This window comes from Grus americana, chromosome 5 (assembly GCF_028858705.1).
Source record: "Grus americana isolate bGruAme1 chromosome 5, bGruAme1.mat, whole genome shotgun sequence".
In the NCBI taxonomy this organism is placed as follows: Eukaryota; Metazoa; Chordata; class Aves; order Gruiformes; family Gruidae; genus Grus; species Grus americana.
In genome coordinates, this window is record NC_072856.1 from 54,420,055 (window position 1) to 54,564,233 (window position 144,179).

The following is a 144,179-nucleotide window of genomic DNA, read 5'->3' on the forward strand; positions in this document are numbered from 1 at the left end:
ATTACCAATACACCACACAAGCATCTCCTGTCCATAAATCTTTTTTTTTTTTTTTTTTATTATGGGAGAGCTTTACAACTCAAGACAGTGAGGGCAGCTTTCTGCGTTAATGTCAGTAGGCACATCCAGCAGGACCTGCAGCCTCTCCACCTGGTGAAGCAGGACCAAGCCCTGCTAGACAGCCTGTGGGCCACTACGGGGCTCATGAAAAAGCTTAATGGATGTATCAGAGAAACCACATATTTTTTTCAGGACTCAGGACAAACGTATGATAGAAGCAACATAAAAAACCAGGGCTGCTGTCCCTGGGATTAAAGTGGATATGTACAGTTTGAAAAATATTTCATCTCATTTATGACATACAAGCCTTGGAAGTCATACAAGTATTGTGAGATATTAAACACATAATGCCACGTGGTGACAAATGTATGTTGCCAAGCGGAGGGTAATGGGGGCTGTGTCCCCTGCTAGATCTGCCCAGGCACACGTGTGGCATCCCAGAGAAGAGGCTGTCACCACACAGCCTGCCCACACTACGCCGCCCCACCAGGCAGTTGACCACCTTCTCTAGGGCTTCCTTATTAGTTCCCTTGGCCAAAGACAAAAGCTTTGTCAAGAAGAAGCATATTTTGTATGATTTGATGGGGGGGGGTGGTGTTGGTATGAACATAGCACTCAGTGCTGGGAGGTGCCAGTGCAAATATCTGCCCTGACCTACCCAGCAGCCAAGCCACCACAGATCCCTATGAGGCTGTCAGAAGAGACTTCAGATCCTCCAGAAACTGCCTGTGATACCACAATGGCCACCGCCATGCAATGGACATCCTGCCCCTCACAAGTCTCCTTTCTCCCCTCAGGTCAGCTTCAAAACCCCTTTGTTCTGTGGGAAGGTACCCCAGGAACCCAAAGCAGTCTCGATGAGTGGCTCTTTCACTTCACTGTTGTGTTGGTATCTAGAGCAGCACAACAATTAAAGGACTCAAATCTTTCATAGGCTTTTAATCCAAGGGGTTTAATCTATACATTTGTACCTCTCTTAAATATCTTGTTTCTCTGCCTCCAAATTTCTGCATAATCCATCCATCCATTACACCTGATACCAAATGTTTTGCCTTGTCATCTCCTTGTAAATAGAGGGTGTCAAATACATGGCCAGCTCATGGGACACAGCTAGGGAAATAGTTTAATCTTCCCAGTGGAGTAATTAAAGAAATCATCCCAACTAGCCGGTCAGCTCTAGCCACACACTTAATCAGCACGGCTGGAAGCAGGAGGCTTGTGATACACATGCATTGGGAAGGGGAAGGACATGCAGGACGTGTGGTCATACATGGAGAATTCATGTCTTTGGCAGCTGTCCCAAGGATCCAGCCGTGGGACTCGGTTGGAGAAAAGTGCTCCTAAATACTGGAAAGATGCTTAAAAAGCCTGTGATGGGCATACCTGCTAGCTGCTTCAGGAAAGGCAAATCCTTGAGTTCAGCTGGGGTTGTGTACATTTTCTCCCCAGTTGATAAAATTGCTACCATGTTTTGGGCAGTAACCCTCCAGCTGCAGTCATGAGCCTTGCCCACTCAAATGAGAAGAAAGTTATCCATGAAAGCAAGAACTACCTTTCTGCAAGTATTTGACTAGTATTTTTCAAGAAGTACCGTACTGCATTGTATCCCACTATGTGCCTGTTTGTTACAAACTCTGAGCGAAAAGGATTTGATAACCCAGAGACTGGAGATTCCTCTTTTCCTCATTTTCTTGAAGAAGGTTTTTTCTTTTTGTCCTACTTAGTTTTGTGCTGCATGTTAAAAAAAAAAAAGTAAAAAAATCTCCAAAACAAAAGAGTCTGTTGTGACAATACTCTAACTTGATAACAACTCTGGAATTTAATTAAAATCTCTTATTTCAGTCCTTCTATGTACAAGCTAGCAATCCTTGAACTTTTCACAAACCTCCTTTTTTGAGGAGCCTGGCAGTTTGGTAGAGGAAAGAATGGAGATCAGTAAACCTCAGAAGTGCAATGGCATCACGGTTCTTGCTGCTGTCTTTAATCCTTCAAGGGGAGACAAGAAAAGCAACTTGACCAACAGTGAGAGATAACACTCGTTTTTCTGTGTCCCTTTGTGGGAAAGCAGGAATTGTTTCTTTTCTTGCTTTTTTTTTTTAAGTCCTTAATGGACTTCCCTATTTTTCTTCATCCCCATAGGGAAGTGTATTTCTTTTCCTTTCTGTTTTATTTCCATTTGACTCACAAAAGGAACCCTTCTTAGAAGAGGAAACTACAACAAAACTCTTTGTCCTAATGTGCTTCGAGTATGGTTCCATGTTTATAGATGCGACTTAGCTGTGCTTCTGTTATGTGCTTTAATTAAGCCAAAGTGCAAAGTCCCACCATACCCAATAGAAACCTTTGCCTTGGAAGCGTGACTGGAGGCATCAAGGGAAACAAGGAATTCAGTGGAACGAGGTAGTCAGTGCACTAATTAGCATCCAGCAGCTGCCTCAGAGGTTTGAAAAAGGTAATATTTGGCCTGCAGCTGAAAGGACATGAGATGTTCTTTCCTTCGTGCTCAGCCACATGTACATGTCCCTCGTGTTCACAGCAGGACTCGAGGGGGTGATGTCAATTGGTTGAGGGAGTTGATCTGGCTGAAAACTAAGTCTAAGGGAAAGGACAGGAAAATCCAATACAAGCAGTATGTCTCTGGATGAGGAGGAGGGAGCGGCTGGTTTTAAAACTACACCTAGGTATATGGAAAATAACATTTAAAAGATCTGATCTATAATTATTTAATGCTGTACATCAGCAGAATATCCTGTTAGCAGAGAATAAATTCACCCCAGAGTTCTCCTGTCTCAGTTCACCAGAAAATTTGTATTTTTAAGTTCCCAAACTCAAACACAAACAGGTTTCTTTGAAGGGTGAAGTCTGCTTGGAATTCATAATACGTGTTCTTGTATTCTGGGTTATGATATTTATTTTAACTTTCTGGAGCACCAGAAGAAAAAGGTTCATTTGTCAAATGATTTGGTGCATTTCAGCGGGAGAAAGCTGCTTCCATAGGGGTGTCTGTCTGCTGCTGTTAGGAGGAGAAGGGCGGCAGGTCTCAAAACCCAGGGAGTTTTGTCTGTTTATACTAGAGGTCTCAATTAGGTCAGTGTACCTCGTTTGCCGAAACAGGCTGCAATGAGATTTCCAAGCTGACATTACTAAAATGCTGTAACAGAAAGAAAAATTATCTGACTTGTGAACTGAAATGAGGCTTTTGATAACTGCAGAACTAGAATACATCCTATTCATCAGTGACATTCAGATGGGCCACTGTGTAAAACACATCAGCATCACTGATTAGACATCTGCCAGAGAAAGGCAAGCAAACCTCATAGGAGAAGACATTCTTCAATCAGCAGGGCTCATAACGCTCCCCGTGGAAGCTGCTCCATTACAAACAGCTCTGTTTCCTCTACCAAAGGTGTGGTGGAAACAACTCATTTCTATTTAGCTGATCAGACAATCATTTCTTTGCAAACTGGAGTGTGGTATAAAACATTTAGAATGAGGTCTTTAAGAACTTATACGGTTTCTTGGACAGTTTTTAATTTTAGACCTCTGAGTCTTGTTACTGTCCAGCCAGAGGTTGCTAGCACTTTGGGAGTGCCAGTTTCCTTAGTGTTTGAAGTGACAGCTACATGAACTGTGACATTTTAAAAGCATGATGTCTGCTAGGCATGTCTCAAAAGTTGTATGTGTTTGTTAAGCCCATAAATCTGCATGTTCACTTGTTGCGTTACAGTTTTAAATTCAGATTCCAACATTTGCTTCTTTTTTCCAAAAAATTTGTATATGCCAGTGTTTAATATTTCACTGTAAATTTATTATAACTGGAAGAACTCCTGTAGTGTAACACTCTCAGACAGAGGGGGTGTCTACACTGCAACCTGGAGGTGTGACTGCAGCTTGAGCAGACAGTGGAGCTAGCTTTTTTCTGGCTTGCGGGGTACTGATAACAGTGCAGTCACGGCAGCAGAAGGCTGAATAACCCATCAAGAGCCATGTGCCTTGCTGTGGTCTCCAAGCACTCTGAGGCTGCTAGTTTCAAGCTAGGTTGGAGGGCTTTTGTGAGCTGCAGTCCACTTGGATTTCTGACATGGATAGACAAATGGACAAGGAGACTATATTAGAAAAAGATGCTTTTCAAAGAAATTATGCCAATGGCTACTATGGTTGTCAGATGAATGAGCCTGGAGTTTCAAAAAAGGGTCCGAAACCAAGAGTTCTTACCCGCTTTTCCTTATACCTAGTCTCTTCAAGGATACGGGCAATCTCCTCTTGCAGGTTAATAAAAGGCTGAAATGAAAGGTATTCAAAAATCCATGTGAAAGTGAACAGAGGAAACGTGCCCCCAGGACTGTGAGAATCAAAACAGACGCAGCCTCCTGGCCAAGAAGTTTCCAAGCCACAGACTGACATAATATGGAAAATATATACAGAAAATATCGTAGTATAACACCTGGTTCTTTCCCTAAGCATCCACAAGCCACTATCAGAGAGACAAGGCTGTGGGCAAGATGCATTTCTGCTCTGATCCAATATGGCCATAGTTTCATTCTTGTGAAAAAGCTAGAACCATTTTGCATTTCCCCAGTGGAGAGAAAATACCCATTAGGAGTTGTATCAAGTAGTTTTTCCTGGAGCTGTGCTCCTTAAGCAGGCTCAAAACCAAGGAAATAGAACTCACTCTCATTGCAGTTTGTCCTCTGAAAGTATCAGCTCTGGGATTCACAGTGGTGTAAAGAGCAAACATGATCTTAGAGTTAGGAGAAAACAACCACAGTGCTCGCTGCCCTGCTGTGTGAATGCGCAATGCTCCCATGTGAATCCCTGATAGCTTTGGCTGCTCACCTAGCAGGATGAACAGAACTGCAAAAGGGAAAGGTAACAAGCATGCTGGAGAAAAGTCCATCGAGGGCAGTGAAAGACAAGGATGTACTGAACTTTCATACACGGAAGCAGTTGGTGAAAAGGGTGCTTTGAAAAGAAATTACTAAGTGTGTTGGGGGTGGAGAGGGTAGAAGTGTGTAAAATCACAAATGCTACAGAGAAAGTACATAGTCGCAGTTTAGATCTGTTGCAAGGACAAAAGGAAGTCAAGCCTCCTGCTTTGGGGACAGGGTGCAAAACACAGATAAATATTTCCAAGCCTCAGTGTCTCTTGCTATGCCCATCTGAGAAGAGGTGCTTCAGCTCTTCTTTGGAAGAGTGGAGTAAGGGAGCAACCAGAGGCTCTGAGATGTCTCAGGATCTGCTGGATGATAAGCTGGGAGGAGGCAGGAGGCAGAAAGTATAAGAGATGTCCCTGGGGCCATAACAACTTGTGGGAATGACTGTTCACTCTTGTCCACCCCATGGGAGCGGGCCAAGCAAGGAGGCACCTTCTCACCCAGGGCTTAATTACAATACTGCCACAACATGTAGTGGAGGCCAAAATATAAAAAGGGTTCAAGAAAGAATTAAAAACTTCAGTGGCCATTAAGCCTTGTGGTGGGAACACAGCCTCAAGCTCCAGTAGTCTACAAGGCATGAAGTGCCACAATCAGATGGTCTACCAGGAAGGATAACTCTACACTTACTCCATTGCTTATATTCTTTCCTCAAACACCTATAGATCGCTGCAAAGGTGCATCTTGAGCAGAGTGGCCTTTCAGTCTGACCTGTTCTGACAGTTTTATGTCGCACCCTTATGGAATTCACTCCCTAAACAGACTGGCTTCCTCCGTATGTATTTCTTAATTTCTAAAGAACAGCTTGCCAGTGAGATGAAGTGACAATGAATCATTCAAATAATGGCAGTCTACAAGAGTGACAGATCTGGGATCAAATAAGATATGTTTTTTAAATCGGTTGAACAAGCAATTATTTCCTGGAGCACAGTAGGAACCAGGGTGAGTGCTGCTCTATCCGCTCTAGAGCACAACATCTGCAATACCGAATATTTAATAGGAAACATGTTTGCCAGAGTGGATCAGACCAGTGCTCTACTGTCTTCATCAGTAGCTATTCCCAGAGGCTTCACAGGAAGGCACAAGACATCCCATAATAGGGCACTAGGAAATAATTTATCCATAAGAAAACCATCTCCTTAACTCGTTTTGGTTAATGATGTCCTCCCTACTTTGAAGGCTGATACCTTTTCCACTTTGGACCTCTTATTATTCATATAAATTCCTAACCCTGCAGAGTGGTTGGCCTCAGTAATACTTCCTGGCAGAAAGTTCCACAGGTTAATTATGTGTTAATTATTTCCCAAGGTCCCTTTAAAAAAACTGCATCCAAGTCAAAGAAAATCCTCACCTCCCTTTGGTTTCAGTAGACTCAGGGGCTCTCAGACCTTGGCAGTTGGGGGTGGCATTGACAAGGTGGTAAGGAATCCAGCTATGCATGTAGTTTGCGTTAAATGGAGCATACTCCAGCTGCCCCCATTTTTGATAGAGATCTGAGAGCTGCAGAGATTTAAGGTTCCCCACAGTGATCCATCACGACTTGAGACGCAAACAGAGCTGCATTCTGGGATGTGCAGCTCCCTGCAGAGCGTTTTTCCACGCCAACAAAGAAGTCATTGTGTGTGTGTGTGTGCATGTGTGTGTGCACGTGTAGCGGACAGGGAAGGAGGTGAGCAGGAGTGAGCCACAGCACACAGACTGATATCTTCCAGAAGTATTAAGTAAACTACTTCTATCTCACCACCAAAGTAAATTGCTAAATGCTTGCTGTGTCTGACATGAACACGCTGGGGTGGTGCTTTGATCCGTGCCTCCATGCGGGCTCAGTTTCACACCACACTTGGTCCGACCCAGCCACTGACTGCTCCCGAGAGCAGTGGCCCAGCTCTCCCTCTCCCACCCATCATCATCCATTTCTGATGCTTTCTTTGTGCTGGGATCGTGCGGCCGCATCCAGACGCATCGGCTCATTGCGTAACCTGAGCATCAGGACCAGGGCTGACCAGGGCCAGCTCCATGGTCGGTGTGATGGGAGACAGGGACTGGGAGCACACTGGGGAAGCGGAGATTGGTGTCAGCCCATGGCTCCCTCACCTTCAGCAGCCCTGCCTTCTCCCTCGTGTGGATGCCTGTGCTCCTGAAGTCATGCAGTAGGTCAGATGAGGAACCTGATCCAACTGAAAGCTAATGTGACCATAAAACAGGAAAATACCCAAAGATACGCTGCAATGGGGTAGCTCCCTCACTCAGCTCAGCGTGCAGTCTGCAAACACCGCTGCTGGTGCTGGGGGGAGAGGGAGGAACACAGTTTTGGGAGGGCAGGGGAGGACAGGAAACCAAGGTTGGATGTCAGTCTACACAGTGGTTAGCTTACAGGGACTGAAAAAATCATATTTTTTTTCACCTTTCAGTCTTTACATTTGGGAAGCTGTAAACATGCTTCCAACATAGCCAGCAGCCTTGGGTTTGCACAGCACATTGCACACATATGCCAGTCCATCGGTGAGGCTGAGCGCTCCCCAGCACACGCTGCATTAACCCCATGCACACTCCCCGGTGCAGGGGGGATGCGAAGGGGAGCATGAGATCCAGCAGGAATCCAGATAAAGGGAGCCTTGCAAAGAAAGTGAAAACAAACAACACAGGGGTTTTCAGGGACATGAAATCAGAAGAGGACAAGGTGAGGTAGAAGCAGATTGGTCTTCCGGGGCACATAAGCTTTATCACAAGAGCTCTGAAACGTCGCATGCTCGCTAGGTTGCTCCCTCTGGAGACAGTAGCTGCTAAGACATGGCAGGAGGTGACACTTTATAGATTGGAGCCTCTCACCCAGGTCTGAGAGACCAGACAGACGCAATGTCCCTGCTAGACAGGATGGACATTTTTTTGCAGACCAGAACACCAAAGCTATTAGCCGTACTTAATGTCGCCAGCGTTTCGGTCTTATCTTAATGGATAGGAGGGCCCTATTTTTAGAATCAGTCAAGAATCTAAGAAGATCAGCTCAAACAACAGTTTCCTCCAGCATTCAGATTACGTTGCTCTGACTTTGAAGAAAGAGAATAAACCCAGAGACCACAATTTCAAAACAAAAGAACAGGGATATTTTAGGATATAATTTTCACAGGTCACGGAGTGCTGGATGGATGTGGCTGAACGTGTGCTAGCATCAGAACTGCTGGCTCCTGACCCAGTAGCCATTTCCTTCCATATTTCCAGACGGAGAGTATTTTTTTCCATAGTCTTAGTGCTACATTAAGGAGGGCAGCACAAGGACAAGGACAGCTGGCTGTGCATCTACTGGAGCTTTCCTAGGGAAAGAGGCAAGGACAGATTTACCCGTTCCAATCTCAAAGACAAAGGAACAAAGTCTGAAAATCTGGCCTTCATTCTTTCCCTCTGTAAATGGTGGGGGTTTTTTAGCAAGCTAAAAATTATGGCACTTAAATACTTGGGGGAGAATAGTCATTAAGAACATTATAAGCACTTCTGCTACACCTTGGCAATAGTAGTGACTGCATTGTTTTCTTTAGAAGCTTCTGAGTGGCAGAAAAGTGGAAATAAAGAAGAAGAAATAGTTAGAAATTGTACGATATTCAAGCAGACTGTAATAATGTTAAATACCATTTTAAAGCCCCTAAACTACTTTAAAAACAACAAAAAAGGGACTGATTTACAACCTGCTTCACAACTGAAGGGTAGAGTCCAGTAGGAATATTTGCCTTTGGATATGCTAGTAAAATAACAAACCTGTATTAATCCAGCCTTGAATATAGCTGCCAACATTTTGAGTGTATCTGTCTGTTAACAGTATAGCAAAGCAGTCAAAACAGACTTTGTTTTAAAAAGGAATAAAAAGATGAAGGCACCACTAAGACAGAAGTCAGTTATTCATTATAATGCTTTTTGCAGCAGTGCTTCACATCAGAAGCTGTGGAGCTGGTTGTTTTCTTTGTTGTCAGATGGCTTGACATGCAAGTCGTATATGAGAAAGTCGTATACACACACATATATATAGTGTGTATATATAGATATAGATATATATACACTAAAGATTGAATTAGTAAAGTTTTTTTACTTGGGGAAGAAGCATGAGGTATAGATACACATTCCAATGCACAAAAAAAATCATATTTTGGTCTCGTTTCATGGGCACAGTGGTAGAATAAGGTCACCTACTGTGTATTCTCTTTTGACCCGGCTTGCCCCAATGTCATTAGCTAATGGGCATTAAGCAGGAAAGCAACTACCTTCAAAGTCATTCAACTGAATAAGCATTTTTGAATCATGTCATCATTGTCCAGCAAAAGGGGGAAGAGTTACCTAATATCAGCAGCTCCTGCGTTATGCTGCCCTGTAGGAAGACGCAAACTGCAAGATCAATGCAGCTGTGAGCGACAGAACGGCTCAGAGGCATCTCTCTGCAAAACTCAGCTGATCAGGTCATGGTGCTAACAGGCTTGCTCAAAATTGCTAACAGCTTGGCGATTATTCACACCACACAGACTATTACAAGGACTGAGCTGAGTTGTCTCTTATGGAAACCATTATAGAGCAAACCGTTGGGCCCTATCTTCTCTGTGTAAACGAACAGACCTCAACTGAGTCAGCAGAGGTTCCCCTTTTTACAAGAGCAAAGAATGTGGCCCCCCTGCTTTGAACCCTCCAAACGTGCCAAAACTGTCACCTTCGAGGGCTGAGTGATCAAGCTTTGTTCTTTGCATCCATAACGATTCTTTCAGCAAGTCCTTGAACACAGGTAAAGTAAAATAAAGTAATTGAAACATTCCAACCCATACTTAAAAGAAAATTAAATAATAAAAAAGACAAACTTACCGCAAGAGAAAGGATTGTGCTTGATTCTTGGTGCCAAATTCTTCCTCATTGAGAAGTTTAACTTTTGCCTATTTGGCACGTAGTTGTAGACAGCACGGCAGAGATTCACACCTGCCCCAACACCAATACCTGGCAGGTCACACACGTTATAAGAGGAAAACACCTTTCTGTGGTACATTGGGATCTTGTAGAGCCAGATTGTTTATTGCGCCCACCATCGCTAGTCATTTGTGAATAAATAATAGCATCCAAAGATGCCTTTTCACTGTGCAGGTTACTCTACAAACGTGAGTGAAGAAACCTTCCCTGTACAATGTAACTTCAAACACAAAAAGCAGAAGTCTAAGGGCATAAGCACATGCAACTATAAAATAAAAACACGGTTTATAACAGACAGCTGACCTACACACCTGTTCCAAAAAGGACTTGTTGGGCATCCCTCATTGTCCATGGCAGAATGGGTACATTTTGGGTTGCAGACGACTGCTATCACCATGCTTTAGCTTTGCTTCATAGTACAGAGAAGCAGCCCTCCACCTCCGCACCATTCTCCAGTTCACTTTCTGCTGGTACATCCACATTAAATTCAGGGTGACACCGACACCCCAGCTAGCTAGCTCTGTCAGCTCCAAAATGACACCTCTCATTTTAATGAGGAAAGTTTATAATTATGTGGTAACTCATCCTTTACTTGGGCTCCTGGGTGCTCTCCTCATGTAAAGCAAAAAATGTGCCGGTGAGCTCCTGACAAGACTGAAGCCAATGGGACTCACCATCAGCATCAAAGGTTCAGGATTTCAACCCATACTCTAGCCCAGTCTATAACCCTGCCTGGGCAAATCCCTTAATGAAACATTTAACAATCTATTGCTTTTGGGAGAGTTACTTATTTCCCTCTGCTTTTGTTTTGTCCTCTGACAAGGATAACACTCAGAGCTTTATAAACCATAATTAGCAAGTTTCAAAGGCACTTTGAGATCCTGAGGTAACAGCATGCTACAGGTGCACAGCGTATTTATCCTTTACACTTTGGACCAGTGGTCCCTGACCTAGGAGCTGCAAAACTTAGAGAGATGGGTTGCAAGTTCAGTGGAAGTACAAATGGCAAATTAGTGCTCACAAGTAGAAACCATGACACAAACCCAGAAGTGGTATAGGGAGTGAGGTCACGAACCTGGTAGTGAAACCAGAAGACAGGTCCATCAGTTTTGCTAGTTCCAGAATGGCTTAAAAAAGCACGCTTTGTACTGATAAATATGTTTCCACTCAAGGCTAAAATGCAAAGTCTCACAGACCTGCTTTTCTGTTGAGCTCTCCCTCAAGAACAACAACAGAAAGTTCTGCCTATGCCAGTGATCTACTCAATTAGATTTTACTTCAATATGTGTTAAGAGATTGGAACAAGATTTTAAACAAATGTTTACCCCGAAAAAAGCCTTAACAGATTCAAACCTTTATTTGCCATGGGTATACATAATATGAATAATAATAATAAAAAACCTCTGGGACATACTGTTAACATCAGATTGGCTACAAGCTTCACTGCATGGAAAACTTCCCGGCAGGTGGTTGTAATCCTTCTAGAAAGGATCAGGGCTGGATCAGCAGCACCTTGGGGAGTTAGGTGCCCATCTCTTATTGGATTTACGCTGTGATAATCTAAGTACAAAACTGGTGCTTCTTGGGTTACTTCATTAAAAAGCTGAAATTTTGGTTCATGATGCCACGTCTAATCTAAACACTTGGCTTGCAGTCAGCTTGTTTTCTGAGTTTATCAACGGTAAATGATCATTGTCTTCAACTATTACAAAGCTTACTGGTTCTTCCTGGGCATTGGACTCTCTCTTCATCCTAAAAAGCATATTTAATTTTTCAGGAACATTATGTTCTGGAAAACTTTCTTCATAGCGCAATAAAAAAAACCCCAGAAAAACAAACCCTCCAAAGGGTTTTGATTTGTCAAATATAATTTATGCCCACATAAGATTAATTCCTTAAAATAAATACCGAAACCTCAGAGAAAACCCTTGTGCGGGGTTTGCAAAGGGAAAAAGCGCCGTGTAAATGGGAGCGGTGGCTCGCTGCAGCCTGAGCCCCGCCGGTACCCTGGGCGAGTGGAGCAGCAGAGCGGGGTTTTTACTGGCCTCTGCTGTGTCTGTTGAACTGTTGCTCCGTCGTTAGTGAAATCTCAAGCAACAGAAATCCTCTATTAAAACCACCTGCGCGGCTTTGTCAGCCGAGCTCCGTGCTGTCAAGTAACTTAGCTTCTTAAGCCAATACAAGTCATTAAGAAGAAGGTGAATTAGAGATTTAGACGTTGCCGATAGTAACTATCTCTGATCAATTGATATCTTCCTCTGATAAAGCGGCGCTCCGCGGGCGACCCCCTCCTCTGCCTCATCCGCACAGACCCCGACCACTGGATCTAATTACGGGTGAGGAACACCAGGCCCTCGTCAGCGCTGAAAGGCCATCAGTAGGCCTATCCATTAATAACTCTCCTGTGCGCTGTACATTGTAATTGTCAGACTGCAATTTACAGTAATCCTCCAATGCAAAAACTTAAATAGCTGCAGCTGATTTGAAATTCATACAACCAGTTGAAAGAGAGAAAAACAAGATGCACGGGTTAAAAGGCCAAATTGTGCAAGTGTGTGCGCTGAGTGACAGACATTTTAGTACTAGCCTGGGACCATATTTTAAAAGGTCACTGAAAACTTTTGGCTTGGGCCCTCTGACAAACAATGAACTTTCCATATATTTATTTGCCATCTCTTTGTTTTTACAGCAAGCAGAATAAATGAGTTAAATGACGTTGTGTGGGTCTGCACATTGTCAGCACAGGTTATAAGTCATTATTAAACTCCATCAAATCAGACCAAACCCGGTCTAGGCAATGAGACTAAAAGTTATTTGCATTCCTTCTGTCATAAAAAATCATATCCCCTTACCCAAGACTTTCGTTTCTTTATTAAATGCAGCCACAAGAGTATTTCAGGTCTGGCAATGTGAGCTCAGGAAAACCTACTCTGTATAACTCAGTGTAACAGCTTAGAACCGATTCCACTAAAATGTCCCAGTTGAGTGTATCTGGGCACTCAATCAAGACACACATATTACTTTTAAATAAGATTAGCCTTTATATTTTGCTGCTTAACTTAAAACTTTTCATGTCATTCTCTCATTTTATGTAAACTCCAACATAATTCTGTTTTAGAGAATACTTCAAACAAATTAAAACCCTCAACTCGAACGTGTCTAGCAAAACTTGCCTAATGGCATAGCAAGCTGTTTGGTGACACTAAAACACTTTTAAATAAGATGAATTTTCCCTGCGTTGCCCTGGCTTTGTAATTACTGCTGCTGAGCAGCATACGCCTTTGGTTACAATGGCAAAAGCAGCGGCTTGCGCTCTGAAACTTATTTGACAAATAACTTACAAGTGACCTGCAACATCTGTTTAAAAAATCGTCCTTCGGTATCTGCCTCAAGTCGAGTTCAGCATTAATTATGAAATGCAAACATATCATCTGGGGCCAAGGGCAGCTTTTACACATACACAAGGCACGGCGCGGGGAGGGGAGTGGGCTGCAGACGCCTTCCTTACGCCAGTCAAGGGGAAAGAAAATGTTTAAGTAAACCTCCATCCGAGCTACCAGCTTGTAACGTCGCGCTGGTGAGATCCAACTCAATGATGGGCCTGATCCCGGCGGCGCTGAGCTCCTGGGAGCTCCGGGAGGCACGAGCAGCCATGGTGGGACCAGGCTCGGAGAGGCGGGCGGTGATGCCCAGCAACTTCAGCCACCCTGGACATCAGCTGGAGCGGTGGGAGCACAGCACGTCCGAAAGCTGTCCCTGAGCCTCGCTCGTCTGGAAGGTGCCAGCAATGGCCACGGAGGTGTGTAAGTCATGGCAAACCCCTCGGAGCTGCAAACACCTATGTGAAAAGCAAAGGACTCCACACCCCGAAGAACGCCGGCAATAGGCTTTAATAAAACTAATGACAGCCAAATTTACACTCACAAAACCCTGTAGCGATAAAGAAGATGTGTTCTTCAGTCGCTAAGTTTTAAAACCTCTACCCAGCCCTGCCTCTACATAGTTTACTGCTGTGCTGCTTGGGGTAATGTCAGCTCAGGATGAGATTCAGCTCGTAGCACAAAAGCAGATGGAAGAGTGAAATAGAGCACTTTTCTTCAGAGAAGGGAAACGTTTTTTCAAGGTCTTATAAGTCTTTTTTATGTGGAAGTCAGAAAAAACAAAAATAAGAAATTCTGACCCTATGTAATCCTGAATTACATTATTTTGGATCTGACTTAAAAACTATCTGGCAAGGTTTGATTCAAATAACATGTGCAATACAGATATCCCTTCACATCAATAAATATTAATAGTATAACTATTGAATATAAACTTTTAGAGAACTATTTCATTATTGCAATCAAAATAAACTGCTTCTAACCTATATGGAAGCACATGTAACATACAGTTGGACAATGCCAAAAATATTGATTTCTGCAGCTTTTAAAGATACTTGCTTGTAAGAGATCAAAGACAGATCTAAAAGTTTACTTCTGCAGATCTCTTCTCTCTGCACCGCTTTTTTCATTTACCTTCTTATACGTGAACTTAATCAGCAACCAAGCTCAGCCATCAAGTGATAACATTTCTGCAGCTAATTGTGGCATATTGAAGTCTAGTAAGGAATATTATTAAACTGTCCTATAATTCACGTTTCATGCGAAAAACTGGGACTTGAAAAACACCTGCCCAAACAATTCATAAACACACTGCACAGCAAATACCTATGGTAATTCACTGGATTTACAACCGTCATATTATATTAAACATACAGTATCAAAATTTATCACCCATTACACAGATTCCTGTTTTAATAATATCTTGTACTTGTACAATAGCACCTTCTCTCCCAAAGGGTCCCAAAGCACTTTAAAATCATACATACAGGAATTGCTTCATTCGCTGTGGAAATACAGCTGCCTCTGGGGTGGAGCGGGGGTGAGGGGATGAGAGTAATTGTGCACAGCGGTTATAAACACTGACACTCGAGAGAGACGGTTGGGGATGGGGAGTGGAGAAAATTATACCAAGGTCTCAGGAGCATAATATAAAAGGCATAACCTCAGTTACAGGCGAGGGAGGTGCGTAGGCAGCCGTGGCAGGACATGTGCTAATTTGGGGTATCTTTGGGGTAACTGCCACCGGTGAGCAGTCCCGACCGTAGGGCCAAGCCGCAGGCTCTGGCTCCAAGCCTCAGGCAGTGGGTCAGGGACCGGGACGAGCCTCCCTGGCTGCTGAGGGAGTCGAGCCGAAGGCTCCATCTCCAGTATCGTCATGCTGCATTGCTCAGATTTCCCAAAGATAACCCCAGTGGTGCGTCCAGAAAACCATGGGACAATGGGAACCCACTGACTAGAGACCTCTGTGGTGGGCAACTGGGTGAAATTGCCCCAAAATAATGAAACATTAGAGAAAAATCAGGCAGATGCATGGATTTACAGCTAGGCCATTGACCCAGTTAGAACCACTCAGGACCTCAGAACCTCTTTGGTCACAGTGAGGAATCAACTTCTGAACATCAGGTTAGATTTAGCTTTTACAAGAAAATCAGTCAAAAGCCTAAAACTGTCCCCTGAAAATCACCACCGATGGGCTTACTCCTGCCTATCAGACTTCAGTCAGACAACTGACACCCTAAACTGCAATTGCTTCTCTCTAGTTCGAGACGTGTTATCTAGGTGAAGGCTCAGGGCAGAGATGCTTTTTCAAAAAAGACAGAAGGCTGTGCCAACGTAGGGGATGGGCAAATGTAGCTCTCAATATGAGCAATCACAACGAGGTGAATAACAGCAGGGGATTTTAAGCCACAACTACAGTCTTATATCTAACAGCAAAACCAGTTTCCCAGCTATCACACACAACCCTACCGTGCCTGCTCTCCGCGGCATGGCTGGCACAGCGGGCAGACCATGGCTCTTCTCACCACAAGCCTGCTTTGGATGCGAGGCAGAATTTTCACTGTTGAAGTTAAGGCATGGAGTCCTCACAGGGGTTATGTCCAAAGAGTCACAACTCCACAGGGCTTGTTTTAGACCTCAGAGGACTAAGTTCAGGGATACTTAAGGCTTAAAGTTTGTTGGAAGTGGCAAAACCCGGTAAGTGACTTCTGCAGTACCCAGTAGCCAAGCTCAACCTCTGCTTGTTGCACAGGTTGTACTTCAGTTGGCCTCTTCTTCCCAATCCCTCCCACATGTCCCACTGTCACCTTAAAACTCAATGCTGGAATAAGCAAACTTTGGCTCTGCTTCTTTCCACCGCTGCCCAGCCCTCCTCCATGATGTTCTCCCCTTTCTGGGGAGCTGATTTATGAGCCGAGTTGCCCACGTCTGTTCCCTTTCCTCTCTATGTTTGAGATGTCACTGAATCTTGGCATTTCTTCCAAAATATTTCCAGCCTACGACTTTGTCTATTTGTTGATACGACTTGGGTGTTTATGCAGGTTCCCCATCACTCCTTGCCTCAGTCACTGCAGTTTTGGGGATTTTCTGACACACCTAGACACACCATATCCTATACAAAAAGCAGCCATTATAAATCTAGCATAGATTATATACTCATGTTTAGTTCCTGCAGCCTATGTGCCATAGGTTCTGCTGCAACTTATTTAGCTGCTGCCTTAAGTAACTCTTCACCTTAGCTAAACTGCCAATTAACCAACGTTACAAGAAACCTCCCACAGAGGTTGCCGTATGGTTATTTTACACTAACTTAGTGGCTTGCAATTAAAGGTTAAGTAAAATGAGTACCCTTGCGATGCACAGGCACAAGGATCCGTGCTTGGTTCGGCTCTGCAAGGTGGGTCAGGAAGGTCTGAACTGCCCTTCTCTGCCTTGCTGTACCTGTCAGGCACACCGGTGCTCTTTGGGAGTTCAGCCCTCCACAGCAGGCAGTGGTCAGTGCAGGAAGCCTTCTAGCTGATGGATTCCAAGGAAAGGGCAACTTTTTAAATCCCAGCAAAGGATTTGGTCTAGGAAAAAATGGTTACTACTTCTTTCATAGATCTTTTCCCATCTCTACCACCAGCAACTTGAACACTGTTGTTGAGGCAGAGTCCTGGGAACTTTTGCCCTTGTTTTAAGGGAGCTTTTTGCTGGCACAGTGCTGCACAGCAGCCAGTTGGCCAGACAGGGAGTAGGGCTGCGTGCCATGCTTGTTTGCATAGTGAGATCTTGTTTGCCTGGAGCACATGTACTATGGAAAGCTAGGAGGAAGGTGATGAGTGTTGCTGTCAGGAATATAATGCCCTGCTATTCCAGCTAGAATCACCCTGAAAGCAATAATTTCTTAATTTAAAATTGGTGCTGCAAAATACTATTAATTGCTATAGAGGTGTGAGAACAGGGCAGATCTTAGCTATTGAGATACCGAGGCTCTCCTGAATTAGGGAGGGTTTCGTTCTGACACCAGGGTCCTGCCTAAATTCAGGTGCCTGGAGAGTGAATACATGAAGACAAAAATGGCTGCTGTAGACAGCTGCGGTATAAGAACATGGAAGCAGATGTCTATGCTTAATGATATCTGTGTTCTCTGACGCTTGTGCTAAAGCTAGTAGTTGTGCAATAGGCAACTCATACAACCATAGCACTGCTCCTCTATGTTACTTAGATTCTCATTTATAAAACAAAGTTTAAAACCTTACCCTAAAATTGATGGCAAAAAGTGCCACTCAAGTACTTCTGTGAAAAATACTTTGTTAAAGGAATATATAGCTGAAGGCTGGACTGGTGATCCTGCAGTCCCCTCCTGTAGCTCAGTGCTTCAGAGTTAGGTGAGTGAAGTCTGGAAACTTCGCATCATTTTATTACAAGTGCTGGAACAGCTGCCACAGCTCATACTCACCCCCTTGCTTCAGGTCAAGCAGCAGTAAAGAAGAGGGCATCATCCTCACCTTGGCAAGAGATGAGCATGACCCTGGAGTAGCTAGTGACCCCGTGGCCACGCTGCAGCTAGATGAAGTCTCTCCTCCCTGCCCCACCACTTTCCCTGAACAAACATTTCTGGCTTCAAGCTGCAGCGTGGGACCCATCTCATCAGCTGAGTGCCAGTGCTGGGTGGGGAGGAAGGGGCCTCTCTCATTCCCCCCCCACCCCCCCCATGTTGGAAGGCTGATCTAAGGGCAGGAAAACCAAACGGTGCCCTGTGGCCGCTGACGTGACTCCACTGAAAGCAGAGTGGAGTTACCCCAGATGCAGCTGTCGGCAGAGCGTGCGCCTGAAGTTAGCTGACGCATCCTAGGTGTTAATAAAAGCTGTGAGGAAGATTGTCCTCTAAATCTTGCCCGCCTGACAAACGAAAATGGAGTTGGATATTCACCACAATAAGTGGGCTATCTCAAAAGTAGGTAGCTGGCAAACGTGCCATCCTTTTTACTTCAGAGCCTCAAAAATAGAAGCAAACCAGAAGAGGCTGCCTTTGCACGTCACTGTATGTCTCAAGTTTTACTTGACATCCGGAATTCACACTTCTTATATCTGAAGGACTTTTGCGCTAAGTTCAAATGCACACAAATTACAGACCCCAAGTGGATGTCTTCCCAGTGACTTCAGCAGGAGCTGGACAGGAACCCAAAACTACAGGAAATTTTCAAGTTAACAGAAGAAAATTACTTCAATTTAAGAGTTAGCATGAGGCTTCCAATAAAATACATATAAAAAAGTAATGTTAAAAAAAAAAGAATGTAAGCCCGATAAGTGGAGGTGATTAAGCTGCACAGTAAGTGATACTGTTTTCATAACATATGGAAGGTTCTTGGTTATTTTACTCACCAAAATGAAAGTATTGTTCACATTCTACAATAAGGAAGGACATAATCATAGCTATGAGAAAAATAAAACCCACTGACATGTCAGTACTGCCTGTGTCCACTGACACGGAGATTTCCTCTAAGGAGCAGATCCTGCACCTGGACTCCAGCAGAAGTGTTAAGGGAAACCCAGCCGAGCACCAAATCTGTTCCGCTGTGTTTCTGGACTTGAGGTTACGATTAGCTTTGTTACTACCTCTTTTCAGGGCAAGCATATCTAAAACTTAGTCCCCTCAGTTTTCACTCAAATTCCTTTTTCTTTTACTTCAGGAGAACAGCAGCTAACCAAATACATATCTTAGCTCTATTGATGCAATTATGAAACACATTTATTCTTATAATGAGAAACCAGTACCTGTAAACTTTTCTTCTGATACAGGTATTGTCTTTTCAATTCCTATAGAGCGGCCACTGAGGTTTGTCAGGGTGACAAACAGTAACTGTCCTGAAAATTTCTGTCTTGATGTTATAGCTTTACTAAAGTTAATTATTCCTCTTTTTAAGTCAAGCCTGATGTTCCTTTGGGGGAGGGAGGGCAGGGAGAACCAAGTTGTTGCATACTGAGCAGCTTCAATTTAAAAACCTAAAAGGATCTTTATGCTACGCAGTTTCAAGACCACTGCTAGTTAAGTTGTACTCAAAATCTACACTAAGTAGGTGATGCTCCCATACTGGCAAAAAATGCAGTCACCTGCCTTTGATGCAGAACTCTTCTTGATTTTACACTTGGACTTTCTGTAGAACTTTGGATGCCTCACATTACCAGCCAGTGAGGGATGGACCACTTCCTTGGAGACCCAAGTTTAGATGGCCATCCCTCATCTCATCCCTCCACAATGAGCAGAAAGATAATGGCATCTTCAACTATTTTTTTTTTTAATTATTATTTTCAAGCATATTTTCCTGTAGAAAATTTAGGGAAATAAAGTTTTCTAATTTGACCCACTTGCTAGAACTTGGAGGGTGGGGGCTGTGTTGTCGTCCCCTACTATGGCTTACTAGCCACACACTGGAGGTTAAAGGGCCTCAACTATCAGTGCCACCACTGTCAGGATGAACCTAGAGGGGGAAGAAAACAGCTGGAAAGCCACAGAAGATCCACAAGGTTCCTCAGGATTCTCAGCTGAGAATTACTTCCTTCATTACAGCTGAGACAAGGACCAAACTTGACACTGTTGAAAGACTTTGGTGATTTGGCCCTCCCCCAAGTCCCAGAAAAAGGTACCACCATGCGTATCAGCAGTTCAGCAGGCTCTTCTCTATAACCCAAGGCAAAAGGTGTAGTAGAAGTCACCCGTTGCACATGTCAAGAAACTGACTGCTGCATTGGGAAGTTTTCAAAAAGACAGACTCCTGGTCTTTGACGGGCAGGTCTGGCTCGTCTCCATAAAACACAGACATGACACTGGTGTGCCACTGAGAACACTCTACAAACATGCTTTCAGTATTCAGGATAAGCGAAATACTAATAGAAAACAAATGGAAAAAATAATTAAAATCAATGTTATTAATGTTGAGACTACTAGCAAATATTGACGTGTTATTCTGAAAACATGTGCGGAATTGCGCAAACTTGTGTTACTGAACTCTTGTGCTCTGGGGCCTCCCAGCTCCAACAGAAATTTTGCAGGTATAATGGTCATCACAGAGATCAAATTGTAGCACGTACATCATCATTTTTAACCTGAGTGTCCCTTAAGAGTCTTCACAGAGCTATGGAGACAGCTCATTCATCAGAGGAAGGAGACAAGCAGACTTGTCTTTAAACAAAGTCAAGAAATAATGTTTTCACAGATTTTATTTTTTTTATTTAGACTGAGACTGAAAAGCAATTTTTTGTAAACTCTAGAAGATTTATGGAAAGATTAAGAGGAACTAAAAACAAAGGCAAAAAGACAATACAAGGTGAACAGACCATAACTTTATTGGAGATATACTCAGCTACAATTATTACAAAAAACTATTAAAGGTAATTGTGATCCATAAGGTGCAGATTGCAAACTTCTGCAGCATGATTACAGTATGAATGAATTACATTTTATGTCCCTTAAAGACAGCTGCAGCATGTGATGGTAAATATTTTATTGTCCATCAAATTATATTTGTTATTCATTCTACTTGATTTTAACCATCTTTCAGTCAAACTATTTACAATAAAAATGCCTGCAATTTCCAATTCTTGTTCACAAATATTTTTCTCTCCAACTTGCTGCTGCAGTAAATTCTGAGTGCATCTACAAAGCAATTAAAGTAGTCTGTGGTTGCCATTCAAATAAAAGAGGGAAAAAACCCAAGGACTTTATTGGATAAAATTTATTTTTAAGAAATGTAGTTAGCTTTGACAGAAGTTAATTTTAACTGCTAGTGGAGTATACTACAATGACCTCTAGATATTTGCTAACATAATTCAGTTTGAGTTACAGTTGATATTTCGATTACATTTCATGGTCATGAACTGTAGTGTTTTAAGTTTTAAACCTAATATGAAAGTAAAGAAACTAACTTTAACTCCTTGAAAACTAGAGCAATTGGAAAAGGATCAGTGTCAGTAATTAGGTACCAAAACCCAAAATCCTTCTCGCTTCACTCGTGATAAATACAGAGATTTCCTTGAGCCTGTTTTTGTAGGGAACCCCACCCAAACCATACAAACCCAGAATACTGTCAGACAGGCAAGTGTAGTATCGCAGCAGACCACAATGCTCTTTGTCATTTTTGGATTACGTGTGCTGCTGTGACCGGGATACAAAGATTTCACGTTCTATACAGATAAATGCATGTAGCATAGTTATCTCATATGCAGCAACATAAACCCCACATTTTCCAGTTTATGGTTCTGTATTTGCTTACAAGGAGGAAACCCCAAACTCTGCAACATACGTATAAGCACAAGATCTTCAGGTATGTAAAAGAATGCAGTTCCATCGATTAAAGTGATACCACATCAATTTGCACTAGCTGAGGATCTGGCACCTCTGTATTCCTCCCCAGCACGGAAACTGGTTCTTGTCCAAGTTCTGCACTCTGCAGTCACAACACACTAGTGTGTAATGAGACTTAAAAATAGTAGGCTTTTTTTCTGTATGGACTTGAGCAGCATCAAGCTGAACAAACACTTCACAAGTTGCTACTGGGCACTCAATATTCAGACTGAGCAGAGATTTAGTTGAGGTTGACCAAATTACTAGGGGCTGTCTTCTTGCAAAAAATACATTATACGCATATGTTGGCTTCTTCAGAGATAATTACTGGAGTGTCAGAGGTCATTCTAATTTTAATTACTTCACATAACAGTAAAAGGATGTAGTAGAAAAACAATAGCTTTAAAATACAATCAAGAGTTGTTACACATCTTTGTTGTATTTTTCAACATACAGTAAAAATGCCACAGACATTACAAATGACCTATTTAAGTTGTGCAAGTAAATGACACATTGCAGGCATTATAATTATCTTTTTCAAATTCAGTAAATCAGAACAGCAGCAAGGCCAAACCACATTTTTCCTCTCTGTTAAGCATTTTTTCCTTGAAATGAGGTAAAGCATGGTACCAAGTGCAATGCTTATTTGTGCTACATGAACAGAACAGCGCAAAAAAAGCCATAAAAATAAAAATGCAGCATAGTTAGGAGGACTGTTTAAAGTACAGTATAACAGGACTTAGATTAAAAAAAAAACAAACAAACAAGGTTCATGCCAACTAACCCCCACACTACTTATGATGAGCCTGTGTGGTTGCTTTTGAAGATGGGTTGCAACAGTCCACTTACACTTGTGCTTATAGCATGTCAAGTGATTTCTATCCCAACCTTCAAATGATCAGATTTAGGTCTTTAATAGCATACACTGTCCAATATCAAAATTATATCAACTGTAGGGTAAAGCACACAGATGTATAACATGGAAACTAATATGAATTTTCTATCTCAAAGGATAAAAAAATATTTCAATGAGGTCACACTGGAAAAAATTACGGCATTTAAAACGCATTTAAAAACGCATCAGCAGCAGACACTACTTTATAGTCAGCCACTACACATTTCAGATTTCCAATTCATAGGCTTTATCTAGTAACAAAGTGATCATTAAACTATTCTGAAACACAGAGCAAGTTCAGTTAATTTTCTTTGCATCAAAACAGCCTAGCACTTCACTGCTAACAATCACCTGAAACCCCTGAGAATCTATAACCTTGTAACAATCAGTAAGAAATTGTAGGCATTCAAAGACTAACTTAAAATTTGCTTTTTCAAAATGCAGTTAAAACTACTTAAGACTTTCTAGATGGTCTGATTTTATCTGCTGATGGATGTCTGGCCAGAAACACATAATTGTTAACATCAGTAATCATGGATTTTCGCTAAGAAGCTTCACTCCTACCACAAAGAAAGAGCTATAACTTAAATTGGTGATTTTTATTTTTTCTTTAAACAGCTAACTCAAAGCAATTTACCTTTGAAAATTTAGACTGCATGTTTTTACTGTTCCATCTCATTTACATTTGTTTTATACACATAAAGACTTGCAGGTCTTATGACTGAAGTATCAACCAAATGCTAGAATTTTTTTATAAGCTAATATTTTAATTCTTGGTCTGACTACTGTTAACAATCCTGCTTTCAAATACAAGAATGGTCCTTCTTGCAGAATGAAAAATGACTGAGATAGAAAATATGTGAACTTTTGAAAACTGTATTTCAGAAAAGCTTAATGTCTACCCCTTGTCACTAAGGCATTTTTTTTTTTTTTTTGTTAAGAAAGCAAGAGCTGACAGTTTTTGTTTTGTTTTAGTGTGCATTTGTGAGGAAAGGAATAGGGTTTAAAAGCAGGAAATACAGTATTTATTTGCAATTTAATACATAAGACACAGCATCAAGTTCAAACTATTGTGCTGGAAAACGTTAAAACACCTTGCTCTGCTTTCTCAAACTTCAAGCATAATTAACAGGGCAAAATTGCAGCAAACCTCTACTGATATTGGTGGGAATACGAGACCCACAGCTTTTTTTAAAAGGTAAATTAAGAGGTATTATAGTTACAGTGCAAAAAATTAAAATTTCAAGCATAATATATAAACATAGCACCAAAACAGAAAAAAAAAACAATGCATGCAAAAAAAGAAGGAAAAGAAAAGAAAAAAAAAAAAAGAACTGAGGTATTTAAGTGAAGAGTGCCTACAAAAATCTAATTAAAGAAGTATAGGCAAAGCCTAAAAAATAAAAGTATGATTTTCCCCCCCTGTCCCCAGTAGACCAAAACACCAATGAGCTAGTTTCTCTAAATTAAGGACCTAAATCACAGATGTATCAAAAGTACGGCAGTTATTTCTCAAACATCAACTTTCATGTTATTTAACAGCACAGCTTTGGTAGGTGAAATATGCATGCAACTCTGAAAAGTACAGTAAGAAATTTACGTGGAAATATCTCTAAGTGTAAAGGTGCTCTGTTTGTTAAATACGTAACCAATTGACTATAAAATCTGCAGCATATTTTAGGTGTGATATGTCTAAGGTTATTTTGTTAGAGTGACAGTTTGCACTGTGCAATTATTCATTACTGTTTCCAGTATTGTAACTATCTAGCTTGCAGGTTTGTGTAAAACTGGAATTTTTGCCAAAGACCATATTTTGTTTATGGTATAAAAAAACTGTAGACTAACCACCTCCTCAGAACTGTTAAAAATAACCTAATTACATATATATGAATACAATTTCTATTATAATCCTGTAATAAGTCACAGCTATAGTAATGAGTTGTACTGTAAATATAGAGCTGTATCATTGTAAAATGCATAACAAAATGAAGGGAATGTAAAACAGTTTGTTCCAAAAAAGATCAGAAATTAAAGATTATTAATGAGGGTTTATTTATTTTTAAGGCAAGAACCTTTTTTTTATGCAAGACTGCGTGGCATAAGGAAACTGAAGTTTCATTCTACCAGTATGCCAGCCATTTCAATTAAAATCTGTCCCTAACAAATAAGTGCAATAATGATTGGGAATGCCATCTTAATGTAAAAAGATGACATGGAGAGAAAAAAAAAAAGAAAAAAGAATACTGGCACACTTATTCTTTCTTATACCAAATCATCCAGTACAGTTTAATCAACTGCTTTATGACTGGCACTAGTGCACAGATTGAAGAATTTCAAGATTACTATATATAAATCTAGCAACTGCATTAGGCATAAGCTCCCTGGCCTTCTAACACTAAGCAAAGCTGTACTGACAATAAAAGTAAACCGAAAAGACCTGACAACAATTATTCTGAACACTTGCTAAATGTCATCATTAAAGCACTCTCGTGATTAAACAAAGCAGAAGTGAGGAAAGAAGACAAGATTGTGTTTGCGCAAAAAACTATAACTACAGTTAGTTCCAAAATTTTATACATGTTAAATGTTTTGTTATCTATTCTGTTATCAAACAAACTTTAAATTCTGTCTTCCAATTTGTTCCTCTCAACATCAACTTTTTTAAAAATTTGCTTTATGTGTATGGTTTTTTTCCCCCCGATTTTATTTACTTTTAAGAGGAGTCTCAGCTGTTTGGGACCTGAGGTTGATTTGCTTTGAGGCTTCGTAGTGCTCTTCTCGCAGCTGCAGATTTGGCAATCCTGTAGCTTCTGCCAACACCTTTAAACTTTCCCTTTCCTACAACTTCCACTGTTACTCTGACCTTTCCATCGTAAGTTCTTTCTGCAGGACTGCAAAAATATACACAAGAATTACTTACTGCCTAGGCAAGTTAATGTGAATTAAGAGACCTACATTCTGTTTTCTACAGAAGTTAAATCAGTATAGTTAAACAGAAATAATTAAATTTTCTCAGAAAGTTATGCAAGAAAAAAAGTAAAAATCAGTGAACACAATAATCATGCTAGCTGCTTAGTGCAAAAGAAATTAAAAGTAAATTGTGACATTTAAATATCCTCAGTCATTTATGAAGCACAGCTTAAAAACATTTTAAGACAGTGTGTACCAAAGGAAGTGTATTCTTACCTAAATTTGGCTGTCTCTGGCTCCATCTCCAGCAGCTCTCGCACAGGAGAGCGGGGCACATTAGCAGAAAATTTTTCTATTTGGAAAAAAAAAAGTTAGCTTTGTTCTCTTCATAGCAGATGGCACTTAATTATTAATGTTTTTTCTGAAAGCTGACAATACCTATTAATGGCCTCATCATTGGATAGTACACTTGCCAAACCATTTCCAAAGACATTCCACTATCCATGTAAATGGCACCAGCAAGGGACTCAAATATATCCCCCATGGCCTTTGGTACTTCAATGTCTTCCTCTTTTTCTTCATCTTCTTCAGATCTTCTGAGCTGTTTGCAATTAAAAAAAGCCAGGGGGGGTGGGGGGGTGGTGGTGAGAGAAGGGGAGGAGAAAAGAAACAATTGCTGATTTTAAAATAAAACAAAGATCTTAGAAACGTAAGCTCTCTCACATCCTATCCTGAGCTGCTTCCTTTAAGTTCTTCACTGACAACTTCCCACAGTGAAATTGTTCTTTTATTTCCCAATGAAACCAAGTTGCTGGATGTATCATTTTTCAAATGTGAAAAAAAATCCCAAACACCATTGTGTACAGAGACCTTACATGCTTTGTGAATTCCTCCTGTAATAATTCCATAGGATTTCACCATGGGTCTGTTTTTTTCCAATAAGAAACAGACTTAGCTCTATCAGTTAATACTAGAAAGCTACTCACAACAAAGGGAGAGTTCATACATTAAACATCTCCTAGAAGACGACTTGAAAATCTGTCTCTGGATGGAAGTCGGATGTACCTTCCCTTGCCTCATTTACCCCAGAAGACAAGCATGAAACAAGCATTAGTAAAAATAACCCATTAATAACTGATAACCAGCAACATCAGACTGAACTAACAGGCATATGAAGGTATTTTTTTAAACGTAGCAGGCAGCGTTTTCTTCTATGCTACCAATTATAGACAGTGGTCTATTCTCACTATTAAAACTAAACTTTCGGTATGTGTCTTAAAGGTCTTGAGTTAATCTAATCCTTTACTAAAAATCTCAAATACATATAACATACCTAAGTCCAAACAAAGTAACCTGAAAACAAAGGTTTTAACCACCACTGTCCTCTGCCTAAAGAGAAATAAGTTTCTGTCGGTCTTTTCCCCTAGCAGCTACCCTCTCACTCCATTTGGCCCCTATTCAGGGTTTAAAACACGATTCAGTCCTCTTAAGAGTCACCATAATACTTCGTAAACTATCTCACCCCATATTTCTACCTAAAATAAATCAAACAAGAAGTCAGACCTGATGCGTACACACTCCGAACGGGAATTCTGATGTTAAAAAACAAATTCAACTGTTTTGAATAGCGTATTTCATACCGAGTGCAAACTGAAGCACTTTTGAGTTATACTGAAATAACAGAAGGAGAGAGGAACTAAGAGCTATAAGGCAAGGGACAACAGATGTTTCAGGAGTGAGATTTGAAAAAAGAAAAGCAGATGACGTGGAGACACACATGGAAACCAGTCTAGCTGGCATGAACTGCAGAAACAAAGACTCTTGCATTTACTCTGATGAAATAAGAGTTTCAGTAATTCAGTGCCAGACCAAGATAGGGAGCAGGCATAGGGAGAGTGAAACAAGAATTTTATTTGAAACAGCTATCACATAATTTGGTTGCAACTTTGGTGGAAGTTTCTAGGCAATCTTTTTGCATACTAGCAAAAACTGAACAAAGCTAAAAATCACTACTATGAGCTCTTAAAATAAGTTTTTAGCCTTTTCACTCATATTGTGAGGAAAACAAGACAGGTAAGAGTTTTGATCCTCTGATGTAAAATAATTTATATTATCTAAATTTCAGTGACAAGTTATTTAGTCAATGTTTTCTGAATCTTCTCATAAAACATACGGATTTTACTCTGCAACAGCATGCAAGGACTGTAAACACCTATATGTAACTAAGTATTTTGATTCCTAAGCTTTTAAATTGTGTATCAGAAAGAAGAAATTACTAAAGACAAAGTCAACATGTTTATGTAGTACTGGAATATTCTCAGACAGAATATTTTCTAAGAGATTGGTCACAGTTTTTCAGAAGACAAACTATGAGGGATATCTATTGGATAACACTTTTAAAGAAAGGATAATGAGAAAGTCCATCTCTTCCGGGACCCTATTAGAATTTGACTCCCAAGGCCCTTGCTTTTACATATTTTCTGGGCAGCTTATCTAAATTAATTTGTTTTAGTCCATTCTCCAGCAAATAGATGTTCCACATCATTAGCTTTCTAGCATAGCAGAGCTATGATCTGTGTTTGCAGGTCTTCAGTTAAACTATTTTTCAAGTGCCTTATTTGAAAGATGCATATAATGTTTCCCTGGCTAGCAGACATAAAGTGTTTAGAAGCATGTCAAATGAACTTCAGCACAGTACAATAACACCTGCTGCAGTGGAAATCATCAGAAGAAAAACAGTGGAAATCTCTCTCATTGAATAATCATTAATCTGCTACATTAAATAATCCCAGCATTGTGCCAAGGTAGTATTGTTCATGATGTTGCGTGGGTATCCTATCCTGAGTCAGCATTATGTGATTTAGTAACTCTTCATCACAATTTTACGGTATAGCTGTGCTTCCAATCAATCAGTGAAGAACGCAAGGTAAGAGTTCCCTCCCCGCTCCATGTTCTCAGAACAACATAAAAGCAAAATAGTGACTGAAATCAAGCGTCACAGAAAAATCTAGAGGCAAACTGGTTTCAATTTCATTATTTTCTGGATGTTCTTATTGACTTTATACTTTCTGAAGATTGTATTTTACTTTGCACATTGCACGCTTTATTACTGGGAGCCTGCTTCTTTGGCTGCTGTGTGCATAAAACTAGAACATTACAAAAACGTGCATCACGCTAAGAAATCCAGTGACATGCTTCAAATCAGATACTGAATACATTTCTTCTGCTTCCACTAACCTCAGAATCCATTCCTTGCATTTCATTCTTTTCCATTTGAAACTGCACAAAGTCATCAATAACATGAAACAGTTCAGGAGAGACAGCTTTGAAGTACTTGTGGTAGTCATACTTTACAGCTAATGATGCAAAAATGGTATTATTGACTAGAGCAGATCGTAGGTCAGTAAGAACTCCCGGAGAATGTTGCCGTGGGTCTTCATAAAGGTGCTTGGTTATGAGGTAGTCCAAAATTGCATCTCCCAGGAATTCTAAGCGCTGGTAACAATCTTAAAGCATTGGAAATAAAAGAATGTACAACAACACAATTAAGTTTAACACACACATTCTTTCCAGGCCTTTCTGGATAAGAGGTTTGGTACACTGCCACGTAAATTCCATAAACTAACTGATGCTCAGAGAAGACGATCTGGTTTTGAAAACAGGTATGCTTGTGTTCAGATCAGGCTGATCTGAAAACAGTAACAATTAAACCTCAAAAAAATTAATAAAGAAATCCATGTATTAAAAGCAGGGGGAACATACAATCTGAGATTATTATTTTTTTTAATCTCATTCGCCACATATTTAGATTTCTCAAAAAAGCATTGAACAAAGATTCCCATTCAGAATGGGTCTTTTAAACTGGAAATTAAAATTGCCAAGCCTTTGTTGTCTGGAAAATTGACAGGGGATGCTGGAATGGAGGGCTATGGAGGTCTATTTTTAGAATATAAACAAAAGCAAAAAACCCTCCTGAAAGCAAACAGGGATAGGTGGGTAGAGAAGGAAGGAAGACAAAATTACTACAAACATCACATGAGAGTGAAATGGCTAGTACTAAGTTGCTTTTATAGCAGCTGAACCTAAGATGCTGCCAGATCTCAACTGCTAGTTACTCCTCAAGAGAAAAAGTTACAGGTAACAGCAATTCAGTCATATTACTTGGTAAATAGAAATGGAATCAAAAGTTTCTGCTACCAACAACATGATTTCATCTAGACACTATAGCTGAAGGCTTCTGTTTGTTCGTGTGTGTGTGTATATATATACACACACCCCCAAGGAATCATCTACCTTCTGTATGTTTTGTGAAATATTTGTAAAAAGCAAATATATATGGTAATATTACCTAGAATGAAAAACCAAAGGAGCATTTCAGTGTTTTGTCAGAGCTGTTTCTCAACGTACTAACATTTCAAAATGACATTTCTTTAATTACAGCAGAGCTTTCTCACTTCTTGGAAGAAGGAACCAATTCACTATGGGGAAAAATTCAGACTGCTGACTGCACGGGAATTTGCCATTCACTTCAAATAGGGTTGGAATTTTACCATTGTTTGGTTTTAATTGCATATTATCACAGAAAATATTTAAAGTTTTAGAATGAACAAATACTAAATTAATTAGAATAAGCAAAAGAAATTCAATAAGATTTCAGAAATACAAATTTGTACTGCTATAAAATCTTTTATGAGATTATGTACAGAAGCATTAAGCAGTTAACCTAAAATTAATATTTAGTCTGATTTAGTCAATTGGTTCAAACTTTGACTTTAAATACTTACTCAATAAAATGCCTAGACTTAAATTAAGCCTTCCAATTCACAGCTTCAAACGTAAGTCTCCATATTTTGCTATCCTATAGACTATTCAGCTAATAAAAGTTGTATAGTCTACTCTTAACCTTTCAGAAATACAAAGTGTAATAATCTTGGGATTAAAATATGCGACAAATTTGCTAAATATATTTGCAAAACATGATTGCTACTTCTAGAGGTACACTGCAATTTTCCAGAGTTCTACAAGAACTTATTTCAGCTAAATGAGGATCTAATGTCAGTCATATACAACTACTGATACATCCTCAGAGACTGAAAATGTTGCTCCTTCCCAAAACTTGGTAAGGCTTCAGTAAATCTTGTATCTGTATCAAGTCAAAATATGAATAATCATTGAGATACAGCTTCAACAAGTATCCCCCTCTAAATAAGTGGCAAGATAGTATTTTCTAAGATTTTGTATTCAGAGACTATTGACTTCTTAAAGTAACATGTGATATCTAAAAAAAAAAAAAAGACTTCGTATGGGAACAGAACATATACTGCTTCTCTTGCATTTACAATACGGGAAAAACCCGTTTCTTTAAGACAACTTACCAGTAATGGTATTATAATGGTATGAGGCATGAGTAAATGCCTGAAGAAGATAAGCCTTGTTCTTAAAACTGTAGTTTATTTTCTTCTCAAAGTTTTCAAAACCAGAAATAAGGTGATTTAGGGTTTTTTCAGCATCTGGGTGATCAAACATACACCTTGGTGGAATCTTCAAACAGCCATACTCCAGGTCTTTATACAGAGAAGGGTCCGAGTTAGCTACAGAAGCAGAAACAGAGTTTGGTGCAAGATTTTTCTGCTCACTGTTACAAGTCTCTCTGGTAGCACACAAAGTGCCTTCCCATTCAGTCTTTTTAATTACAGGGAGCACCTTCAGCCCCAACGAACACAGGAAAAGCTGAGCAGCTCTTTCACCACAGCTGGTCAGATAGCAGCCCAAGAGGGCTTCCACACAGTCTGCAATGCTTTTGTCAGCAATACATTGCTCTGTATGCAAGTCATAGGAGATAGACTGTTTTCCTGCATCAACACCACAGTTTTCTTCCGATGGATTCCAGAAGCCCACTACAAAATCATCCTCTTCAACAGCCTTGCTAGGATCCAGATAGCACATTGCATCCCAAGAGCTATAGTCAAAATCATCAAAATCTGATGAAAACTGAACATTACCCAGGGATGACTTTTTGGGTGCTTTCCATTCATAGTTCGAATCAGTGGTTGAAAAGTGTGAGAGAGAAATTTTCTTCACAAAAGCCCCTGATCCCATTAACATATTATCAATGAATTTGATATGCTCCTGATCATACTCCAGAAAGTCATCTTCAAAGTCTGTTTCTTCCTTGGGTAACCTCCACATGAGGTCTTCGTTCTCTTCACCAACATTATAATCATCAAGTTTACCATTAGCCAACAAGTTCTCCTTTGTCTATGAAAGAACACAAAAAATACAGTACTGAAGAGGAAAATAAGACACTTTTATTCCAGAACTGTCAGAAGATTTCAGTAGTGTCTGCTAATAATAAGACTGGTTTTTTAACTAATGTTCCTAATTACATTGTCTGATCAGATGCACAATACAACCTCAATTAACACTAGCATTCTAAAAATAGAATAATTGTCTTGGAATACAAAACCTTTATTACTAACCTGTAATAGTGTTATGTTCTACATATAACACATGCTGCATTTCATAGGAACTTGTGCTTATACTGGAATGTGATGCGCACAGAATTAATTTTAAAACCACTAAACATTATATACCTGCATGCCAAAGTAAATAAAAGAAGGAATTCTAAATGAACAAGTTTAGAGAAGTACAAGAAACAGTTTTGGGTGCATCCTCCTCTCTAGCTGCTAAGTAAGGCTATTACAAATGTTTGATCAATGTAATTTTGAAGATTCTTTCTACAGCAAATACTAAGGGGCTTGCAAGGTTTACTACAGTCACAATCAAAATAATCTCAGTTTTGGAACACACAATGGAAAATGCATTCAATGAAACAACTGTAAGAACTTCTTTACCCTAATCCTTCAATAATCATCACTTGAAACGCAAAATACATTTACCTATGCTCTCAAACGAGTTAGCTGCAAATTAATTCAGTCTACTTGGTAAACTAGTAGAAAGTTAGTTTAGTGAATCAGTGTAGGTGATTTTTATATTACAGATCAAAAATGAGAGTCTAATACCAGTTAGCTGGCAACAATCTAATGCTGATGTGGGTGACAGTTTTGACTGCATGTGTTGGGGATTCAGTAAGTGATCCTGCTGCTTATTAGACATTAGATATAGGCCAATTTTTGGTTCTGTACAAATGATTAACTTGTACTGTGGTCCTTAATTTTAACAAATACGAAGTCTCCAGTTTGTCATACAGTTAATATTACCAGGATTTCAATACAGCAGGTCTAAAAATGGAAAAGCACAAAAAATGGCACACCTCTGTAATATAGGTTTTTGTTGTTTCTTTTAAAAATGAATATTAACATATACATTAAATCACGAAGTAAGATAATAACTCAATGCAAAGACAACTAGTATTAATTCTATCCTTTAAACAAGTACATATTTGTTTCAAGTTTTGGTTTTTTTCAGGCTATGCTTATAGCCTTAACTAATTATAAGAAAAGTTAAACTTGTCACCAATTTTCTAATACTTACATACATACCCACAAGAGTAAAGATAATGATGTCTCATGTCTTTTCCCTGCTCATATTGAGCAAATTGGTATGGACTGATGTAAATTACAAATTGAACACAGATATGCCCAAACTATACAATGCTGTACAATTTGCCATGGCCCCAATCCAGGAAAGCACTTAAACATATTAGCTAAATGCACAAGTAGTCTTCCCAACATCAAAAGGACTATTCACAGGCTCAACCCAGCATCGCTGATGTCAGTGGGAATTCTCCCACTGAATTTGATAGGAGCAAGATCAGATTCAAAGTGCTTTTCTGGATTGGGTCCTGAAAGCCAACACCATTTTGAATCAAGTGAAACAGTCTGTATCTGCCCTCAATCTATGTATGTCACATCCTAGGTCTCAAGTCACTTAATCTTGCAAATCTGTGAACCAGATGCTACCACTGGGGACCTCTCCCTTTGGGCCAAATACATGACTCTAGAGGTGTGGATGGGTGGCAGCTGTAAGGTGCACTACGCAGTGCTTGAAATCATCTAAGGATCAAACAGACCATGACGTTCCTCATTAGGATGGAGCAGGCTTAGGTAGGTTTAGTAATGAGAGAAGAGGGAAAAAAGTGGCTATAGAAATTAATAGTTTAGACATTTTGCCAAAAGAATTTCTGCTGCTGTAATTACCCATCTCACATATACACAGCAGAGATTTCTGTAACTTTAATTCATCAGAAAGACATCTGAAAGAAAAACATCTGATTTGAAATAATTACTTTGGATACTAGGAAGAGTATAATACTCAAAATAATACCAACTAGAGCTAGTGCAGATTTTTTTCTTGTTACACACAACCTGTCATATCTGCCACTGATACAAAAATACACTAAATAAGACATGTCTATATGGACAATTCAAAATGTATTTCAGTGTCTGTTTTCACAAAGATACAACAAATGATACATTTCCTTTTTACTACAGTTTCATTTACAAGCTTCTTCAAATAATTTTAATTAGCAGGACAACTACATGAACTATCCTAACATTGTCTGCACATCGCTTGTTGTACAAAAAAGAAATAATAAAATTCTAAGTGATGAGAATGAACAGTAGGCAAAGGAGCCAGGAAGCAATTGTGATCATTGAATTTTTTCATCACTAGACAGCATTTCAAAAATAAATCAACAATGAACCCCAGAAGAAAGAACCTTTTCTTAAAGAACACCTGACAGATTTTTAGTAAGTTATGGCCACTTACAAGCTGAAGATAAATACATGTAAGTGCTTTTTTTTTTTCCATGTTTTTTGGAAATCAGCTATTTGATCAAATGAACAAAGGAAGATCCTTCCTCTTAATAAAGCTTGATAATACAAAAAAAAAATAAACATTTGACTAGGATTTTTAGTAAAAATTTGTCATAATGATGTAAGATTTCTAGCCCCATTCATAGACCACCAGATCATGGATGGAGAATGAAATTTACATCCAAGAAAAAAAATATCTACTTGGCACAAAACACCCATTACTTAGTTGCATCACTGTCTGCACTTTGGTCTGAAATTGTGTGGTTTATTCACAAATAAATAGTGACTATGAAAGAGGAAGAGGCCACTGAAAAGCTATGGAGAACTGAAAGCTTTTTAAAAGCAATGATTAGCTCCTGTCCCAAATGTGCTATTTTATTTTTAGAAAGGTATAGCAGTAAGCCTCTTTGAAATGAACTCTTGGCACAATACAGAACCACAATAATCAGGTTGTTTTATTCTGCAATAAACATTTATTTGCACAGCACATCTACCTAACAGTCCTCTCGTGTGCCCTCTGGTGGTTCTACAATCCAAGTGTGGTCTTCAGAACATGCATACAACGAGTTTAGTCAGAAAACAATTTGTATCGTTCTTCATTAAGATCTGTCATTCCAAAGCTTCTGGAGATAGACAGTGAGGGTGCCTAAGCCAGCACTGTATTTTGGATGAGAAGTAGCTCTCAGTCATACACATGGTGCAGCTAACAGCAACCAATATTGAGCAGTTACTCAAGACGGTTCTCATTTTCATTCTGCCTCAGTATTATGAAAAATAGCAACTCCTTTTCATATATTCTATAAACGTGAACTCATTATTTATTAAAAAGCAGACAGTCTTCTGCCTATACATATTACAGCAAAGTCAGTAATGATAATTCCATTTAAAATTTCCAAGAGAAATTTCAGAAAAACTTCTGAGAGCATGCTAACTACAAGCAAAAAAGCTGTTGTTCTCTGCTTGTCTATTAATACACACACTCATTATTGGATGATATTCAGTAAATTTCCTTACTTTGGGTTCTATTCACGATCAGTTTTTCCTCTCATTTTCTATAAGTTATAGTGAAGTTTTAGAAAGGAAATAGAGAAGCATTTTTTTTGTTGTTGAAAACATAGCATAATATCTGGGAGGTGGGAGGAGGTAGGGGTGAGAGAATACAGGCACACGAATAACTATTCCTCATAGTAAATAAAGTCTTACCATTTCATCTTTCTCCCACTTATCAGTGTTGCTCTTGTCCTGGTTTACTATGTAACCAGGAGGAAGCCAATTGACCGGGGGATCAAAAATCGATACCACCATACGACTAGGCAGTCCTTTCTTTTTTCCAAGGCGATACAAGTTACAGTTGCTGACCTTGAAGAAAAACATTCTGATAAACCTCTGTACATAGATTTTATATAAAAATAGGTTAAAATGCAAAAGGAACAAAAGAGTTTAACATGTCAAGCCAGATCTTGTACCATTATGCATTTTCTCTAGTTCTCAAAAGGGAGTTCAGCTTTCTTAATGTAGTACAACCAATTCACAGCAAAGGTATAGGTTAGTTTTTATTTTTAGGGGGGTTTTTTTTAAGGCCAAGCATATTAGCTGTGACAATTTCTGTTAAAGAAGTCTGATATATTAAATTCTCTTTGCAAAATAAAATTATTGCTACTTTTAAAGTAATAGTAAATATAACCTGTACAAGTGTCCTTAATTACCAGTATTAATAATAAACATTCAGACTAGATTTGAAATGAAAAATAATTGCTATTATGGGTAGACTGACCTAAACTTTGGCAGTAGAAAGTGTTAAAACAGTTCCGTATAACAAGTCTTATTAAGTCATAATCCAGATGTTATTTTGATAGCCTCTAAAATTCTTTTAAGTATTTTAAGGAGAAGGGAAAAAAGCACTCACATACACAAACATACTTCCTTTTTAACTATCAACTTCTGATCTTTGTTTCTCATTTTAAACACACTTTCCATGTTTCTTTTTAAAGTCTTGAAATTTGAACTTGGATATTCAATCGCTTCCTTTATTTGAACTGTGCAATTTATTTAGCCCTCCTATTTTCCCAAACTAAACTACTCAATCATTTAATTCTCAATGATGCGTTTTATTAGAGATAGACAATCAAATCCTTAGCATTTAATTCAAGTTATCACATTATATAGGGAAAACAAACCCACCCAACCAAAACAACCTTTCACATGATTGATAATTCCAGAGTTTAAAAACAGCAGCAGCAGAACTGAGGACTCTGCTCACTACTGTTTACATTTACTTTAAAATACTTTCAAAAGTTTTGATGCAACAGTTCTGTAAGACTTTTTTGTTGTTTCATTTTTAGCGTTCCTACAAGATCTTCCTAAAATTTTTCAAGGAAAGTAGCTTATTGAGGGGAAAAAAAAAAAAGGAAAAGTGAAATAAAGCCACAATTGAAGGCTCTGTGCTGCTAACTCTCACGCCTTCATTCAAGCTCTCCTGTTAAAGAGTGTATACTCAATACAGCCCTAGTGTTCAGTCCATCAAACATCCTCACTAACCCAGAACTTTTAGTTCTCTTCAGTCCTGTCCTTTCCCAGGCTGGTAACCAGGTGGTTTAGATTTCAGAATGAACTGCAGAAAACAGTTTCAAGCAATCACAGTTATGGCAACATTAATCCTGTAGTCCTGTATTTTATTCCTAATAGACATACTACCCAACATATAATTGATAAAGCTGTAGAATTAAATTGACCTGCTGCCATTCAATCTTCTAGTAAAATTTTTATATATAAAGCATGTCTTTTACATAATATCATTGCATTGTTACTACTTACCTTTTTGCTTCTCATATATGACAGCCGTCCCTCATGAGCATCAGGGTAAGTGCAAAACAAGTATGTTGTGATGGCATGCTTTAAAAATGAATCACCAAGCATTTCTAGTCGCTCCAGATTAAATCCATCACTAGCATTTGAAAGAGTCAAAGCTTGAAGAATGAGACCAGGATTAGGACCGAGAGTTTTTGAGGAGTACCCACTGGAAGGGCTCTTTTCAGAATCTGCTCTGTCTTTTGAAAGATTAATAGCTTTTGAAGTACTGGTCGTCACTGCCATTTTGGGGCATCCATCTGAGGTAGATCTGTTAGCATTTCCATCAAGGTATTTATTACTCAGTAGAGTACATTCATTGCTGGGCTTGGGCTGGTTCTCACTGCTGTATAAACTCTGAATGGGATATGAGGTAGTTGGTTGTACAGGTATTTCCTGCCTGCAGTAATTCAGCTGATTTCCTTGGCAAAAGTCTCTGTTAACTAAATCACAATTGCCATTGGCAAGATTTTTATTATAAGAAACACCGTTAATTGCTGCAAGTTCTGCCGAGACATCAATTTGGAGTTTACTGGGTGACTCATTGAACAATGTTCTGTAACTCACAGACATTTGGTCATGGTTTTCTGCAGAAGAGGTTCTATTAGCACCTTGATGTGCAGCATTTTCAGGGACTACAATTGTGCTGTGCTTACAGTAATTTTCATTCTCTACTAAAGAGGAGTTAGGAATAGAGATGAAGGATTTGCTGTCAATAGACTTTTTCCATCCGAAGTCCAAGTTAGGATATCTGTAAGATACATGCCGATTTTGTTAAGAAAATACTATCATGAGACAAGAAGACTATATGAACATACATGTTTAAAACCAAGCCACATTCTGAAAAGAACAGTGACTACAGTATCTAACATCACAATCCACAATCAAGTCTTTTTAAACTATGTTTCACTGAAAACTGACATGAGTTAAAGAGTATCAGTTCATATGGAAAAATACTGTCGTGGTTTAGCAAATACATATTGAAAAAATACATGCCTGAAATCTGCAGGAAGTGATTTAACACCTACACCAGCGTCAGTGGCTGTTTGAGCTCTTAGTTCTTCTGCTGTCAAAAGGCAGTGCAGGCGATAAAGTATGCTGGGGAGGCAAACTGCTTTTCTCCACAATGATGCTGGAATAGGATGTATAGCACAGAGCTCTGGAACCAGTATCTGGGGAGAGGACGGGAGGAGAAAATTTTAACTGTAAAGGTAGTCGTCAGATCACTGTTAAGAGAGAGGCAACTTGAATTAGATACTTCTGTTTTACCTGCTTATTCTGCAAACTCTCCCACTTTGCTTTCCTCTTCTCAGCACTGCTTAGTGGAAGTGCTTTCCCCTTCTGATTCAAATGGCGAGGAGTCAAAAGATTAAGTCTAAAAACCATGTGAAAATACTTTAATGTAAGTACATTACTAATGAATAGAACTTACTAGCCTAAACTTTCTGAGATGATGGCTTATTCTTAATATTCAACCTTAACACACTGTGAAGTGACAGCACAGCTACCTCTGGAAAAAAATGGACTCAAGTTATAGCTCTTATAAGTTAAGTATTCCTCAAGAAAAAAAATCAGTAATTATTTTGGAAGCAAATCCTCAGATTTATCCCACAATTTGAAAATGAAACAAAACTAAAGGCACTTTACTGTCAAACTACAAACATCAGACACAAATATGACTGTTGTTACCTTGAAGATGTGTGGTCCACATCCAGCAGTGGCTGGTTGAGATTGGTCAGGTCAAGATTATACTTTGTTTTATAATATTCAGCAAAAGTTTCATATTCAGGGGAAGGGAATTTACTGAGTGGAGTAAGATCAGTGTATACATCAGCTACATAGAATCGATGAGGCTGATCAAAATTTCGATACCTAAAAGAAGAAAAAAAATTTGGCATATGTTATAGCCTTAAGGTAAAAAGCTTATGCTTAGTTCTTCATGTTCTAATATGGTCAGGTGATAAACTGTTAAATAGCTCACTTGAGGTTTTTGCTTGGTGGGGTTTTTTTGTTGTAGAAACCATTTGTTTAGCTAACTCAAATACTAAATGAGAAGTGTACTAGAAGATAAAGAAGAAGGAAGGCAATTGATAATCTACAGAATTCCCTCCACAGAAACATTTAAATTAAATGCAGGATTTATGTCTTCAATATCTAATACAAAATCAAGCTCCTGGTAACAATCTCCAAGAATAATGCTGCAAATGATAATTTCTTAATTCCAAACACCTAACGAACTTGGTAATTTTGCTTTTTAATGTCTAGTCTCCCACGTGCTACAACCAGTAGAAATGGAGTTCTACTGCATATAAAGACTGTACTACCTCACATCTAAACTGGCATTTTAACCAAGTTATCCTCCAAATAAAGTTGAAATACAAATACCCCAAATACTTAACAAGGTAAATTCACAAGACTTCCAAGGACAATGTAGTTCTTGTAATATAGGCAGAATGTTAGAAAAATAAAGCCAGAATGCTTGCAACAACTTTATTGTGGCTACTGATGCTCATTGAATACTATGGTGATAAACATGCACAGGAACATAATAATAATAACAACAACAATAATATAAAAATAATGGAATCAACATTCAATATTTATATTTGCATATTAGCTTATTTTGTACTTTGATCTGCTGCATCTATCACTTTAAGCTTCTATTCAAATATCTAAGTAAAATCAACACATTATTAATGAGTCTTGTTAGCTTTCCTCCAAAGAGAAAAATCAAAAAAACCATACTCCCAGGCTGTTTGAACTTTTTCATTGAAGAATATGTTGGTTAAAGGAGCTTTCAGGAAATCCTTTTTTCTTATCTTATTCACAATCATGCGTATTCTCAAGAATTCAATCAAAACTGCACCAATACACAGTCACTGTATTATGCTTCCCCTCCCTGAGGAGCTTACGACCAAGTAGGATAGAGAAGGCCAAGCATGTATTTCCACCATTTTTATGTTGACTGAAAACAGAAGTACTTGAAATTCTGAGATATCTTAATGTATGAAACAAGGTGAAAAAGTTTTGGCTTTTCCCAAGCCTGAACATTACTAGATGGCAACTAATTAATTCTCATAGAGGAGATGTACTCAGCCACCTATGCCAGCCCTACCCCCAAATAAAAAGAATAAAGAGGGAAGGGGGGAGAATAATAGTGGTTTAGGCACTGGGGCCAGATCTTCTGACATATGAAATACCATAGCTTCATTGAAGTCCAGCAACTGTGCTAATTCGCATCACCTATGTGCTACTTCTATGCCATTAACTCTGATCACATGAAGTAATGGTTATACACAGTGATGGTTTGTCACCACTTTTTTTACACTAGCATTTTTACCACAGTAGTTACCAGCACAGGTAGGAAGACATTTAAAGAAAAAGAAAAAAAGTTTATCACAGATGAAGCCAAAACAAAGTACTAATATTTTTCTTCCACATATATTCTGCAACTACCGTTGTTCACAATACACTAGGTACAAGCACAAGCCACTCAGCCCATTTTCTTTTTTCACCTCATGTCAAACATGACATAGGGAATAATTAAATCTCCACAAAACCTACCAATTCTGGAGAACCTTTGCATATGCGGTATATAAAATGATGTAAATTTCTCCTCTAAATAATAGATTGTTTTAACTGGTCTTTTTCACCTGATAATTTTTCCATCTACCAACAGCATTCCTTCCTTTAGCAGGCCTTTGGTGTGAATAAGCAGTAACCAGAGAAGAGGACTCCCATTTAACATTCCAAATTAAATTTGGCTTCAATAGGCCAGTCCTTGATGAAATTGCAATGTTTTATCAGAATACGACATTAAGTTTTGTGGTGAACTCTACTATTCCTAATAAAAAGGTAATGAGTCTTGGGAGGTCTAAACATTTAAATTCTACTTTTAACTATTGACTAAAAAAATCTTTAAATTATTCGAGCCACCAACAGGTATCTTCAGATTAATAGCATATATTTCTTACAAGCAATTCTGTTGCAGATACTAAGATCCCCTTATTACAAGAGTTTGCACAAATACAATAGGTATATACCTAAAGTATGTATATACTACTCACCGTGGAATGATAACCGCATCCTGGTAATCTTCTAACTTGAAAATAAAAGGCATTTCTTTTGTGTATTGTGTACTGGGAATGCCTGTACGCGCCTCAGATTTCTCAATGTCTTCCATAAACTTAAAGTCAATGTCCAAAGTGCTGGAGTCATCAACTTAAAAAGGAAAATGCGTAACTCAGTTATTCAAGGGAGAGTTTTCCAGGCTGAATTTTTCTGGGAAGTTGTAAATTACAGATTTTTTTTCTTATTCTATACACATATTTAATTACTTCCAAAAAACTTCACAGGAGACATAAATATGATTTTAGATCCTTATGGAATCAACTGAAATCTACAATAAATCAGCTCACATCACCATGTTAAAAGTAATTTGGAATTGTGAAGTAATAAAAATATGATGGACAAATTTTCATACTACCATATATGGTATTATTTCTACAGCTAACACCTGAAATTTAACATAAACATTAACAAACATATTGCTAAAGGAATTCAAAGTGAATATTTAAAAAAAAAGAGCTCTGTTCTTACCAACATTAAGAGGTAGAACACAATAGGCTGAATCAGCTTCTGTGGGTTTGAACTCTAGTGCAGGTTTCTCAAGACGAAGAATATGTGAAAAAATGTACTGGTGGAGTCGCGTTATCAGCTCAAGCATTTGCAGAGACAGAGTAAAACCAGATTTCTTAAGCTCAATAGATATTGTAACCTCTCCAGAGCGAGTATACACAGGAAAGTGAGGAATCTAAATAAGAAAAAACCAAAAGAAATCAAAGAGAAAATCCAGAGTAGGATTCTTCTACAGAGGACCGGTTCTTCAGTTCACATGCAGAGGTAGTGCTTGCCTGACCCCACAGCAAACTGGACCAAACTGGATCACAATTTTGATCTTTGATGACCTTCAATTATATATGAGATTTTGAAGGCATAAAGAATGACTGATTTATTTTTTTTTAATAGTTGTGCTTGTGTTTTACAGCTCTTTATATAAGATCAAGCACAAATGGAAGTCTTCCATTATGGATGAAGAAATGTGAAAACAAGCAATATTCCTGAAAAGTTTTCTTCCCTGGGCTATAGAAAATGTAATTTGAAAAAAATCTCTCAGCTGAGTCTCATCCACAGAAAACGTCTATTAAAAGTTTTCTTAAGCAAGAGGTGCCAATTTCAATTAACATGGCCTACTTTTGCTGCTGCTGCAGATGAGGAATGCTGAGAGGACTTGTTACTATAGCTTTCGTATAGCTAAGGCAGCGCTGCAAGGCCAGCTCTGTAGCTGATATACCACTCTATCATATCTCATACAAAAAAGGAGGAACATTTTAAATCTGCTGCTGCAAAATAATAAAAAATAAAGTTGCAAAACAACAGTTTGGCAGAAATAGAACAGATTGTTTCATCACTAAAGACAGAAAACGGAGTGGTGACTGGACTGAATGGATATTATTGCTTATGTTCTGGAAGTTACTTGATACAAGCAGCACTTAAGGTCATTTCCAACTTTTCAGTCTGGGGGTGGGGAATAAGTGGAAAATGACAGGTTGTAAGGCATGTAGAGTAAGGAAAGGAGCTAGATTCATTACCTGAGGTATAGGTTTGGCTGTCAATATGCCAAAACATCTTGTTGTATCCTCAGGAGGATATAGCTTTCGTCTCCTGAAGTTGAGCTCATCAGGTAGAGGAGTCGTTAACACCATTCCTATTACGTACAAGTAACAGGGCTGATCAGGTTTGGGATAACTATCCCTCAAACATTCTGGAATCTAGAAATAAAAAAATTAGAAAGAAAGAAAGAAAGAAAGAAAGAAAGAAAGAAAGAAAGCAAGCATTAACACGATAAAAATCAGCACAATTCACCTAAAGATTATTCTTTGAACAAGCCTTCACGTATTTATTTGGAAAGGTATTGCTAAGAAAGAGGAATAAAAAATATTCATCTGTAACTAAGTAATTTTTTTCTTTCTTAAGAAAGGTCAGCAGCCTGGCCTGGCAGCCACGAGAACTGTCCGAACACTTGCATCAAGGGAGCACGATGCTCCCAGATCTTCCTGTTTGTCAACAGGCAACTTCAATTACGTTCCTAAGCTTTCTCCACATCCATCCTGTGTTAGAAATTCAAGTCTAACTGCAGGACACAGGCAGCACTTCACCATAAATACAAATGAAGTCTTGATGCCAATTTCCATATTTAGCCAGTAACTCTGGAGCACACTTTATATCCAAGGTCTTTGGACCTTAGCAGTAGGAGAAAGAAAAAATAAGAAAAACGTGCATGCACAGAAAAAACCTACATCCCAGTAATTCAATTTTCATATAAGTTTGGCAGAACTTACAGCTTCATTAACATGGATTCCTTCCCCAGTAGAACTGTTTGAAACTATCAAAAATGTTTTTTTCTACACCCGAGACAAACACACAAAATTTGATACACTGCCCCTTTGCCCAGGCACTGCACTGTAGAAGTTTTCTAATAACAATTCTAGCTTGCAGACATGAATACTCACAACAGCCACAAGCATTTTTAACTCTGCTGCTCATATTTGTCATAGACCTTAAGAGACCATTTTTAACTCTGCTGTTCATATTTGTCATAGACTTAAGAACCCATGCTTCATACTTGGTAGGAGTTCATTACTTTGCAGGTCTCAAAAATGATCCTCCTGTTTATCTAAATCTAAACTGCAATACATATAGTCCTAGATTTTAAAATTATACTGTAGCAAAACTATGGCCTTGGCTTAATGGAAAATTACTCATAAATTTAATAACTATATTAAGCCCAAGAGGACCCTGTAGACCTTCAACATTTGCCAAAGCTTCTTTTCCAGATGTGAAAAGTTAGGACAAAAGTAAGAAAAGTATTCTGTAGTGAAAAAAAATAATAGAGAAAGAATGATGCATCACTTGACAAATCAACTCCTCTGAATGACAGATACCATAATCGTGCATTTTATGAGCCACCCCTATTCCAAAAATCACTAGTGAGGTAAGAGGACTGAGAAAGGCACTTGTAACAAGAAGCACCAAGAAACACTGTGCAAAGATTCAAACTGCTTGTGAAATCTTGCAAGAAAAAGGTGTTCTCATGTGTTGTCCCCTCTATAATATACTTTGTGATGCCACAGTATCCTTTCCTAAGCTTTTCTCATAACGGATTATTTAAATAACTAATAAAATTGTGGCATGTGGAAGACATCAAGAATGGAATTACTTAAGGGCTTTCACCATAATTGAGGCTGCACATGAACGTACAACACAGCATCGTACACTGTGAGTGTACATGCTGACATTCCTACACATGACCAAAGGCTGTAGGTTTCTTCGTGAAATGCAAAGATTATCAGAAGCTACTATGCAATCTATTCTGAACAAATTACCTGTCCTGTTCAAAGGACCTTAGACAGAGCCTGTAACAACTGCAGGGGAAGGAAGGTAGGTTCCGGAGTAATTGCAAAATACTTTGACAAACTTTCAAATACTTCAAAAGTAAGAGAAAATGGGGAAAAGAACATTCCCCCATAAATACTGTCTAAGAAGTCCAATTCTACAAACTGATGTGGCTGAAACCTGTTGTAACAGATCTATGGATAAGTTACTTAATGCAGAGGTATAGTAAGTATCTTATGTAACCCCTTTACTGTATTAAATATAATATTTAGAACTATTTTAAAAGTAAAAAATATTAAAGGTATGCTTGTTTGATATTCTAAAATTTAAACAAAAAATTCTGTGTTTAGCACCTAGCAGGTAACTTTGACACCCGGACATCTCCTTCAAATTTCAATTATTTGTCTAGAAAGCCAGTAATTCTTCCTGTGCTCTAGTATATTTACAAAAGAACTTAAAGTTTTTACAGATTATTAATGGCAGGACAATTTTTCCTCCCAGTTATTTCTATACTGGGCAAATACAGTCAACAAGCTTTATAGAAAGTGTACATTCTTTGAACTACAGGCAGGCTTCCAGAGCATATGGTGCCATAAGCTCTGTTCAGTTAATAATGCAACTTTCCAGATTGTTAAAACTCTGTATTTCCACTATAAATGCAAGACTTTTTGTTTGTATAAGATTCTTATCAGATAAGATTGACAATTTTGTCATCTTATCAGTACATAAAGCATTTGACTGGAGATGTGGACAGCAGTGAGTGATACTAACAGCTTTAGGATAGCACTGTCTTCGCTTTGTAGAGCCTGGCCTTCCTGGAACACTGGTTTCCTCTTCGTCATGTAAATCAAGCTCCTCCTCATATTTAACTGTTTCTTTACCAACTGGCATCAAATGATCATCCAGTTCACCTGAATATTATGCGAATACAAAGAAATAGCATCATGAACATAAAACCTTGGTTTCTTCGGACACTACAAAGTAGATGTGAGTGCTCACGAAAACATCTCACCTAAATTTTTAAAATACACTTAGTACTGCAATGCTCCAAAAGTGTAACTTAGGGGAAAGAGTGATAAAGGTTGACTTTTTGGCAAAAAACCTTATTTATAGTAAAAATCCCTGAAATTTTAATTAAAATATATAATGAAAATATCAAAGAAAAATAAAACTCTTTTTGCCCATGAAAAACAAACAGTCACTGAAATAATAATTTAAAAATCGCTTACATGGACTTATGCCAAGAAAGAGAGAACAGTTATATTTCTGTATCGTTCTAAAAAGGGAATTACTACTGTTGAATATGCACTCTCAACACTGAGTTGAGCCATCACGGTGTTATTCTTGGATACATTTATTGGTATGAATTCAGTGATCAAAAGGTTTAACTCAGAAAAAATACAAACCCTAGACCTACAATTATTTTTTTTTATTTTTGGTTAAAAGATACAGAAATACTTCTGTACTTCATCAAAGCACCCATAACATGGAATTCTCTTTAAAACATTCCACCATAAATAATATGCTCCATTATGCTTACTAGAGACGAGAACTGAAATAATCCTGCAATGCCCTCCTTCCAGCAGAGAAAACAATAAATTTAGGGCTGTGTATTTTATAATTTGCTACAATTCACTTTAAAAAACAATCTATTTTTTGACTGCAGGATTATAGGTCCCTGAGCTATAATCAAAATCTTCTAGAGAACAAGACTCTTTTCCCCTCTATATAAAGTATATTCAATGTCAAAATCTGCATGTCTTATATTAACATTGTATTTGCTGGTTAAGACAAAATATATTAAATAACAAGATTCCTCTGGAAAATTTAAGTTTAGCTTATAAGGTGTAAGCTACATTAGTAAGTGCATGATCACATCACAAAAGGCAAGAGAAAGGAAGCTATAGCAGATGGCTATAGCAGAAATGCAGGTATATGTATAACATATGTACCATGTTCAATTTCTCAATTATAAAATATTCTTTACCAAAGAGGTGTTGCTTTTCCAGTTCTTACCAATTTTGTGCAGTTTTTCACAGCAAATAAGAGCTACAACTCTTTCAGCCAGTCTTGCACAACTCATTGGAGGACCCTATAAACATTTAAATATTTCTTAAAAACTCTGGTTGATGAGGACATTATTTTTATTAATACATTACAAACTATTAGTTTAACACAAACATATTAGGTAAGCAAAATTTTGTAAAAAACTACACTGATGACAGCTTTGTGAAGCTATTCAGGTTTATGTTTTTTTTCCACAGAAGCCAAAATTACAAGTTTTTGAACTCAACATACTAGTGATCAAAACCAGTAAAGGATGTTTTCTTACAATTGATACATAAATGTGTGAAAAAACAAGGCACTGGGAAGAATATCTAAATATTTTTGCATTTGGAACAAACAGTAACTGCTGGAAAACAAATTATAACAGATACAAGCAGAGACCTAAACACAGTAACAGATCACAATACAGGAAAAAAGATCATGTGATTTTCATTAACAACAATAAAACTAATTCTAGAAACAGCACTGACATATATATACCAACATATTCACTTATTTCCATACTTTTCCTTCCCCAAATACCTACAACAATTGAAGCTCGAAGAGGTGAGTTGATTGGCAGGTAGAGAGTAGAGTAAAACGTATGATCAGGTAGTTCTCGGGTTTTACACTTGGGAGCTAGGTGTGTAAATGGATCACTTGGTAATCTAGCGCAGTACCTAAGTTGACAAAACATTTTACAAATCATCAAAACCTGCAAATTGAAACCTAAACACATTTCATTGGAATCTTGCCTTACTGGTGTAAACACTACAGAAGATTTCAGGCCATACCGAGCACTGCAAGGGTGCACTGCTGACTCACATTCAACTAACTGCAGAGAAGACGACCTCCAAGTCTTTTACTACAAAGCTGGTCTCCAGTAAGGTGATTCCAAGGTTGTAATGATGCACAAGACTATTCCATCTCAGGTACCAGAGTTTGCCTTTGTCTTTGTTTAATCTCCAGAGTTTACTGTTGTCCTATTCCTCCTATTTGTCATGGTTCCCACCTGAATGGTGGCCTTACCTCCACTGCACTCACTTCCCCGTCTCCCAACATGGTGTCACACGCAAATGTATGGATGTTAAACTGTACTGGACTTCCTAATGGCCCATGAGTAATGCCACATATAACCACCTGCAGCTAGCCTTTGAACCATCTACCATTACATTCTTTGAATCAGACTGCTTTGCCAGGTTTTATTTACCAGGCAGTCCACCGAAATGGTCTGCATCTCAAGAATTTGGCTACTAAGGTACTAGGGCAATTGCACTGAAAGCTTAAGTAAATGACATTCACTGCTTTTCATAAAATCAATCACTTCCTCATACAGGAGACAGCAAGGTTGGTCAGGCGGAACCTGCCCTCAATAAAACTGTTGGCTGCTGCCAACCTCCTTTTTCTTTATAAGCCTGGAAACAGCTTCCATGAGGACTCAGTCCATTATATTCCATATGACTAAGATAAAATTGACCAGTCTATAGCTCCTTGGATCTTCTTCCTTGTCTTTTTTGAAGTGTCATAACATTTACCTTTTGCTGTCACTAAAGACCTCCTCCAAGTGCCATGGCCTTACAAAGATACCTGGCTAGCTCCCTTGGAAGCATACCATCCTGTCTTGTGGACTTGTATTATGTTCAGCTTACATGACAACAGACTGCTATTACAAATGTGAATATTAAAACTGTAGTAAAATCTTCCAGTTCTAACAAGCCGCTTTTTTTCCTCTTGACAACCTAGCTTTAAAAAAAAAATCTTACTACCCATTTTGAAACTGAACGTTTTCAGGGCAGCTTTTAATAAATTTAGTGGTATCGATTCCTGTTTAATTATCAGAGCGAGAACCCCTGTAGAATAAAGAGACAAAAAGCAAATTATCCTTCAAATCGCTGTGACCACTTTCTTTAGGAAAGAAAATCCTGTCAAGATTCCTTAGAGGAAACGTGTACAATGCCCCAGCCTATGCTTCCATGTTGCAAAACAGATTAAGAAGCTTTTTATTGAAAGACAAGTAGTAAAAAATGAATATGCCTTACCTATTTATGTGTCCAATAGCAGTGTTAATAGTAACTCTTGGACTGTTCTCATCTGGCCTCAACACATAGGGTGGAAATACATCATCATCATCAACAACAGGTTCAGTTTCAGTTTCATTGGTATCAACAGATTTTGAGCATTTGTTTCTGAGGATCTTAACATTTCAAGAAGAGAACGTGATGAGAGATTTTTCCCTCAAAAAAGTACTACGATAAATTTAACAAAACCAGGCACATTCCTTTGATGTCATACCTTCTCAATTGCTTTATACGTCTTAAGATCTTCTTCAAAACTTTTGATTTTGTCTGTATCTGCTAACATGATGTAATTGGAAATTGGTGCTCTAGCTCTTCCTTTTGACTGCACATAGGAACGGTATTCTGTGGGCAAATCAAAACGTACCACCAAGTTGCATTTTGGTATGTCAACACCCTCTTCTACAATACTAGTAGCAATAAGTAGGTTGGTCTCATGTGCTCGAAATTTTCTAAGAACCTGCAAAAGTAATGAAGACAAATTTGAGAGATTAGTCTGAGACCTGTTTCCATGATCAGGTTCATCAAAAGTCAATAAAAACAAGGACAGTGGATCAGATATTCCAAATCTTGTCTAAATGTGCAGTTCTAAAAAACTATTACAAAAAAATCTTTTCAGAAACACAGCAAGACTATTTATTAGAACAGGCAGATTTCTAGGAATCAAGTGTGGTATGTGGAATGACATGAGTCCAAGAAGCTACTACAGCCACTAGCAATGGAAAGGAACCCACCTATTTACAATTTTTCATCTATAATATATTAAAAAAAAATAAAAAATGCTGCTTTCAGGACAGCATCTTTTCCAACCATTTCTGAGATGAAAACATCCTCAAGGAGTGGGGGAAGCACATTCCAGAGCTGGTACTTCTGATATCTACACTATTTACTAAACAATACTAAGGAAAGGTTTGGGGGATAGGGTGGGAAGGTCAGAAACACAATCCAGCTGGGGGTGAGGGATAAAAACATTTGCTTTCAAGATACTTTACATGCTTTAAGTGAGGTCAAAATCCTGAGGTTTTATATCATTTAATAATTTACCAAATTCACTTTTAGCAAAGATAAATATTAAAACCAGCTTAACTGTAGAAGATGTCAGGAACTCTGATTTTCGTTACTGCATTACTACTACTACCCCAATGCAGAAAAATTAGATGGTTGATGATCTGACTAGACACAAACACGATTTTACATGAAGTTTTAATTTCTGTTTATATAACATGACATAGCAATGTCTCTAAACATGCTCGGGTTTTTTAATGAAGAACATCTGTATCTCCAATAAGTATGTATTTTTGTTGAACCAAGGGTATTCCCTGAACTTCCAATGACTGTGCCCCAGCCTGACTGGTCTTTTGTTTTGTTTTTAAAGACACACGCACACAAAAGCAAACAAAAGGTTCTGAAGGTACTGTTAGTTTCAATTATTTTTCTTGAATTTACCTCTTCCTGTTTTCTGAATTCTACTTCCATCTGCTTGTTACGAGGCTGGTTCTTGCCAATGCCATGTCCAGTTATAAAATTGCTACTGATGTAAGCCAGTTCTGGATCTTGCTTGCCAGCTTCTTTTATCAACCTAAAAATATTACATGTGTTTTTAGAAGTCACACAACCCAGAAAATGGAAGACAATCTTTTGTTTGCAAGACCTACATTAAAAGAAAACGTAGAAGCATGACAATTAAGCCATGCTAACATATACACTGACTAAACCCGCTAGTTCTAGTGAAAACCCCTGTAAGAATAACAAAAGATAGACTGCATACATACACAGTATGAGTGTGCATGCATCACATTTCAGACCTATCATGGTAAACCCAGATATTTTTAAACCAATCTATTACTCTAAGGCTCCCTGTTGTTAAGGCACTCTCCTTTAGCTAATGTCATTTTCTGTACATGATGACTGATTTTAGCAGAAAGACCTGTACCCACTCCCTAAATAAAGTATGTTTCCTCAATAAAAGGTGTTAATTTTTAGGTGAAAACAGATTGTTATTCTCCTTAATATAAGAATACATATTCTGTTCAGATATACTAATGACAAAATGTTGACCTGTTTTCCTAAAGAGTGATGCTCAGCCTACTTGGCAAGATGTTTACTACTTTTGAAGTTAACCCAGACGTATCTAGAATTGGAGAATTTAATCCAATTCTTTTAAAGTAACACTGAACAGGGAGGTGAGGATCATCTATGCTCTCAGTTTATTCCCCTACGTCCTCCTTCAGGTTACAGAAGCAGAAAAGGTTTGCTTCTGCAGTGTTTGGATTTCACAGACAAGATAGAAGATTGCTCATATAATGCACTGAATCTAGAATGAAGCATTTACGGATTTAAAAGCATAATTACATTGTGCAAAGTAATTATGCTGTAGCATCCTTAGTTGATCTGTGTTCAGTATGGACAGAACCTGGGATTTCTCAATCCTAACAGGTTTTTGAGCAGCAGAGCCAGTAAGAGTCAGGAGATCATATACAAAAAATTACATCCCTTGAATGTCTCACTACAGCTATCCCAGCAGCACTTTGTTCATAGCACATCACCAGGTGCTTCTCATATCCTCTGTATACCTCCAAGAGTAATTCACACCTTTCCCAATCACAGTTCTAGCAGTTCTGCCTCATGGAGAAAAGGGCAGCCCTATGACCTGCCCTGCAAGCTGGTGCCAAACCAGATGGAAAACGGCAAAGTTCTCCCTGCCCTTTCTACCCCTGGAAAACTACTGAAGTCTCTCCCCTTCACCTGGTTGCTGTTTTAAACACAGATTTATGGGAACATGAAAGACCTTGAAGACTTCCTTCCTTCGCAATCTGTTAAAGTTGGAACGGACAGGGAGTATAGGCAAGAGAATGGAAAAGCAGCAAAAAGCTTGGTACCCTTACAAAAACAAGACTAGAAGGATCCTCCTGTACTGAGAATGCATGTGCTTTGTTACTGCAAGGCTAAACAGATTCAAATGTCTATATGCAATCTAAGCTTGAGATAGACTAAAAATGTTTGAAATGCTTAGTAGGTACTCTTACTGAAGCTATATGACTTGACAGAAATGCCATGTGGAAAAAGAAATATATAAAAAAATAGGGTTTTTGTCCAGTTATTAGCCCATACTTTCTTAGTATGTCTATCTCATTTCTTATACAAATGGACAATTAAAACCATCTGAATAAACATTTCACTGTGCACATCTTTGGCAAGTTCTTGAGAAACATTAACCACAAGGTTGAAGTCTTGAAAGAAGCATTACTAGTGGTAGGTAACGTGCTGTTTTTCAAATAGATACAAAAACTTCTGCTTTTAGACCCCTCTCTAAGGGAGTTGAGAGTTGAAAATGGAAGGAAACTGAGCTTTAGAAAATGTTTTCTCTTCTGAAAAGGAGCGTATAGGCACCAGAACTCAGCTGTATACACCAAATAAAACAGTAAGTGAGCCACTTCATCAGTTGCATGTAATAATAATCAAAGAATAAGTTGAGGGGTTTTTTTAATTTGTAGTATTTACAATACCTGCAGTGGCTGTTGCTAAAGATCTCTAAGGATATTAGCTCTAATTACTGCTTCAGAGAAAATTTCTACCCATTTCTCCCAGAAAGTACAGCCCACACCATGAATTTTGCCCTTCCTCAGACATCATGGACTTCATAAAATGGGATTCTAGTCTCTAAATACTACCATAATACATTTTTTAAAAGAAATTATACTTCTGCTTTAACTTAGTTCTGTGTAACAATTTATACTGGATTACTGGAAGATGAAATGGTTTTGACATACTAATTCAAACACTCATTACTTCCTCATTCAGGAGACAGTCTTCCCACCTGTGTATACAGCATAAGTATAGCTCCAGGCAGTAGAGGGCCTTGAACTAAATCCACTCAACTGAAGTGAGCCTACAGTGAGGTTCTCCACTAAAGGTTTTCTGTCTTAATTCCAACTGCACAGGTCTGCTGATCATCCAGGTATTTTGAAACCAAGTGTGTTACATGAGGTAAAGGAGCATTTTGAGTCTGCTAGCTAGCTTTGAGAAGTGGTAAAATGTTACATATAGTTTTAATTTTTGCTGCCAATAACCTATAGCAAAGGTGTCTAAAGCTTAAAGATGGCAGAATTTGTTTACCTATTCGATCTAGACATCATATTCTGTCAGGTTCAACAGCAGTTAGGATACAGTGTAGTGCATAAATCACAGTCTATAAGAATGCACAGTGGAAAAAGAGGATCATTTAAATCACATCCATAACTTAACAGACAAGAAAAGAAATTTAACAATTCTGGTTACTGCCTGTAGGGTGATGAAATACTCTTTTCAGCTCAGCAAAAATTTGTAAGAATCTGTTAATGTTATTTCTTCAGGAGTTATTAACAGAACATGTCTATTTCACTGAATGGCTTAGTTTGCCTCCTATTGCATATTTATGTAAACATATTCAAAAATGCAGAAGAGGCAAGGAAAAAAGATGCTCACTAAAAACACATAGACAAGTCTGTAGAACAAAGAATATATTATGCACTCAAACTGTTGACTCAGGCAAAAAGGTAACAGAAGGGTCAAATTCAGAGGTATCCAGAATGCAATAAACAAATTGCACAGGACATTTAGCACATTATCAAAAAAACTACCAAAAAACCAAAATCAAGATAGGTAAATAAATCAGATGTCATTCTTGGTTTGTGGCAAATAGCACTTAACAATTAAGTGCTATGTATAACCAACATGGATCACGTTCAGGAATAAGAACTGATAAGGAACTAGAGTATTGCAAAGTATATCTTGGCAAATATTCCAAGGTTCATATTTTTCTTGGTGGAGACTGTAAGAAAGTGCTTAGTATTTGACTGAACAGGCGTTTTATAAACATCAACCATTAAAGTAGTACTGGTAAATCTTAAGAGCTATTTGTGCAAGGGCAAATTTGATTTTCTGTAGACTTGGATCATATAATAACATGATTTAGTAAGGTAATGGTAACATTTCCAGAAGTATTGCACTCAGTAGGTTAGAAAAGTTTCCAGCATAGATTGCAAATATAAATTTAAAGACTGATTAAGACAAATCAGTATATGGCTATTTTACAGGTTAAGTACAGTATTTCACATTTTGCATTGGAAAGGAATCAAATTACAAACTCAGGTCCAAAACAAGCCCTTGAGTACAATTTTCAGAGACACATGGTCTTCCCATCCACCTTATATACACACAGACTGAATTATGTTGGGGTTTTTTTTGTTATTCTTTATGCAGATCCAGTATGATGTCCTAAACCAACTTTAAAATAGAGTTCTGAAAATACAAAACAATCCCCTACATATTCAAGATATTAACATCCATGTGCTGGCAGCTGAGTCTGCCTTTTTTCTTTTTTTAAATGATTTTTTTTTTTAAAGAAAGACTTTTACCTATTTAGAACAACTGCAGTGTATCTTCTTTCCACAAAAATAATTCCACATAAAATATTAGTAAAGGGAGATGGGAAATTAGTCTCTGGCTTCTCTTTCTCCTCAATTTCTTCATCCTCCTCATCATCTTCAGAATCACTCCAAGATACGTAATTATCCTGATTCCTATTGTTATACCATTCAACACTTTCAAACTGCTGCCGTTCATATGGTTTATATTTGCGCAAGATTTCAAGCAGCTTTATTACTTTTGGGGTTACAAATTTCAGGTCAAGTGAGGCAGGCGAGAAGTGCTCTTCACAGAGTGCATGTATTTTCCTTAGGAAAGTGTCTGTAAACAATAAAAATTTCCTGTGCAGCTCCTCTTGTTCGTGTTTGATATACTTCTGCAGCTCTCTCACCATCATCCCAGCTACCTTATCTGCACACCAGGGTCCCAGAACAACCAACACAGCTCGACAGTCTGACAATATCTACAACAAATGAATTCAAATATCAGTTCAAAGAGTACATTCATGAACTATTCATTTAAGACTGGGATCTTGTTTCTCATATACCACAATCTTTGTCAGGATTATGACAATTTTCTTTTATAAAAATACATAAAAGTCTAGTTTTGTTATTTAGATGACCCTGGGAACTTTGGTGTTTCTAAAGAAGCACGTTTCCCCCTCCCCCCTAAATTACTTAAACGAAACTTTGATCTTTGTACATTTCTGAATCTCAAGAAAACTCAAGTTTAAAAAATATTTTACAATTTTGTGGAATTAATAAATAAATACTTCTTGAGGCAGCTAGATAAACAAAGCAGAAATTATTATCCTATATATTGACCACAGAACTAATACAATAAATGCTTTACTGGGCATTTTCACTTTCTTCGTTAATGATCCTTGCCAGGGTTTCAAGAGTATCTAACCAGAAAGTTGTACAGTGGCCTTAGGGTAATATTAACAAGTTTAGCTTCTCAAAGGAAAAAAAAAAAGGGGGGGGGGGGTTTGTATGTACGGGTGGAATAGGAAAACCAGAGAACTATACCCTACTCAGAGTATAGCACAGGCACTTGAGTACCATCAACATCTTATCTGATGGCAGGTTGTTTCCTCTTGAAAGGAGACGTGGTCAAACAAACTAGGAATCCAGAAAAGGGGTACATACTATTAAAAAGACTTGTGATTTGGATGTATTATTACAACAAAAGAACTATGACAGAACTATAACAACAGTCAGGATGCTACAGTTTTCAGTTGCTGCTTTAATTTCTCTTCCTTCTTCCCTACTGTGAAGGAGTAAAGAACAGGTGATCATCCTCTGTACACTATCCTCCTTTAAGTTTGTTAGATATAAGACTTAAGGGAAAAATTTATCTAAACTAATTGTAACTGCACATAGAGGCTTAATGCTCTCCAGTGCCAAGACAAAAAGGCACCTCAGGCTGAAAACTGATTTTCTTAATATGGGTGCCTCCATCTTCTTGGAGAACTACTGGATGAGAAAACAAGTGCAGAAGGTGACATGCATTAGAAGCAGTTAATCCACTCTTCTTGACTATGCAAATCCTGGTGATTGTCTCCACTTCCAGCATTCCCTATATATTTTTGCCTGTTACATTAAGTTTAGCACAAAAGTAACCAGGACTTCCTTTTCCCATACAGCTGTGACAGGCTGTCTTAGGTATCAACCTTCCCTCTGGCCCAAATAATCTTTTTCTGGACAGCATCAGCTTGCTGGGTTTCTAAGAATGTTAAAGGAAACTGAAATACTTTGGGCTGAAAAAAGAAATACGTTCTTCAACTTCCTCAGCGACTATTATAGAAATGTGACTCACTACTGGCTTCTTTGTTTAACAAAGACTTACATACCTACATAGCTGTACCTCAGGAGGCAATTCCAAACCAGAAAGCCCAAGAGGGAAAAAAGCTGTCTGGACCTCAGATCCCTCATGTGACAGGTCCCTGCTCAATACAGCATATCTTCTGGACTCTTCTCTGCTATCTTGCATGACAACATAGGGGCAAACTCATATAAAGTCAGGGGCAAACTTGAGGCTCAAATTCCATTGCAGCAAGGCGTGGCACTAGCCCAATATTGTTCTAAGATAAATTGTAGAAATTTTAGATCTATGGCTGGATTTTTTGCCTGAATTCTTACTTTATCATCTTTTAATACACCTGGGTACAGTTTTTCCAAATACTTCCTGAGGCATTCGTTCGTCTTCTGTACTGAACTATTCAAAGGTCACGGGAGATTGCAAAGATGTCAAATTCTTCACTTCAGAAATTAGGACCCACAACAACAGGGTGCAGAATTATTTTACTGCCTTAAGCAAATCTGAATACAAGATTCTCAAACCACATGAAGTTCTAATCAACGGTTGACATTCAAGCCACACTCATTTATGAAAAGACCTGCACTGTTAGTGCAAAAAATCAGTAGTCTTTTTGCTCAGATACTCAAGGCTGGCTAGCTTATGAAGTTTCATTAATGTAACATACATGGCAAAGAAAAACAGTAGTAAGATTTCTATTCCCAGGTTTTTCACATAGCTTAACGTCCTTACCTGCTTAGAAATTAATGTAGAATCTCTTTCTTTTGAATGTACAGATATGTTGCAGTCATTTAGAAAAGCAAGCGCTTCATCCACTTCCTTCAATAATCTTCCATACAACCCACTTTTGTCAGTATATGGTCCACAGTCTACAACAATCTCACATGGCTGAGAAGTATATCTTAATTGAGGGCAAAGATCAAGTTAAACACAGCTTCTGAAAGTCAGAGCTATTTCAGCCTGTTAAGGTTACACAGCAAATAACAGCAACATGAAGTGTATCCAAGTATATTTCTTTCCCCTCCATGAACTAATAACAATGGATGGTTACACAGTTAAATACTTTAAAGTAAAAAACCTCCACCAGTTCAAATTAAACTACTTCATTCTAAAATACTGTTCTTTCTACAATGCTCCCTTAAAAAGGAGGTTAATGTCACTATCTTCATTTCAAATATTGGAAAATTTAAGGCAAAGTGTTTTGAAGATGGTGGTCAAGTAAATTCAGTTTTGGTTTTCCAAAGTGTACTCTTTAGATATGCCAAACAAATAGACCTAAGTTTACATTATGTGGATCGTATACACTTAAACAAGTAAAGTAATTACTGTTCTTGAACGGCAGAAATATGAGCAACAAGTTCTTAAATGCAAATGGTTCATACAAGTTCACAAAAATGCATTTAAAAACCACATCCACGAAACACTTGTTCCAGAACATGAAATAAGCATCTTGGACTTTGTCTGAAACTCAGTTCATACACCTCAGTACAGCTGGGGCAAGAACATACGCTACATATGAATCATTTCACACTAATTTTCCTCTGCAACAAATCATCATGTTATCACCACCTTTATTTTAAACAACATTCACAGGATTCTACATTCTGTAAGAACACAAAGTAAAACATGCACTTGGCTCTGCTATTTAAACATTGTTTTTACTACTTCCTCTCATCTCCCTCTGTCTTTCATCAGCCTCTAAACCCAGACCACTCATTTGAAGAAACAAAACCAAAAACCATACACCTTTTCTGGCATTAAGAACATCTTGCCCTGTGGATGTTGCAACATTTTTCTAAATTAAATAGCAACATTATGGCATACACTGAACACTAATCAGTTACTCTCCAAACATAAGAGTGCATTTTACAAGTTCAAGTGTTGTGGAATGTGAATTTTCTAGGTTGGTGGTGCATTGGGATTTTTTGTTTGGGTTGGTTGGTATTTTTGGTTTGTTTGGGTTTTGGGGTTTTGTTTTATGGTTCATTGGGGGGTTTTTTTAGTTGTTTTGTTGGGGTTTTTTTGGTTTGTTTTTTTAACAACTACAGAAAATCTCTGAATATCAGGGCCAATCAGCCTTTGTACTTAACTTTAAGGAAAGATGTACGCTTTAACACCGATTACTAAAAAAGCAATTTGACATTCCCTCCCCACTCCAAATAAAAGAAATGGCATCCCATACACAGAAACTTCCCTAAAATTTAAAAGGGAAAGTATTTCTACTGGTTTACTCCTCTATGCAAAATGAACATGCAGGCATCAATTTAGCAGCCACAATGTACAACATACCTGTCTAAGACCACCAAATCAGTTGCAGTTTCAGCATTGCTCTTCAAAATTTTCTCCAGTTTCTGGATCTTCTCCTCTAACTCAGCAGGATCACATTTCCCATTTAAAATGGAAGCTGTTAATCCCAAGATTCGAGGACATGATGGATAATCCTCACAGATCTGTGAAGTAAAAGAGAATGAAGTACCTTAGGACAGTTATCCTGCAAATCTACTATCAACCTAGCAGACTGCAAACTTAGATGCTCAATTGAAAAACTAGTATTTCAATAGCAGGTGTTGGAAAAGGAACCAAACACGAATGAATATTTTCTATTCTACTGGCTAGAAGTTAAACTAGAAATTGAGTAACATTTAACAGCAATCATCTTTAAAGGTAAATATTTACAATGTGGAAAATATAAAGAAATAAACAGTTAGCATTGCAAAGAATACCCTTGCCACATTTACACCACTCATATCATGATACTCCCACACCATGTGAAAACTAAAGTATCATCTAAAAAAAAATAAAATATAAGACACATGCTCTGGTTAAACTTGAAGAGAGATTTGGAAAGATATCTATTACACAGGTTTCTCATACTGTATAAGCCAAATACCATGTGCAGCCAAGAATATCCCAAAATGGCCCTACAAACATCTTTAGAAATCACTATTTAAGCAATAATAAAAACTGATTAGTACATCCCATTCCCAAACTCAGGTATTTTATCAATAAACTTACAAAATTCCCCTAATTCCATAAATTCTCTTCTCTGTTAATACCAGATTTTTCTTTAATCCCCACCGTAAAATACAGTAAATAAACTATTTTTCTATCTTGTAATATCACTGAAGTCTTAATTCATTACAGTAATTTCACAGTGTCAGAACATGCTTAAAATATGGTTCTACTGGTATTTTTCCTTGGTAGCAAAAGGTGCCTTAAATGGTTCCCACTTCTCCAGCCCTCCCACCTGACTCATCCTCCTCAAGCGAGTATTAAAACATTCATGCAATGGAAACCCACCTTCATAATTTCACGGTATGGGTGATCCTGGATTGCAAGATGGCACTCATCAAACACCAGAAGATTAATATTTGACAGGGATAAATACTCATTTCTCAAAACAGTCAAAGCAACATGACATGTCATAACCAGAACCTAGATTGAAAGCGGGGGAAAAAATAAGTGTCAGTATAAGAAAAGTGCAAGCATCTGATCAAGCCTTAGTGTAGGTTCTGCTTATATTTATAGTTTATACGTAACACATTACCTGATGCTTAGAGAATTCCTGACTCCACTTCTCTTTTGTCCACGATTCAGTTATCTCTAAACTTGAATACTCTCCCACTTTAAGATCTGAATGTGTCCTGACAGCTGACACTTGTTGAGCAACTTGATTTGCTTAAGAAAAAAAATACAAAAAACCTCAGTCACATAAAGGTCTTTTCACATATTCATTTTCAAGATGCGTGTCATATTACCTAGCAGCATGTTTCATAACACAATCTTTAGCTTAGACTAATGTTAAACCAGGCATAGATGGCAAGTGTCTTCATGTAAAACGACAGCAAGGAAACAGACTGGGAACTAAATTGCACTCAATGTCTTAATTTTAAACCAGGAAACAGAAGATGTCATAAACAGGTCGTATTACATGGCTCTTAAGTAAAAGATGAAAGGTATCACATTCTTCAATTGATTTAGCATCCTTGCTGTTGAAGACTTTATGCGACAGTTTCTCCCAACTTTGCTTTCATACAACTTCTATTATGGAATATTCCATGGAAATATTAGCTGCACGTTTAGGAACTTAGTAAAATTTTCTTCTTACCTGAGTTGACCAAGAACACAGTTCTTTTTCCATTTTTGTTGAAATCTCCCCTGATCTGATAGGACAGCTCTTTAGTGAGTAGTACTGCAATAAAAGTCTTCCCTGAGCCAGTGTTTAAGCAGACTATTGTATTATGATCCAAAGCTGCTTCAAGCAGTTCAACCTAGTTTTAAAAAAATAATGATGTCCTTACTTACAGCTATGCAGTGAAAAAGCTGACAAAAAATAACACAAGTGACAAATACTACAAAGTGAGCAGTATCTCTACAGATCTTTCCAGTGCCACTGAATTGACACATCTCTTTCATAACAGTGTACTGTCACAATCTTTCAAAAAATATTAATACACACTATATGTAGTCTTTTAGTATCACAATTTGCCGCTATTTTAAGTAGCTTTCTAACTATATCATTTTAATAGATGATTCTGTTGCTAGATACATTGTGTGAAGAAAGAAACCACACCTTTTAAATCTAACCATTACATCAATTCAGCCAAATAAGCAGGTATATTAGTTCACAGTAATCTAAGCTTTTCAGTAATACTAACCAAATGCTAGCTTTCAGACACCTCTGCAGTGCAGACAGAACTAAAATTCTGGAGCTCAGATACAGCTTTCCTTAACAAAATTAAAATCAGCGCTCTAATGGGGTTTTCTGACATTACTGAGCTGCTTCGACCAGTATGTGAACCAAAAATCACGGTTTTGAAGGTCAGAGGGGGAAGGAGACGTGGTTGTATGCATACAATCCAGTTGCACAGCATAATGTTTACTGTATTTGTCCCTAATAGCATTTTGCAGAAAGCAGCAAGAAAATACTCAGCTTAAAAGTTGTTCTGCTCGTTAGAGCAAATGGAGAAGAGGGGATATTACGAATGTAGAACAGTCAAGCTCAAGAAAAAGAGATGCATAATTAACTCCCAACAGGTGGAGCTATGAGAGAGACAAGCCTAGACTGTGTGCAACACTGCACATTGTCCAGCTACTCTGGTTCTTTTTCTATTAAGTTAATAGATTTAATCGTACTTTTTTCTGACATTACTGTATTATCACCAGTACCTGATATTTTCTTGGCGTGTAAATGTTATCATGAATTGCTTCTTGTTGCCATGGTAGTCCAAAAAATGGACCCATTGGGGAGGAAGCAGGGGTCATGAGCTGCAGTCCCGCCATGCTGAGGGATTGCAAAGCAGGGCTTTTCATTCATTCATCCAGTGTTTCTTTCATTGCATTTTTGTTCCAGCACAGCCTACTATGAAAACAGAAAGAAATAGTATTACATACAGTCACAATATAAAGCAAAAAGAGAAAAATTATTTCAAGGACATTACTTGATTTTACTTCCAGTAAGTGCTAAATCTCATAGCATTTTCAGCAGAAAATTAATTTTAAATTTACAGGCACTCTTCCACTTAAAGATGTGTGTTTATCAAAGTATCAAAGAAATTCAAAAGGAACTGTACTTTATGGGGCAAAGCTCATTCTACGCATTTGGATCTACACACGTACATTTCAGAATAAAGTCCCATTTATGTTCTGACAGAATCCCATTTAAAATATCTTTAGGAACAAATTTTAGAAAATAAAGCTGGTTTAGCTTTACTTCAGGAAAGAAAAAAAAGATTGATTTTCTAGAGTACAGGCATAAGTATCACATTTTCCATTTCTCTTTCCAACCAAAAAGTCCCTATGACCAGTCAAAGCTTTATATACACACAAAGAAGGAACTTTATTCTAATCAGCGGGAAAAGAACAGGAACTACACAAGAAAGTCAGTATTTCCAAATCAACATATTCTGATAAGGTTATCTGTTTAAGCAACTGGCAAAAGTATTATAAATAATTGCTGATGACTCTGATAAAGACTAATGGAGAAAAGGACCCTTATCAGGTTAACCACCAATTTCCAGAAAGATATTCTAATTGATAAACAAACAAACCATTCACAACTTGATGACATTTACACACTGGAAAACACTGTCCTACTAAGACTATGAAGTCCTCATCACTGGAGGGTTTTTAAAATGTTTGATATCTGTCAGGAATGATCAAGGTTAAAAAAAAAAAAAAAGATCAACTGTATCTTGCCCAGGGAACCTGAGTAGGGCCATACTCTACTCAACAAAACAGTATTTTCAAAAGTTTGTTTTCCTCAAAATTCCTAGATACTTTATATTCATTTTAGCATCAATCTTAGAATGAGAAATGCATAAAACTGCCAATTGTTTCAAATTTAATCATGTATTAGAAATACATGAGGAAAAGCTAATTATCATCCTATTGCATAGACATGTCCTTACTTTTCTATATAATGGAAAAGTTAAGTTTTGCAAATGTGCAGTAGGGGTGAAAAAAACTGAGAAAAGTATGAAATGGCATCTAATAGAAAATATTAGCCACTAATGGTTATGAAGAATAACTGCTTTGAAAGATTACAAATAAAGCAGTACAATTTAAAAAAAAAGTATTCATTTATTTTTGTACCAAGATGAATTTTTATTTACCATAGTCTTCAACTAATAAAACACTGTAGCTCTTTGTTGTATATTCACATTTTTAAGTTTGCAATATTACAAGTTAAGTTTGGATCATGTCTAAACACTGACTTATATTCTAACTTAACTAATATTAAATAACTATGGGAAGCTCTGGCAAAAAAGATCAAACCAATTCACTCTAGTTTTCCATCTCAGGTATATCTTGTAAAATAAAGAGAAGGCAATACATTGAATTATGTGATCACTCCTCTTGCAGAAGTAATGCCACTTCATAGAAAGTCATCTGAGAAAATGCTTTGTCTCAGTTTTTTTCCAAAGGAATTAGGGGAGTCCTGAAGGACAGTGTGGTTAAGTTGAAGTAACATTGTTCTATTCCATTATGAAGAATTATTTCTCTTTTGAAGTAGTAAATGCTACTTAGCAAAAGGGTAAACGTAACTTCTTGGTCTTTGGCTCAGCAATGTACTTTCCCCTCCATCAAAACCAGTATTTCTTTACTAAGCGAACTGTGTTGATATTGCTGGAATCTTGTCTGATATTTTAATTTAAGCTTCAGAGAAACTGTCAGGGTGAGAAAACTGCAGAAATGTACATTTTCATAGGACATACTAAAGAATGCTCTTGACATTTTATCTGATTTTTTTTCTTGTTGCTTTTGAATAAATCTTAAACTCATCTAGATTTTCTCATTTACTTTTTCAGTCCTGTAACCTAAGCTACTGTTTCAGCCTGAGTCTTTCAGATTCTCTAAACAGATAAAATGAATCAATAAGATATTGCTTTATTTAGCTGCAAACAGGAAACAACACAGTCTATGCACATCATAAAATCAGTAACACATCATTATTCATTTCAGTTATAATACAAAAAGAGTCCTGTAGATTTTAAAATTGTTTTTATATGTTTCAAATAATGCACACATGCACATGCAGGTTCTGTTCTAACAATTCAACTAATAACTTTATAGAGCATTCAAATCTGGCACAACTAAAAGATGTTTTGGTTCAACCTCTCTTTGGATCTAGTGGCTTCATGGCTGTTCCTCCACTGGGCCTCCACAGCTCTGGGTGATGGGAAACAACCAGCAGTAAAGATGTGTAGGTATTATACAGTTGCACGTAGCAAAGATGATCATCCTTGACATTCTGATTTAGTGAGCATTTGCACATCAAATGTACTGATGTTAATCAGTATGTGACTAATCAAATTAAATCAGTCACGTGGCAAGGACAGTAACATAATACACAATCTTCCCCAGCCACTGGTAGAAAGCATCTCGAAACTCTGAGCGCTGCTAACTTAGTGAAGCTTTTGTATAAATGGACAGCTTAGGTGTATAAGAGCAGAGTAGAAGGGAGAAAATGTAGGCAAAGGTGTGCCATCCCTGACTGCGCCCCCCAGACTTACAGATGAAACTCCCTTTTAATATATCTAGCTTCTCTTTTTATATTCCAATGAGTGTCATGGTAGTTGGTAACACATACAAAAAAATCCTTTGAAGAACACAGAAGTCTTTATCATGACTACAATATTTCATCAAAATGGTCTCAGGCATGTTTCTCTACTTACATACAGCAACTCATGTGGAAACACAATTAGTGTTTGCTTTGTTTAAAATGAGACCTCATCACAGTCATCATAATTGCTCAAGGCTAGACGGGACCTGGGGAAAAAAACAAACCTTTTGCATAGTAAAAGCTAATGCCAATTCCCCAATCGTTCTTGTATCTAAGCCTAGCAACTTCAGTTTTATAAATCACTTCAGATCAGCAGTGCTTCCTCTTTGTTTATTATTCTGCCTATTTTCTGTTTTTCTGAATCATAAATACAACTTGGGGAACATATAAAACAGCTACATCACATCACCAGGAGGGAATTAAGGAAATAAAACCAACCTTATTTAAGAAGGCTGCTAATAAAAAACAAACATAGGATCTAATACTCACAAATAAGCATTTGTCCTTTGCTACGCACTTTGTGACAATGATACTAGATTAGCTACCCCACTGCAAGAAGCAAGGGGATTTATGTTTATGTATGGTTACAGCTTGATCTGGAGGAGCTGTGAAACAACATACACTCTAACCACAATTTTGGTTTCTGTGTATCTTCATGAAAGACCTGTCCTAAAGTAAAATCATGTCACTGAGATCAAAAAGCATTCTCAAAAAAACCCCTTTGAAGTGCGAAGGAAGAAGTACATGCACATTTGTAACTTGAAAAGTAAGCACAAGCAAAACAGTATTGCTTGCTACTGTTAACCATACCATTATTACCCTGTAATAATACCAAAAAAACCCAAAAGAATTTAGCTGTGATAAACTGCATGATTAATTAGCAAAACAGAGTTATGCTCACATGAGGCAGAACACACTTGAAATAGCTTAAATTCCCTCCCAATGTATGCTAACTCAGGTAGAAGGAAAAAATTCTCTTCCCTAAACCGTAAGGGCTACTTCTGCTATACTAAAGTTTCCTGGTCCTGGCCTTCATGTGTATTGCAAGTATATAAGATCTGACAAGATCAATGTCAATGTTATTACAGGAGTAAGCCAGAATAATGAAGTGATTGTATCATTCTAAGTCTCTATTTCAATAGCAAGGAAAAATATCAAATTCTTCAGTAAAAGAAAAGCAGTACAGGACCATCTAGAAATACAAAGGGGAAAAAACACATCTACTTGAAGAAGTAGTTATAAATTGAAAACATTTGAGATTAAGTACATGTGTTCAGAATTTGTGGACAGAACTGAGCCTAGCTAACTGAAACTAGCTAACAGGGAAGCAGAAAAAGAAAACCAAACTAGACCTGATCAGCCAGTGTGAGTAATAAAGATACTTGCTAAGATGTTCAATCTTTATCCACTGCATTATTTTCAGAATTCATAGAACAAGAAACTGTAAGAACTTGCTGAAGCTGAATTTGGAGGGAGAAACATACGAAACAAGTCCTGCTTCCTGTGGCTTTAAACTAGGTTACAGAAGCTGGATAAAGGAGCACAGCACCCAAGCATATCTGTTCTACTAAAATAATACTGAAAGGTTCAGTTCTATGGCTATCAATCTTGACAGTTTCAAGAGCAAAACACACAACTTTATGTTCTTTCTTTAATGCACATTTATGTGAACAGTGAATTGCAGAGCTGAAACTAACCTCTTGTTCTATTATTTAAATACAGAACTGTATTTCAGAATAGCACGAGGTTGGGAATGAACAGCCAGCAAGTTTAAGGACAATTTAATAGCAGTTTCTTCCAGTCTACAACAATTCTGGAACTGTGGTGTAAGTTTTTGAGTCACAGGACTATACCCAAGTTGAAGCAGTCTCTTGGTGCACAAAAAATTTAAGGTTTACTGCCCTAACAAATACAAGCCAAATCAAGTAGGGCACTCACTTGGAATGAGAAAATCCTGGATTTAGTCCTGCTCCAAGGACTGTTAAAAACATTAATTGACTGACACTCTGAAGTAAACAGAGAAGAGACTAGAGCCCTAGGGACTTCAAGTTTTTACCCCCATTTGTGTGCATAGTATGTGTTATATTCATACCAAGTTAATGCAAAACTACAACTATCTCCTATTAACAACAAACATTTATTAGTGCCATATGCAATGTATTTCATCTGCTTTCTTCACTAACGTTGATTTGTAAATTTGTACCCAATATAATCCTTGTGATACAAAAATTATTTCTAATGTTATAGGTTTTCATCTTTGTCCAGGAGTGTCTAAATTTATTCTCTAAAAACACTCTCATCCAGAAAGAAAAAGTTAGCCTCAAGGGATGGAAAATCCACTTTAAAGTAAGTGAACCACAATCTATACAAAAAATACGAATAGAATCTTGGTGTTTGAATATTCTCTTACACGAACACCTAAAAAGTCTGAATATTGCATTCTTTAGAGTAAGTTTTGTGTTTGAATGTTACATGAATCATTAGCTTACTGAAAGATCCAACACAGAAAATTCTTACTTGGGTAATGGAGGAACAAATAAAAAGAAAAATGGAAAAAAGTTACGAATATAAAATATAGAGTAGTAAATTAATATTTATATTCATTTTCAAAATGTAAAATATTCACTGAAGATGTTCCATACCAACTACTGCAGAAGTCTGCAGTAAAGCGACTTCTACTTACGCTACAAGCATTTAGTGGCAAGAATTGGTTTTGCCCAAGTGAAGATCAACATACAAGATTCCTACATCATCTAGTTTCTAAACCTGTACTTAAAAGTATACGTTTTAGAAGTAGTTGACTTTTCCTATGATAGCCCAAAAGCATCACAAAAGCGTATTTTGTGAATATTACTCCTGTAACTTCAGTTCTTTGCGAGAACTTAAAAATGCGCAAGACAAGCACACGCAGTTTTTATTTGGAAAAAAAAAAAGCACCCAAAACTCAAACATCTCAAACAAAAGAAAAGGTTTCATTTTCATGGGAAAAGGTTTTTTTCCCCTTCATTTATCAGTCAATACCTAGGATACTTTAAAAATTAAGCATCGAGATTTCTGCTCCCAGCTCAAAATTCAAAGTTTGTAAACAACATTATTTGGCCAAAAGGTCTAAAGTAAGGAAATATTGTCAAACAATATTATTCAATAATGAATCAGAAATCTCTTTTATATTATGCTATCTTTAACATACAACACAGCCGCACGAGACACTCCATATCTGTTCTCCTTTAAAGACCTTCATACCACATGCATTGCCTAACGGCAGTTTTTATATTTGGTCTTACAATATTCTTAAAGGGGAAAAGAAAAAAAAATCATATTTCAGACCTGTTCCCTTTCAAGGAGGGCAAACAGAATGCATAAATGTTTACAAAGCTCAAATGTAAGTACATTCCTATGAGAATCAGCTTCCCTGGTTCCCCTAGCACAATCACCCATATTAATTGTGAACGTTCATCTTGAAATGGAAGAATTTTATTTGTTTTATTTCTCTGATACAGAACCAATCTAACAGCACAAGCAGAACGCTGGTCTCTAATAGCATACCAAGACATGCTAAAGCAGCAAAGGCTATTTTCTGCTGTTCAGAAAGGTTTCATTAAAGAGCTTATTAAATGAAGATTACATTGAGGCTCTACATTTGAATGAGTTGCTTCTGAAGAATTTCTACAAGCAAAACAGTATAGTTAACAGCCGGAATTCCTGGCAGACTCCTCCTAAACATCTGTATATAGGAAAGAAATGGAGTACAACATGACACTTAGCAGACTTAGGAAAACGCACAACCCCCTAAGTCCTTCATCCAATGTTCAGCCACCAGCATAACCAAACCTGGATTTGAGGCAAAAGCCTAATAAACACTTTCTGCTGCAATTATTCTAGCTCTATCAACAGAGCCAGCAACACACAGATCACACCAGCAAAGTTATGCTGCTGACATTGCAACAGTCTCTAAAGCAAAAGGATTATACCACTACCTATCAGCATATGTGGGCTGTAGGGCATTTGCCAGTACAGAAATAAAACGTGAAAACAAACATCAGTTTTCTAGCATATCTATAGTGATACCAGTACATAAGGAATTCAGAATGTACGTTCAGAAAGGGGATATTTCTCCTTTAACAAATAACAGACATGCAGAGAGATTCTGGAATAAACTTTTGTTTTTTAAAACAATGTATATAAGGCCCTGTGCAACAGCCCTAACTATATAGTTGTTCAATCAGTGGTGCAGAATTGGTGCTATGCAGATTCTTCTTCTTTTGCCTCCTTAACACAGAGGACAAAAGTTAAAACGTGAAGCGTATGGCACCCAAGATGCAAGGCAAGGCTAGGACCAGTGAAACTAGATACACTTCTGTCTTCACTATGTTATCAAATGACATTATCAATTTTTCTTCTACGTAGCTTTAATTGGATAGGCTCTTTTCCTGCTTTTGCTGAACTCGTAATTCAAACTGAAGCATACTAATGAAATTAAGGCCTTAACAATTTACCTGCCATTTACTTTGTATCTCCTATCTGCAACAATGTATAAATTCAATTCTAATTCCAATCCTTCCTGTCTCCCCTCTTCCCACTTTTTTTTATTGATTGTATTTCACCAACACAACCACATTCGAATACAAATTCCACACTATTTAAATATAAACACATACAGTTTAAAAAATGAATACATTTCTAATCATATTCAACTTCATAAGAAATATCAAAGAATGTGTTTCGTAACAAACATCTTTTTTTATCTATGCCATTGCTGTATCTAACTATTTATGGATAAAATAAAGTAGCTACTTTCATTATTCTTTCCAAAGAAACTCACAGTAAATTTCTGTAACCTCACACACGGAAGTTACTGTACTTGATGGTCCTGAAGAAGCTTCAAATATAAAATAGAAGAATATATTGAAGTGATACATAAAAACTTACTTCTCCCATACTACAAAGCATAGTCTTACCGTTTTAATTTCTGCAGTCTCTGTGTTTATGCTTCCTGAACTGCATTTTGACATCATGGTATCAGCTTGTAGATTAATCACATAATTTGCAAGCTTCGGCTCTTAAAAACAACAACAACAAAACCTATGAACTATAAAAAGTTTGAAAATGGAACAATAGCAGAGTTAATTGTGGCAATTCTGTTGCTTATAAACATTTAAATGTGTCAACCCTACAATAAAATAGTTCATCTTCTGTCAGCAAGTTAAAAGTCCATCCTGAACATGAATTAGTTTAGTTTAGTATTAGAAACAAAAATTTAAGAGTGATTTAAAAGCTAATTTCTGGTAGTTTAAATGTGCAAGTAAAGTGTACTTCCCTAATGCTATTTAACAGGTTACTATGATTAATGCTAATAACTGGTTCATGTGAGAAATATAGTAGTAGTACGTTTTACATAATTTTTACTATGTTCTGTACAATTGTACTGCTTTTTCCATGCACATGTATTTTCGTTTCAGTTGAGTCAAATGTTAAAAAAATAGAATTCAAACTTCTTTAAAGTATTCCAATTTGAAGTCACAAATAATACAGTAAACTCTTGAAAAAGCAACAATCATTTCTTCCTAAATACATTAACACAGGTTTTTTAATAAAATTAAAAATCTTGTGCAATTAAGATGGCGATTTGCATAAAAATAATTTAGCTATACAAGCAAAATTAGCAAAGATAGAAATTCATGACAAAGAATTTCATAGTTATATTAGCCATTCTATAAAACTACAACTTAAAGTACCATATCTAAGCAGATCTACAATGCTCTCAAAGCTCAAAAATATTTACACGATGCATTCACCTAAAGTTTGAGTTTTCCCAGACCTAAAAAGAAAGATTCCAAAGTAAATTTTTTTTAAATCAATACTGAAAACTTAAATGCAAAATGGATCTTGACAAAAATTTCTACTCCAATCAGTTCCATAAAGTTAACAAGGACACTCCCAAGATTACTTCAGTATGTTCATTTTTACCTCAAATGCTGATGCTGAGCTTTTCCAGAGTCTCCAAGCCTGTAATTTTGTTTCACCCTAGGTAACCTAAAAGGCAATATAAAAAGAGAGCATTTTAACATGAACTGCCATAAAAATCAATTGTGCCATGTGGTAGTCTGCTTTCTTGCATTTTAATATTTAGCTCTGTAACAACAGCACATGGTCCTTCAAAATCTAATTATCATATGTCCTTTTTTGGCTAGAGATACAGACAGTGTCTGAAAGATCAGCCTTAGAGTGCTCAGGAGATATTTGCATATTTTGTTTTATCTGCTAAAGTAATTGCTTGCTGAATCGAGCTAGATTTACCATTTTCCTCCCCTGTGCTCCCTCCATGCATGTTTCACCTAATACAGTAATGAAATCCTGAAGAAAATTATCATTCAACACATTTTAAAAAAAGAATATGGCAAAGAATGTATGTTTCAAGAAAACAAAATAAACAAACAGTTATTGCTTTATTTTACAACAAGAATATGTAGGGAGTGCAGCACAGAAAATCTGACAAGTACTGCATTCACGTACAAAACAGACCTACAAAAATTTTATTCCCAGGGCTACTTTTTAAATTCATGTTTGCACCATACACATATTCTTTTTTCCTGCACAAAACATAGAAAATTGGTGCTAAGATGCAGCGACTAGAATTTAAATTTATTATAACATGTCCCTGTTACGCCTAGGTTATTCACTTATTCAGCACCTCTAAAACATGAGCCAGAATATGTATTCCACTGAATCAGAAAATAGCTGAACAACAGAAAACTGTCACACCTCCCATAAAAATGCAGAAATATACTCCATTTTATATTTGCAAGAAAAGCAGAAAGGAACAATATAGCACTTCGTTACCCCACCATATAACAAACATGAATAGGAAAAAAAAAAAAAAAAGAAAAAACCCCAAAACACCCCAAAAAGGTTCAACTCTGTCAGTAAAGCTAATGGCATCTATGGCTTCACGCAGCAAATTTACTTTATTCCCTAATCATAGATGGCAAACAAAAGTATACTGATCAGCAGGTAAGATCTGGGAGAACACAAAAAAAGTATGTAATTCTCCACAAACCCCAACAATTTCCTTTGGCACATCAAAGCCATAAACCATAAGACTGCTGCTTTAATCGACTGGCAGACATGAATTACAGTAGGCCCTTTTAATGCCGAAGCCAATATAAAACCAGACAGGCCACATTCCTGAGATGCAGTCAAGTTCTAGTACAAAACAGCAAGCTTATATCACATTAGCATCTAAATGGTGTTGGTGCACCCCCTTAGACAAAAGCCTGTTGCAGTAGCAGGCGGTGGGGCAATGGGATCCTTCCCTACTCCTCTGCAGGCCAAAGGCATCCGCAGCTTGCCAAGGATCCTGGCCGAACAATGGACACAGCTAGGGGTTACCACAGCAAGTAACACAACCAACCCTCCAGCACTTAACAACTGTAGCATTGGAGTCCAATCTGACAAGTTTTTTTTTTACCACATTAAAAAAAAAAATAAATCATATATCTCATTTTACTCCAAAGTGACCGGGGATCTTGGCGTAAGAAAGTAAAAGGGACAAAAAGGAAAACTTAATGACATTGCTAAAAATTAGACTTCTAGAATGTCTTCTATTAACACTAATGCCATCATTTTTTTTTAAAGGTTTCTATTAAAAGCTCAATATTCACATATTTTATCTAAAGGTAAAAGGTGAGAGTTCCAAGATAACTAGCCATTTGGAGTGTCTAACCAGACACATCACAAACACAAATACTCGAAGAATAAAGCAGCAACATGAAAAAAAAAAAAAACCAGCAAAAAACCCAGCTCCTATAAAGACATCAAGAGCATCAGCCAAGAAGTGTCACAACACTCGCTTCTGCAAATCTTCAGTACTTTAGCAATCTGCAAGTGACCACTAGTTACTTCTCAGCCAAGATCTTCGGGTATCTCAGCTATTTGCTACTTAAACACTTGCTAATACAAAACCCAAGTATCCAAATATATCAAAGAGTACACAGAAGAATACCTCAACAGGTTTTAATTTTATTTCCTGGTTTTGTAATTCAGTATTTGAAAATAATCATGTTAATGTGATACCTAATTGTTGCTATTAAAAAAGATTGTCAGAATAAGAATTGAAATTTTAGAAGAAAAAGACCCACTGACATGCTACAGGCAACAGGCTGAATTTGAAACACAATCAACAGTCTTGCTCTTCAACATCATCTACAGTTTGAAATTAAACAACTCTTCCCTCCATCCCAATAATTATATTAAATATTAATTAAACCATTATTTAAACTGTTAACAACCTGAAAATGAAGTTCTTCTCTTGCAAGAAGATCTATGCAATTGGACTCTGAAGCTCACAATAGAGCTATGATGAAGTGAATTATCTTCATGTAAATACAAATGAATTCTATAGTGAATCAGAGTCCTGCAGCATCAGAAGGGGTAAGGTAAAAACTACCATTATGACTGGGAGCAAAAAGTCCATCTGGGCTGGCACACTGTCTCTCTATAATTACAGCTGGTCACAGATGCTGAGGGGGGAGGAAGGGGTGACTATAAAACAGGACTCATCCTTCTCTTCCATGTGTCATTCCAGCAACCTTATATTTCAAATATTTTTGTTTGTTTGTTATGGTATAAACAATAAAGTTAGTCACAAACCATAGTACAAACTCTCTATTGTCTCAGATCTAACTCTGAAACAAAAGGCTCATAGCATCCAAGGAATTAGAATTATTCCATGTAATATTTAATTCAATTTTTTTCAAGCTTCTGCTTGAAAACTAATCCGCAGAACAATCACAACTAAGTTTATAGATCCTAATTTATGTAGGTAACTATACTATTATATCAGTATCACCAAAAAATGGATAACTGACCATATCTGTGAATTTATTTATCTTTTGGTCCTTTACTTGGTTACCAAATTATTTACTTGTGATTATTTAGTTTATTTAAAGGTTATGTTCAAGCCTTTCAGGCACCTACCTCTTTCGACAGGAAGGCAATTAAGCAGACATTAGGGCAGGGATTTCTCTCTTCCCCAATCTGGGGGCAAGCTGTGAGGCAAGTACAGTTCCAAAGCACTAATTATTCTTGCTTATGATAAGTAAAAGTAGCAGCTGCCCCCTGAATATAACCCCATGTGGGGATTTCAATTCCATTATTTGCATAAACATAAATCCTTTCTCTCCATGTGGCAAAAAGTCAAGCTCCCCAAAACATGGGTGTTTGACAGTTTTCTGTTATCTCTGTGCCAGAACATCCAAATTTACTAAGAGTCCTACATTACAAAAGGCTTTCTCTGAAGTCATTCATTGTATTATGCAAGACCTGCAGATATTTGGGTTTTAAGTCACACTCTAGAATTTCCACCAAGTCTAAAATGAGAGTTCAAGTCTCCTGTAGTTGGTCATAATATCAATTTACACATCACCCAAGAATTAGTTTACAAACAATTGGCTTATTTTCAAAAAAGAATGTATTTATTATTAACACTACGTCAAACTAACATCCTAATGCAACCTTAAAATACAGCAGTATTATGTACTGGTAAGCACATTATTTTCTCTAATTACATTTTGGGCTTTGCAGTTTCTAATCTGTCATCGTAAAAACTGAAGTTTCTCACCAGTTACGCTACACTTGCGGGCACACTACTGGAATTTTCTTTTATATGAAGCTGGGATGAAGTCAATATTAACTTCATAAAAATATGTAGTATAAAGAGACTGTTTTTTCTCCCAAATTTAGAAGACATTCAAAGCTGCTCAGATGCCACAGAATCCAATCTCCAGAGATATGACACCAGAGGGGAAAACCAACCAAACAAAAACGTAATTCATTGACTCTTTCATTTTATTAACAAAATAAAAAGAATCATTGGTAAGACATTTCCATAGGCCCACCAATTTTTTCTTGGAATATATAAGAACGTCTGAGGGTATAGATGAAAACGCTCTGTGGAATACAGTGTTGCAACAGCTCTCACACAAGATGTGAGGAACAAGATCTCCCACGTTATAATTGCAAGAAAAATGCCTGATTGTAAAATAATCTGAATTAATTCCAGAATGGAAAGGGTCATTAGAAAGGGAAATTCTTAGTATCTTAACCTACACATCTGGCTAACCAACTTACTGGGCAGAGCAACCAGAAAAGGCTTTTATGTTGAGCCATTTCTTGTTTTAAGAGCTGAGACTAAACCAGGCCAGTGTTAATTATCTGTGCGACCATCATCTCAAAACAAGTACGGTGCATCCTGCAGCACTAATGGACCAACACTAAAACAACTTTGTGCACCATGAAGCACTTCACATAGATTCCAGGTATTTTGAATTTTCTATTTATAAAACTTAAAGTAACCTTAACTTGACAGTAGTAATTAATGCTTCCAATTTGAGTCAAACTAAAAAGAACTGCAATCTTCAAGGCAGAGGCTTTTACACCCTACTGAAGTGCTAGGCCTCAGCATAGAAGCAGGTACATAGATCACACATACCAAGTTGAACATCACATTAAAAAGCTACAGCATTTTATAGATAATGTTATTTCCCTCCATGTAAATATATGCATTTAGAATAGAACATGATAATTCCTTTTCATTCTTTACAGTTAAAGAAATTAATATAAGACTTCAGCAGGTTATATCAATTAACATTTTAATACATCAATCTTCACTTTTCAATATTGTCCAATAAAGCACATAGATTTACATACTGAGGTTTAAAACTGGTAGGAAGCCATAAATATTACATTTTAACACTATAAAGCTAGAAGCTTCATGTAGCTTTTTCATATCACAGATTATTTGTAGCACTGTTGAACAACTGACGTGATACTAAAATTGATTCAGATATATTCAAGAATTTACTCGGGGGAAAAGGTAGTGATAGGAGAGCTTAAGTCCTTATCTGAGAGAAAGTGGCAAAAAATAAAAGTACGTGATGAGACATGCTTGCTTTGTGTATTCTCAGTCCGGAACTATAGGTAACAAAACCAGGAACAGTTTGCAAAGATTTGAGGACTTCACCTTGTGCTGTATGACTTAAAGTTTTCATTGAAGAAAAAAAAAAACCCTCTATTTTTAACAGATGCCTTACATGGAAGTCTTTCGTTTAAGAGTAAATATTGAATCATGATTAATTTTGAAAAATAAAAATATTTTAAGACCCATAATATACATCTGGAATAGCTTCCTCCCCCCATTACGCGAGATCATAGGTGTCTAAACATTGACTGAGCTTTAAATTTAAAAGCTTTTTTTTCCCTCTTTTAAAAGCTTTTCACATTCTGATCAACTGTGAAAGATAGCACAAACAGATAAAGAGCCTACCATGTTAGAGTTGTTAAGTAACCTGTTCATAAGGGTCCCTTAGTTCCAATACTGATGCAGCTAAGCACCAGTAACACTTGCAGTGCATAGACGCAAATCAAAAAACAGACCCATTCCTGATTGAACCATCTTCAATCGTCAATCTTCCACAGCAGCAGAATGAATGCAAGATGAAAGAGAATAATTGGAGATAAAATAGGTATCCTTGAGAGATTTCTCTGAATGCATATTAATAGGTATCTTTGCCTAATGCCAAGTCTACATTAGTTAAGAATCTTTTCAGTCCAGTGCAGCACTAGTCCAATTTTTTTATACTAACTCTGCACATTACATATACAGTAATGGGTAATCATGCTAAAAAAAACAACAACCAGTATCCAAGTTGCTCCCTGTTGTTGAATGATAAAAAAGCTTCAAAAACTGAAAAAAGCTGTTTTGCTAAAGCCACCATTAAAAAAAAAAAAATGGGTGGAGGGGGAGATAAGCCAGTTTTTTACCCTTCATTTCTCATAATGGAGTGAAAGCTATTTCTGCATATAAGCAAAAGCATTCCCAGCTATGCAAATGAAAGGATGGTTCCAGACATCAAAGCAGTTGTGGTTTACTGAATACTGCATCACTCAATTATTGAAGCAGGTTAGAAGGAAAGATAATGGAATATTGCTAAAAAATTCCACTTTTTCTGTATTATCTAAAACCACCCAGGGCTGAGAAATAATGCTTTAAAGGAGTTAAATCCCTGTACATGATGCAGTTGAGGGTTTCTGATGCTAGTTTGCGTTCTGGAAGCAATATAACTAAGTTAATATAGTACTGCACCTGCCAATTAACACTTCTGCTGAGCACAACTCAATATGTTCCTACAGTTCTTTCAATTCCAGACCATGCTTGCATAACTGGCACAATACTGCAGTGGAAAGACAGACATACCTACAGGATCCTGGTCCACAGCCATCAGTTGAAGGGTGTTCCTCTCTTCTGTAACACTAAAATATAGCCCTGTAATGCAATCAGTTGTGAACTGTATTTTCTGGACAAAACATAAATATTCTAGTTTCAGTAGAGCCTCTTTTCTAAAAAAAAAAATCACTGTAGATTTTGCTTCACCTGAATTACCAGGCTCCACAGCACTTGTTATCAAATAATAGTAGTATCAAAAAAGAGAAAATAAGCAGCAAAAGAAAGAATTCTCTCCTGTGCAAACTACAACTGATGTGGTAAGAACAGAAGTTGTCAAACCACATATCATTATGCCTAATATCATCTAATTACCAGGAGTATAGTAGCAGACATTTTACAGGTTGTTTGACTGCAGCAATATTAAGCAGCCAACATCAAGCAACTATCAGCAAAAACTCTGACGTGTTACTGTTTCACTGGTTCTGAGTTTTCAGGAAAAAAGCAGCCAAATTCTGTGAGGTCTACCTGACAGCTGCATCAGCAGAGCCTGGTCTACCTCCCCTTTCTGCTCCGTGTCCTAAGCTTCTCCTCTGGGTACATTAGGACCTAGCAAAAAAACTGACAGCCAAGCAGGTACATTCAATGCAGAAATCCTGGTGATTGACAAGACAAGGAGATGACAGGAGAATCAGATAAGCAGTAGAACACATGTCCACCATTTTGAATTTGGGAAAAGAAAATACAGATTCACACATGATCTCCAATGTGGGCTAACTTGAGAAAATCCAGTGTTCGACATTTTATGACTCTTTCTAGGGCAGGCACATTGTGGAAACATTCCTTGACACCTTTTTGTTGGACAGGTCTGCAAATACTTCAATACTTTCACTTAGCAATGAGTACTGGATTAGGAGTACTTTCTTGCCCTCATTTATCCTCACAGTATCCTGCAGATGACCAATTCCACCAGGTCAGACTGACTGACTATGTAGTTCTCCAGAGGTCAATCAAATCCAGACTCTCTGAAGACATCCACAAAGTAGCATAGAAGGGGATGGAGAGCAGAACAGCTGTAATGAATATGTAACCTTTTAGGTAGGATCAGAAGAAACACTGCTGGCATTTGAATAACAAAGAACTCAATCTAGTTATAAGGGAATAAAAGGAGAGGAGCAAGTTTCTAGAAGCAAGCCAGAAAAAACATGAATACAATCAGTGTCTTGGAAAAGTAGAGATACTTCTGCTTAAAAAAACCCCCACAACTTAGTAGAAGTCTTAAGATAGCAAATAATTTGGTTTAAAAGCAGGGGAAATAGTCAAGCATTTCAAGGTAAAGTACTCCACCATAACATCCTGATACACCAAGGCTGATTAAATTGAAGGCATTAACACCCCTTAATTTAATCTTGATTTATATCGGGAAACCTTAGAAAGGTTGGTTACATAAGAAACCTTGTATGTATCAGAAACTTATTTTAGTTTTGTAGTTTTCTTTAGAAACAAGTACTTCCACATTGATGTTATTCACCTTGATATGCAACTATCAAATGCGGCATGTGATAAGGAGGGTAGGGTCACAGCCATTATTAACATTCAAGTGATTACATCATTGAGCTTATTAATTGGTAAATTCTATTATGTAGAACAATTTTTCGCCCTGCCTATTATACATGTTATGGTGTATTTGGAAAGAATTTACAACAATGCAAAACGTATCTTAAAGTTATAATAAATATTTATTTTGTATAATATAAAGTTTTATCTAAAAACAACAGGCTTTCAATTTCATTGTAATTTGCTTTTATCAGCTATAGTTAGTGAGCTAACTTATTTGCTTAGGCATAAACAGATGCACTAAGATGCCTAAAGAAGCAGATAATTGATTGGTATGACTTTCAGAATGATTTAAGCAGATTACATGCCTAACTTTCAATGAAGATTTGAAATATTTCCCACTTCTTCCTCAGCATTGCTTTCTCAACCTGAACAAAGAAGTCTCTAACTTCTCTTCAGTTAACAGATGAATTACAACACCTTTCTTGCACAACAAAAATCAAAAGTACTATTGTTTGGAAAAATACGTAGTCAGCTTTTACCATTTTAAAGACTGAATAGATAGTTACTGAAGGTAGGATACAATTTCAACACTCAAAAACTTCCCTTTTCTCCATAACTACATACAACTCATTAAAAATGGCCATTTTCATAATTTACAACTCAACCTACTTCAACATATTTCAAACACATAGTAAAACTGGTGAAAAAAACCAACCCAAAACAAAAAAAAAAATCCCAGGCTATAAGTCCAGGCCTTTAAGACTTGCAATATAAAAATAGTTTTGAAATTAAATTTTAAAGGTATATTGTTTTTACAAGATTGACTTTGCTGCACAGACAAGAGCTTAGAGAAATTGAGACTAATAAACTAAGGCAATGAAGTTCATTCAAAAAGTAAAAGCGTGTTAAGCCCTTACGGGCAAGCTGTCATTCAGAAGAGTGACCTTATCACTCCTCTTCTAGTAGGATTAAACACAGAGCATATGCAGACGTTTAACGTACCATAATTCCACCAGATTGGTATTTCATTTGAACTCTCTCAAATATGCTCATAAAAATCTGTGTCTGGTTGTACAGTCCAACTTTTCTGAAATAATCAGAAGAAATATGGTATCTCTGATGTACAGAAAATACAGGAAAATCACTTTGTATTTTAACTTTTCTTTCATTTTCACTCAGCAGTGCAACAAAATACTGTATGATAAAGGCTCCCAGATCATAGCTTAACATGCTTCTAATATGGATATAAGAGCATCACTCTTATTCACTCTTCAACCTACATGCTGCCTCCAACCCTCTCATAGGCTGGCACAACTGCTTCCAGGTAATCTGTGACCACATCTAGAGACAGACCATAAGAGAATAAAGAAATCACCCAGAATAAAATTATTTCTTAAATGAACTAGTCTCCTTAATCCACTTTACCACACACCTTCAGAAATGCTTGTACAAGTAAAGCTTAACAACAGATACCACTAGCTGGCAACACACAGGTATGTTCTTTCTAGGCAGAAATGCCATCTAAAGTGCATGTCAAACTACAGTCTGAGATACAGTCTGTGCACTTTGGATGCATAACAGGAAAAAGGATTTATTGAGTAGTAGCTCCATGATCATATATCCCTAGAATGAAAACTTTTAAAAAAATACATATACTCAACTAATATTCTTAGAAGAATGCCTGTAAATTGAAACATGTAAATATTGTTTATCCCATATATCCAATGGGATACAAAAGTTTAGCCCATACTAAGTCCTGAACTCCTGACATTGAAAGGCACGTTGCTTACATTTTGGATAGTCCTGCTCAAAAATTTAATGTATCTTAACTATACTATCACCATCCAATTACATGTTTTAACAAAAACTGCAGTCAATTTTTACCATAAAACCAAGTTTAGCCTACTGGAAAACCCCCCTCCCTCCCACCAGTTCTATTCTGAAAACAAATTTATGGGGTGAGGAGAAACATAACCTTACCCAAGTTGGGGGAAAAAAAAAAAAACCTAAAGTTTTCCGGATTTATAAAGGTGACTTGTCTCTTCCAACTAGTCCAACTTGTTACATTTCAACTTCCTACATAGTTATTTGAAGACTTCTGTTGGGGATAGTGTGGGGTCCTAAAGCTTTCATTTCAAATTAAGTATTACACATCTCTACCATGGTGGTGGTAAACAAACTAGAGAGTTGTTTCTTTTTGGTTTGGGTTTTGTTTGGGGGAGGGCTGGGGGGGGGTGTGTGTGGTATGGTGTGTTTTGGGTTTTTTTGAATCAGGACAATGATTTGCCCTTCCCTCACTGAAGCCCAACCACTCTGCCTTCAAGAGCTTTTAAAGCTACGCAAAGTACACCCAAGACCTTGAACACATAATCGCCAAAAACCCCACCCCACCACTTTCAGAACTGGATAGAGGAAAACATCTTTTTTTTTTTTTAGGTTAGTTAGGCTTTGATTTGTATTTGATTATATATTTGATCAGAGGTCTGGAGCATCTCTCCTATGAAGACAGGCTGAGAGAGTTGGGGTTGTTCAGCCTGGAGAAGAGAAGGCTCCGGGGAGATCTAATTGCGGCCTTCCAGTACCTGAAGGGGCCTACAAAAAAGCTGGAGAGGGACTGCTTACAAGGGCATGGAGTGATAGGACAAGGGGTGATGGCTTTAGGCTGAAAGAAGGTAGATTTATATTAGGTATTAGGAAGAAATTCTTTACTGTGAGGGTGGTGAGGCACTGGAACAGGTTGCCCAGAGAGGTTGTGGAGGCCCCATCCCTGGAAGTGTTTAAGGCCAGGTTGGATGGGGCTTTGGGCAACCTGGTCTAGTGGAGGGTGTCCCTGCCCATGGCAGGGGGGTTGGAACTAGATGATCTCTAAAGTCCTTTCCAACCCAAACCATTCTGTGATTCTACTATCTTGGAATACATTCTACATTTGGAATACACTACATTTGATGAAAACTGGAAAAGATGTCCTAAATTTTTAAGCAGATTTTTTGCACAGCTTCTAATTATGGAATCATAACTACATGTTACCACTAGATAAAAATGAGATGTTTTAAACTAGGCATAACTTCAGATCTGAATTTCCCAAGCTAACTGCTAGAACCTAAGTGTTCCATCTTGATTATTGCACTTTCTGGTGGTGGTTACCTTTGTTAAAAAGCTGTTAAAGCCTCAGAATATTAGTCACTAAAGAAATGCAGTTAAATCTAATAGAATTTTTATTCCATTTTCATAACACACCATAAGGTTCCCACACACACACTTTGGTTGATATCCTAGATTTACCACAGATTATTTTCAAATAAAAGCCCACAATATTATTGTAATAATACACCTGTTTATAACAGCAGCTATTAACAATAAGTGAGAAAATAGAAGGTTGAGAAAAATATAAAACAGCTATTTTAGTTAATAGGTGAGAAATCATAGTCATACAGTAAGGAAGACAATCAAGTGAAAAGCAGTTTTTTGGGATTAGACTTCACAAGACTGCAGATCCAATCCCATGGAAATCTAGTGCTAGATGAAGCAACCCACGCTCACTGCTCCTTCCCTCCTCTAAAAAGCTTTGACACTTGTCTGACTCTTTGGGAGAAAAATAGTTCAGCCCACTAACCAAGTGATTTTTTATTTTTTTTAACCTAGGCAGGTTTTCTGCTGGTTCAGCAAACTGAATTAAGTAGTTGATGGTGATCAGATGAGTATCAGAGCTGGCACAAGGAGACAGTTGTCATCCATTTTGACAGCCACTATAATGCCTACATTACAGAAAACAAGCAAATTGGATTCAACAGGTTTTTGACTGTCACTCAAAACCAGACAGCAGTTTCTCTTCTCTATTGCCAACTGTTGCTGAACTGTCTTACACTAGTGACAATAAACCCAAAATTCCAGTAACAAAATTTCTTGGTGTCTAGTCCAAAACTAACTGAATGCAGTAAAAGGAAACACCGAGTGGCAGCAGACAGCAACAACAGGATGAACTAATAAAAGATTTTAACAACTGTTAATAGTTGGCAGTCAATGTATAGATTAGTAGCATTATTGGCATGCTACTAAAAATGCTTGCCAGAATCAGCACCTGCTTCATCATTATGCCAGTCACTACATGCCTTAAAATCATTCGGCAATTCCTTGTAGACCCTTATCCACTGAGATAATAACCCGTCAGTAAGCAGTTTTAACAAATCATGAATTTTGTCACTGAAAACTCACTTTCTTTTCAGTTTAGGTAACACAAAGTCTTGAGAAGACCATTTTCCAGACAATTCAGTATTAATCAAGGCAGGTTTCACTTCTCAGCCTCTACACAGTGGAGTATTAACTATGCAAAGATTACCATAGGGAAAATTACTCATCTCCTGGAAGTTGAGCATATGTCTTTCAAAGATCCAGGGAGCTCATAAATGTTTTTGGCATTCTTCCAGTCCTATTTCAGTGAACTACTTCAAGGTAAAAATGCAGGCCTACGATGCCCATTACCTTCATAAAACCTACACCTCCTCCTCCAGAGCTTTGCCACCTGTCACAGCTCAAACTCCTTCCTCTCAAGTCACAGGACAAACTCCTCAGTAGATGGTATAGTCACACTTCTTCAGAGGAAGATTTCACTAAATCATAGTTTTTCTGATTACGACAGTAAACAAATCAACTGATCTATTCAGCATATAAATCTATGGACTTGAATACCTGGCTATGCATTTCTTTTTTTTCTTTATAATCTTTGAAATCAGGCAAACAGTTTTTTCTTGCCCTACCAGTTACAGATTGCTATGTTTCTGTAGCGTCAAAATAAATCAACTCAGGAGGCTGATGCTGACAGAGTTCAATATCCTTTGGAAACAATGAAGAAAGGAAAAACTTCTCCACACACACTTTTTTTTAAGTAGTAAAAAAAATTGTAAGGCGGTCCATGGGATTTTGTTTAATTTTCTTAAGCTAAGAGAAAATGCAGACCTTGCTTACAATAACTGCAGAAATAATGAGAAGGAGAGAAGGGAAGGATAACCCCATGGCTCTTAGTAACATGCTTCTGTCACCTTCCTCTTATGGTATCTGCCATTCATGCTGACTCTGTTCCCTACACTGGTAGAAACTATTAATTTCCTAGGATCAACTTTCCTCTTATTTTGTCTCACAGAAGCAAGAAAGCATAAGTAGCAAGAAGAATAAGTGAAGAGTACACACGCATCTTCCTGGGGACTCAAAGAACATACAGCAGAATCTGTATTTTTTTTTTCCCTCTACCATTCATGCCCATTACCCACCTCCAACAGTCATTTGGTTTCCAAAGTCTTAGAGATCATTAAGACAGTACTATGTTAGACAGCAGGAGTAACTAAAAAATGATCTTCAGTAACTTGTGATAGGTGGGGGGGTAGGGAAGGTGGAGTATCATTTTTTCCCCAAAAAATATTTCACAGATCTCCAATCACTTCTTAATAACTTAACATAGCAAATTGACAATATAGGCATTTAACTTCAGTGGAAAGATTGGAAAAGGTTGCAGGTCACTGAAAAAGTGAGAGATCAAAGTTTTTAGTTGTATTGTAAGCACTTTCCTTCATTTTCTGTCCTCTTCAAAAACGAAAGCCTACTAGCCATTGACCATGAAGACAGCGAGACACAGGTTTGTCTGCTCAGAAATACAAAGCTTAAATAAGGAACTAAAAGTCTTATTTAAGATTAATCAGGATATTAGTGCCTGGGATCAAAGATGATCAAATACGATCAATTAACATTATGAATTCATAGAGCCAGCTTAAATAGATCTAAATATCTTAATGTAGAGAGGCAGAATATAAACATCTAAAAACTGTCTTTGATTTAAGCACTTTAAAGTTAAACTCAAAGGAGGAGGTGAAAATACAGATATCTGAATTAACTTGTCAAAACTCAAGAGTCAGAGAGAGAAGTTAGGTCTTTTGAATCCTAGACAACGTCCTAACCATCAGATCACCTCAAAGTTTTTACTATCATCTATGAAGCAACTTCACCTTTAGGTACGTAAGCCTTGTTCATTTCTTCCTGAACAAGAAAATATACAGCTGAAGTCATCAAAGAGCCAGTAACAGTTGCAAGAAAGCTGTATGTAAGAAATTTGATCTAGATCAGAAACAAAGCAGGCTTTGCAAACAAAAGAGAAACATGAATTGCAAAGTTAGCCAGCCCAGACGTGCTTGCATAGCAAAATCATCTCAACGGAGTCAAACAAATGAACTTTAAAAAGCAAACAGTATTTGCCTCACTTCCTAATGAAAGGAAATTTATGCTATCAGTATGTGGGCAGGTCTACAACTCTAATCCAGTTTTCAAAAATAGAAGATTTTTTTAAAAAATCCTAAATTCTTAAGTTTTCCACGAGACCAATTTTTTTGCCACTACTCAGCTACTTATTAGCATCTGTGCTGAGGAAAAGGCTGCTACATGGCTTGACAGTTTATCAGGAATCAGATTCCAAAAGAAGAGACAGGCACTGGAAATCAGGTTTTAATAACTAACAGTGAGGGGTTTGGTGGTTTGTAGGGGTTTTGTGTACAAAACCACACAAGGATACTGATGAGCAATTTAAAACAAAACAAAAAAAATCCCAATGCCAGCCAAAATAGTCCCAACCTGATGGCCTCTGTTCCCAGAAACCAATCCCTCAAGTCGGCAGCCCCTCTGCTGAATCTCAGATATAAACGCACACTTATTCAGTGAACCCAAAGGAACCAATCCTTTATGAAGATTAATATAAGATGCAAAACATGGGCAGAAACTAATCATGCCAGCTTACATAGTGTAAGTACTGAGCCATGGACGTAAAGAGGGGGAAAAAAAAAGGCACAACAAAACAAGTTTTTCCACAATACTATAACGTATTAGCAAGGATCAAGAGAACACTTTTCCTTAGTAAGAAGGGACCCAAAAGTAACACCTGTGCCATACAAAACGAGACTCACAGATTCACAAGTGTGTTGCACTTAAATAAAAGCCATGACAATAGGTACTAACACCTCTTGGATTCAGGAGTATTTATGCAAGAAGTTGGAGAATATTACTCTTCCTTCTTTTCCCACCAGAGAAGGATAGTTCAACACCTTCAGCTGTGCAACAACACAAGTAAATTCCTTGATACTAGTTTCAATTCTCTGCTTCATGACTCTAAAAGCTGCAGGAATTTGAAGGTGACAAATGTCAGGATAAGTTTACTTTACTAATGCAGTCTGCAATATAGAGCAGAAATAACAAGAGAATTTGACATTACTGCTTAACATTCAAACCTGAAAAATTATGACATTACTAGGTAAGGCATGCAAGAACTACCAAAACCAAGAGTTCACCTAATACAATATAATGGCATATATTAAAGTGTGCCCTGCTTTGTCCTGTAGATCATGTCTTTTAGAATGGTTATTTTAATGACATTCCTACATCCATCCATCCCCCCCAAACAATCACTACAGTCTGAACATCAAACCTTCAAATCCCAACGAAAGACTGCAGTAACTTCAACTAAAAACTGAACTTTTTGTTTTTATTGTATATCAGGTTTCTTCTTTCCTAGTTTATCATGATACATATGGAAGTCATGAAAGACTAAAGCATGAATACGTCTGGATGGTGGTAAAGAAAAATCATGCTCTGCCCTCTACTCCAATCATTTTTAGCCTTCAGGGTAGAGTGTTCTAAAAGCATATTGCACACAATTATATAGAGGCTCCTGTTCTATACAATACTCTAATTATACTTTTACTTTCTTTAAAGTGAGCCACTTTCTGGAAAAAAAATTATAAAAAAAAAATCAAACTTCTATGTTATCAGTCTGAAGAAATTACTGTTGAACATATGAAGGTGATGGGATACAGATGGTCAGTGGTTACACAGCAAGGCATTAGGACAGGAGGGAAGTGGAGCACAGGAACCATCTCACTGTTCTGCCAACAATCTATCAAGCTTACTATACTCCCTAGTCTCTGCCACCTACATGAGGAGAAAAAAACCACCACCTGGATTTTCTCACAGAGAATTACAGAATAATGGAGCAACCCATCTCAAAAAGTGTTTTGATGTTCCACCTGCTGCCTGATAGACTAGATTATGCCCTGAAATAAAACTCCTGTCTGTAGTCTTAGCACTTACTATAACGCTCGTGATCCCTAAAGCATACAATCCTTTTCAAAAATCTTCCTGAACTCTTACTCTCACTTATATTCTACAGCTTATCCAAAAAGAAATCAGAGTATTTCAACTCCAAGTTTATCATATCCATTTTAATAAATGGCTCCTTGCTCTTCTAAGAGGAATACACGTTTCTGTATTTGTTTTTTTGCCAGTAATTTGCATTCAGTTACAGATCAATGCACATTCAGTTCATCCTGAAAGTGAACATGGGTGAAGTAGTGATACTCAGACTCTAATTAGCTGTGCTAAAGCAACTTTGTGCAACCCATTAACATCTCTGAAAAATGGGAAAAGTACTTTACAAATTTTTGAAGTGGCAAATGAGAAATAACTATGGAGTACACAAAAACCGTAACCTTTTTTTCTGAACTGCAAATTCTGCTTTTTTTTCTTCTCATAGGCTACAGAAGATCAAAGTATTTCTCAAAAAGAAGCGTAACTTCTATAAAAACCTTAGTATAATATTATGTCAAACAAAGTAACTTTCTAGCTTGTTGGTTTCTCTCTACCAGTAACCAACAGAGGACATGTACAAAGGAGTATAATAGCAGGGAAGCAGGAATACCTTGATGTTTGCTGAGTCTAAGATACTCCTGTGTTTGATAGTCTCTGATGATTTCCCCTACAAATTAATTGTTCAACTTCTTTGTAAACTTTAGGCATACCCAATACGCAGCTGCACCAGGTATTTTAGTTACTCATGGTGCAAAGAGGTATCTCATTTATTTGGGATCTGTAGAACACAGAAATCTTTCAAAAACAGGGGAAACAAACAAAAAAATAAACCTCAACAAGCTCCCTATCTACTTTCTTCATGACTCTAAGTTTCACAATGTTGCTTATGTCTCCACTGGTAGCACTTTCCTTGGGTGAAAAGCCCTAGTCAATTTTCAATCTACCTTTCTCTTAGCCTAATATAACCATTTTGAGGTAGAACAGAAAGAGGGAAAACCCCAATCTGCATTTAGTGTTAAATATATGGCCCCAGAAAGGATTTATACAATGGTATATAGATACCATTTTCTTCTCAATTAATTGTTAATTCTAGCATTAATCACCTTTTGACTGCCAAGTACTGAGCTGCCACTTTCACAGAAGTGGATCACCACGATGCTTTCACGAACAGCAGCAGTTAATTCAGAGTTCAGCACTTCTGAATAAATACATACATATCTTTTAATCCTACGGGTTAATAAATAATGAAGTAACAATACAATGACTATACATGTAAAAGCACCTTCCAGTTGAAAACTTCTAGTAGCATCTCCAAAGCTTTTAAATAGACTACAGATTACCTTGTAAACACAGACAATGGGAAAAAATCCTTCTCTTAAAAGAGTCAAGAGAATAATTATGGGATAATAGATACCAAGTTCAGTTCATGTCTATATCAACTTGTTAAAACAAACACCATCACACAACTTACTAAACATACACATGCAGTTTACACTTCAAGAGAGCATCCAAAATGGCTTATAAGTAAAAGCATAAAACTTAATAAAACACAGTGTAAACTCAGTGTCTGCAAAGTTAATTCTAGTTTGATTTTCCATTTTGTCTTGTTTCTCTAAAACTGATATTCACCTCCCAGCCTACATACTTTCACAACTTGAGCCCACCACATAACTTGAAGTTCAAAATCTTAACATCAAAAATACTTATAACTAATCATCTGAAGCGCCAAACATCCTCCAGACTTTTAGCAGTTTAAGTCAACTGAACCACTAGAAGAGTCACTTTTTTGAAATAATAATTTCTGGTTAATGATAAAACACAAAAATATCCTTCTTTTTTCATGCCAGTATCACAATCCATTTTCTACTCATTTGGGTTTTTTTGATTACTTCACAGAGCAAAAAAAACCTCCAGTGCAAGAATATTTGCCTTTTTAACCTTTTGTTTTTCAATTAAGATCACACAGCACAAGGTCTGCCTTAATCACGCTGCCACTACGTTTTTTGACTCCATGCGCTGCCTTCACTTAAACTGCAAAAGAACGAAAGGAAGCGAAGAGCTAAGAGTTTCTTACACCGCCTTTAACACGAGCACTTCAGAGTGGAAACTCTTTAACTACCCCTTTAGATTTCCCCAAGCCCATCACAACACGGCAGAAGGGCTCCAGAGACCCCAGCCCCAGGAGGCAGAGCGCCGGCCCTCCGAGCGCCCACCTCGGCAGGCCTCCAGCGCGACTGCCCGGGGGGCGCGGAGCCAGAGGAGACAAAGCCGAGAGGGGCCGGAGCGCGGCCCCCGCCGTGCGGGCCCCGCCGCCGCCCGCACGCGGGGCCCGGGCCCTGCCGGCGTCGAGGCCCGCGGGAAGTTGCGGAGGCCGATCCCAGGGCCCGGCGGTCGGTGCTGGCGGCCCCGGGAGCGGCGGGGCCCCGCAGGGACAGGAACGGCCGCTGGGACGGAGGTGGGGCAGACCTAACCGGGCCCCAGCGGCGGGAGGGCGCTACCGCCGCCATCCCACCCCGCTCGGCGGCGGCGCCGGGGCTGCGGGAGCTCAGGCCGGCGGGGGCGGCGGGCTCCGACACCCGTGCTTGGCCGCCATGCAGCTCCCGGGGCGAGGGGCAGGCGCGCCCAGGCCGCCATCTCCTACCTGCTCGTACGGGACCCAGCCTGGCGCTTCCCCCCACTACAGGCCGCGTCTCATTGTGCTGCTCCTGCTGCCGCCGCCGCCGCCATTTCCCCGCCGCCGCCGCCGCCTCACTCCCCCCAACTGTCAGGTTCCTCCATTCACCTGGGCCCGGGACAGCCTCCTCCCCCTCCCTTCCCACTGCGCTGCCGGCCCTACGCAAACGGAGCACCTCCCCCACCTCTCCCACCCATACCAACGGGGGCCGCCCAACGCCCGCAACGCAAACCCGCTCCGAGAATTCTGCCCTGCGCAGCTCACACGCTCTACATCCCCACGCTATGAAAGGAGCCAAGCGATTGGCGGCGGAAGGCGGGTAAAAGGTGAAAGGTTCACAAGGCAGCCAATGCGATAGCGGGATACATTAAACGCTGGGGAGCCGCCGGGTGGTCCAGCGGCTCACGTGTGTGCGCGCTCCCCTCCCCCCGCCGGAGGGCTGTGGGGCTCTCGGCCCCCGGCGCTCTTCTCGGCGCACGCGCTTGGGCGGGTCTCTCTCGCGCGCGGGAGGTGGCGGGCGGCAGCGCTGAGGGGAGGGCGGCACCCGCCATCTTGGGGGTAGGCCGGGAAGAGCCCTGGGGGTGTGGAGCTGCTGTAGCCGCCTCCGGGAAGCGCTCTTCCTTCGGAGAGACTGAGCTGAGGGAATGGGTTTGCCTGTCGTGCAGCTCCAGGCAAGTCCTGGGAGAAAGGCGAGTCCTTTGGCAGCAGTGGGGAGTCGCCATTGGCCAGTGTCTGGGCAGAGCAGCACTGAGAGAGCTCATTGCTGTGTAGCAAAATCCTGCTTTTCCATACGCACAAACTGTTATTTGCACGAGGAGTGTCCTTCCTGCCAAAGGCAGAGTGCTGCTTTTCCACTAGGGAGCTGGTGCCCTAAGCCCTTGCTGGTGCTAGGCCCAGAAGGTGAACGAGAGGGCCACTGGATGTGATTGGGTTTATGTGTACTCCCTAAGCAGCATCTCCTTTTGCCATTGCTTAGGGCAGATTTTTGACTAGCGGACCACTGTTTCCAGTTTCTTGTCGCCACTTGCTTTAGTGACGTTATTAGCTACTACTAAACTTTTAAAAGCGTGCCGAAATTTCTTGGATTAAACAGCTGATGTAGGGTAACTCTTCCACCTTCAAAACCCTTCAGCCAGAGATAAAGACCTGAAGGGAAATGCGTCGTGCTGAAACACGGGAACACAACTTATCTTGTGCCTCACATGCTGCCATTTTCCAGCTTTTATTTTCATAACAATTGACCTAAAAAACTGAAAGCTATGTCCTTGGAACACTGGGGGTGGGGGAGTGTAAAACAATGCAAAAGCTCTGAACAAATTATCTACCTAAACTGGGCTGTAGCACAAGGCTGCCATACAATCCCACATTTAGGAAAAGGTTCAGTTGTAAGTGTAAAAAATTGGTCGCTAAGGTGGGACATACGACTGGAGTGAATCAGTTTACAAAAACTAGCACATTTGGAGCTACCCTACGGTTTATTTTAATTCCAGTCTCAGTTAATTTTAATTCTCTTGTTCCCACCTCCCATGGCATTGCATGCCAACACTTCTCTTTGTGACTGGTAAGAAGACTGAACCCTCTTCACGGAGATGTAGCTAATAACAAAACCTCCAGGCTTGAGTACTGCATGACTTAGATCCATAGCCACAGCCTAGACCAGATCGATGCTTAGGGCAAGTAATGAAACGGATAACTCTTGTAAATGCAAGTCTGGAGTTTGAAAGTCCCTTGGCCTAGTGTAAGTCCTGATGGATCGTCAGCTGAAGTGTAGTAATCACATTACACTCACATCTGGTCACATCCCCAAATAAATGGCAGCTTTATGGAACCAGAGAGGAATTGTCCTGCTGAATATCTAGTCATCAATTGCAATAGTGGTGGAGCACAAAAATGCTGCTTCACTCCTGAAGTGATCATGGCTCAAATCACCCAACCTGTTCTTCAATGCATTGTGCTTGTCTTTTGCGATGTCGGTGAATGTTTGTCAGTGTCTGTGCTCAGCTGTAAGATTATCCTGTTACTCTCCATAGAGTTAATAGCTTTTACCTTGACACCTTTCCTTTCAGGGTTTCATTTACATTACGGAGAAATGAAATTGCTGACCAACAAGAAAGGGTTTGGTTGTGGGTTGGTTTTTTTTGTTTTTTCTGAGCATGGAAAAAAGAACAACATAAGCGTTGAGAGTTTTTAGTGTTAGAGACTCCAGCTTGCTTTGGTGTTAACTGCTAAATGCACAATTCAGTTTTGAAGCTGAACTCTTCCTTCCTGTCCTTCACTCGCATGCCCAGAAGCTCTATTACTTTTCAGTAGTTTTCTTACTTTTTGTGCAAGAAGGAAAAAACCAACCTATATTTTACCATAATTTACTGTCCTGATGGAATGCACACACTTAAAGCTCAGAAGAACAGGCCTACTTATAGTGCTATTGAGTGGTCAGGTCTGTGGACTGACTGCTCATACAAGTCACCACACAAAAAATGTAAAGATATAGTCGTGTGGGTAATGTGGTCACTCTTGTAGAAGGAAGTTGTTAAATAATGTAAATATACATTGCTGGCCCCGTTCTGCCTCCTCCTGGCACCTCCTTTCTGTGGTGGATGGATTTGGTTGTGTGCTGTATTTCACTGATCTGTTTGCCCTGTTGTAAAACCCTGCAAGGTGTGCAGGTACAGCACCAGTTACACTTGTGTTAGGCCAGGGGACCAGGTTAGGAGTTGCCTAAGATCACACATAATTGCACAAGGACTGGAGATTGTCCTTGTTGCCTAATAAAGAAGATGATGATGACCATAAATGCAATAGAAAGCCACTGCTGGCCAGCCACTCCCCTTCTAAGTTGTTCTGAAGGCAGTGTGTATGCAATGGAAGATCTGTCACTGGAGGTCCAGCCTCCCTTGCTCCATCTGCACTCTATCAGGGACTTACCATCTTCCTTATAATTTTGCCTGAAGAATCAGTATGAGAAGATAAACCTAACTGGAGTACTCTAAGGTTCATTTAAACCAACCTTAGTAAAATTATTTCTGATTAAAAGTGATACAGAGGCCTAAGGTATTATCAAATTAAGTGTTTTCTCGGCTCAAACCACTGTTGCTATTTAGAGCACGTCTTCTGTAATGCCCATGTTGTTAAATATTATATTATTAGGTATTTTTATAGCATTGAAGGGGCATCCTTTTGTTTTTTATGGATGGAAGAATAATTATATCCCGTGACAAAAGCTTAGGAAGAGGAGCAGCTGTTCAGTCTTATCCAGTGGGAGCTGTCAGAACATATGGGTCTATTTTTCCAATTTTAACTGAAGTACCGAATGAAATTGGCATTCTTGATTGTTTCTAATGTAAAATAGAGCAGAAAGAAACCCTCCTTAATCCTCTGCAGGCCATGATTAAATAATTTTATCCAATTTAAGTAGGTTCAAAGAGAAGGCAAGTAGAATACTTAAAACACAGAAAGCAAAACACATGAATGCTAGAAGAATTCTGGAAGTTATTGTCATATAAAGGGTGTCTTTCTTCACAGCTACTTCCTCCTTGAGCCTATCTGCTGACAGGCATTTTTCATTTAAAAGCAGAGTTAGGATAAAATTTGTGCTATTTTTTATTATTCTGTCACCACTATCATCTCTCCTTTGTAAGAAATGGATATTTTATGTCATATGCTTGTATAATGACAGCTAACCTTCAGAGTTTAAGCCCAAATAAAAATTGACTTTTATGTTGATTTCACAAATTTCTTACAAAGATTTTTAAAGAAAAGTAAGATGGAGTCATCAATGTGATACACAACTCTAAAAAATCCCATGTATTTCAAACTGCTTGGCATTAAATTTTTGGTAAAAACCACACAACTAACCATAAATACCAAAGCAAACAGGCCGTCAGATGAAAAGAATAGAATAGCCCAACTAATTAAAATCCAGAACAGAGTAAGTAATAATGTACCAAATTACAGCTTTCCCTCTATCTTTAGTACTGGAAATACTGATGTTTTACTCCATGGGATAACTCTTGTAAGACAACAAGAAAACAGAGACATTTATCTCCCTTCCCCTTTTTAAAAAAATCATATCAGTAAGGGATGGGAGAGGTGTTTCTGCTTTTTTTCCTGTTGGGTAAGAGTAAGAAAACATTGTGTTTGGGTTAGAAAAGAGGAAAATTGCAATTAAAAAAAAAATCATTGTCACAAGTAATTGTCTTTATTCCTGTTCATGCTGTGTCATTGCACCAGCGGAAGCCAGGCTTTGTGCTTTTTGGCTCTATGTGTCTCATCAGGATCTAAAATGGACTCTGAGGAGATTCCTTCCTGCGAGACAATGGTGACCTCTGTTGTTCCCTCCTGTTGATCCCAGCCATGATGCTATTCTGTCATTGCGTCACACATTATTTCAATCGTACTTTGAAACAAGCTGGCAATTACGGAGAAAATATGGGCTGAAGTGTTGCATTCAAGTTGCTGCCCAAGAAAGGATGTGTCTATTCTGCACCCCACTTGAGAAAATTTAGCTTGAGAATTTCCTCTTAAATGGCCCCTAGTCTGGCTACCAGGTTGTTCAGATCATAGCCGTGAATCACTGCAGAAAAGAGCAGTTGCAAACATTTTAAACCACAGTGCTAATAATAACATCTGCAATGTATTATGAGAAAAATCTGCAGGTATGATTATGGAGAAGGAAGTTGGAAGAAAGAAAGGATGAAAGAACCTATTTTGAACAGAGTCCATTCCTAAAAACTGGAGATTTTAAAAAAGGTGTGAGGTTGCACAAACTTTTTGTTCCGCCCCCTAAGATGCTATTTATAAAAGAAAATTTGGCGTGCTTTCGCACTTCAGTGACCCAGGCTTCAGAAGTCTAAATAAAGATGTTTTCTGTAGTGCAAGAGAAACATCAGTATTTTTAACTGCTTTAGTGTCTTTTTTGACCCTTTAAACTGCTTGTCTTTTAAAATCAGTATAAAAAATGTGATGTCAGCTCATTCACTCTTCCTGTGCAGGGCCTCAGCACTGATGACTATTGCCTAACAAAAATGTTATTCCTGGTTGTGGAAAGCCATCACTTAGCAGAAGCGTAACTGAGAAACTCTTCTCATCCATCAGTGACTTAAGTCATGTAATTTCTGCATTTCACCAGCAGCTGCGATGACACAGTACAAAAGATCTGTCACACAGTAATTAACAAAAGTTCCTAATATCTTTGAAATACACACTTTTTTGTACTCCTTTTTGCCTGAGAACTGAGAAGTATCACTTCGTAATGTATAAATGTACTCAGCTGCTGTATTTATGCTGATTCTTGGCAACATGCAGAAAATAGGTATCAGCAAAGTGATAAATCAGTTCCCCAGAGTACGTGCCAGCCATAAAAAAGTAATGCAAAAATAATCAATTCAAAGTATTTACAGCAGATGGAGCTATACATTTTGCTTTGATCATATGTTACATGATATTCCAAGGTAAAGTGTACAGTTTGGCAAGGACAGACGCCTGCCGTTGGTACTGTCTAACCAAGGAATGGAGTTACTCACTAGAAGGCATTTCACAAATTATTGCAATGAACTCTCCTGGAAATAATCCTTGTAACATCGATAGAAACAGCAGCTTCAGAAAATATTATTGCTGTATGTTGGTGTCTCAATAGAAATCACTGCTCAAGTCTAAGGTGGTGTTTTATCTGCCCAGCACTTTGAAGGTGGTACTGCCCCTGCTGGCTTCCGTATACCAATCAGGTCAGATAAGCACTGAAGAGAGAACAAAGGTAGCAACCAGAATGCATGCATGATGTGCACAGCTTATCACCCTTAGGAGGTCTGGGCTCCTGCGCAACCAGAGCGTGCATACTCGGCAGGCATGGTTCCTTGTCTGAAATGAACCCTGTGCTTGTCCTTATTGCTGCCATGATCCAGATGGGTATGTTTCCTATGCTGTACTTGCATCTTTAAGCTACAAAAATTGTGTTCATGCCGCAATGACAAGGGAGATTATTTTTGCAGTTTCTATCAGAATTACTTTTATCTCAGAGCAATGAAAAGAAATCATAGAATCATAGAATCGTAGAATGGTTTGGGTTGGAAGGGACCTCAAAGATCATCTAGTTCCAACCCCCCTGCTATGGGCAGGGACACCCTCCACTAGACCAGGTTGCCCAAAGCCCCATCCAACCTGGCCTTGAACACTTCCAGGGATGGGGCCTCCACAGCCTCTCTGGGCAACCTGTTCCAGTGCCTCACCACCCTCACAGTAAAGAATTTCTTTCTAACATCTAATCTAAATCAACCCTCCTTCAGCTTAAACCCATTACCCCTTGTCCTGTCACTACACTCCCTGATAAACAGTCCCTCCCCATCTTTCCTGTAGGCCCCTTCAGGTACTGGAAGGCCGCAATTAGATCTCCCTGGAGCCTTCTCTTCTCCAGGCTGGACAACCCCAACTCTCTCAGCCTGTCCTCATAGGAGAGGTGCTCCATCCCTCTGATCAGCTTCGTGGCCTCCTCGGGACTCGCTCCAACAGCTCAATGTCTCTCTTGTACTGGGGCCCCCAGAGCTGGACGCAGTACTGCAGGTGGGGTCTCACAAGAGTGGAGTAGAGGGGCAGGATCACCTCCCTCGACCTGCTGGTCACGCCTCTTTTGATGCAGCCCAGGACACGGTTGGCTTTCTGGGCTGCAAGCGCACACTGCCGGCTCATGTTGAGCTTCTCATCAATCAATATCCCCAAGTCCTTCTCCTCGGGGCTGCTTTCAATCCATTCCTCGCCCAGCCTGTAGTCGTGCTTGGGATTGTGCTCACCCACATGCAGGACCTTGCACTTGGCCTTGTTGAACTTCATGCAGTTTGCACCGGCCCACCTCTCCAGCCTGTCAAGGTCCCACTGGATGGCATCCCAGAGGCATCCTTTGGGCAACATGGTCTAGTGGAGGGTGTCCCTGCCCATAGCAGGGGGGTTGGAACTAGATGATCTTTGAGGTCCCTTCCAACCCAAACCATTCTGTGATTCTATGATTCTATGATCCCTTCCCTCCAGCATGTCAACCACACCACACAGCTTGGTGTCATCGGCAAACTTGTTGAGGGTGCACTCGATCCTGCTGTCCGTGTTGCCAACAAAGATGTTGAACAGTGCCGGTCCCAGTACCAACCCCTGAGGAACACCACTTGTCACCGTTCTCCACTTGGACATCAAGGCGTTGACCACAACTCTTTGAGTGCGACCATCCAGCCAATTCCTTATCCACCGAGTGGTCCATCCATCGAATCCATGTCTCTCCAATTTAGACACAAGGATGTCATGTGGGACAGTGCCAAATGCCTTGCACAAGTCCAGGTGGATGATGTCAGTTGCTCTTCCCTTATCCACCGATGCTGTAACCCCATCATAGAAGGCCACCAAATTTGTCAGGCATGATTTGCCCTTAGTGAAGCCGTGTTGGCCGTCACCAGTCACCTCCATATTTTCCATGTGCCTGAGCATAGTCTCCAGGAGGGTCTGCTCCATGATCTTACCAGGCACGGAGGTGAGACTGACTGGCCTGTAGTTCCCTGGGTCTTCCTTTTTTCCCTTCTTAAAAATGGAGGTTATGTTGCCCCTTTTCAGGTTGGTGGGAACTTCGCCAGACTGCCAGGACTTCTCAAATATGATGGCGAGTGGCCTGGCCACTTCATCCGCCAGTTCCCTCAAGACCCGCGGATGCATCTCATCAGGTCCCATGGACTTGTGCACCTTCAGGTTCCTTAGATATTCTCGAACCTGATCTTCTCCTACAGTGGGCGGTTCTGCATTCTCCCAGTCCCTGCCTGGGAGAATCAGTCAAAAAAATCCAAACAAATCAAGTCCAACAATTCCTGTTCTTACTGTGTTTGAGTTTGAACTAAAGCTTGGATCCCATACTCCTGTAAAAATTTACTCCCACATTCTGAGCTGACCCACTTTGCATATTTGAACTTCACCCTCCACCCCCAGTTCATTTGCAAATTCCTAAACACAGAGTCGGTTGCAAAAAAATAACCCAATTAAAAAAAAATCACGACCTTTTTATTCTCCACTTAAGCATCACTCATGACACCAATAAAAGCTACTGATCTCAAATTGTATCTAGAGATTTTAAAGTTGTGGTAATGAAGTCAGCTCTGCTAACAGGACTGACTCATCAAACATCCCAAGTTCTCAACAGCATTATGAATATTCTCTTACTACTTACAAGCATTGGGTGTGGGGAGGATGGTCCAACACACAGGTACCAGCTACTGCAGGGGTGGTGAGAATCACATTGGATTTTGTAGAAGGAACAAAGGAACATTTACAATTCCTAAAGCGTAATACCCACCAAACTTTAATTAGAGAAGAAGCGCTCCTACTCCATTCCCCATACACTATTTTCTTTCTCTGTGTCTATCTAGTTCAGGTATCTTTTTGAGGAGGCAGATCATGGGGCTGATTCTGAACTGTATTGCATCTCTGTTGCACTTTATTTTCCTTTTCTCATATACTGCAAAGGGAATTAAGGTGTAGAGGGAGAAACACAGTAAATATGAATCGGTACTGCACCTAGTAATTTACTAATCTGCAAGTCTAAACATTTACATAGAAACAGGCCAGACAAACTGAACTGTAAGAACAGTATAGAACCCAGCACAACTGTTGCTGTAAGCTTTCCCATGGCTTGCCTTTATAATGCCAATTTCTATGCATTAATGAATTACTCAATCTTCATCTTTATAAAAAAATTCATTCTGTTTGCTGACTAAAATAAAAGTTTAGATTCTTCCTCTAAAAGTAAAACTAACTTTTTGGGTAAGGGGAAACAATGTACCTTATGAATTTGCTCTGTTTACCAAGGTCTTCCCTGCTAAAAAGTGAATATAGTTTCTGGACTTGAAAATGAATGAATCAATAAAAAGAATATGTAATAATATATATATTCTATATTTAACATATAAATTATATATTATAATAATCAATAAAGTAAGAACAAAATGGTGATCTCTCCTGAACTGAAATGTTTGAAGATATTTTCTTGGGAGGAAAAGGACAAACCCACAGATGAACAGATTACATACAGGAAGCCTGTCCATTTATTTCAAAATTGGAGATTTTATAAAATAAAGTGGAACTATTTGCTAGTAAATACTACTCTTATTACAGCATAACAGTTTCTAAAAACATTTTCTATTGTACCAACTATACACAAGAATATATTTCTTTGTCACAAAAATTAGCTTTGAGCGACAAGTGCAAACATTGAATACAAAGCACTGATTGAAAGCATTCAGAAGAAATGTATTTGAAAGTACACAAAACTGCACCTCCTTCAGTATATTTTTTGATACCGCTCAAATCCTCCCAGCATTTGCTCTCATTTAAGAATCATTCCTCACCACTTGCTAAAGACAAGCATGTATTTGAAATACTACATTCCTTACTTACAAATTATTTCCTCAGTTTAAAAGTCCCTCATTAACTCTTTAGCAAACTTATGCTTTACAATTACATTTTAAACTGGAGAACTTTAACAAGAAGCATAAAACATTCTTCAGCTTTTTACACAGAAGAATACAATAGCACAAAGTGGTATGCCTACTAAAATATGTTGTTTTTGACAAAAGCAGAAGTTGAATTTTTTTTGTTACAATAAAAATAGACCTATTTGACTTGTGTAAGTTATTTGGCATTAAAAAATGACTGCGTCATTTCTCTCGAAAAATAAGCAGCATATAATTTCAAAGTTACGTGATTTAAATCAGACCAGTCATTTCTAACTAAACACCAGTGATTTTCTGTTGCAGTCTAATAATGGCTGGGGATCAGGACCTCCCTGTACAAATTGGTCCTTGGACACAGAGCAAGTCCGTGCTGTGAATCAGAGAGATCCCAGGAAGGCCCAGTGACAGTAATGAAACTACTTTCGGAGTAAAATATTACGTGACCTGAACATAGCAGTGAAGGCCAGGATCTAGCCTTTCTTGGAATGGTAGGTTTTAGTATTTCTCACTGAGGTAAAATTAATTATTGTTATTGCCCCTTCTAACCTTTTCTTGAAGATAGAAATATATTAATCATGCATGGGCCAATTTTATGTTCCAGAGACATAAACTTAGACATTCCCCTCATGGTGAGAAAATAACACAGGTCTCATTTTCCAATATCAGAGTAGCAGTTGCTTGGAAAGAAGTCATCAGAAGTGCTGCTGAGGTGGAAGGAAGTTTTCCATGTCTCACATTTTGAAGAGGAAAGAAGTACTTTGATGCTCCACAATTTCAGTTAAGATAACCCTGAAATGGACTTGAGAATAAAAAGGTTAATTTTTCACCCTTTGTGAACTCTGGAGTTGCGTCAAGTGATGGACAGAGTAAGCAAGCTACCCCATTCAGAATATGACTTTTCCATATCATTTCATGTGCATATGCCTCCCATCCTCCTGCATGAATAGTGTCACGATCTTGGGGCAGCGTGGGTGGGAACAAGCTGTACTGCAAGTCCTGTTTAGATACAAACCTGGAACGTGAACAATCGTTAAGTTGAGCAGCTGTAAATTAGTGTTATCAGTGGTATACAGATTGGGAGAATTTGATGTTATTTACCCAAAAAAAAGTGCACAATGTGGAAATACAAAAACTTGGGTTTTTTTTTACCTCCATTCAGATCCACTACCTATTAGCTCAATGGGAGACAGTCGACAACCTGCTGTCAGGGTAAGGGCTTTCAGCTGTAGCGGTTTGGGAACTTTCATGGCCACATTCCAGCCTGAAACCTCACTCTTGTCTTCCAGCCATTCGTTCCCCCACTGCTGTTCTCTTAATCAAAAATGGACGTGGATGTTAACTTCCCAGAAGGAAGGGGGGGATTGATCCTGCAGAATTTAGGCAAAAAAATAACATGCGTACAATGGGGCTAACTGATGTCAGTGGGACCGTTTGTGTACATTGGATTTGAGGGGATCCAGTGCTAAGGGCGATGCACAGGCTTCAGGTGCTTCCTAGCCTATGTGATTAACGTTGATTGAAGTCCCATCAGGGCCAGATCCTGTAGTGTGTGCTCAGCACACAGATGCGTTGCGTTGACTTCCACAGGAGTCGAGGAACTGAACACACCACTGGATGCGTTCCAGTTTGGGCTTGGCAAGAAGGGACTCCAAGTACTTAAAGCTAGTGTAAGTGATAATGCACTATTGTAACTACTATCTTGTTAGATGGCTGAATATGATACCACATACACTGGCCAAATTAATCTTCTAAAGCTCTGATTCTGTGGGGATTGGTGCAGAAATCCCTAAAAAAAACCCCTGGGTATTGCATGGTACCCCCATAAATGCCACGGAGCACTACTTGGATAAAGAAGTTACAGTCATACTGAGCTGGAGTAAATTGAGAGTCTCCAGAAGACTTAGAGGATTTCAGTGTGTTTAGACACCAAATATCAACATGTAGAAATTTCAGCCTCAGGAAGTTTTAATGGAAGAAAGTAGCTTAATCACTCAGTATAGTTTGCAACTTTAGCTGAAAGTTTAACATCACAAAATGACATATTGCTATGCAGCTTTAAGAATCACACAACTGTATTCAATCATTTCCCATGTTTTTCAAGTCTACTGTTCATTAAAAACTCTTCTCCTGTTCGCAGTTTCCAGTTTTCAAATGGATGACACAACCGATGCATAGCTTAATGTTCATTCTCATGAGTCATAATTAATAAATAATCATATCACATACATAGAATTTTACAGGTACTCTTAAATTGGTTTTACAATTCTATTAAATATATAGATAAAATAATCACTGCTATATAAAAAATTTTAAAACAGCTGAACTCTCAAGCTTTGCATAAAATTCTGTAGACACATTCATTACAATCTAGAAACTCAATAAAAATACATTTTAGAGCTCAATCCATCAAAAATATTCATGACATTGAAAAGTGATTGTCATTTTTTTATTGTAATCTGTGCTCGTCCTATCTCTGCACTTATCATTTCCTACAATTGGGCAAAGGCTATATTCAATTCAGTTTGTAGATGATGTGACTGTTTAACTCATTTCTTCAACTCTAAGACATCTGCCCCATAAATGTTTAGTGGGGTTTTGTCTGTAACAGCCTATCTTTCCTTCCACTTTCTATACAATCACAATGAAACACTTTGCAGTTAAGTGACATGACTACATAACATTGAACCATCCCATTACAGTTGTCTCCCAGTCTTTAATGGTGATTCTGTGAACACCAAACATCCTTTATCCCGTGATCCTCAAGCACTTCCTGACACTTACACTTCACGATACTCTGCTACCCACACATTTGCTCAACAACAACGGGTTTTAGAAATGGCCTTAACAGATCTGTGCTGGTACCCTTGTGTATCAGAATTCTGCTGCTAAATCAAAATACCAAATACAATCAGTTCAACCTTATCATTTTTCAAAAAACAAGGCAAAAATTCAGCAAAATCTTCCTTATTCAGACAGTGCATATATCTGTTGGAAAATGGATAGCTGATAGATTGCCCACCAGCCTTTGAAAACCTCCACTACCTCAAGCCAGTCCTCTAGCCAGCAAGTGAAAACAAGTTTTGCCACAGTGAATGCTTCACAATCAGGCTTTTGGACTCTAAGCTACGAATGGGACACAAAGTCCAACAGTAAACAATGTTTTCAGAACAGGGCACTTGCATTGAGGGGTTGGATCTTGTGTTGTGGAAGAAGAGATGGAGGCTTACAAGGCAATTAAAGTGGGGGAAGCTGCTGCTTATGCTGATCCCATTTTTTGTGGTTCCAAGTAACAGCAAAACTCCTAAAGAGTTCAGTCTCTCTTCATGCACAGTTGGCCATACTCGTATAATCACTTAACTCTTTACCTGGATCTTCTTACCCATGGAATGGCTGAGTAAATTAGACTGCTTTTGTTATAGAAAAAACCACAACAAAACAAGCTCAAATATGGAAAGCAACAATACCAAGTATCATGGACTAATTTAGGATTTTTTTATCTATTTTGTATGGAAGAAACAATCTCCATCTCTTAAGGGATAGGCTGGAAAGCATACATCAGTTTAAACATTGTGTGAGATGATCAAGACAATTGCTGGATGCTGTTTGACATTTAAACTGCTCACTTCACTGTTTCAGTCACTGTCCATCAGTGGGAGTCAAGAAAGAAAACCCTGGGTTTTCTCCCCCTTGGAAGAAAATACTGTGTAATGAAGTTGCCAGCATCAGTGCATTCCCATTCACTTTTCTGGTTTTTTATGGGTGTCAGTTGTTTAGATGAGACATCCAAAGACCTCCTTAGTCTGATTAATTTTCTTAGGAGGAAGGAGAGAAGACAGAAGGGACCTTACTTCACTTGACTGAACTTTGATAGCTGTAAAGTTCTATGAAGAGACTGTAATCCAACTCCCGATAATCTCTGCTGAAGACTAAGAAACGTGGAAGAACCAAAGAGTAAGATCCAAAGGCTCAGAAAAAGTTGTCATAAACCAAAGGAGCTTATGAAATGTGGCACATAATGAAGAGTTGTCAACACTTTTGCTCCAAACTAATGTATGTTGCCACTTGCTGCTATTAAATAGGTGGCGTACCCCAGGCTGGTATTCACTGGTTTTCAGGCTAAGGATATAAAGTTTCTTGTATTAAGTTTTATTTTTTCAGAGAAAAAGCACTAGCCCTTCAATGTTATATTTTAGCCTACTTCAAGAAAGCGTCTTCAAAAATTCTAATACAGGTTTTCTTTCGGAAGAAAATATCACTGTCTTCAGCAACAAGCACAAACAGGTTCATGCATCACAAAATCAGATGACTCAAAATGTTGAACAGTTTCATCAGCAAGATGAAAGAGTATTTTTTTTTTACTGATGTTGATTTACACTGAATTAAGTTGGGAAGTTTGGATCTGTTCCTCACCAAGCACAAAAGATCTTATTTTAGGTTCGTGGGGTGAATCCAGCTCTAGTCAGTGGTGACAGGACAGAATAGGAAATATTTCAGCTCTCTGTTGACTTAAAGAGGTTCAGAATTTTATCTTCAATGTTCAAGATCTCCTGCCATGCACTGCTGCTACTGAATTCTAAGTGCGGCTCATAAGAGAAATCCCAGGGAAACAGAAAGCTTATAAAGAAGAATGGAGTGTCATGGATGGTTAGGATTACCCCAGCAGATAACATGATTACAAACAGGTTTTAAATACCTGCAAATAAATTGCTATATATTCTGATGTGTCCTGATCCCAGGTACTATTAGTTCAGCTGAAAACTAAGCCAGGGCAGAGATACACCTTATGCTAAAAGAAAATATGTAAAACTTATGGCCACGTGTTGTAACTGTCACTCAATGTGAAATTATGAAAACTCTCATTTTATGAAGCACATTGCAGTCAACCTTATGAATTTTCAGGTGGAACCAGCAACAAGACATAGTCTCATAAAGCATACTATGAAACTAAAAATGTGCCGATGAAAAATAGTGACCACTAAAAGTCACACAGAGAAAAGTTACTGCTATTAAATTGAATTTGAAGACTTCCCTTTTGCCCTGTAATGCACGGATACACCTTGTCTGAAAAAATCCTAAATCAAATATCCTGAAGTGATCACTGATGTGGACAAAAATTACAGGATGCAGAAGTGGCTCAACTGTGTCTATGGACAAGCCACAGAAGTCTCTTCAGTTGCACTAGAAAGTCAACACTGGCTGCCAACGTATCTCTGTATTTAGTTTTACATCTGTCATTTCTTTCTCTATTGATTTGGGCACTTAAAGGATATTTCTAATCCTTTTACCATGCACTTGTGCCTTACCAGTAACCTCAGCAAATTAGGTTACTTACTATTTTTTGTATCTTCAAAAAAGAGAAATCTTCGCATGATGCGGTAAGTAAAAGCAGCAGAGAAAAAGAAGCAAAAGCAACGTCAGAAGCAGTGAGGTATTTTTTGAAAAAGAAAAAAACAAACAACAAAAACCCAAAGAACAAACAAAAGCCATGGTATCTCTTGCTGATAAAATTATTAAGCATCTTGAAAATCTTTTCAAATATGGCCACCATCAGTAACATAAAAAAAGTGTATTTCTTCAGGTATTCTCTATAGACATTTCTGGGCTAAGATTTCCCATATGATCCCTCCTAACCAGCAGCTAGCAAGTATGTTCTTCACACTTCTCTACACCCAACTGTTGTTTTATAGCAAAAGGTGCAGGACAAAAATTGATTTGAATCCTAAAAAAACAAACTCCCCTACCCAAATAAACCCTCAACCTGATTTTCTTGCTCCACTGGATTGCCACTGGAATTGTTAATCAGTTCCTGGGGTCAGCATGTTCCACCACCTGCAGCTCTGCTCTGCCTCCATCTCTCTCAAAGAATTCCATGGGAAATGTGAAAAAGCATTTCTAGCCTTGCCCTTGCAGGTGGGCCAGATTCATGGGCAAGTCAACACCACCCCTCTTCCACAGCTGCCAGGCCCTACAGAAGTAAACGAAGCCAGAAGAATCATTTTTGAAGACTAGAGCTCTGAATTGTTCATATTTCTACTGATAATTATCTGGTTTTATTTAGCATCTTATAAAGCAAGGCACAAATGTACAAAATCGCATCTACTAAATCAGGTCATTTTTATATATATTTACACAGTTATCATAATATAAAATGTGCTTAGACACTGTCATAGCACAACAGTAGAGGAACTGAGGACAACCTGATAATAAACACAAATACCAGGTCCTACATTTCTGTTTGTGCTTCACCTGAAGGAACATATTCATATGCAGATACACAAAGCAATCCAACCACCGTCCTTTATTTTTCCGCACCTCACAGAGATCAAACTTTGTTGCTAAGAAGCTGTGGAAGGAGTAAAAGGCAGTAGACCAGCACCCAGAAGAACATGATGAAGTAAAATAGCTCTGGCTGCTCAACAACCGTAACCTCGTGAGTTGGTGCTGGAGTCTCACTTGCTTCCAAGTCCTTTTTCTTCCTGAGAACAGGAAAGAATTTGATAAGAGGCAGGAAAAAGAAGAAAAAACTCTCACTTTTAATATTTACTGTAAAGATCAGAGGGTGGATGAAAAGACAGGATGTTAATGAACCGTTTCAATCTCGTCAGTTGGAGTCCCAGCTGGACCGGGAGGTGCACAATGGGCTTTAGCAGTGTGTTTCCTTAGGAGCCAAGGTGCATAGCAATTAATCCTCTGAAAACTCTGGACAAATTCTCAGGTAGTTTAAATGCATGCCATTACAGTACAGTCCTTTGATGTAAGGTGATTTCCATCAGTTAAAAAGATGCCCTTTTATATTCAGAGCAGTAAACATAGCTCTGGGCAACACATACCATGCTTCCACAATTTTACTTATACACTGTATCTGACTTGATATACTTTCCCCAAATCATCTGCTTTCAGAGCTTCTCATGTCAGACACCAGAACATTAAACAGAAAAAGCCTAAGACTTCCAGAAACCAACTAGCAGTTGTGGTTTTGTAGGAGAACTCCAACGTTCCAGCTTTCCAAAATTCCAGCTGTGGTTCATACGGGCAAAGCCCAATGGATTCTGCCAGCACCACTGAGCTCTCACAAAGACAAAAAAAGGTCTTGTTTAAAAAGATGGTACTCTCATTTGATAATTTTATGATACTATATGAATCACCCTCTGGTAGACTTTTTTTAATCTACTTCTGGAGAAAACTGGTTTTTCACCTGTTTTAATGAGTCCTTTTTCTGGCTTGGGGCATACTACTTGCTCCAATATTATACTGGATATATACCTGAGTATTACATGAAACTTGCTCAATATCAGCAGTCTGCAAGCAGGCATAACTGTGACAGCTATGTATTTTTTTTAACAGAAGTCTAAGTGAGACCAGGACGCTGGATCCCGATAATATTTTGTGTGTTTTCTGTATTTAAATGCAACCATAATTTTAACCAGAGGCTCTGGGAAATACTATTCAGTATCAACTGAGAGGTAAAACCTAAAGCAATCCTTGTTTCTTATAGACATGTAGACCCTAATACCAAAGGGATACACACTCTGTGTTCAGGATCCATCACCTTAAGTCTAAACTAAACACACATACAAATTACAAAAACTCATGGGTGCTCTAGCAGAGGCCAGAACTCCACTGAAGGATCATCTTTCCCTAGCACTGACCACACTAAACATTGTCTTGACAGTCTTCCAAACCTGGAAAGAGTCATTACTGCCAGAGTGCCTCATACTTGAAGTCCTCCCACTCTTTTCTTGGTCTGAAATATCCACCATGTGGGGAAAGCGCTCACAGTCTTGCTCAGACAGCTGAACCTTTCCTCTCAAGTCAAGAAAAAGCATTTTTGTCAAGGGGGAAATCGAGCAATAAAGAAGTTTTGTATCTTACACCTGTAGGAAATACAGACTCCAAGCTGTTACACAAGACATCCAGCCAGTCTCTACCATTATTTTCATTTCCCTTTGTAACATTGGTAGAAGTACCTAGGAGTTACGGATTCCTAGCAAAAGGCTTTGTCTGAATAGGAACGACTCACCTGGTGATTAATGGATTTTCACCCATATCTGTCATCTTCTGCTCGTTTATGCCATAGGTTTCCTTAAACAAATGAGGAATAGATTATATATAAAAAAAAAAATTCAGTATCTCACAAAGATGGTAATTGTGTGTGTATTTTATGCAGAGTATGTCTAATGTTTGCTCAAATAAAATCAAAGTTTGCTGATAAATTTATTCCTTGCCATCACATCCGCCACTGCAGTCTGGTACACACACAGAAAAGGAAAAAAAGTTGTGAAATAAGAAGATTTTTTTTGCTTTCAACTGCTTTCATTCAGTTGAATAAAGCTCCCCTCAGTCATATATATTTCTAGTAGCTCTGACAGCATTGCAAAACTAAAGCATCTGTGTGAAACCTCCGTTTCGTTGAACTTTGGTGGCAGCATTTCTTTAACACTCCAAGACGGTCAGAATTGTATTTTGTGCTGGAAAGAGCCATATCGCTATCCTTGCTCAGTGTGCCCAGATTGCTAATGCTGCCCTTCTGATTTACAAAATAAAAATCCACAGCTCAGTGTGCTCTCAAGAAACCAGTCTGAAACACATCTGCCATTAAGGATGGAGTTTCACATTACTACTAAAATTCTTTTAGGGTTTGCTGCTGCTGTTGAGATAATATAATACACCGCTGCTATGAAGGAGAGGGAAAGAGCCCAATCTTTCATCAAAAGTGCACTTCAAGAGACATCCAGCATTTTTACAGGGCTGTGACCAGGACACCAACATACATACAGAGAATGCACAAACTAAAAGAAACTGGAGCAGGAAATAAAGGCAGTTATGACGAAGTAAGCCTCAAAGTTACAACAGATTTAATTTTAGTGTTAGGTACTCCTTTGTGGGTTTGTTCAAGGTTCAGTAAGGTTCAGTTCCATATATTTATGAGAGTTCAGTAAAGCTTTGCCTGGTTTTGGCACTAAAATTATTAGAAGTCACAGGGCTTTTGTATTATCACAGAGCTTTATATAAAGAGTAGACCCTTTTACAGTATGTGAACTTTTGGAGGTTAAAAGAAATAGAGAAACAGCAATAGGTAAATTTCCAGATACTTACCTCCTCAGCAGTATTAGGAGATCTTTTTCGGAGATAAATGTTGGAATCACTGTCACTGGTTCTGAAATGTATGTAAAAGCAAAGTTTTTAAATTCATAAAGCTAAGTTTTGTTTTGACTTCAAAGAGAGCCACTGCAATTGCACACGCTAGTTTTAAGCTACGCAAACCCACAAATATGCATTGTTGCATGTATTAGAATATGGACTTGAATTTATCAGTAACATTCTAAAAAATAGCTTTGGAAGAATCTGTCCCATGATAAAAAATCCATGAGATCAAATTGCAATCTTTTGTGAAAAATGGTGTCTGATAGGGTTTTTGCACCTTTGACATCATTTACATTTACGTGACAGTATACCCCAGGTTTTATGGCTACCTATATAAATAAAAAATTGACAGACCTTGCAGGCAACATAAAGCTTGAAGGAGACAGTGGGTTCTTCTAAGCAAATTCTTTCAAATTCATCAGAGTGCTATACTGATAAGCATCAACAAATTACAGTTCATGTCCAACTCAGATACATTACCTAAGAACTAAATTAGAACACAGGACAGAACAGAAGTCAGTGGAATAAAATTAGCTGAGTGTCTCTGTCCTGGGTCTGGCTGGGGCGCAGGTAACTTCCCTATAGCAGCCCCTATAGCGCTATGCTTTCTGTTTGTAGCTAGAACGGTGCTGATAAGACACCAATGTTTCAGGTACTGCTGAGCAGTGTCGCACAGCACCAAGGCTATTTCTCCAACCCCCCAAAGGTCAACAGGCTGAGGCTGGGCAGGAGGTTTGGAGGGGACACAGCCAGGACAGCTGATCTAAACTGACCAAAGGGATATTCCATACCATATGATGTCATGCTCGGCAGTAAAAACTAAGAGGAAGGAGGAAGCTGGAAGAGGCACACACTGGTTACTAAAGCATTCGTCTTCTGAAGCAACCACTACGCCTACTGAGGCCCTGCATCCCAGGAAGTGGCTGGACATCGCCTGTTGATGGCATGTAGAGAATAAATCTGGGTTTTTTTGTTGATTTTTGGTTTTGGTCTCCTTTTGCTTTGCTTCCACAATTGGCCTTTGCTTTTTTTCATTAAACTGCCTTTACCTTGACCCATCAGTTCTTCATCTTATTTTCTCCCCCATCCTGCTGAGGATGGGGAGTGAGAGTGGCTTGGTGGGCACCTGGTGGCCAGCTATGGTCAACCTACCACAATCTTTTTCACTTTTGCATAGAAAAGAAGTCCAACAAATATCTATTGGAATGAAACAGTGTCATACTTCTACATAGTGTCACAATGCACATGGATTATTTCATCTATGTTACAAAACACTCTTTCTGTTGGAAAATCAGTTATAACATTGCCATGTTCAAAATGCACTGGGGTTCCAGTTAGGTTTTGTGTAGCAAAGTTTGTAAAGCAAAGTCAAATCAAGTCCCATTGGCACTGAATCACTTGACATGTGTAAGAGAAACACAGGAAGAAGCCAATGAGTCCCAATACACGGCTCCTAAAAGAAGTCTACAGGGAACATCCGATGGACAGGGCACACTTCAAAAGACTGGGCATTCATCCCAATTAGGTGTATTTAAGACAAAGTTAATGTGAAATACCTGGTAAATTCCTGACAATCTGCAATTTCTTCCAGTTTCTCTTGTGACAGAGTAGTAGTGGCAACTTCTGAGATCTGCAAGTCTTCTGCTTTGATCCTATTTTCCCCTTCTTCCTCCTTATTACTACTGTTTTCTGGATTCTTTATGGCTATTGATAAATCCTCTAGATGTTCTACTATGGCCTGTTGAAATTAAGAAACATTTTGCATTAGACAACAAGACTGATTCCCCACCCTTTCAAATATCTTAGTGGTGCAGCCTACTCAGATGCTAAATGGCATGTAGTATGAGATTGAAAGTCTCACTAAAGAGAATAAAAAGCAATTCATTTGTTGAAAATCATTTTGAGCTATAAAGTATCATCAGTTCAACATACATACAATTAGTTGTCAGTTCTTTTTATATAAGAAGTCATGACATGACATGGCTCTTCGAAGTAATCCGCTAAGACTTTCTTTAATCTATCCCCAATTAGTCTTTGAAGCTAACAGCATATTGACTTCATTACTCTAGTAAGTGTCAGGACCAAAATATGTCCAAGCAACTTGTCTAAGCAACATGTAGATTAACATTAAATGGACACTCATTCCTGAAAAACACTGTCTAAAGTTACTGTGCTCGAAAATGTATAAGACAATTCAAAATCAGTGTCTGCAAGAAAAGATGCAGTAGCAAATTGCCTAAATCCAATACGCAGAATAATTATCAAAAATGCCCCCCTCTTTCTCCCTCTCCAGTGTACACAAGCCTTCATTTTACCCACGTAACTTATCCTACTTAAATTGGTTTAAGTTTTTGTAGGCAAACTTATTTGGATTCAGACAAAAACTTCCTTTGCCTGTATCCTTTCTATATCAGCAATATTGCTTTCTGTTCATCTCATTAAAAATTACTAAAAATACTTTCTCTGATAATCTTTTATGCCTAGGGATTACACAGAAGCCTTAAACTACTTTAGAACATAATTAAAATTCACATTTTTGCAGTACTATTAGTATTAGAGCTTATTCTCTCTTTTAATGTCTTATCTTCTCAAGGATCTGCAATTCCATTCGTTCCAGTAGAGGGCTGTGGCAAACAGCGTTACGGGACAGGAAGCCAAGTACATTTTACATATTTCTCAATGAAAACCACTAAGGTCAGATGCTAGTCCCCCATCTATACACAAAGAAATGCCAGTAATAAAAAAATAAAATACCTCAGGATGTTGTGGAATAGTGGAATCTTGGTGGTTGGTGGCCTTTTCGCCATCTTTTTCAATCTCTAACTCTTCTCCTACTAGTAATGGCACTTCTTTTTCATCAGAAGAATTCATGTGACTGTTAATATCTGTTGTTTCCTCCTTGCTGTTCTCAGTATCTATTTCTGATGGAGGGACACCTAGCTTATTCCCTAAGTCTGGCTTTGGAGAATCTTCCCTGTAGTTCTGTTCTGGTAAGCCCTTCTCATGTAAAACGTCCGTCACTGTTTCAGAAGAAGCTTTGTCATTTCCAGTATCATAATCTTCAATACAAGGCTCAAGGTAAGCATTCAAAACTGCTGATATGGGAACATTATAATGTGGATAATAAAAGAGATCGTGGGGTATTACAGATACCTTCGAAGAACTGGGTAGCACTTCAGCTGAAGACTCAACTTCATCACAGCTGTCCAGGTCCTCTGGATTTTTAGGCACATCTGAGAGAGAGTCATCAGATGTTTCATGCTGTGTAGATAGTTCTTGGTTTTTGAGATCAGAACCATTCAGTGAACAATGGTTAGTTTCTGTTGTCTCAAAGCCAGGTGATTGCTTTGTATGTTCATTTTGTGGAATTTTCAGTATTTCCTCATTCAGAAGATGAAGAACGTACTTTTGTGTATTTTCTTGTTTTGAGGTATCTTCTGGTAAAAGAATTGAAGTCTGGGGTTTGCTCTCTTCTACTTTATTTATAGATTCATCTGTAAGTATACCTGAAGTCCAGGATAATGGACTCAAAGAAGAAGTATTGGCAGAAAGGCTCTTAGTTTCATTGTCATATTCAGTAGAGGTTTCTTTAGTTAATTCTTCAGAGTAGTCTTCAAAAGAGTCAACAGAATTTTTCTGATCTGTCAGAACAGCTGGAGAAAGGTCATCATTCTGTTTCAGTGGATCATCAGATATGCCCCCTTCACCTGGCATGAATTTATCACTTAGAACCTCCCAAGAGGAACTGGATTCAAAACTGACAGATCCTGTAATTTTCAGTGAGGTAGGCCTCTGAGGCTCCTCTTCAGATGTCTCCTGTGAATCACCTAACACTTGACTCAGTTTCCCATTACATTTTTCAGGTATGGTTTCTGATGGGATTCTCTCAGGGGTGTCATGAATATGAACCTTTGGAGGAGCAGGGTGACTCCTTTCGTGATTGACAGTATACATGTTTTCTTCACCTTCACTTAAAATCAAGATTTTGCCTTCCTTTTCTGAAGGTGTGTCTTTGATGTGGACGTACGTGGACTCAATCGGAAGCTCCTTGTCAGGATCCGTAAAGTCTTCCTGTAAGTGATGATACACCATTAAAAGACAAATCATACCTCAGATACCATTTTACTTTTCCAAACACTACAGAGAGAAGAACTACCTAGCCCATCACCCATTACCTTGTGAATGGCCAATTAATGACTCACTTATTTTGAAAGTAGGGAAGCCAATTTGGCAAGTGACTTGAACAAAACTCAATGTCAAGAAGCCACTTGTACAGGAAGATCAGAATGCAGACAAGCCTACTCCTCAGTTGTTAATGTATTCACCTCTCCCTGCTTCACCTGTGGAGACAACTGACTTGGCTTTTTGACACAATCCCAAACCCTGGGAACAAAATAAATCTAACAAGTCCACTAAATCCACTGTGAAATATATTAATATACTAGATTATTCCATTCCAACAGACTGTACTTTAAAAAAAAAAAGTAGGCTTTTTTCTTTGTCCATTAAAATGCCCGTAAGTCTTAATGCCAACAAATCTTATGGCTCATCTAATCTAATAAAAAGATTACTATAGTAATTTTAATTCCAGTGACTTTAGTAATGCCCATCAATTTTATAAGCTACAAAATACATACCAACTGGAACCTTCAGCCAAGAAAAGACAGGAAATGCCTTTTGTGTAGGAACCATCATTTACATGCATGTACTCTAGCACAAAAACATACCCAGGTACTCGAGGGACACCGAGTCCCTTGGGGACCCTTTCAAATCAAAAAGACTGTGTGAACTAGGTTTGTCTGGAAGTACAAGCAGCCTCCAGAACAGTTTTTCAACTTAAACAGATCTCTTCTCCAGTGTCTGCGACTTCCCATTTTTCCTTGAGTTTTCTGTCTCATATCCTTTAATTCCCCTATAAGTTTATCCTCTGTTTCTCCAAAAGACTTTTGTCAGTCCCTGACACTGTCAGTCCCTGCTTGCTCCTCAGTTCTTTATTTTTTTATAAAGTCTGCATTAAAGTCCTGGTCCTTTAAGCTGCAGTTTATTTCATGCTTACAACGAGTGCTTTTGACTGCTGCATTGACAAGACTCAGCCTCTGGTATCTTGTGTCTGATACCTGCTAAATTCAGATTGATTGTGACCCTCAAACTTGAGAAGATAGAAGTCAAAATGAAATTCCAAGTCCAATGAATCATCATAGATGAAGGGATAAATTTCAGCCTTATTTAAGACTAGTATAACAAAGTAGTAGAGCCCTATGTAACCAGTTCTAACCTCTGAGAGTTATAATTGGATGTAAATGTTTGAAAGCACAATTCTACCTAAAGCATTTTAGCAATCGCCAACGAAAGCCCATTTCACTGGATTTAAGAAAAATGTGAAAAATTAAGCCTGAGTCTGTGGTTTATTTTAAATAGCTTAGAAAGAAACCTAGAAGATTGATACAGCAATATCTGACTTTATCAAGTACACCAAAGCAAATTAAAAAATGACATGACGTAGAGGTAAACACATACCCCTTCCAGCTCTGGGAAGTGTTCCAGAAATTGCGCCACGTACGTCACAATTGACTGTTCATCGGGTGATTCCACCATGATATCTATGGAGACAGATGCAAGGGGCTTGAGCACACACGGCTTTAAAATGGTCTTGCAGAGGAAGAGATTGCCAGACATTTATCCTGCCTTTATGATGAGAGAAATAACAGCTACAAATGTTTTTCCTTTTCTGACAGAGCAGAGAGGGTAGAATCCTTTTCACGGTTGATGGTACTCAAAAGAGTTCTCAACATCTTATTTGCATTAATTTTTTCTTATTTCCAAACACATACTGAACCCTGATCAGGGTTCCTTTTCATCCACCTTCATACTGTCATTTATGTTGTTGTCACTAGACAGTGATCTTGTTAAGTGACAGCACAGAAGTTTATTTTTAGCAGGATGGTCCAGTCTTCCAGCGGGTGACCCGTGAAAGCACAAATAACCAATCTGTGCTTTCAATCATAAAATCAGGGCCTAATACCTGTCTAGTAGAGTTCAGTAAAAAAACCTGCAAAAAGCAGCTCCGTTTATATACATATACTTCTATACATACATATATGCTTATGTTTAGATATATAAATATATATGTGTGTGTGTATATATGCATTGTAAAAGAAAAAATGGGAGATGCAAATACATTTGAATAGATACCTACCCATTTTCCTGGTATGGCAGACTCGCACACTTCACCTGGAGCCAAACTTAGTCTCTGCAGACTGTAGGCATTACGAAATGGTGCTAATGCATTGAGACACCTCTCAGCACAACAGGGTGGTGATTAACGCCCGCTACTAACGCAGATGTCACATAGCATCTAAACACTAACCAGGACCAGTGTACGTAGTTAAAACTGTGGGAAGATCTCTGCCCCCAAGGAGCTTACAAATATCACTGGAGGCATACGACTACAAGCCAGTGATCAATTCATTTTTATTTTTCTTATCAATCAGCCCAACACACTGATCACATCAACAGTCTAATCACTGGGAGGTTTTTCATAGGTATCACAATGCAATATTCATGAGTTCATTATAGTTTGAATGTTACCCAACAAAGCTGATGTAGGCGTTTTACCTTCTGGTTCTAGGAGCCGAGGAACACCCAGCTTATTTTGTGCTATGCTGAAAGCATCCTCCAGGTTTTCTCGAGCCGATTTCTCCAGTGCTTGCTTCATGTCTACCAAAGTAGAGTCTATTGCTTTTATGATAGCTAAGAAAGCAAGGCCGCTCCTCCAACTGCTGGCAAAGTCCTGAACTGCAACACCGTACCTAAACAGAATTACATACAGTTTACATGTGTGGTTGTGTTACAAAATCCAAAGTAAAGGCATCGTCGTTTTCAAAGATTCCTGAAAGTTAACAGTAAAGTTGCTGAGTTGCACTAGTCACATTTGAGATCTTTTTGGATTTTGAAATGCACAAAATATGTCCATAAAACACAAGGATTCACAAACTGAATCGGTGTGGCTAACAGCTGACATCAATCTGCTTGTAGGAAGTAGTTAGTAAAAACAAAGCCCTCAAGAACTCAGCGACCACATTTAACATTCATAAAACCAAATGTCTCTGTGATTCCTGTTTCTGTTGCTCTCCAGCATTTTAATGCCATAGCTTGGGAAGACTGCCAACACTTAAGTATTTAAAAACATAAGCATAAATGATTCACATTCCTGCGTACTTGGCCTTCTATAGCAGAAAATTGTGCTTTGCCAAATGCAAATGGTGTCAGTATATGTATAAACCACAAGTGTGTTAGAAACCCAAAGTTTTGGAGGAAAAAACAGCCATCAAACTTGCAATGAAATACAGCCCCAGAATAGAAAATTCTGCATAAGTCATTGGATAACAGGATTATAATGATGCTATTATGTTTTTAGTGCAATTGCAAGAACAGTTTTCTCCTATTAGATGTTTTCAATTTGTACTCTCTGACTGGACTGAAAAGCCTATGGCCTTTACTTCTCCAGTCCTCACTTTCCTTGTACCACCTCCCTGTGAAAGACATTATCAGCATTATTTTGGGATTAAAACTGTGCTTCCTCTATGGTCTGCACTGGTAGCAGCGAACTACAGACCTCAATGGGACAAGTTTAGCTGCACAAGAAGCACCCTTAGCTTCGCTGGAGATTACCAAGGCATGATGTGGCCCACAGGACCAAGTATTTCAGATGTAAATTTGTATCTTCAGCACTAGACACAGAACATTTGTGTTCACAGGCAAACTTGGACATATAAATCCATCAACAGACAAAAGTTTGAGTCACGCCCTCTTTAAAACTCTCTGGCAGTCATTGCTTCAGATAATGATATATGTAAAATACACTCCAAGCATTTACACGTGCACTAGACATCTTACACTAAAGTTTTTTAACCCGACAGTAACTCTGCCAGGTTAAAGCACTACTAGACAAAACGCCTTGGTGAAAGAACTGCTTTTTTATTAAAGAAGAGAGAGATGTGTTTAGCAACAGAAAGGGACCCAAATGTCACACAATCATGAGGAGTGACCTAAGATTCACCCCCTTCCCCTCTTTAATTCTGAGAAAAGAGGGACTCTAATAGTGGCTCTGTCCTTCACGGCACTCTGCAGCACACAGAGAAGCTCCCTCAGGGCTGCTACTTAATTTAAAAGACTGTTGCTAAAGTCTTTCAATACATTTATTTTTTCAGCTTTTCAGTTCACCCCTTGTTTACGCCTACCCTTTAATTAGCAAAAGATATTAAATAGACTGCACGAAAGCCAGGGGGCAGGGAGAGGAGGGAACGATCCTGTTTTAAACAGCACCAAGCAGATTAGCGCAAGTTAACATTTAACGCTGAAATCGTGAAGCCAGCAATGCGCACGGCTTCAAGGTCAGGCAGCCGCTGTATCAGGCGATACAGCCCCCTGCAGAGGCCTGGTGCCTGCAAACTTCGAAAGCTGGAGAAGCCACAGCGTAATGCGCACACAGGGCAGGAGAGAGAAAAGGGATTCAGCTTCAAAAGGGCAGGTGGCAAAACGCATTTTTCCACGAGGGTTTCTTAGCTTACTTTCTGGTTTTCCTCTGAACCCAGACTAAAAGGGCTCTGATGGCTTTCCGCTGATCCTTCACCGTAACAGCCATGTTTCTCTCCACGCTGGGAGTGCTGGGGTGGGACGTGTCTGACTCGGGACCGCTGGGCCCGGAGGACAGGCTGGAGGAAGAGGAGTTCCTGTTGAGGTTACCTGTCAGCTCCTTGATCTGCAATAAAAGGCGAAACACACAGCGTTCTGGTTTAACACCGGCTGCACAGAGGACTCAGCACTTCTTTTCATGCAAACTTTAAAGATAACAGTGCCATAACTGAATTTTAAGAGGTAATTATAGACCTGTCCGTTATAACTCTCGACTTGTACTGCACGGGTGTGACAGCCAGCAGCAGCCCAGCTGGAACCCCAGAAAACAGAAAGGGCAAGGCAGCAGTTAAGGCTGAACTGAGCAAATTCGTATTAAACAAACAAACATGTCCTTGGAAGAAAAGTTAGTTTAACTGAAATTGTTCTTTCTCTTCACAGGACTCGCTTGAGTGAAACGTTTTTAGTCGGGAAATGGTGACCAGCAGCAGCACTCCTGTCCTGGTCAGTGTTGATGTTTGGGCCAAACTATGCCTTCTGCTGCTTTTACGTCTCCCGTGCTCTCTGCTGCTGGCGTGGCAGATTCTGGTCACACCATCTCTGCCTTTGAGTCCCTCTGGCCAAAGTGGTGCTGTGCACCTCCATCTCTCTCTGTGCATTAGAATTTGGTATTGTCTAGAAGGACGTTTTCAAAATACATGTAGATTAGGGAGCAGTTTTAAACTAAGCCTGAGGCTAAATCATTTTTTAGGCTCAAATCAGTTTTATCAGTCCCAGGCCCTTCAAGATCTTTCATTTGGCCCTCTACGTTACTTGTGAATTTTTGCCACGTTGAGTAAGTCTCCAGAGATCATTGATTCTACATGGAATTTCCCACCACATTGGACCAAATCCAGAAAAGATTATTCAAAATAAACTGTGACCTGGCACCAAACCCGAGACGTTGGTTCAGATCCAGGGAATCTGGAGCAGAACCCTGAGAAGGCACAGGAGAGAAGGGAAAGTAGTAATCTGAAGCTCTAATTCTGGTCCAAGTCAAACGAGGGCTTAAATTGTCTCCTATTTACACCAAAATAGGTCCAATGAAGTAAAATGAAAGCAGCTGCAGGTATAAAATTAGTGTATATTAAGAGGGAAAAGCTCAAGTTTAGCCCTCTTAATTATGTTCTTTAGGACTAAAAATCAATTTAAAAATCAGTATTCAGCTGGAATAGATTGATACCATGAAGATTGTTCACTTATGATTAAAGTATTCAAGTTTTATTACCTGAAAAAACAAGATTATATTCCATATTAGTCCAAGTACCAGAGAGGAATTTCCATCTGCTATTTCTGCTGCATCGATGCTAACAAGCTTTACCTGTAGAAGAGATCATAAATTCAGAGCCAAATTCAAAGAAGCAAGGTAAAAGCAAAAAATGCACTGGATGGAACTGAGACTACTGGATACGTCCAGAATACTTTTGCCACAGACTGGCCAGCCAAAAAGCAAGACTGAAATCTTGTTTGAATGATAATTTGCCTTGATCACAAGCACCCTGCTCATGGAATTTTCATCTCAAGCCCCCAGCATAGTCTGCAGAACAGAAGTAAGCTCAGTTCTGCATCCTCAGGACCCCAAATGTGTTTCCTCCATACCAAAATGCAAAAAGATCGTGCCCCCTCTACTGGATCCTATTCTTAAAAAGTAGAGAGTCAATCCTCGTACAAAAATTAAAATCCTAATAAGATCTGCTTACTTCTGTTTTGCTATGCATCACCCTTCTCCTTGCTTATCTCACCTTACGCAGCTTGTCACGGACTTCTGATTAAATCAGTTAGCAAAGGATAAAGTTGCTTAATCCAAGCAAACTCTAGACTTTCCCACACTGTGGTTTCTTTCACCTGATAACACCAGGATGTTCTTCTCTTAGACAACACAGAGTGGGTTTTGGCAAAGGTCACGGAGGAGGGAGGAAGCAAGGAAGCTGTTGGTACTGCACATGGCACCCAGACCAAGTTAAAGCCCAGCATACAGCCCACTTATCACTGAGAAATCCTGTGCATGATGAATCATTTAGCAGTGCTTTACCCTGCTGCCCCAGTTCCACAGAAGTGTACGCTGACGGGTTCCACCCATTTTGGTTTAATGTCTAACCCTGAAGCCCTTGGCAGCCAAGGCATTTTGCCAACACTTTCATCACCACCCTTCACTAACCGGTTTGGTTAAACTGAAAAAAGGAAAGCAAAATAACTTTTTATCTAGTGGTTCGCACATCAGTTTTCAATCTTAGCAAGAAGACACCTCTAGCTGTCATATTTCAACGCTCAGACTTCTTGCTAGCTCCAAGGTATTTGGCATGGGAAAACCTTTAAGACCTAGTGCATTTGAATAGCAGTTTCTCCAAAATGGAGAGCAAGTGGCATTTATCATTAGACTGCTTTCAGAGTCAGCTCTGACCTCTTACTGCTGCTTATGTTTGCCACCCAGCCCAGCAGAGATACCCAGCTAGAAGATGCTGGCTGCTTACTCTTAAGGAAACAAGAAATCCACAGAAAAGTCAGTGGTTTAGCACTACTAATTGAAAGGACACCTGTGTCCAAGGCTCCTCCTGCCTGGCCTTGCTCATTGAGGTTCTAGGTTGTCCCCTAGCAAGGTCCTGGCAACCAGACATGCTTGAGCTGCAGCTCTGCAATGTGTTGGTATCAACAGAGAGAAAAAATCTCATCTGCCAGTAGCTGGATTTGGGTAGAAAGCATCGACTGGGAAACTGTTAAGAAATATGTGAACACGTGAAATATTTCTTAGCAGTTCTATAGCAGGACCTGTAGACATACACATTTAGGGCCAGTACAGCCCGCACTGGTGGAGTTTCCAAAAAGCAGACTGAAACACCTGGACAACTTCTTGATCTTTCACATCCTCCCCTGGGGAAAAAGGTTACGGAGGTTAAACCTCCCACATCTATGAGGTCCTAAGAGATCCAGTAAGACCTCACATCACGCTCATTCCTGCACTGGGGTTTGCAGTGACTCTCCTGCATGACCAGCACCGCTGCAGGATCTCTGGAGCAAGAGCTAAGCTCATTGAAGGGAAGCAGCAAAGTGACACCAGTTTGTTGTGGCACTCCATGCAAGGCAGGGTTTTGTCTCTGTGCACACACTGGATCCCTTCTCACCCATAAGGTTTAAACCCTATAGAGTACTTGCACCCTGGAGTCAATAGGACCATCAATTACATTTTCTTCAGAAGTTGCAAAACTTTATTTCAGATACTAGATAAAAAGATCTTTCAGTACACCAAGAATGCTGCAGTCCTTTATAGGACATAGTCCAATATTTGTTTATAGGACATAGTCCAATATTTGTTTTCTCTTTCTGAAAGATCTAGGTATACCCCATATATGAGTTGTTACATGACTGGGACTTCTCTTGACCCCATTGCTTCTCAACACTTTTCAAGAGCAGTGAGTTTTCAAGATACAGGCCACATCCATAGGGCTTTGGAATAAAACCCTAATGGGAGAAATAAAAAAAAGGACTGAATCATTGCAAGCTACAGGATCTGATCTTTCTTGGTCACTTACAACTGTAGGAAGTGATGTTGCAGGAGTGCCACACTGACTATGACGGAAGTTATATCCTTATAAGGTTTTGATTCCTGGAATTATGCGTCTATGTCATGTTCCCAGATTTCATTTTCTCTTGCCTTTGATTCATGATCAGCTGCTGCAGCAGTTTACCAGATAAATACATGATTAGTAATACTGAAAGTATTTCTGACGAAAGGAAGTCATCTACCTTCAGTGTAACTAAAGTAAAATGCCACTAAGACCCAGTTCATAAAGATTACTTGCATTTCTTTTTATTTTCTTTTAATATTTGGTTCCTGATCCTTTAATCCTGTTGAACTTTTACATTACAAAGTGAACAAATAATCCTTGGTTTAGACTCTGTAGGTGTTCTCGTTGTGCATTTTTATGTGGCTTTTCAGCCTTGCTGCTAAGGTAAGTCAGAGTGCCTTTAAGCAGTGCATTCCTCTTAGGTACATGCAGCACATCAGACTAGTTAAACGATTACAAAAATTACAATTTGCAACATACATCAAGAGAAGATATTAAGACCAGCCTTTGGAAATACTCACATTGCTGTCCTCCAGGAACTTAAGTGCTTTGGCTATGTTGTTCAAACGAAAAATGCGATGGGTTGAAGATTTGTATTCGTGCATCTAGAAAAAAATAAGAGCCACACTGTTTTTAAAAACGGTGGAATTATTCACCACTACACACAAAGCTTAAAAACCCTACAGAGGCAAAATAATGCTAGTAAGCATCTACCTGTGTAAAATTATTGCTGTCTTTTCTGACCAGAAAACTGCTTCAACTACATCATCTGATCTCCAGGGGTCCCCTCCAACCCCTACCATTCTGTGATTCTGTGATCTGCCTTTGCTGTAGCAAAACAGGGTGAGCAAGCAGCTTTCCTGCTCTCCAGATGTTATCACTCTCTTGGACCTGCCGTGTTGATTATTTATGTAATCACTCCCCAACCATGTTCAGTCATAGGATCAAATTTACCTGAAAATTTGTAATAATAGATTTTTTTTTCCCTCAAATTAAATGAAATGATCCTAATTAGGAAGTGTGAGCAGTTTTCATAGCAGGCACAGGCAGGTGGGAGGTAGAAGCCTTCATTTTGGCAGAACTAAAACAGATTTGTTGCAAGCCTGTCTCCCTGCAGTTCCACTTTGGCACACTGGTTTTATCACGTGTGTGCAGGAACACCTAGCTGCCAGTGCAACAGGTTTGCCCAGCTGACCTTACCTCCTTCCTTGCCCTTCTCCCTGTTCTCCCGGGGCATAGCCTAGGATTGCGATTTCCCTTTCAATTCCTTTCCAGCCTGGCTCTCAATGCAATCTGTGTGAATGCACACAGAAACACCGCTGCTTCTGATACAGTTCCCCCAGACTGCAAGAATATTAAAAAATAGGTGGTTCTGAAGGTGTGACCACAGTGGACATTCGTGCTGCAGTATGCAGATGGTTCAGTCACTATAGAGCATCACCAGGTGATTGCAAGTGCATCTGCAGTGGTGAGACGGCTGCAGAACAGGTCTCTCCTCTTATCCAAGTGTGATAGCCACACATAAGAGAGTACTTGCTGACCAGACTGATGTAGAAAGAAAATATTAGACTCAACTGTAATTGGTTATTTATATTTGCACTGGGTGTTTCCATTTCTGGTATGTGGAACTTTATACAGCTCTTACAAAGGAAGGAGGAGAGAAAAAGATTCTGCTATGTGAAGCTTTGCCCTTCTGATTTAGACCGTATCAGTAAGACTAATGAAACCTGAGCCAGGATACCAGAACTAAACTCACAACTACACCACGCATCAGCAGACCTATTAAGTGTCTTAGAGAAAATATAAGCAGAATTATAGATTAAAAAAATAATATGGGAAATATATCTTTTCTTGGTAATGTGACTTGGGTGATCTCCAAATGGAATATGTGAGCATTAATGTATTAAAGCCTCAAAAAAACCTGAGGGGTGGGAACATTTACACTGATTACACACCGTTTATACCTCATTGTTACATATTTCCTTGAAGTCTGAGTTACAACTCAGGACACCAGCCTGTAACATATGGAAATCACAATGAAGTTGCTGAAATGCTTATTACTATACCTATGACACAGGACCAAATTCTCCCTTAATTCGTTGGATGTCCATACATTGTTGCTTGTAACATAGAGAGCTCCATACCTACAGAGGTTTCTCCCTCTTGTATACATACCAGCTTTTGTCCTGACAGGACTTCCAGTAACGCCATCAAGATTTTGCCATCTTGTATATCAATAAACAAGTCTTTCACTTTCAGAGGAGGCTTGCACTGTGAAGAAAAGAAACCAGGTAGCTTTTAAAGCAGTACTGCTTAGACACCATGATTTCAGAGAGTAAGAAGGAGAATTTTACAAGACAGACATACTAGGAATAAATCTTAGACTGCAGGAAGAAAGGGTTGACTTTTCTTCAAATCAGTGACAATTCTGTCCTACAAATATCTAAGCTAAAACTGAGATAGAATACTCATGTAACTGAGCTCAGACAAGGACTTACTCCAGATTTCTCATAACAGAATCTCCCGCTAAATACTCTGCCTAGGAAGCAACCACCCAAGGGCTGGGTGCCGATCCCTCAGACGAAGACAAATCCAGCAGAAGTGAATCCCACTTTATGCCCGAAATAAGCCCGAGATCCTGTCTCCTTTGTAAGGTTTCTGGTGATGCCATTCTGTTTCCCAGTATTTTTGAAGTACTTTAAATAGCAACTTCTGGTATTGTGTCTCTCTCTTCTCAGCAACCTCCTCCAAAGGGAGCCATCTCCTCACCTCACCGAGGTGCCTGATGACGTGTGCGCCGAGGCACATAGCCAAGTCAGCTCAGCCCTTAGGGGCAGTCTCAGCTGCAGCAATTACGCTCTGCTCGGGTGTCACTCACTCACGCGTCCCTGAAGAGCCCAATCTTTTTATCTTTGGTTGGGCAACGCACTACTGTTCGATTAAGCACTGCTTCTGGCAAACTGGGACCACACATTTTCGTTACTAGTCTTTAATCTAGCCAAGAGTACTAAACAATGTTCCATACTGGGAGCAAATTATCGCTCATTTAAAAATTAAATAACTTATCTGAAAGCCTCAAACCCAAACCTTTTTTACTCTTTCAGTACTTAAGAACAACCAGAACTCGGAAGATGCAGACTACTCCCAATTATCCCACGACCAGCAGAGCCAGCTCCTCTCAAAAGATGACCCCAATGGGATGGTCTGCTCCAAAAAGGGGACACACCACACCATAACTTTCCTGAAGAAGTACAAGAAAAGTTCGCTGCTGCCATTAAAAGAAAGAAGCCACTCTGCAAGAAGTGCTTCTTTGAGGATAAAGGCAGAAGCCACCTTCCCCAGTGGCTGTCCTCAGGGAATCACCTGTAATTAGAGAGAGCTTTAGCGAAGCTCTCATTATTTACACGAGTATGTTTATTATGCCCCTTTCAGGAAAAACATTAATATAGCAGCAGACTTTTGCCCTTTCTTCAGAAAAGCATTTTTCTTTGTTGAATCAGAGAGGAAAAAAATTTGTATGCACTCCAGAGAAAACAGTTCACCTGCCCGCAAAGTTTCTAAGACTTCATATGCTTGGCATGGCAGAATTAACAGCACCCTACAGCCTTTTTCATGATCTAATTCCTTCTGTAAATCAAAGACCTTCTCCACAGTCACATATTTGACAACCCCTTTTGACAACTTCCAAAACTGCAGTTAGTTTAAAGCCCTAGGGCCTGATTCACGAAGGCATCACGTAACACTGTCTTCGTTCTGAGAGACCTTTGGGAGCAATTGCTAGTCAAAACGTTTCCAACTAGCCTTATTCTGATTTTCCAGTGAGATTTAAGAGGATCCCTTTATTCCTTCAGCAACACTCACTGCAGAATAGTGGACTTAAGCAACTAACCATATATGTGATTCCTTTCTTCTAAACCCCCTTTACTATGTCTGAAATGCAATCACTTCCCAAGAACTACAGGAGCTAAACTGAGAGTCAGTTTGTAGCCCAAACTTAGTGCCAGTCTGTAGTTTATGAAATTTAGCCACAGATACTCAAGCTCAAACTCCGGTCCAAGTTAGGACTTTGTCTAAATCAGGAAGCTGGTCTAATTCCTTGATCCTGCACTAAACATTGCTGCTGTCTCAGTAATATTAAGAATTTTTTTTTCTCTTTTCATCCTCAACAGCAGCAAAATAGTTCTCAGGATGGCAGACTACGCAGGAGACCTAATACTTATCTACTATCAATAAACACAGTAAATTAGGTTTAATTTAGCCATATTATGGTGTGATTAAGAAACAACTACATCTTAAAAATATGAAGTGATATCAAAAAATTAGCTCTCTAATGCAAGCGGCTATGTAAAGATCCTATCATACAGTCCCCCCAAAACATGACTGATGAGGAATTAATGTTTCCCATCTGCAGATCTGCGATGAAGTCGGGTTCTGAAGAACATCTGTCTTTGGACACGATGCCTCAGATGTTTGATTTTCCAGTCCAAGGAAGAACAGAGTCATCATCACCTCAGAGCAGCCTCAACCACATTTGATTTTATGTGGGTACCTTCTATGGGAAAATTCTAGCCTCATGGTAACAGAGTAATTTAAAGACTTAAATGCACCTGAGATGAACTAAAGCCAGCCAAACATTCGTTGCGCCTGAAAAGCAATGTCCATTTGTCCAGAAACATGCTTTCAGCTTCCCTCCTTCTCCTCCAACCTTCCCCACATGCACAGAAGTCAACTTTGTTTCCAAATTTTAACTACTTTAAAAGGAATTAAATGTAATCTGTCTATGGTTATGTCCTTGTATCTCAATATCAAGACTGTTTGTCAGTCTTACCTTTCCCAAATGTAGGTTTATCCATCTGGTAAAGGTCCTCTTCTGTACATTTTCCCGTTCCACTAGAAATACCAGAAACAAAAAACAGCACTTAAGTTTCCAGAAGAGGGAAAGCTGGTAGGAAATTTCAAAAACTGATGCACAAAAAAGTCAGAATTCATGAGAGTTCTGTGAATAAAACAAATATATTCCAAATTGATATAAGGTTGAGCTATGGTGTTTTATTCAATTTCTTTGCCCAGACATGAGCTATAGACTCGTAGATGCATTCTAAAGGATGTAGGAAGAAATCTCTCTTAGTTTTGCAGTTTTCAATGTAGCTTTTAAGAGGTGAGCATTTATGTGTTGTGCACAGCTCTTCAGTGATGTTAGCCTCTGAGCAGGTAGCTTGACCCTTCTATGTCAATTTATAGGATTAATGCAACACCCTCATGCAAATTGCACTGGCGTGGATTCCAATGTACTTACTTGCACGCACAAGGAAACAGGACCACATTAGCCAACACAACAATTTTGTCTTCATTCTTATGAATGGAAAAGCCTCATCAAATCTCAACTTCCCAATCTCCTAACTAGTGCATTTAAAATCAAAATTCCAGGTCCCTATGTTGAAGAATCATTTTACTTATATTGCAGTAAGATGAGGAGCGCTTTTTCTCTGCCAGAAGTGCTGTATGCTAGGTGCTGTACAAATAACTCTTGGGCCAGCTGAAGAGTTTTTAGTCACATCTGCCATTTCCTGAATCCATTTCCATAGTGAACTACAGCAAAAGTGTAAGGGGAATCATATTACTGACCAACTTTCATTTACCTTCTAATATAAAAAGTAAACCATACATTTAATATAAATGAAGTAGACTGACAAAGTAATATTTCATTTCGGAGACAATTATTCTCAAGTGGTTCTCAAATTTCACTTGAATTAAGGAAATCTGGCAATTTATGAACAAAAAACATTAATACTACTTATACGCTGTATTTCAATTTACTCATGGAGCATATCAAATGTATTTTAAAACCATTTTGTGTTTCTTCAGCCGTACAAAAATAGCTAACCTATCTACTGGGAAATCACATTCTGTAAAAGTCTGGTTTGTTTTTATTGGTCAGACTAATTATAGGCTAAGTTGTAGCTTCCGTAAATCAAATTTTAATATTGTTCTTTTTGATCATTTTAACTGAAGGGTCAGCAGCCTCTAATCATATGTATAATTGTTTTCCTTATTTTGATGTATTGGAATAGAGCTTTCAGCATGAATTACATCTGTCACTGATGGCCACTCAGGCCTTTTAAGTCCTTTTATTCCTGTAAAACCTGATTTTATGTAAGATTGGTTAAAAAAAGTCATTACCCCTTAGGTGCTTTAGAAAACACAGAAAATGCCAAACTAATTATTGCTGTTGGCTTTTCTTTTAAAATATCTTAGAAGAATGTGCACAGATTTGAAACAGCTCTCTACAAATGAAACTGTAAATTATATTAGGGCTCCAGAAGATCTGTAAAAAACCCACAGCATTTACCACCTACAAATCTCAAAGTACAATAAACTAAGAGACGTGTCACATCTTTCTTGGGCTTCCCTTCCTTCAGCACCTTGACCCCAGCCTTGGGGTCCATGCACTCACACGTCCACTTCTGAGCAGCAGAAGTGCTATGTGTCACCGAGGGTGTAACTTCCACAATCGATCTGTTAAAATTAACTTTGGAGGGCGGGTGGAGGTTAATGTTATGCCAGATCTGTTCCCAGATATACTTCTTTTTGTTCAAATACATGTGTTGGTGCAAAGGGGAAGGCAGAACGGGCGCAGGAGCTAGCAGCAGGCAACGGGGCCGCCTCTTTGTTGTTTGTCTAAAATGCTCAGGAATGCTCGGACGGGCAGTGCCAGGTTTCGAGGAGGACAGGAGCCCTTATCAAATGGTCTGGCTATACAGGCTTCCAATGTCGACCAAAATCAAAGAGGAAACACAGAAGGGTACACAGAAGCAAAATTAACGTTTTCTGATTTCATCAGAGCCTTGGTTCCTTGGTTTCAGGTCCTATTTTCCACCAGTCACTTTGGCAACCTTCATTTTCAGGGTAAATAAGGATGCAAGAGAGAGCTGTGTTTATTTACAGATCATCCATAAAACTAAGCGCACACTGGCTCCTAATTTTGCTGCAGAAATTCTGCCACCGATGCAAATTTGAGTTGCGCGTATGCCTGAAAGGATGGGCGGGCCAAGCTGGTATTACTGCTTCAGGAAGCTCACACACCAAAAAAACCCCACGCACATTCAGGAAAGCACTTGTATACACACACAGGTTTCTGACACTAATCAGCGAACGTTTCTATACCAAACAGCCTCTTTCCAGTAAGAACGATGACCCCAGAATGGACACTATTTGATTCTGTAATAGCGTAAAGCAATAGTAACTGGACGGGGAAGAGGAAAGGAGAGGAAACGTGTTTATAAAATCCCTAAGGCAGACAGACCCCTAATGCAGTCCATATGCTCGATGGGAGAGTTAATGGGAAAAGTTCAGCAGAGGTATTTACTGATGTGTGCCTTTAACTGTTATTCCTCTCCAGCTTTGTGGACCTCCCAGTTTCCGTACAGCCTCTCTTCTCTACAACCTTTTCATTTCAGACGATTGTAGAGACTCTATAAACTTTATACAGTTTCTATAAATTAAATGGAATCTTTTTTTCTCCTTCGCACCTACTATGGTATAAAAGTGAAGAAAATCGTTCAAGTCTAAAGTTCCTATGCTTATGTATATAGTTTACCGAAACTGCACTGGGTTTACTGGGCAGCTAGAGAGCAATAACACCATTATAAAATAATAATTACACACACCATATGGCTGGCCTGCACACAAATCCTACGTTGGAAAAGAAGGATGCCTGCTGTGAGGGTTGGATTCAAAGATGTAATGCTGGCAGGTAGTAAAAAGTTAGGAATTGCCATTTTGGTTCAGCTCAGCTCAGACCTTGACATAAGAGAAAAATTATAAAGACAAATTCTGACCACCACACAGAAGCTGCGTCTTCCATCCTCTTTGAATAAGCTCAACTGCAACGTGCTTTCACAGCAGGGTCTAAGATGTTGCAGGGGCACAGTATTGGTATCAAAGTACACAGGTAAGGCACTGACAGGTATTAGCTGCAATAATTTAGAGGGGAAGAAACCCCTAGAGAAGGAAAAGGTGTACTGGTAGGATGAGGAGCCTGCTGTATGACCCACACAGGTCTCTGCCCCACAACTGTGTCCTAGAGGACAGCAGAATTTGGCAGAATCTGGCTCAGCCACAGTATCTGCACCCCAGTCAGTTTGCAAATAAATATTCACAAAGATATATATTCTGGTTTGTCAGATCTTATGGCAGAGGCAACTAATTTGTCACAGAGTAAAACTAAGCTAGTTCAAAAACCACTTGGGCAAATTCAACATTACGCTGTTAGGGACAAGAGAGTTCGGCTGCTTCCCTTTGTGGCACTTTTTCTTTCCCTGCCAGCCTAGAAATTCCTCAGGCATTTAGTGCTAAAGCCATTTCTTCCTCCTTCAAATCTCCTCAAAGGTCACTACTGTTGCAGTACCCACAAGAAGCCAATCCCCTAACAGCCTCTACCTTCAACAGCAAATTGGAGATAGCAAATATTGATTTGCTTTTAAATACTATTTATTCTGTTGTTGTAGAACCAGTTATAAATAATCCTCTGAGGCACACCATCGTGGGGCTGGGCACATGAAGGAAGTATGAAACATGGAAACTGATTTGAGTGGAACACTTTTCAGTGTGTAATTACATAGCTTCAGAAAACTGCTTGATTTGCATATATGGATATTACTCCCAAAGCAAAGCAGAAGGTCACTTAAATTTGTTTCCAACGCTGTTAGCATTTCATCCAGGATATCATCAGCAGATGACGTTTAAACCTTCACAACAGGCCAAGCTGGCTTTTAGATCCACTTGCCACCTACCTTCAAGACATCTCGTTAACTAGTAGTTTTATAACATGCACAAAAGCCAGCTCCTTGTTTCTACCACAGGTTATAACCATGGTAGATATATGATACAGCTGTTATTAATAAGTTTTCAAGACAGAAATGGTGGTGTTGGCCACCTAACTGTGAAAGAGGATGCTTCGATGGCCCTTGGCTTCAGAGGCAGTAACTTGCCGGGAGTATTGTCCCGTATCCACTTCAGATTCTCCTGCCAAGTTACTGCCTCTGAAGCCAAGGGTCGTCAAAGCCTCCTCTTTCACAGGTTCTCCTGTGGCCATCACAGAACCAGCTCATAACCTGTATGGCTCTGGAGGTATCCAAGCATCTGCCAAAGTCTTAGATCAGGAGAAAATGGCACTTCTATTAAACAACACAAATATATGGGCAAATGCACAATATTTAAATACTACAGCCCAATTCCAAAATGACACGTGTGGTTCAGACACCCTAAGTCTTGGGAAATGCAAATTCCTCTCCTTCCACCTTCCTCACCCCAAAACCGCAGCTCATACAGCCAGGCAATCAATCAGTCTGTAATAAACACACATACTGAACAATCTACTTTTGACCCAAACTCCAGGCCACTAAATAAAATGAGAACTGGATTTTAGACTGGGCTTCATGGTGTTCCTACACTGTGGCTCAAGCCTAGGCATTTCTGATTACTAGTCATCATACTATCCAGTTTGAATACTGTTTTCTGCAAACTTAATACTCCTGAAGGAAGCCAATCTTAGAAAATGGATTTTACCTAAAATTGCTCATTTGCTGCCCACAACGTTCCAAGCTTGTGCTACTCTGTCTCAAACACTGAAGAGTGTTTCCAGACATGAAAGCCCATGTTGTTTTTACAGATCATGACAAGGCTGCCAGCAATAGCATTAGCTAAAGAGAACTTCTTAGGTTTTTGTTTGTGTTAGGTGGTTTTATCTTTGCATAGACCCAGACTGATGGCAGTGAGTAGCTAGGTTGAATTTTGGTGTCAAATCAGCAAAAAGAGGGTGACGTCTGACTAAGATTTGCCTCAAGAAGTTTCTGTATACAATGCAGCTGGGACACATGAATCCTAGCATGCTGTTCTACCTTTTTTTTCCCTATATAGATGCAAGTAATTGCATCTGCTACATGAGCAAATAAAGGCCGTGTCATTAGTTACAATAAGCGGTCAGGCATTAGATAGAGGATGTTGATGTTAGATATAGGATACCAACAGCTGTAAGGAAGCACAGATCCTTGTCCAGACCTTTTACTGTTCAAACACAACAGGTGGGACAAAGTTCAGATGCAAAGACAAAAGACAGGGCACATGCAAGCAACATATCTGACCTGGGAAGGGTGATTAAAAATGAGCTGTAAAAAAAAAAAAAAAAAAGAAAAAGAAAAAAAAGAGGGATGAGAAAGGGAGAGTGGGTGGAGGACAGCAACTGACAGCAAAATAAATGGAGAGTTTAAGACAAAATGTGTGAAGTAGCACAAGGAAAAGCTTAATTAAATTTTCTACTTTTCCTTCATCTCAACAGGGAGTTACATTAAACACATTGAACTATGAACCCTCAGAGACTTAATCTCTATGATATATTTTTACAAGAGGCTGAAAAAATGGCTCACAACATAAGACAACATGTAGGAAAACACATTCCTCTCAGGTCCGTATGGTGCAGTCCAGCTACATCGCTCAGTGAGTACTCAGTAATTACAAGAAAATCTCCATATTTGTAGGAGTGTGAATTTTAATGGCATAATCAAAGTATAAGGAATAATTTTATCCAAATTGCCCACAAAAGTCATTTTATAAGCTTCTGAATTCCTGGGAATTGTATATTTTCCTCATGCTTAAGAACCCCCCAAACAGCTTAGAAGATTAAAATAAATTTTCTTTTTGATCTATACAGGGTCTGAAGGCTTTGTTGTGTACCAAATGCCAATTTGATGTAATTTGGAGCACATGAAATATTAAATCTTAAAACCTCTGGTTTTCTAAAGGAAACATTAACTACACCATATAACATGAGACTGCTCTCAAGTTACCTCCTATGGAACAGGGCCTGTAAGACTTCCAGATGAAGTTGTTAAGTTAATTGTTTGTTGAAACTGACCCATTTATTAGGGTCCTTATTAAATTTCTATGGCAGGTGTTGAAAGCTTGAGGCTTTTTCATTCCATCAAAGTTGCAGAGTCTGAGTCTTACTGGTTCAAAACTCTTTAAAACTCAGGCTGGTGCTGCAGAACACAAACATCGCAGGATCACAGGCATTACATTTTCATTAGCTGCAGCTAAACAGGTTTCTTTTGGAGTTCAGTGTCTGGTTATAGCAAAATATGCTGCAATTGGTATATTAGGACAAATATTGCAGGACGAATATGAGATTTCTAAAAAACTTTTAGTGCTTCAAATCCTCACAAAGCCTGAGACAGATGTTCCTCTTACCAAAGCATCAGAAAGATGAATTTACTTGTAAATTCAGCTGGGCTCTGGAAGATAAATCCTACGTAAAATATTACTATTAGAGCTGATCAAAATAGCTTCCAATGAGAGGGATTTATTTTTTCCTCTTGAAAAGTAATTTGGTACTGGCAGATGGTAAAGATTCCCCTCCTTGTACCCTTCAATCACAAAGTAAACATCTTTGTCCTCATGACTTTTTATACACATGGAAAATGTTATTCAACAGATTAACAAAATTTGTCATTTACATACCAGGAATTTTCTTATGAAACAAAACTTGACAATTTTCAAAAAGAGAAATACAATTCTGTTCTGAACACTGAATGAAACAAACATCAGCGTTTACTGGGAATGTTAGTGGACCTGACAAAGTAGTAATTAGGTTAAATTAAATGGCTTTGGAATTGATCTAACAAGTGATTGAAGCGTTGATCCAGCAAGGAGTTTTCAGACTGTGCACACCACCTCTTGTGGTATATTACATGCTGCACAAGGAGCATAATACCTCCTTCTGTAGATGAAAATAAACAGCATCTGGTATTGCCAGCAGTGGCCATTAGAAGCAATGCACATTTACAACATCTCAATTCAAGAGCTGCTCCTGGCCCAGGGTTCGCTGTGTTCCAGTGCTGTTTGCTGCACTAGTACTGGTTTCTACAAACGGTTCACCTCCTGGGACTGCTGATGTTTCTTGGGGGTATTTAGGTCCCCAGCTCTGCAGTGGGCAAATGTCCAACCCTTGCCATTGCCGGAGTGCTGAACTCTGCTTCAAAGGGCAATGCTGACCTTCAATTTCAACCTCTTCTTGCACCTTTTCTACCTACTTGAGTATATTAGGGCTGATTCTCTTCACTTGCTCAAAAATAAAATCAGTAATGCCCTTCTGAAAATAAGAATATTGTAGTCACTGCATTCAGCCAGGTACCAGTTAGTCCTATCTTCTTGTTAGACAGAGGAACAGCTCTTGAATCAACTTCACACCAACATGGTTCTACCAGCACTGACACAGCCCTTTTCCCGTCACTGACATGGAGAAGAATGCCTCGTACCTATACTAATATCTGCACCAATATCTAAAATATCACTCCTAACTGAGGATCTTGGTGCTCAGCCTGTAGCATCTAATAAGAAAAGAACAACAGCTGCCAGAAGCCATTCTACCTCAACCAAGTAAGGGCTCGTCACAAAGCCCAGTCCATTTCATCTCCACTGCTCTGCATTTACCCGTATTTGTTGTGGCAAACCTAGAAAGCCTAGTCTGTGAAACATTCCTTACTGTTTATGCTTTTTCCTTCCAGAGAGGAAAAGAAAATCCTTTTGGCTGGTTAATTTTGTTGAGACATCAGAAGCTGAAATGCAACAAGATATTCTGCTTTACATCAGTTCTGACAGCAGTGCTAAAGCCTGAATAATTTGAGATGAGCAAAGAAGCCCAACAAAACCCACACTGTGTCAGGGTTATTTCTTGACATTCAGAATCAGATGAGAACTAGCATGTGCCCAGATTCCCACTGCTTCCTCTATTCATCAGTTAATGTTAATAGGTTGGTGGTTAACTGTACTTCCATGCGTTTGAAAACGCTGTAACTGAATTTCTGAGTAAAGGAAGAAAATGCAGGTGCAGGAGACCGGCAACACACCCACTTCCAACAGAAGTCCTGGGTAGCTTCCTGAGCATCTTTACAGGAGTCAGCCTTTAACACAAAATTTGAACTCTCAGAATTAGTAACCAGGAGACCTTCAAAGAACTACAGGATGGTGCAGAAGGGCTGAGGAGACAACTGCCAGAGATGTATAATCTTCTTTGGAATTTGCCTGTACCTGTGGGAAACTTGTACTTAGAAGACAGTAGTTTCATTTTCTAACGTCAGGTAAGGAAAGGCAACCATGAACATGGTGTGACACAAAACTACCTTGCAGAAGCCATGAAATCACAACGAATTGCCTGTTGGGGTGCCTGTAGCTTCTGGATTTCTCTTTTCTGCTTCCCCCATTGTCTCCAAACAACTAGGGGACATTACACAGCTGGTATATAATCCAAACCAAGAAATGCTTGTGAAGCCTTCTGAGATTCACACAGAGATTCAGAAGTAAAAATTATACATGTGCAATACTACAAAAACAGTATTAAAAGCAAGAAAGAGTAACCTATTGCATGGACCACTAAAACCTACTCGTACGCTCAAAAAAGGAAGGCGCCTCAGATGGGTCTCCCCGGTGAAAATTACACAACATCACACTGCATTCTGCCTCTCTCCTGTTTATCCATCCCTTTAATGTCTCTTATCAAAGCCACTAAGCAGCACAGAAGAAATAGAGGGAGGAGCATGGTAGTCAGATGAATACTAGAAGCGTGCAGAAATACATGCAACTCTAAGAGCAAAAGATAGAAGAGATTTATGGAGATTAATATTAACTAGCACAAAATCCTGTGGCTTTGGAGGAATAAGCAGGTGCTTTGTCCATTGTGGGCCAGACACGTGATCTGAAGTGGAGGGTACGAGACCATTCTTGGAGGTATGGAGAAGAAAACAAAACCAAAAACACAATGTAAGAGATGGGAGCTACGCTGTAAGGTGCTGTGTCACAGAGCAAGGCAACTGCTATTTAAAAATAGATGAATGCAGAGTGTAAGCTGCCAAAGTTAGATTACAATGGCTAAAAAGATGAACTACAGGAGAGGTGCTTTTTAAGATGAATTATAAAATGCAAGAGCCTAGCAGGGACCAGTGGATATTCCTGAGGAGTTGCCATGTGTCTTAAATGACCTTCTAGGAGGTATGCTTCAAGAGCATCACATCTACTTTTCTAGAAAAGGTTAGCTGCCACAGAAGTAGTTACGGACAGATCAAAGATGGCAAACTTCTGAGTGCTCAGCTAAGTCAATCAAGTAGCCTCCCCCACGAAACTCTGACCCTCACTCAGCCCCCCTCTGACCCTAACAGAGTCTTCATGGGCAGCACAGCAGAAAGCCTGGTCCCCTCTGTGCGCTGGTGAGTACTGCTTTAGGTAGCACAGGGAACCATGAGTTGGAAGTCCTGGGCATTGTCCTGGGTGATGCTATCCAGCTGCCAAATCTTAGCAGAGAAACTATTTTCCTGAAGTCAAGAGCAGTCTTTCTTTTGCTCCAACAGGCTTTGAAACCAGGCTATGATGTGTGAAGTTTGTTCAGATATAGCATTGGCACAGCTTACCAGTTAATCAAAACTAGAAGGTGTCAGACAAAACCTTGGACTGGGCTTGGATTGAGGCCTGCTGTAACACTCAGGATCCCAGCTCTTCCTAAGAGTCTCCCAGAATGTGGCAATGTGGCCCTGAAGTGACTGACTGAAGCTCTTGATGGAGCTCCACATTTTTAGCTGTATGCCTAAAAGCAGGTTTCAGCAAAAGAAATGTGTATACAGGTTCTCTTGTTCTGAGAATCCAACACTAAAATAGTACTATTTTATGGCATTAAATCAATGACATCAAAAGACCATAGCACAATGAGCTGTACACACTGCATGCGTCTTCAACACTGACACCGTCATGCCTCCTGACTCTGTCATTAAATAGTTAATCTATAACTTCCAGGACAACAACCACCTTTCTACTTGTCTATTTTTTGCAATTCTTTTCCAAAATTCAAACGAGAACATGGCAGGAACCATGAAACTCTCACTCACTCTTTCTCCCTCATGGCTCACAGGGAATATCCACCCGGAAGAAAAAGTAAACATAAAAAAAATTTGGACTTAAGTGCCAAGCAAATATTTATGTTATTTATGGACATTTCCAGAAACAAAATTTAGCAGAGTGGCATTCCTGATGTACAGTATTACTCGTAGCAAGACAATCCTCTTTCAAGCAAAAACCTGTTACTACATTATCTATACTCTGTCTTTGCACAGTATCTTCAACCTGATGAACTCTGTGATCCTCCTTATCACACTTTCACATCCTTGGGGACAAGACATAGCATTGTCTCCTGTTACAAAGGAGAAAATGGGAGCACCAAGAATTTCAGGGACTAATTATCATGCAAGCAACAAGCCCTTCCTTTAATACATTCAATGGTGCTCATACGGCATCACATCTTTCCAAAAGGCAAGTTTAAAAAAAAAAAAAAAAGCTCATGGAAAGAACACGTATTTTGTTTCTTTGAACTGTGCTCAACATGCATAATGATCCCTCCTGAGATGGATTTAAGAGATGTACTTCAAAATGGGACGTAAACCATTTTATTTGCTATCTTAGCTTGTACTCAGAACGGTAATCAGACATTCCAGAGAAAGGTGGACTTTCAAATATATGTCATAGTCCACAGCACAAGAGGAATCAAGGCACTTAGGAAAGAGAAGGAGCTTCCGTCAGAGGGTCTGGTTTCTACAGCCCTTTGAATCAGTTCTGTACTTTTATTTTTCTTTTAATGCCAATTACAATTACTTTTCCCCAGCTTCCTGGTGCTTTTGGCCACTCCCCAAGACTATTAGAGAGACAAAGAGAAGGAACGTTTCGGTCACTGCAGCCTGCTTGGTGGGACTTCAAAGTTGGACCATGCAGAAGCGTAGTTTCACATACCCTTTGACCCAGTACAGATCTGCACTGCCACTGAGAGTCTTAGCCAACGCTTCGGCCAGCACAAGGGAGGATGTCAAAAAGCCTTTTGGCAGCAGATCTGGCCTACTGCGTACAACAGCCCTTGGCCTGAGAGCGCTCATATGTCTAAACACTACCAGATCAGCCCACTCTCCCTGCCCCACATTTCTTTTGCACTGCCTTGCATCTCTCACCTCAAGCCCAAACGACAGGATTCCGGTTAATGAGTGTTCCTCGCATTTTTTATCCATTTGCCACATCAAACCATGAACATTGTGCAATGGGAATAGCGCAGAGCATGAGGACTGACAGCATTCCTACTTCCGTAGGAGTCAGAAGAGCTCTAATCAGTCAGCTCCTGTTCTGCCTCTTTTCTCGCTGTCATGGGCACACCTGCCAATTTCACCACAAAGGACCGCTGGTATGTGCTGGATATGGTTAACATGATACATCCACCTCCCGCAGGCCTGCAGGTGCTTACAGAGCCAGAACGTGCATGCTCTCCAACAGAAAAGTCACTATTCGGCCTCCATTTTTCTTCATCTCTAGGCTGTGAGATGGGTGGATGAGCAATGGAAGAGGATAGCAAGGACACTGCTGCTTTCAGGACTACACACTCCAGTTCCTTATGGCAACTCAGCTGGACAATCCAGTAAAATAGGAAAAGACACCAAAAGCACCAGGAAGGCTGCTCTGCACACAGCCTCTGATGTCAGCAACACCTTCTTGTCAACAACATTGAGATCAGCTGAGCTAGTACAACCATGGACATGGAATTTTGGGTGACAGAGAAAGACGAGACGTTCTCTTCACTAAGGCCATGCCTATGCTTAGACCTAGAGACTTTAAGCTGAGAAGCTTTTGCAGATGGCAAAGGTCCTGCTTAGCAATCAGTGCCTTGCCTTGCTCACACCATCCAGCAACTGCTTAGTTTTGTGAGCCAGGTTTTAAGGTGAGAAGCTTAACTCTTGCAAACAGTGTCTACTCTTTACAGCTGTATGAAATGACCTAAGGCAACCCAAACATTTCTGGAATATCACACCTGACTCATGGGTTTCAAGAGCCATATGTCCCCAGTGTCTGTCATTTTGGGGTCATGGAAAGACATCATTAAGTATTCCAAGGACTCTGGCAGGCTTGAAGTGTGCATGGCAATGAGCTTCATCAAAGCACTCACAGCACGCAGGTACAAGCAAAGTCACACCAGAGAATTGAGTAATCATGACTAAAACATGATCATACAGTCAGTTCCCCTCAGGATCAGAAACACAATGAAATCTTCATAGAGAAAAAAAAAAAATCAGGAACACAACTACCTGATTGCAGCCTTTTGCATGGCAACAGGGAAACAGTAAGTCTTCAAGCAAAAGATGCTACTTTGAAACTGAGGTATCATTAAAAAAAATAAAAGGACTCACAATGCCAAACAGCCTTTAGACTCTGCTACAACATATTGTGAGGAAGGTCATGGATACCAGAGTATGACCTCTATTAAAAATATTGTATAGAAGTTGGAGAAGAGAAGGCTCAAAGTCTTAAATGACTGAAGGAATCCCTTTCAGACCTTGGGCAAATTTCCATGATCTCCGTGCTTCTCATTTTTAACAGTGGAGTCATTCATGCTTTGAAAGGATCTTGAAATTAAACCCACAAACACTGATTGCAAAGGCAGTCAGGTACTTCGGTGACAACTACACAGTGTCAGGCCCTAATGTTTAGGAAATAAGCAATTCATAAGATTATTTTTGTGACATTATCTATCTATCTATCTATCTATCTATCTATCTATCTATCACAACTGCTGATCAATAACGTCATTTAGCCAAGACAGGAATGCCAACAGGACTTGATACAACAGTGTGCCACTCTTGTCCTAGTTTTGTTTGCACCTGTACAAAATTCAGTCCCAGTGCAGGAAAGTTGTAAAGACAGCAACACCTTTTACCTACTAACCCTATGATACTGGAAGTAACCGAAGGGGAAAAATTACAACTGAACTTCACCAGCAGATGAAGATTCTTCCCTTGCTCACCAACATTGCATTCATCGAAACAAATCAGCAAGTCATCGGAAAAGTCAGGATGGGCATTTGGTTTGTTGTAACTTCCCTTGGAAGAAGGGACTGAAACTTTTCATGATTATCTTTTAGTTTATTTCTCTGTTAATAATAATGACTGCAATTTAGCTGTAAGAATGGCTTTGAAAATATACCTTCTCTATTTCAATTTATTTCTACAGCTGCAGAATTACATTGTTTAACTTTTCTTTCTTAAGTGGATTTCCTTTGGCTTTGGCTCCCATTTAATAAAGTGAGGAGTTTACTGAAAACAGCCTTTGCAGTTTCAGTGGATTAGTACGGTAAAGCCTAACTTGATTGAAAAATAACTTCACTCCATGTTGCTTTACTGCCAGTCAGCTCACACGAGTGACTACAGCTGCGTCTGGCCGCCAGACCAGTTATTTCACTTTTTGTTTGTTTTCAAACGGTCAGCAACAGCAATACCAATAACATGCACACTCTTCATTTTCACGTTCTGTGGTGTGTGCAGAGTAGGTGGGAACCATCTGACTGGAGACAGGTCGTCAGAAAAGGGCTTTTCCTGCTTTGCTGGAGATCAGCAGGTGATAAAAGCAAAGAAAGCAAGTATGGACCAAAGACAGCAATATAATTACTTACAATTCTATGCCAGATGAAACATGTGGGTGGCAATTTAGTAGGAAAAGCTTGTCTGAAATCCCTAAGCACATAATTTAATCAGGATTTGATGTTATGACACCACTACATGCTGCATACCTCTAAGGTCTGGAGAGCCTTCATCCCCCACTCCTCTCACATCCTGCAGTGCTCTGGGCACAGCCGTGTGCCGAGACTCTTCCTTGACAGTGCCCACAGCTAAAGATAGGCATCAGGATTTAGCGTTTATTTGTCTGCTAAAACAAACAGATTTAATCCGTAGTCCCTTTTATTATGACATAAATAATAGTTACTCTGTTCTTTCAACACTGACAAGGTTTAATTTTATAGCTGTTTTACAGATGGTCGCATTAAGCTTCACACATGTGAGCAAACAAAGACTCTTTGACATTAACAGATGAGAAGTGAGGACCACGGACCTTTCAAACTCCCAAGACGAACTTTATCTGCCCTCTCCTACCTTGGCCAGAAACCCAAAAATGGAGATACATGCTGACTTTTTACAAATGCCAGTGTTGGCTCATATGTCTCTGCTGGAAAAATAATACCCGACTGATTTACTTCTGCGTCCACTGAACATATGATTTTAAAGCTTAATTATATAAATCCTTCTACTTATGTATTTCCAGACCACTCTATCCATTAAAAAACCAAAAATTAAAAGATACAACAGAAGTATGCCTATATAGCAAAGGACCTATTTTTGTGACAGACAACGTGCAGGCAAGAAAAAATTTTGAGTTTCTGAATAAGTAAATTACAATTTACAAAATAATGACAAAAAGTACTCACGCAAGTTCACAGTGTTTGCGCTTTCAACAGAAACCTCCTTGGTAAAGAACATGAACTTTGGTCGCTAAACAAGAGCCAACGGTCCTCTAGAGAACTTGCCCGGTAAGGAAGTTGCCAAGGGGTTAAGAGATGAAACTATCTGGTTTCAGGAGGAAGGGCCAGTCAAAGGAAAAACTTTTGGCTAATATAAACTGACCCTTGTTCTCTGGATTTCTAGAAGCTTAATAAATTGATCCTTGCAATTTTAGCGACAATGGTAAGAAATTACTATTATACTGATTTTACAAACAAGTTAATTGACTGGTCTAATGTCACACAAGAAGCCAAATCACAACTTGAGCCTTGCTCTTGAAGTCACACTTTCCATGGCATGTAAGGATATGCTTAGAAAGTGCTGATTTGATTTCAGTTGCTATGCAAGCGACGGATCTTTAAACTGCAGCTTGTGTGGGCCCTTTTCTTAATGAAATCCACTGAGATACTGGACTCCACAGTTAAAATAGGTTTTACCATACAGGTCTGAAGTGAATAAATCTAGAGCAGAATGTACTTGCTATAAAAAGTAGGGGGAAAAAAAAAGTCTTCAAACTTACATTTGTCCCAAGAGTCACATAAAATTTCATGTCTCAGGGTTGTCTTCCAGAGAAACTAATGTTTCCCTGGAAACATGTTTCTAAATACAGTTGCTCCACTCATATCTTGTACTAACAGTTTGTTCTTCAAGTACAGATATGGGCTAATCAGTGCTGAGTTGGTACCCCTGAAACTCGCCTGCTCTAGTGAAATCTCATAATTTCTCAGGATCTATCTATTTTTAATAACTGAGAGCACAACAAGAGTAACCTATGGTCCAAGTTACTTCCAAAAGTCAATGGATGCACGTACCCATGCATTAGGAGGAGCATTACTGCATTTTTGACCTCTGGCATAAAAATAGAGACGCACTACTGCTAAACACTGTTCCAATCTGAGACAGACTGCGGGCACTTCAGGAAGGGGACTGTACCCTGACTTCATACCATGCCTGGCACACTGGAGCACCCATCACCAATCACCAAGAAGGATCCAGAGCTGCCCCAGCTAAGCTATGATGCAATATACATTTCTAAGGAGCTCCTAGGAACCAGTAGAGGAAATCTGCAAAGTCACCATGGTGCGTGGTTTCAGGAGATGGGTTCTTTCCTTGCTCAGGCACTAACGTACACATTAGTCTTAGTTTCTTCAAGGATAAAGCATAAAAGCTGGTGAATACTTCACTGTGAGAGCGCAAGAAGAAGAAGGAGCTGCATGTTTCCAGCATCCCTTCTGGTTACTCTGCATTGAACTTCTTGCCAGTATCCACCTACAACTAGGAGGCAGCGTTGGTCCTGGCATGTTTCCTAACAAGATCTGCACATTGCAGTGGGTTTGGCAGAGTGTTTGCTGCTTTGTGTCTCTGCCTAGGGAGAGCGGGCTCTGAAAAAAAGTGGTGGGTGACACCAGCCTTTGCCCTGTCTTCTTTATGCTTTACCAGAACAGAGGGGCTGGATGACATCACGCTAATCTCTTGTGACTACCTAAAGCAGATAAGGTGACAAATAATTCTTTTATCTTTTCATACAAGAGAGGTGGCAAGAGCAAGATTATTTGATCTGAAGAAAGGAAGACTTGCAATTTGACAGAGTATTTTTTTTCTCTTTGAGCGAGGTCTGTAACATCACAGGTGGCACTGAGAGAGACTAATTTGTTGTTGTCACTCCCAGCAATAGAACTAGGGAACATTAAATGAAAACATCAGGACGCAGGTTTAAAAACAAAATTAAGGGAATTGCCTCTTCACACACAACACAGTTGTGTTGTGGAAGTCCTCACAGCCAGACACTGTGGATTCAATGCATGTAAGGAGGTTTTAAGGGGAGGCACACTCACAGAAGGGAAATCCGCCCATGTTTATTAACTACAGTGAACTCCCTTCTGGCTCTGGAAGTCCCTGGTTTGCAAATAGTTGTAGACTAGATGAGGAAATTGTGACAACTGCTTGCCCTGTTCTTATACTGGTGTGGTGGTTTAACCTCGGCTGGATGCCAGGTGTCCACCAAGCCGCTCTATCACTCCGCTCCTCAGCAAGGCGGGGAGGGGAGAAAATTAAGATGGAAGAAACAACCCCAAACTCGTGGGTCAAGATAAAGGCAGTTTAATGTAGCAAAAACAAAAGGCCGCGCGCAGAAGCAAAGCAAAAAGCAAAAGATTATTCTCTACTTCCCATCAGCAGGCAATGTCTGGCCACTTCCTGCGAAGCAGGGCGTCAGTACACGTACTGGTTACTCCAGAAGACAAACGTTGTAAAAAAAAATGAATGCCCCTGCCCCGTTCCTCCCCCTATCTCTCAGTTTCTTATTGCTGAGCAGACACCATATGGTATGGCATGTCCCTTTGGTCAGTTTGGGTCAGCTGTCCTGGCTGTGTCCCCTCCCAAGATGTTGCCCACCCCCAGCCTGCTGCTGAGGGGGGGAAGAAATGTTGGAGAGACCGCCTTGATGTGTGCCGGCGCTGCTCAGCAGCAGCCAAAACCCCGGGGTGTTACCAACACCTTGCTAGCTACCAATACACAGCACAGCACTGTGAGGGCTGCTGTGGGGAGAGTTAACTCCATCTCAGCCAGGCCCAATACGAGTGGGTACTCCCTTTTGGCCTCTGTCAGATAGAGATACTTGGCGAGACAGACCTTTGGTGTGACTACATGGCCTCCAGTTCATTCTTCTATCAGGTACAGTGGACGAGTCTCAGCCATGGGACAAGCCAAACAGAACCTGGGCTGAAGGCACTCTGTCATAGCCCTAGGGTGAAGCAAAAGATCACTTTGGATAAAAGGCCCAGGGAAGTAGAGAAGAAGTGAGAAACCTTTGTAGTTTCATGCTCATATAGCAATCCATGTGCTCATGGGAAGGAGAGAGGGTTTGGTTTTCTTTTTTCTATTGCCCACTCTGTCCGATCTACAGCAGGACTTCCACCACTGCACATAAGTACATCACTGTTAACATATTCGACATCAATTTACAGTCTCCTTTGAGTGATCTTGGATAGTCCCACCCTTAGAGAGACAGAAAAAGCAGGGAGGGGAAGGACCTGGATTAGACAATCCTTTTGGCTACCTGCTCCAAGAGCTTTTCACTCACTTTTAATGGTAAAAAGTAACACCCCTCGTTAAAGTCAACCACTTTAACAAATTACTTTATTAATTTAAAATGTATTACCCTATTTATAAAACAGCTGGCCTTGCTAAACCAGCCTGACTGTTAATAAAACAGCCATGAAAAATTTCCGCAGTGTATGTCTTACAGGGTGTAGCTATCACTGAGCCCATGGGTGGGAGAGAAGTATTGGCATCCGAAGTTGGACACACACAGAAAAACCCCTACAGTAAGCATGAGAACCAAAGTAAATAAATAGGTCTCCTGTCACACCCTGAAGGTTGCCACCACCCAACGCTTGCCAAGGAAAGCAAATTCCAGATATGGGGCCCTTCCTTGCCGAGACACGACTGCCACAATTACTCCCAGAAACAGGTCTAATCCATCAGACTCCAGATCTCTATGGGAAATCAAAAGCCAGAAATAAAGTCAGGAAAGTGATACAAAATTATTCTCAGACAGGTCACCACAGAGAATATTTTTAGACTAGAAACAGTCTGCTTGATGTGGACTAGAACGCAAAGAGCAGTTACTTTCTCTTACCCACATAGCGAGCACTATTGCACTGATGCCGACGTCCTCTGGAGATTTATTTCTCCATCCCCTTGCAGACCTGTTTAGTTCAGCCTGCCTCCTAATTGCATCCCGGAGATCAGCAAGTGCTGCTTTTGCCTGCTTTGCCTTGGGCTGACAAGGCTGCATGAACACCTCTTCTTCCCCTTCCTTCATCATGAAAGATCTTGTACTGAAGTGTAGGTTTGCTGAAAAGCTAGGAATATGGAAAATGCTGCTTTTAAAGGTTTTCTTAACAAGGTAACTTCTTGACAGATAAGGTCTCCATTTTATTTACTTGCTTTAGAAAGGAAACATTACAATATCAACTGAGTGCTTTTAAAGAAACCTGCAGTTTCCAGGAGTGCCAGCACCTACTGTACAATGTACTTGCCTTTGGCTTGTAAAAGCATCCTGGGACTTTGGAACAAGCTCTGGGCAGAGAAGTTATCAGTCAAATACCAAGTTAAGAATTTGACTTTGATAAATTCTGCTGGTGTGGTGCTATATGAGAATGCTCTTTAAATTCAAAGCATCTCATTGCTGCCTCTGTTGTGTTCTGAGGGGGGGGGGGGAAGTGTTTCTTAACTGGTGTTTTTTCAGGAATTGCACCTGGAGCACAAGAGAGGAACCCCACAGCTACCAAAAAGGACTCTGTGTTCTTACTGAGGAAACAATTCAGTCCTCAACTGCTGCAACTACCCATCTCATGACCTACACATAAGGTGCCCATCCAAGCACTTTTTCCACAAAGCCACCCGTGCCGCACTCCCAAGGGCACGTCCCTTTCAGTTTACCTGCCACCACTTGCAGCTTCTGGGCAGGAACTTCTCACACTGTAGTCCTTAAACTTCAAATGATCTGCATTGGTCTGGAGACACTCATCAGCAGTTTCTTACGGCTTTGAGACTCTGTAACCACTTCAGACATGGAGGTGAGAAGGTGGAATTGTTCCACACTGAGGAATGCTGTCAGCAATCCACATATTTTGGAGGAGACATTTCTTTAACAACTTACAGTTTCTCAGGTTGTAACGTGGATTAACAAGAGGTCAATGGCCAGTATGGCACACCTGAATTTTCACCTTCAGCTTGGAAGCACCAACTCAGGCTTTTCCCTTTGATGCCCTTCTAGTTCTTGCTTCAAATTGTACCAAAACATCCGTGAACCTAAGTTAATGTCTGCAGTTGTCTATACTCAAGAGGTTCATAAGTGATATCAGGTGTTTCAGCTAGCTCTGTAAACCATATACTCATTCCTGGTTTAAAACAGGGAAACCCTCTGCCCTGAATATACTTGGTGGTATGAGTAGTATCAGGCATATCAGTCCCTGGAAATGGATAATTTCCATCCTCTACTCGGTCATTTTAGACAGAGAAAGAAGTTTCTTCCTCCTTACGAAGTTACAGATCCAATGAGGTCTAATTCAATTATCCACATGTCCTCTGGGTGCCCATTCACCGACGCACGCCCTTGTGCTCCACACCACTACCATCAGTGTCCCAGATCACCGTCCCAGATTTGTACCCTCTTGCCAATTCTTCTGAAAATTGCAGAGAAACTCACTGCTAACCCAGTTCTGTCAAAACCATCCCCGTTTGCTAAACCACCTGCACAACCACAGTGGCCGAGCCGTGACCGGAGGTCCCAGGCACATATCAGGGCAGCAGGGTGGACCTTCGGGAGCAGTAACGCTATGGCCGGAGCACCACAGCTGCCCAGAGCTGGGCTTCCCAGACCCTGCAGACAACCGGTGCTGCCCTGCGGGGATTTCTG

At 39.1% G+C, this 144,179-nt stretch overlaps 2 protein-coding genes across 2 annotated transcripts in view; both read right to left on the minus strand.

Moving 5' to 3' along the window:
• Window positions 1–20,615: 20,615 nt before the first annotated feature.
• Window positions 20,616–86,859, minus strand: DICER1 (dicer 1, ribonuclease III). Its single transcript, XM_054828710.1, is given in 31 exon segments — window positions 20,616–25,421; window positions 25,717–25,792; window positions 25,879–26,041; window positions 28,678–28,946; window positions 30,816–31,698; window positions 35,421–35,576; window positions 37,032–37,815; window positions 38,061–38,236; window positions 38,334–38,439; window positions 38,754–38,936; window positions 41,132–41,285; window positions 41,664–41,877; window positions 42,716–42,895; window positions 45,291–45,430; window positions 46,536–46,611; window positions 47,113–47,245; window positions 48,605–48,759; window positions 48,858–49,100; window positions 50,087–50,219; window positions 54,037–54,509; window positions 56,597–56,765; window positions 58,154–58,314; window positions 59,165–59,299; window positions 59,412–59,542; window positions 59,973–60,135; window positions 61,034–61,156; window positions 61,158–61,226; window positions 68,888–68,988; window positions 69,897–69,962; window positions 76,183–76,251; window positions 81,348–86,859. Coding segments are annotated over 27 exon segments (5,769 nt in total). The 5' UTR covers window positions 61,182–61,226; window positions 68,888–68,988; window positions 69,897–69,962; window positions 76,183–76,251; window positions 81,348–86,859; the 3' UTR covers window positions 20,616–25,255.
• A 13,062-nt stretch (window positions 86,860–99,921) lies between these two features.
• CLMN (calmin) overlaps window positions 99,922–144,179 on the minus strand; it is a 77,130-nt gene continuing 32,872 nt past the window's right edge. Inside the window, exons 2-13 of the mRNA XM_054828711.1 lie at window positions 124,183–124,244; window positions 121,530–121,625; window positions 119,876–119,959; window positions 117,020–117,112; window positions 115,689–115,879; window positions 113,734–113,927; window positions 112,636–112,718; window positions 109,873–111,189; window positions 108,675–108,856; window positions 107,071–107,131; window positions 105,995–106,056; window positions 99,922–104,450 (exon numbers count right to left, since the gene is read on the minus strand). Of these exons, the coding sequence (XP_054684686.1) occupies window positions 104,297–104,450; window positions 105,995–106,056; window positions 107,071–107,131; window positions 108,675–108,856; window positions 109,873–111,189; window positions 112,636–112,718; window positions 113,734–113,927; window positions 115,689–115,879; window positions 117,020–117,112; window positions 119,876–119,959; window positions 121,530–121,625; window positions 124,183–124,244 (2,579 nt within the window). The 3' untranslated portion in view covers window positions 99,922–104,296. The remainder of the gene's footprint in view (window positions 104,451–105,994; window positions 106,057–107,070; window positions 107,132–108,674; window positions 108,857–109,872; window positions 111,190–112,635; window positions 112,719–113,733; window positions 113,928–115,688; window positions 115,880–117,019; window positions 117,113–119,875; window positions 119,960–121,529; window positions 121,626–124,182; window positions 124,245–144,179) is intronic.